This window comes from Glandiceps talaboti, chromosome 15 (genome assembly GCF_964340395.1).
Source record: "Glandiceps talaboti chromosome 15, keGlaTala1.1, whole genome shotgun sequence".
In the NCBI taxonomy this organism is placed as follows: Eukaryota; Metazoa; Hemichordata; class Enteropneusta; family Spengelidae; genus Glandiceps; species Glandiceps talaboti.
This window is the reverse complement of record NC_135563.1, coordinates 21032023-21135270: the sequence shown is the minus strand read 5'-3', so window position 1 is coordinate 21135270 and position 103248 is coordinate 21032023. Positions and strand designations below refer to the sequence as shown.

The 103248-nt window shown below is 35.9% G+C and overlaps 7 protein-coding genes across 8 annotated transcripts; 3 read left to right on the top strand and 4 right to left on the bottom strand.

The window, feature by feature from the left end:
• Positions 1–11773: 11773 nt before the first annotated feature.
• LOC144446089 (protein regulator of cytokinesis 1-like) lies at positions 11774–24026 on the bottom strand. Of its 2 annotated transcripts, XM_078135792.1 has the most exons (12): positions 23882–24026; positions 22673–22906; positions 21824–21994; positions 20946–21095; positions 20071–20218; positions 19580–19716; positions 16829–16924; positions 15659–15805; positions 14840–14962; positions 14204–14317; positions 13074–13262; positions 11774–11942 (listed from the first exon to the last, which is right to left on the bottom strand). In XM_078135792.1, exons 1-12 carry the CDS (start codon positions 24017–24019, stop codon positions 11850–11852), a joined length of 1740 nt encoding a protein of 579 aa, XP_077991918.1. In that variant the 5' UTR covers positions 24020–24026; the 3' UTR covers positions 11774–11849. The 2 variants fall into 2 exon arrangements, with proteins under 2 accessions (XP_077991918.1, XP_077991919.1); XM_078135793.1 differs by lacking the exon at positions 13074–13262.
• A 2577-nt stretch (positions 24027–26603) lies between these two features.
• LOC144446580 (uncharacterized) lies at positions 26604–30088 on the bottom strand. Its single transcript, XM_078136378.1, has 2 exons — positions 30002–30088; positions 26604–29293 (listed from the first exon to the last, which is right to left on the bottom strand). Coding segments are annotated over exons 1-2 (831 nt in total). The 5' UTR covers positions 30004–30088; the 3' UTR covers positions 26604–28464.
• Positions 30089–36263: 6175 nt separating this feature from the next.
• Positions 36264–38037, top strand: LOC144446097 (uncharacterized). The gene has a single exon (XM_078135803.1). It carries the CDS (start codon positions 36353–36355, stop codon positions 37469–37471), a length of 1119 nt encoding a protein of 372 aa, XP_077991929.1. The 5' UTR covers positions 36264–36352; the 3' UTR covers positions 37472–38037.
• Positions 38038–40294: 2257 nt separating this feature from the next.
• On the bottom strand, positions 40295–41801 carry LOC144446753 (uncharacterized). Its single transcript, XM_078136581.1, has one exon. The coding sequence runs from the start codon at positions 41713–41715 to the stop codon at positions 40561–40563; it is 1155 nt and encodes a 384-aa protein (XP_077992707.1). The 5' UTR covers positions 41716–41801; the 3' UTR covers positions 40295–40560.
• Positions 41802–42140: 339 nt separating this feature from the next.
• LOC144446754 (uncharacterized) lies at positions 42141–43414 on the top strand. The gene has a single exon (XM_078136582.1). It carries the CDS (start codon positions 42231–42233, stop codon positions 43056–43058), a length of 828 nt encoding a protein of 275 aa, XP_077992708.1. The 5' UTR covers positions 42141–42230; the 3' UTR covers positions 43059–43414.
• Positions 43415–61444: 18030 nt separating this feature from the next.
• LOC144446827 (NHL repeat-containing protein 2-like) lies at positions 61445–74191 on the bottom strand. Its single transcript, XM_078136670.1, has 8 exons — positions 74003–74191; positions 70602–71332; positions 69542–69768; positions 68572–68803; positions 67788–67910; positions 67207–67416; positions 66605–66872; positions 61445–66048 (listed from the first exon to the last, which is right to left on the bottom strand). The coding sequence occupies exons 1-8, from the start codon at positions 74166–74168 to the stop codon at positions 65777–65779; spliced, it is 2229 nt and encodes a 742-aa protein (XP_077992796.1). The 5' UTR covers positions 74169–74191; the 3' UTR covers positions 61445–65776.
• Positions 74192–76167: 1976 nt separating this feature from the next.
• LOC144446828 (V-type proton ATPase subunit B) lies at positions 76168–93016 on the top strand. The gene is made up of 13 exons (XM_078136671.1): positions 76168–76303; positions 82596–82651; positions 83076–83174; positions 83702–83795; positions 84353–84430; positions 85240–85379; positions 86552–86653; positions 87007–87228; positions 87734–87884; positions 88577–88659; positions 90055–90159; positions 90446–90575; positions 91520–93016. The coding sequence occupies exons 1-13, from the start codon at positions 76195–76197 to the stop codon at positions 91660–91662; spliced, it is 1512 nt and encodes a 503-aa protein (XP_077992797.1). The 5' UTR covers positions 76168–76194; the 3' UTR covers positions 91663–93016.
• The last annotated feature ends 10232 nt before the right edge of the window (positions 93017–103248 follow it).

Sequence of the window (103248 nt, the reverse complement as noted above, 5' to 3'; positions counted from 1 at the left end):
CAAAACGACATCAAGGAAGAATTGGCCATGACAATATTTTTTTCGACTATAATGAGTGCATAATTAACAGATCTTCAAGACTATTTCAAGTTTGCCAACTTAGCAACTATAAGGGATTTTTTTATCTCTCCAGAATCCGTACAATTAGTTTTACTGAGACCGGATAGACTTGAATTGAATGGAATTGGGTCTGTACTTATTCACATCAATCACCGCTCCCTAACAAGTTATTGTACGTTTGCATGGTATTTGTAAGATTTTTGAGAGAATGTCTTCAAATTTAGGAGAAAAAATAACGAGTAGTATATGACTTTATTGACTTGTGGATTGTAAAATTGTAATGAACTCGAGTTTAGAATGTGCAACGCAACTTCAACAAGTGGATGAAAAAATTATTTGAGCGAGTTTGGGGTAATTTTAGAACTTTAACACGTCTCCGTCCATGTCTTGATATTCTCGGAGATCGAGAGCCGAGTGGACGGCGACTTTTCGAAGTTCCAGAAGCGCATACTTCCTAGGATCCTGAGCTAGAAGTAATTATATGTTAAGTTATCAATACAAATGATTACAACGAAAATGTTATAGAAGGACTGAAAGACATGCATCCTAATCAAACTATGTCGACAGCAAAACACGAAGGCGGGAAAGTTCGTAACATAGTAAAATTATCGTATCACTGTCTCAGGTAGTCTACAGGCAGTGTGTGCCTCCTTTGTTATCTAATCCGCACGGTTTCTTGACGTTAACGACCTGTATAGCGACCCCAACGGCCAAACTGGCATTATTCATTCGTCTGCGCTGCAGTTTATGTGTGGGCTGCCCAGTTCATTCATTTGAATACCGCTCCAAGTAATTCAATCTGATATTGGCTAGTTGTCCGATTTCACATTCACACATGACTGAAACGTTTAATATTTCAGCATGTAATGTATATATGATTACGTTTTCGTCTTGATTACATAGCGTTCTCGTAAAGAGTGGCAATAAAAATATAAACATCAGGCAAGGACCGAATCACAGTTAGAATTCAGGTTGTTCTGGTTCTTTCTGATTTCGGTTGATTATAAAACTGACAGACAGAAAGAAAATGCATTCTCTCTGAAGCAGAAGTCGGCCATATAAAAGAAAAATTCTGATAAGACATGGGGGGGGGGGATAGGTCTTCTTTCTGTCTGCTTGTTCGAGCTTGAGTAAAAGTGCCTTACTATACATCTCTACTGAATCATCGATGTAATACGCGGAACAAAAATAACGCTACAATTATTTTCCGTGAATATTTACAGTTACATGGAAGTCTATGGATTACTTGCTCAAGTCTTTGGGAGTTTTCACTCTTCATTTGGAAAATTTTTTAACACAACTGACACTGTGTTCATTTGTGTGAAATAGCGACCTCAGTGCAGTGGGTGATTGTTAACAGTCGTGTGAAGACTGGGCTCATTGGGAGGCTACTAGTAACTTTGAGTGGGGGGGGGGGGGTGACCACATTTTTCTTCAAAAAAGTTTAAATGAACAACAAATTCAAAGCATTTGTAGATTAAAGACACACAAAAATCTCCCATGGGACTGGTGCCAGGTTTATGGCTACATAGAGGTTTATATGTCCAATTATACACTCAGTTTCGCAATTTATCGACAGACAAAGTTTTCGGACATAAAACTTGTCCACAATTGTATATTTTCTCCGGTAATGTCATATTGTCTCGGCCAACATTTGTATAAAAGACCGATCGGATGATATTAAAATGTTAATATAAATAATATCGTAGTGTTGGTGTGTATTGCGAGAACATTGAGCTGTGATCACAAAGTCCGGTGTGTTAAAACACTACTGGAACTGTACTTTTTGCGAGAGCAAAGCTCGTGAAAATTTTACAAAAAAATTATCAAGATTTAATTTTATTATTATTATTTAAATCTATGATAATCTACCTAGTATTTTCGATTGTTATTACAAAATTATATGACATTTTCAATGGACTTTGAGTGCTTGTTCAACGAAAAGTATGAAGGTACCTGGAGCAAAAAGATTTATTTTAAGTTACAAATACGTCAAGGCCATCGCCATGCCATTGACTGTGATCAAGCTCCAAGTATGACAGTGTATATAATCATTTTGCTCGAAAAGCAATATTAACTTTAGTGAAGCGACGACTAAATATAACACTAACACTTTTGCAAAAAAAGTATATTACAGGAACAAAAACATGTCAATGTCTGATTTCAAAGACAGGTATTCAAATTATATCCACAAACTTATTTTTGCCCCTGCTTTTCGGCATATCGAAAAAAAGAGCAATTAGGCTGGGGTCAGAATTTACAGCAGGAGGGACGTTGGGAGAAATGGGGGGGGGGCATGAAAAAAACTGAGAGTTCAAAGGGGCTACGAAAGTTTTGATGGTCTGCAGGGGGGGGTGTTTTGCTCATAATTTGAACCAAATTAAACCTCAGGAGCGGTCGTTTGCCGAGTAAATAAACAATAAAAAACATTATCTTCTAAAATCTAGATTCAGCTTGATGAGTTGGTGACAGCCGTGCGAATGTTTTTGTGTATGCCCCCCCCTCTCTCTCTCTCTCTCTCTCTCTCTCTCTCTCTCTCTCTCTCTCTCTCTCTCTCTCTCTCTCTCTCTCTCTCTCTCTGACCTTTTTGAACAAAGAAACCTCAAGAGCAGTCGTTTACCCTGTGCTTTGCAAAATTGTACACTTCATTATTTCATTTACCTACCATACATTTAATTATGAGGTTTGAAATGTTATGGCCTCCTACATGTCCTTATTATATTAAAGTGCTTACTATGGGAGCTGAGGGGGACACCGTACTCACCACTAGCTATCACGTGGATGCTGTTTCTGCCCAAAATCATTATTGAAAGAGAAAACCCTGCAAACTAAGTATCTCCAAGTATAGGTTACAGACCTTTTTCGTAAAGCCCACATGTATGTGTAAAGAAATCTCTCTTCATGTATGGACGCTGAAGTTAATTTCTACCGGGGGGGGGGGGGTATTATTACACACTAAAATATGTGTGACCGGGAAGGGGGGGCTACGAAAATTCTTGGGTTCATTTCAGGGGGGTGAAATCTTTTGATTGGCTGCGGAAAAAAATGTTTGCCCCCCCCCCCCCTGTACATTATGTTAATTATATTTCAATGATTATCATCGAATAGGCCTATTATGCTCTATCCCGGCGAAAACTGAGAGTCGGTGGGTGCACGTACGTCAACCGTGTTCTCCCTCGAGAATAATAGACGGCACAGTGGAAAAATTAAGTGTGTGTGTGTGTGTGTGTGTGTGTGTGTGTGTACGTGTGGGGGGAGTGGGGTTTCTGGTCTCATTAGACTCCCTGTTGATTTTATATAACAGAACCTTCGCCATATAAATACCATATATTCGTTTCTTATTTGTAAATAATAAGAACCCCGGATGCACAGTGAAAATCAGTAAGTAGGTGGTACACCGGTGGTTCCTCCATAAGGCAGTGGAGAGCCCTCACGTACGCTAAATAATAGCGTGATGCATGTGATGTCATGCCGTCGGAACAAAACAAACATCGGTACTGACTCGACTACTCAACTTGACTTTGTATATAACAGAGAGCTGTATGTTGATAAACAATTACATCATTTCATTTTTGAATAAGATTAGTTTCAGAACACAAGATTCGATGGTGACTCATAAAAAATAGTGTATGTATTTATGTATATTCCTGGAAAAACCGTGGTTTTGTTGTTGTATATTAGTAATGGTCTAAAAATAAAACAGCGTCGTTATACTTTTGATTTGCATACATCGATTATTGGATCGACGACAACCACGTGATAAAAAAACTGTGTTGCTATTGGTTGATGCTATGATACAAGGTAGAGGGTTTTTTCACACCCGCTATCAGTTTGTGTCTTTTTTGACGAGAACAACTCTTGCCGTTTTTGGTGCAATTTTTCCTGAAAATTCGTGCGTATTTTGAGCACAGAAGAGTGCGTTGAGCAGAAGACGAAGACGGAAGGCATCACTACACCTACAGTAGACATCAAGACCGATCAGTGTTGTGAAGAAGACCATTAAAAGCTCTTCTCAGTTTCCATCAAGAACGTTGTTTTTCTACTTGGTGAAAAACATCGCCATCTTTGTTTCCTCCGACAACAATCGGGCATCTTGCCAACGATCGCGCGCAAATTTCTCTTCGCTAAGCAGAGGAGAAATTCTCAACTGATCAGTGAGGTTGCTTTAAGTGAATCTCGCTGAGGTGTGTGATAATAGATCATAAATTCATGCTTCAATCGAGAAGCATATTCAGGTCAGTGGACGTAGAGACTGAAGGTAGAGAAAGAAGGCACAGGTTTGCAACGCACATCTTGAAAGTAAGTTTACATTTACATGACGTACAGCATGACTCCCGGCAGTACTCCAAACTCCAGTACTCAAAATACCCCGAATCGACGTGGAGGTAATGTACCCAAGAAGTATAGGGATCGAAACAGCAATACTCCATCGCCGAAGCCACGTAACGTTAACTACTCGACGCCGAGGGCTTCACCGCGAACAGTAGCAGACATTCAGAACAACAACAGGCGAGCGTCGTGTTGTACACAGGACCAGAGCAGACAATCGCCAAAGCCGTCCACTCCTACAAACAGCAATAACGAAAGTCCCTATGCCGGTGCTAAGTTTAGCGATCCTCCATCGCCGACATTACTGCCAAAACCACCGGTACACTGGGTTACTGCCTCCGTACATAGCCAACCAATTATTAGTGTTGAAAGAACCGTAGGTTTAAATGAGTGCGATTTGATGACAAATAACCTAAAACTGATGCTCAAAGTAACCGCATGAATTAACTCATAGTTTTAAAGAAACGCTGAAAATTTCTCAGGCGAGAGCAAGTTTTTTCCAGAAAATTTTATACAAGATTTTGCTATGACTATGAGACATTAACTAATAAGATTTTGTGACCAAATTTTGCCAATCAAGGAAAGTTTTTAGAGAACGAAGATGTTTGTACATAATGTACATGATTTTGATGGAATAAAGTTAGATAGTATTTTTGATAGATTTTATGGTCTAGAGTAGGTTGTAGAAGTAGTTAGGTTACCTCAGTCCCAATTCCATCCTTTTTAATTTTATTTTTGTCTTTTTTCAACTCCATACTGCAAATTTGAATTTTCAGTTTACATTTCTGCTAGACATTGCTATGTACATAGCCACCATCTTTTGCTTGTAGAAGAATGACAGTTCTACACGTGATTTGCTCAGTTTAAACATTTCGGCACTTTAGGAGAGACTTAAAATTGCAAGAAGATTTTAAAATTCTGGTATATGTAAATATGAAAACCACCAAGTGGTTCAAAAACAGGAAAACAAATTGATAGGTATCTTGTGGAGGGGGTGCTAGCTGAAGTCAAGAAAACTTTCATTACTCACCAAATTTTAAAAGACTTTTTTCATGACTGTTCCATATCGGTGTTAAATATTCAGGGTAATCAGTAAATGCAGATTTTAACAACAAATTTTTATCTCTGAGTGTTGAATGTAAATATACAGTTTTGTCAGTTTTATACAAAATGGAAGTTTTCTTGACAAGGTGCTATATATCGTATGTACTTCATATGAGTGTGTTGTCGTTATATGTAGGTTTAGTGTAGGAATACGATAGTGCAACATATGAAGGTGTAGAACATTTTACCATACCAGTTTCGGCCCTTTCTTACTGTAAATACTTATGAAAAAATGAACCTGGCTTAAGAAGCCTAACTTTCCAGTGGAAGCTTATGCAACTCAGAGATTTCTTCCCACTATTAAAGAATGGAGAAACCAGGAGCATTTTCACTGCCATTTTGACGATGCACAGAGTACTCCACAAGATACAATGATGTCCCAACGCGAGCTATTACTGAGGAACTACTTAAAAGACTGAAGCTGCTACGCGCACAACTATGAACAGTCGCATTCGTCGCACAAGACAAGACTCACCCTGCCTCGTAGATGAAGCTTTCAATAGAAGCAGATGCTACTTTATTCTTTATTCTTTTCATCCTTTCATCTCGGTCCTCTTCAGGACCACACATCCTCCAGAAAGAGTTATACCATAACCAAGGTCTGGTCTTATGACTTAGACCTATAGTGTGTTTGTTGTTTGTTTTGATACTGTGTCTTAGTTGTTTGTTTGCACTGTGTGAGTAGACAGAATAAGTGAATGAATGATCGTGGCTCAGAGTGAAAATGTCTAAATGACTAGTTATGATCATAGATGTGTGTCAGTATGGAAGCATAGCTGAGTGTGATTTGTGTGTTGATTGTAGGAAATCTTGAAGTGTAAATTGTAATTGTATGTGCTCTGATGATGCTGTATGGGATATTGTGATTGAACAATACTGGAGAGGTAAGTAGTTTCCTGTTGCTGTGTACCAACATGTAAGCAGAAGCAATCCACTCTCAGGAAATGGTACAATGTTGTAGGTAAGTAATTAGCAAGTAACAATGTCTTGTGAGAAAGTTCCAGGGAACTCTTCACAAAGAGAAGTGTAAATATACCTCAGAACTGCACAACAAAGGGAGGTGTGTTGGGCTTTCTTCTCATGACCAAACATGGAGTTGGGTGATACAGTGCAGTGAACAATAGACTTGTCAGCCGGAAGTTGTAATATATGCAAATCAGACAATAGCCTGATCAAACAACAAAGCCCCAGTTGGCAAGGAATCTACAGCAGTACAACTTCGACAGGAAATTCGTACAATATGAAATAACAGACTGGTGTAGGGTCCATGGAAATGATAAATGCACTCTGTGTATATCTATTGTAAAAGCACACTTTTTTACCATGAATAATATAATTGTGAAATCATCACACAAACAGATTGGAATGTATTTATTACATCAACTTGCCATCTGGGATAAGAAAGCATGTCTCCAGTGCTTGTCTGCACTGTTACTGTGATCTTTTTGTTGAAAACCAGTTTACATATCATTGTTATTACTGTGAAAAAAAATGTATGTACAAAGGTGACGGCTTTGCCAAGCCGCCAGCATTCAGACAATGTTATTGAATATATCTGTGACCTCTGATCCAGTTGGGCAACCATTATGTACGTGTGTCAGTGTGGGTTTGGGGGTCAACACTGGTCAACTTTGTCACTCCAATAACGACATTCTTCAACAAAAGAACATAAAACACAAATGAAAAAGATAACAGGTTGTGTGCTTATTTTATTTGTGTGTTTAAATTTAGAATGGGTTTTGATATAGTTGTTTGTTAATGTTTTCAGAATTCAAAATGTTATGAAGTATTTACAATTGATACACAAAGCAAGAAATTGATACCCATTGCCAACAAATACAGGATTCAAACCTATAGATAACAATAGTAGAATAGGTACATTCCTATATATGCAGTGGATATATTTAATTATCAACTCCTGTAGAAGTTCTATTTTACCTTGTCACAGTGGCTATCTATGGACTGACAACTGACAAGAAATGTCACTCCTCCATTAACAGTATTCCCCCCTATTGTATGTCTATGATTCCTCCAATTTGGACAAGAACCCCCCACCCCCAAAATGGAATTGCCGCACTAGAGTATTTCTGTTGTATGCTATGATTCCTTTAATTTGGATCAGACACCCCCATAAAATAATAAAAATTGTATGTATGATTACTCCAGTTTTGTTGGAACCCCCCCCCCCCCTTAAAAATAAATAAAAATTGCAGTGACTGGAGTCCTTAAGCAATTAATCTGTACATACTGCAGACAAATCATGTATGATATGTGGTTGGATAATCCATGCCTAGTATTGACCATTCTGTATGCAATGGATATTGTATGTAATGAGACCGACAGGAAAATGATATCAAAAACCACTAACAAAGTGCATGGGCCACATTATCATGTTTGTATTGGATATATTAGGTATCGATACAAAGTAATAATGAAACTATAAACTCCATTATACAATATATTACATTCCTTGCACTTGGGCTGGGTGGAAGGAGATGTTCACATTTGTAGTAATTCATTAAAGTATTATAGCCATATGGTAAATCCTCTCATTCAAGCACAAGTGACCACTGTGATGTGAGAAAGATACCAGTGAAATCTCAGTGTGTACTTTTTTGCTTTTGGAGTGGGATGACACAAGTAGTTTACAAAAAAGAGGATTTTCTGGTTAATTGTTCATGAAATTAGTTGCTGTATCTCAGGCTTACATGTACCTTAGTACTACCGGTGTTTTAACAAATGAAAATTGTATGGGGGGGGGGGGGGGGTTTGTAACTTGTACATTTATATAATGAATGTCCAGTGTAGTATTGCTGCAAGATGCCAGTACTTTGCTCATAAGTAAGGGATTGTGCTAATATGAGTACCATAAGTGCAAAAAAAAACTTGCGTCGCACTCTCATTGCTAAATTGTTCACCAAAATCAGTAGATGTATGGTTGGCCACTGGTCTGGCAAGCAAGACTATGCCTAAATATGGCAATTCAAAACAACACAAACATTATTCGTTTATTCAAGTTTTATTTTTATTCTGCAAACACAAATGTCTCAAAGCTTTGACAAAAGCAAATGTCACTTTCTGCAAAGTTTGTGGCATTTACCATTTCCAGTATTTCAATAATTATGTGAATAATCAAGAACTCCCACTTTCACAAAGTATCGCCTCAGAGATATACCATACTGGGCTAGTTAGTGCTACTGATCAACAATCCTAGCAGCACAGACAATACAAAGTTGGATATACCCACTGGGCCAGTTTTCGAACTCATTACATTAGAGGCCACTCACACGATCCCACATATCTGTTAAGTTATCAAACCATAGCAAAAGTAATATGGGAAAATCAGTACGTGTCTGCCAACAAATTTGAAAGGAATGTTAAATATTCACATTCACTTTTGCTATTTTACTAGAGGACATTTTAGTGAAACATATTCTAGTTTTAAAACACAAAAGAGCATCTGCAACCACATTAAAAATGACAGTTTTTCATTCAGTTCTGCATACATTATTCAGTAAACTACAGAAGCTATCTTTCCATGTGCACTCAGCTCTAGCTAATTTAGGTACCAGTATTTAATGTTATATGCACTACAAACTAGGTTTAAAGTCACAAGTTGACAGTTAGCTTCATATCCATGATGCAGACTTGGGACAGTGTAAGGAATATATATACTCACAGCATTGATCATTGGGATCTTAAAATTGTAAGTTCTGACCCCCCCCCCCCCCCCCATCTCAGTGATGCCACCATGACAGTGCACATCAGTTTCAATACTTCCTTTTTAACAATTGCATTTTTTTTCACTATGTATAATAAGCGTCTAATACAGATTGGCTAATGTAATAAAGAATATGGCAGTGTTGAAAATATAAATATGGCAGTATAAATGCTATATTGTAGGTAATAATGATAACAATAATACTATAAAAATTGTATATACTCTCACTTCATTACTCAGGGCTGTATATTTTTATGACCTGGCAAAAGTGTTATGACAATACAAGGGTCACTTCAGCACACTTGCTGATACATCTCTCACTCCCTTCCTTTCTATTAACCATCATAAATAAATATGTAATTTCAAGTTACACTATCAATTTGCTTGACTCACTACTGTGCTCCCAACAAAGTCATTAAAAACGTGTTCATGTGAAACCTGGAATTTAGAGAAAGGGGGAGAAAGAGAGAGTTATGACACAGTGCAATGAGTGGGTTTGGGGGTAAGATGTAGTATAACGGTAGTGGCAGTAAATTAGATACCTGGGATTTCAATACCAAATTTCAATCCACATGTCCCTGATTTTCAAGCTACACTAGCTGCAACTGAAACATTTTTTGAAAATGTTCTGTCAGATATTGTGATATTGTACAAACTGAATGGTATTGAATCACCTGTGGGTAAATGTATTAGTGTAACAGTACACATAAAATGTGGTGAAATATATCAAATCAAAATTGGTTTTTTTTAGGTTTGCACCCAAAAATAAGCAGTGGCAGTGCACCCCAAATGAATGATGGATTCAACTTATTACCATACTACTTATAGATGAAACAGACCTCTTATTGACATTAACAATGTCTAATTATTGGTATTCTAACAATTTACAATGAACATATACTTGGTTGTCTGAGGGAAAAAATAATACCTCAGTTACAGCTAGTGTAGGTTTAATACTAAGACTTAAAAATCACAACATCTAGTGGATAACTAAATTCTGATATAGAGTTCTAGATGAGCGAGGCCCTGATGTAATGTATCTGATAGCCATCTGTCACACAGCAACATGGTGATCACTCAGTGTGCTATTTTCATGTTTGTTTGTCAATGTAACAGCCTGACACAGTTAATAAACATTAGCTCTGAGTATACACGTACCATGAACTGGCTTTGTTTGCAACCGTTTATTAACGCCATGCCCTCAAGTCAGGTTTGGTGATAAAGATATTATTCATAAACCAGAAGGAAGAGTGGATGTTTTCATGCGGAAGCCACATGAATTATAACACAAAGAACCTTTGCCAGGTACAAATACAACAAAACTCATGAAACCTGAAACAAACTGTTGCCAGACTGGACAAAAATCTTACTAACATTGCTACATTTTATCTTCTGGCTGGACAAAAATCTCACTAACATTGCTACATTTTATCTTCTGGCTTGACACAAATCTTACTAACATTGCTACATTTTATCATCTGGCTCACCAAAATCTTGTCAACATTACTTCTTTAATCATCTTGGAAGGCATACACTTTAACCAACATTGCTACACTTTCTTTGCTCTGACAGTACAGTCAGCTATAATTATCAGTTATTAGTATACAGGGACAACACATGAAGTTAGACCTAACATTGGCACGTTGATTCTGATAATTTTGATGAGACAATCAATTGACTAAAATGTAACAATTCTACTTCAATTCTTGATATGTCACACAATAACAGTCATTAGATTTTTTTTTCAGCCAGACAGCAAAATTTAGCAACTGACATCTATGAGATATTTGTCTGGTAAGGCAATAAAATGTAGCATTACATGTTGGTAAGATTTTTATTAAGACAGACTAATAAATTCTGACTATGTTTCATTTCAGGTTTTAAGATGTTTATTGTACTTTTACATCACATTTTCAGTATGGTTGTCCAATATGGCTTGTCAGCTTTCTATTGATAGTGTCAAATACACAACACATCTTCAAATATGCACAGGAACATGCAGTTTTTAGGCATTTCATTCAAAATTCACAAATTGTTTGCTAGCACTGCATTATTAGTGCCCATTGGTACAGAGTACTTGTCAGGTGGTATAAAATTACCTGAAAATCAATACAAAATTAACCAAAATATACCAATAATAAAAATAAAAATACTGAAAAAAACGAAAAATCTACCTCTAATAATGTTAATATAGTAAGTATGGCAGTGTCATATTGTGGCAGTTTCTATTTTGCTATATTTGATGTACAATTATCATAATTTGACATCAGAGATGACCATCTAGGTGACTCAAAAAAGCATCTAATAGGTACCCCTAGGCAGCAAATGTCTCCATTGTTCTGTTTATTGGCAATTTTCCAATTTCTCTCCTAGGCTGTTGATCACGCCATGTGAGTTGAAGGGAAAGAGGACAGGACAGATTTGAATATATTTGTATTTCAAGTTGAGCTTTGAATGCAACAAATTCCACAGTGTATACATATTAAAAATACATCTCACATTTAGTAACATTTTGAGACTACTCCATGGCTAATTTCTGTATGACATGTAAAAACTACTGACAAACAATTAAATTGTTTTGTTTCATATGTACACCAAATATCAGAGAGATTGACAGCATGGTGATATAAAATGGTTATAATCCTGTGACGCGTGTGTATGATCCATGGGTAGGGCTAGGTAAGGCACTGCTGCGATGGTTTGACCTACCACCTGAATTTAATCCATGCTGTAAAATAATTGTAAACAAGATGGTTAGACTTTAATAGTTTGGATCACATCTAGCACGGCTTTGACAGAATCTGTCACGGCACAGTGGAAATACTTCAAAATTCAAAACAATCACTCAATCAGTAAGCATGTACAAATTTATCGGTAATGAACTAAAAATAGTGCCTCAAATTTATCATTTTACAAACAATGGTTTAGCTCACTGCCCAACACTGACATGATCTCATCAACTGCATGCCAGTGTTACTAATTACATCATGGTGTTTTCACAAGCTTTATTCATCTATTCAACCATAGACCCTACACCAAAGTCCCCTTTGTGTAGGGTCTATGGTTCAACCATGGTATCATCAAGGTTGGCACAGCTAAACTGAAATATAACATGTACGATGTATCATGTGACAATGTCTACCTGAATTAACTAAGCTTTACATTAATATTTACAACCATTGTAGCTATCACCCACCTAACACCATAGCATGAGATGACAATGATCAGTCTATGACATATGAATGGCTACCTTTTAGTCTCACAATAATGCAACTTAACCCCCAAAAGAAATTACCATGAGAATTTATGTTGAAGATTAAAACACTTTTGAAAACATTGCTATGCTAACTGAGAAACATTCCTATTTTTTTCACAGCCACTATTTTTACATAGACTTACAGGGAAAGAGGATTGATATTACCAATATTTCAGTTTTCATACAATTAAACAATAGGGATCAGTGTTGACATTATTTCTAGACTACACGTAAACAGTGTTTTTGTATTTTGGGGGGTTAAATTTACGACTGTACAATAACCTACCAGATGTTCAATCATTTGTATACTGTTTTGTGACTGTGTTATTGACAGATCGACAATTGAATCAAGATGTTGAATTTTTTATTTTAATCTAAATTTCAATAAATTATTAAATAATAATTTGTTCAGATTGTTCATACATGCATTATGAAATGTTATTTAATTTATCATAGAGCCCAGTAAAAGAGAACTAAGAATTGTCAACCTGTTATAATCCAATGGTTATTGTCTAAATGGCTTTGTGCATTCACCAGCATTGTGTGTTACCTTATGTTATGCAAGACTGAATCCATTAGTTATTATGAGTAGGCGTGACTTACTTTGAAATCAGCATACGATCCACAGGTAGATGCTATAGATATTGTGCTAATGTTACTTGCTGTGGATGAGGTAGCCCCGCTAAGCGTTGTAGTACTAAAAGCAGATGTTCCAGTCATGTCTTGAGTGTTATGGTCAGCTAGTGCTTTACGTGCTGATCGTCTTAACGGAGTCTTCTGTCTTCTAGGAGTCTAAGGTCAAATGAAATGAATGATGCTTTAACTTTAAGAGATGATTTTGTTAGTTTCAGTTTAGTCATGCCTTTACTTGAGTCAACAGGCAATGGTCAGTTAGTTGCAGTACTTAAAAGTTTCATGAGTATCATTACACTGAGCATGTTGCTGGTCACTCACATTGGAATTTCTTCTACTTCAAATACAGTGTATATGTCACCTGTGTCAAACTTCATAGTATCATTTATATTCTACAATAATATACAAAATTAACATAAGTTCATAAAATACACACTACATTGAAAATATGAATACACTGTGTTCCTCCTATGTAGTTATACATATGCATTCATACATACACACACACACACACATATATATATATACACATACACATACACATACACACACACACACACACACACACACACACACAGCACATATTTATTTTGGCACATGAAAAATTGGCAGAATAGCAATTTAGGTGTCAATGACAGGTCACCTTGATACTAAGAATCAGTAGAATTACTGTATGTAACCGAATAATAATAGTTGGAGACCTATAGTTTTTACTAAAACATGATGAAATACATGGATTATACAAATGTAAACAACACACTTTGTGATGTATAGTACAAATTTAAACACAATGCTTAAAGTGCAGGGGCTAGTCTTACATGATAATCTCCACATATCAGGTAGAGCTGTTCACAAGCTACATCAACCTGGTCTTTACTCCAGTATCACATTTTCCTTCATTTCATTCAAAACCTGGTTAGAGTAGGTGATGTACAGTATACATACAAGTGTTCTTTAGCAAAACTAGGTATAGTGGTCTGTGTAAGAAGGAGGGTAGGTATACTTTATAGGATAGATTTGTAATCTGGTTCAAAGTATTTGCAATTGAGCCATGAGAGTTCTATCTTTCGTTTAGAAACTGGAGGTTGAACTATACTTACTACTATTGATTTGCCAGCTTTGGGAGGTCTGCCTGGTTTAGCTGGTGAAGGACAAATACTAGAATGTGTTATACCATGTCTTCCACTTGGTGATGGTGCAACACTTCCATTGACCTAACACAACGAAAAACAAGCAAAACTTTATTTAAGTGTCAGTGTAATCAGATTAAAATGTTACTTCATCTTCCAACTTTTATTACAAAAAATTACATTACCTTTATCCATTCCTTCCTATTAATGATTAATGTGAAAATACATTTTATTTATCTATTTAAGTTCATACTCCCCCACATCCCATTCTGACACCACTTACCCCTCTCAATCTAATACTCCCACCCCTCCAACCCCACCCCATTCTGACACCACTTACCCCCCTCAATCTAATACTCCCAACCCTCCAACCCCACCCCATTCTGACACCACTTACCCCTCTAAATCTCATACTCCCCATCCCCCATTCTGACACCACTTACCCCTCTCTATCTCATTTACCTCCCCCCCCCCTCATTTTGACACCACTTACCCCCTCAATCAAATACTCCCATCCCTCCAACCCCACCCCATTCTGACACCACTTACCCCTCTCAATCTCTTTCTCCCCCCCCCCCTCACACACCCCATTCTGACACTACTTACCCCTCTCAATCTCTTTGGTGTTTTAGTTGGTGTAGTTGTTCCAATAAATCTTCTTTTGACCGGTGTACTGGGCTTGCTACCCCACCTCATTTCTTGCTCTGTCTCAACAGCCTTGGCTTTCAACTGAAATGTTACAAATACATCATACAATTACTAAATAATGTGTAAAATAGTAAATAGCCAATCATTTTATATTTCCTAGTGGTAGTTACTATTACATTACGAATTGATAATTCAACTTTTACAGTAAGTTTTAAAAGCTGGACAAATGAGGAACCTTAAGCATACAGTGAAACGTTATGCAACAGTGTTTAGTTGTCTGACCCCCTGAAAATTAGTGTAAAATGGCACCACTAGACATGAGTAACAATACTATTAATATGTGTTCAATATTCACACAAGGATGGTTAACTTTTTATTTAAAACAAAAACCATTCTTTGAACTTTAAGAAATATCTAAATGTGATATAATTCAATTAATTGTCGTATGTCACACTTTCTTATGTGCAGACCTGATAAGTTTCCATAAATTGATTGTCAGAAACAACAGACTCTGTGAATGAATCGACAAGACAATAAGCATGTACATATCCGAGAGAATACTGCATTGTTCAAGGTTCCAAGAATCATTAGTTTTTAAGTAAAATATAGTTTCTTTGGAATGATAAATTTGAAATGAATGTGACGTTTTGATCCATCAACTTCAGAGAGACATTAACACTGAATAACTAAATCATTGCATGATCAAGATCAAAACGTCACATTCATACCAAATTTACCATTTCAACATAACTATATTTTACTGTCCCATGTACATACCCTTGCTTCCTTAGCCAACTGCTTCTCCTGTTCATGAGCAACCCATTGTGCCTGTACATAATCTATAAACCTGCAGCCATCAACCAAGAACTGTGTGTTGTTCTCTTCTTCCCAACCACTGATCTTGTCACACAGTACTTTCTCAACCTGTATATTAAACACATATTCATGTATTGTACAATGCTGGCTAAATGACAATCAGTTTGAAACTTTTCAGCCAAATACAATGGAAAAGTACAAATAAGAAACTTTTATAGAAACCACCTCTTGTTATATTTTCAAACCTACCAATTCCCTAAAGATCTGGTTACATACACAACTACAAAACTGGTGGTAGCTGTAGTCACGAATAATATCATTTTATCTTTACAAAGCCAAATACAGCACCATGAGATGGGAATTTGAACAAAGATTTGATACTCCCTTCACACAACCCCACCCATCACTTTTTGTGGTCAACTATAATCACCCACAGTATGAAATCCTGTCAAAATGACAGCAATTGCAACATCCGATTACATGAACATTGAAGGCTGTATATATACTATATTTGTTTCTTTCCAATTATTTATGTACTGTACTGTTTGAGAAAATGGCAAGATATATTTGTAGTCCTGTGACCTATGTATTGTTAACAAAAGAGAATGACTCTGTAGACATGAATACAATTATTGTGTTTTCAACCATGATATTCATGAAGGCAGTGTGGAATAATATTATCAGAGGTTATGTAATCTTTATTCTATACTTAGTTAGAGAGGTCAACAGTTTCTTTACTGATCTCGTTCACATGATGCAAGGTCACAAGTGGCACAGTGCAAAGGATTACTCCTCTAGCCAGAGTTTATTTGTACAGAGAATCAAGGACAGTTTGTGGTTGCATTGTCTACAACTTGACTTTTGACATTACACGCTATCATTACATGATAAGAGGAATAATAGTCAGGTACCATTCACGTGAATGACAAGTGTCTGGACATGATGTTCTTTATGTGAAACAAGTTGTATATTGTCTATGTCTATTGTTTTGATATAATAAAACTTATTCAAATTTTATCATTAACCAATATATATATAAAATACAAAGCACGGTCAACTTCATGTACATGGACTGTATTGCAGCCAGACCAGTCTTGAAAATAAAGGATAAAACAAACTATGTGTACTTACTTTGGGTAATTCCTTCTGTAGTCTCTTCCTAGTTTTCTCTTCTTGCAGCAGATTACCCCCTCTATTTGCAAATCGATTAGGATCATGTGCTTTTTTCTGAATCAATGATAAATATTATTGTGCAATTGTCATCATATATACATTGATTATTGTTCAGTCAATCAATTCGGTGCATTATGCCGTGCACGAGTCAAGTTGAACAACAAATATGGAATATACACTCTGGTCATTCTATGTTACAACAACGCACATGTATATATCATTCACTCTGCTGTATTCGAAATATGACTCAAAACGTTCAAAATTGCCATGACTTTCCCTGATTTTCATTGATATTACTGGCACAGGCATAATTGTTATTTTCCTTCATTCAGCCAGAAAATACTGATGACCTGAGGGTTGTCACTTTTCATCTTATCGACAAGTAGTGACAAAGACCCCTTACGTCCCTTGTGTTTTTCTTGGCTGAACGAAGAAAAATATTGAGGAATAACATCTAATTATTCAAACTTATGCTATGGGTGAAGTTTTAGAAGTGATAGGTGCTGGGTTAGGGTTGATGCAGAAACATTACAAGCATGGTACATGTACTACTATTGTGACAATATAAGAAGGTTTGGCCATCCACTATCAATCCAAATCAAAGTATGTATGCTTCAAACAAATATTGCCTATTACAATGCCCATCACTTGAACTACAATACCAACATACCATATAGCCAAGAGTCCAGTCATAGCAGTGACAGACATAGACTGCTTGAAAGACGAGACTGCTCATTAACTAATAACATTGACTACATTCAGTGACCATCACTAAATCTTTTTATTGATCTATCTATCTATCTATCTATCTATCTATCTATCTCTCTCTATCTATATCTATCTATCTATCTATCTACCTACCTGATATCTAAATACCTACCTATCATCAAACTACTATCTATCTATCTATCTATCTACCTACCTACCTACCTATCTATCTATCTATCTATCATCATACTACTATCTGTCTATATATCTATATATCTTTCCATATTATAATCATTATCACAGAAGTAAAAAACCAAGACTGAAGAGAAGACAGCTCATATTAACAAATAGTTGTCTATCATTGCCTACATTCTTTGACCATCACTAAATCTATCTATCCATCTCATCACCAATTGGGTCATAGTCTGTACGGAGTGTCAGGGTGCCCTCAAGTACTGACGAACCCCTTTACAAAATCTGACCACTAAGGGTAAAAAAACTTGACATATCTATCTTACAGTGTAAATGTAGAAGAGTATTACTACATGGTTGGAGCAGAGACTACTATACTGATGATACAACATAGGTGGTTGACTGCCCTCTATCAACAGTCAGTGTTCATTCTGTATTCTTTATTCTGCTACACTGTAACACAGTTATTTTGATGAAGAGCTCTCAATGATCATCAGTGTTTCCATTTAGGATTAGGATTGTAATAACTTCAATCTACCATAAGCGTTTTACCATGGTTCTCTAGCAACATTATAACACAGGGTATGCATAGATTTACCAGATTTATCTATCTCTCTGTGTTACTGTGGTTCCAAAACCTTGGAGGAATCACATGACAGTATGTTAGGTTTTCATTAGCCTGGGTAAAAAGGCGTGCTATCACTCACAGTATTCATTTCCTACATTCATCTATAGGACACTGAAAGTGTAACTAGAACTACATTGTACAATATTATACAGTATTTAAATTAAATCTATCTAAATCTTGATATTTTTTCATGAACCTTATATACCTACCCAGTATACTCTCACACATTGTTGTGTAGACAGTCTATACCTACCTAGTACACTGTCACACATCGTTGTGTAGACAGTCTATACCTACCTAGTATACTGTCACACATCGTTGTGTAGACAGTCTATACCTACCTAGTATACTGTCACACATCGTTGTGTAGACAGTCTATACCTACCTAGTACACTGTCACATATTGTTGTGTAGACAGTCTATACCTTCCTAGTATACTGTCACACATCGTTGTGTAGACAGTCTATACCTACCTAGTACACTGTCACATATTGTTGTGTAGACAGTCTATACCTTCCTAGTATACTGTCACACATTGTTGTGTAGACAGTCTATACCTACCTAGTATACTGTCACACATCGTTGTGTAGACAGTCTATACCTACCTAGTATACTGTCACACATCGTTGTGTAGACAGTCTATACCTACCTAGTACATTGTCACACATCATTGTGTAGAGTCTATACCTACCTAGTATACTATGTTAGGGCATGGAGAGAGGAAACTGGCTAGCTTTAGGAGGCTAAGACCATGCTGTTTATAATGAGTAGAGCAGTTTTAGGTTTCCATGAATATAATGTGTATAATATGTCATTCACACAATGATGTGTTTAGTAGAGTTATCTCAACAAAAACATTAACAGCCCTACCAAACACTGCATTGTGACAAAGACATACTTTGGCTATGTGAAAGCATGACACAACACATGCATGGGAACTCAAGCAAACTGTACAGCTCTACAGGTGCAGAGGCGATAGCAGATAAAAATGAAACAAAAGATGGGTAAAATCATATGAACCAAGCACAACCTTTGCATGGAGCAAGCCATCATGTGTGAAAATGCTGGAATTTAAAGTAAACACACAGCTGCCATGGTAACAAGCAGTGTGTATTTCTCCCAGCTATCCCATCATGCCATGCTAAGCAGGGATAGGCAGCATGACTCAAAACGGTGTTTACCTCAAATTCCAACATCTTTTTCCACATTTCCTCTCTCTTCTTCACCATTTCAAATAATTCCTTGTTGTTTTCATAGATACTCTTTAACTTCTGCACCTCTTTGTCATGAAGTTCAAGGATTTCTTCTGTGTAGTTTTCTGTGGAGAAGAAATGAAGTACAGACACACATTGATCATCATTTTGCATACACGGAGTTGAGTTAAATATAATGCATTCTTTGGAAATACAGCACATGCAGAAAAAACACATAGCTAAGCTGGTTAGGGTTGCATCAATATAGCTTCCATTATCAGCATTGCACAGCTGATACACAACTTGCCTTTCTAATCATATTCATTTATCTTACAGGTAAACAGGAAGGAGAATTGTTTTGGTTAAAAATCACCTCAACTATCCAAACGAACACATTTTAAAATATTACATTTATATATAACATTGGTATAAGAACTACTTTATTCATTATCATGGAAAGCATTGTACTAGAGTATTACCATCATAAGCTGCTGTAAATTCATATCTTTGCTGTCGACTGAAGAAGCATTTATCCCACCATGTTACCAATTCGGTGCGGATTCCCTCTATCACTCTCTTTATGTTTTGCTTTTTCAGTTCCTCAAGACGTGCAACCTCCTCTTGAAGCTGTTAAAAGAGTCAGGAGTAAATGAACTGTTAGCTATTTGAATGATGTAATATCACTCTAGGTATCATTACATGTTAAAGGAATGTTGATGTACAGATATGATGGTGTATGTGTGTGAGTGTGAGTGTGTATGTGTGTGTACATGTGTGTATGTATGTATGTATGTATGTATGTATGTATGTATGTATGTATGTATGTATGTATGTATGTATGTATGTATGTGTGTGTATGTATGTATGTATGTATGTATGTATGTATGTATGTGTATGTATGCATGTATGCATGCATGTATGTATGTATGTATGTATGTATGTATGTATGTATGTATGTATGTATGTGTATGTATGTGTGTGTATGTATGTATGTATGTATGTATGTATGTGTGTGTATGTATGCATGTATGTATGTGTGTGTGTGTATGTATGTATCTATGTGTATGCTTGTTTTGTGTGTATGTGTATATGTGTGTGTGTTTATGTACATACAGATTATAGAATACTAACACATCACTGTTATTTCTGTTAAAATATTTCACTCCCCTGAGTTGCCGTAAATAAGTACATATAAATATAATTTGTGGAAATCCATAAAAATCATTTATGAGTGTTGCCTACAAATCAAGATTCACGGCTTATTTACCAGGTAATAGAACACATCAAAAGTGATTTCAACGTTATCGTCATTGTACAATTCAGTATAAAATGACTAACAGTGTATAAAACTGACCGCATTAATAACTTTTGGTTTGTAACCATGGTGTTCAGCTAGAAACATATCTCTTTCTGCTTGCTCAATCAGCAACCTATCCCATAATGTTTGTACTCGGTCTCGGAGACCATCTGCAACAGTGGCAACTTCTTTCTGTTTGTCTTGAAGCTAAAATATAATAAGAACAATCAAGAGTATTACACACATACAAGATGAAGTGACATATCAACTTAGCTGAAACAAACAGTAACACATGATGCAGGCACAACCTTTCAAAATCAAGTAAGATATTGGCTCGATCACCATCACATTCTGAATGTTGTTGTGGAGGTAACTGATGTACATTAACCCCTCTAGCATCATAGCTTGTCACAATAGAATCAATTTCAAACAACTAAATATGCTGGTGTAGTCACACAAGTAATCTACAGTCACTTCTCAAAATCATAACATTTCAGTGATTATACCCCTGTAATGTGATTTTATGATTGTGTTTTACAGTAACAGGAGAATGACAATTCAGTGCTGGGATATCAAGGTCTATGGATAGTATGCCATAAGTTACATGTAAGATTGAAACATGTACTGGGTCAAGCACTTCCTCATACACATGTAGCAGAAATGTTCTTCTGAGAGTTACTGAAGTCAACTCACATCATTTTCTATTTTTGTCAAATAGTTGTACACTTCATGAACAGGCTGCCATTTTGACTTGTTCCAAGGGAAAGTTAGTTTGTCAAACAACAAAACATTATACAGAAATGACAATTTCATTCCTGAAGTATTTAGGACTTTCTTACATTTTCCATGACATTCCATGACTTTCAAATTCGAGGAACACAAAGGACTTTCCAGTGTAATCAAGCCCTGAACAGAAAGACCAATTACATATTTACCTCTGAGTAAAGTGCTCTCAGCGCTTCCATGTTCTCATTAGACAACAAGAATGAGTCTTCTTCTTCGCATACAATATCCCGTTCAAATGATGTGTTTGGACATTGCTCCAAGTCCTCTAATATGCCTACAATATTATGTTTTGTCTTGGTAAAGATGTTATATCTACTGTCCTGTTGGCAGATAAATAATGACATACACAAATTTGAATAGGACATAAATATATGTATGACATGGATACAAAAATATATATATGAACATAAAAATCTTCCATGATTGAAATTGAATGTTTGTTTGTTAAAGTCCTTTGTATGAATGAGAAATCTGGTGTAAATTGATATTTGCTTGGAGGATATGCTTTTCATGGTTCCAAGACTCATCAACTATATTGTACTGTCCTATATTTGCTTGTCTTTGCCAATTTCAACTTTGCATAAACCTGATATTACAAATCATACAACATGAATTGTGTTCACCACTTCACTTCACCAAGAGGACCTACATTTTATATCTCTTTGCTAAGATTATAAAATTGGTGTGGTGTCCAATTCTCACTTTGTGAGCAGATATTAATACCAGTAATAAACAGTTTTATTGTGGATGTAGCAAACAAAGAAATGTAAAAGGTGTGTAATTGATAGCAATATGAGTGCCTCAATAGAGAGAATCTGACTCTCCAGTTGTGTGTTGTTTGTGCCGCTTATTGAGTTTTACCCTGAATAAAGATAATTTTATGATAAACAAGAACAACCAAACCATAATTTTTATGCACAGTATGTAAAAGAATAGCACAAGAAAAAAAGTTCATTGGTCGAGGGTTTTGGGTTGTTGTCCTTGTACATTATTTTTACCTTTTCAGCTTTGAGAGTGTCAATGTGTTCTTGTAGTGTTTCTAGTTGTTCCTGACTTGGTACACTACCAGTGGGTACATAATATGGTGTAGTACACAACACATCACATAAATGTTGTTCAGTTTGTTTCAAATCTGTCAACTTTTGTAGTCTGTTATGTTTCTCCTTGCTTAGCGTATCCACTTTAGTACGTAGCACCTTTTCCAACTGAAGAACGGTTACGTCGTCCTCTGGCTGTTTGGATGACATTAAATCAGAATAATTACTTCATATTGAATATGATGATCAATTAACAATAGAACATTACATGTGTATATACACAATACATGCTGCAATATTTTACACATGATACTATAGTTACAGAATTAATTCACAACTTGCCATGAGTTCCTGTATTTTAATTGGGGTGATAACAGGGTGTCTTGATGTGGCCAAGATGTATTTTAGTGATAAATTTTAAAACTGGCCAGCCACCACATAAGGACAAATGTGTCCAAATTTATATCATAATTAGTAGGCTATACAAAATATATACTCGTACGAGACTTGTTCAGACAGCATTCTGACTCCTGTTATAACCAAAAGGTAATAATCGTATCAGTTACACATCTTGCCACACAACAATTGCCACTATTAAACTGAGTTTTCACTCAGTAACTCAAAACAGTATTTGCACTCATACCTATACCATACAAAGAAATTTGTACATTTTACATCATTTGTCAATCCCCTGTCACTTACGACATGTGATTTGAAATCTATCAAAGATCCATTCCAGATGAGGTAGACTGTAGAACCACAGAACTAAAAATGAATGAGTGCAAATATGTGTACTGTGTATTATGCGATGATTGCAAATACACATTCATTTGACTGTATTTCATATCTACCTTCAATGTGTTCTTCACACATGCATATGTCAGGTATTGGCCTCCCAACATAGTATCGCTTTGTACAATGTGAGTGCAGAGGGAGGTACAGTGGACCCAAAATATAAATGATAGACAATCCTACAGTGCAGACTGTAATATGTTGTTTGCAGTGCTCAACATGTTCGGCTAACTCCAAGCAGAATGTATGTGGAGTACATTGTGACAGTGAGACATGTATATTACAGTCTAGCATAGACACTTACTATAGTACTCCAGGATCTATAAGTCTAGCAATCAAGAAACTCTTACTGGAACCATTATGTAAATGACAACTTACCTCAAACTGGGGTAAAGACAGTTCCAAACATAATTTCAATAATTCTTGACTACATGATTCAACACTTTTCAACAACTTTTTCTTCATGTCTTCTTCTTCTGACACCATTTCATCAAGTAGTGCTCCTAAATGATGCATGACAACTTGCTTCCTTTCATGCCTCTGAGCTTCTGCTATACCTATCTCATCCCATATAGTCTCTAATCTTTCAAGAGCTGACACCAGACGAGATCCAATCTCATTCCTCATACTCTCCCTGAGATAAGAAAGGCATCAATATTTTATATTAAAAAAATGCATAGTCAAGTTTACATGTACAAAGAGACTTTATAGCACAAATGCAATAATAACATGATTGTATTTTCATTAAAACATGTTGATATAAATACTGGCTAGCTGCAATAACTGTAGCATCATTTTTTAATTGTTTAAGCTTTTATCATTCTGCAGGGGGTTTGCACTCAAAATGGGTGTAAACCCTGGAATGATTGACTTATTACAGCTAAATAGTGGCATGAATCCTTGATCAAATACTGAAAGGCCTGCAAAACTGCAGCCATATTCTTTCAAGAGATTCCATATGTTTTGAATACCTAATGGACACAGATGAAATGAAAATATCAGTCACACAAACCAACACAATGCATTATTTTCCACAGTTGCTTGTGAGCTAATACTAATAATATTGTATTCGAGGATGATCAGGATACAAAATAATGACATTATTAGTTACTTAAAATTATTTTTTTTAAATCTTTCACCAGTGTTTTTTTTGGAATATTCCTAAATAACAAATAATGCCATTATTTTGTAAATTATCACCATCCTTGAATTCTGAATAGAATATTAGCTCAAGCAACTGTGATCATTTTCACTGTTTCACTGTCTATATTAATGTGACTGGATAGCATTGGAAATTGTTGTACATGAATTGTAAGCCATGGAGTCCACATTTTACTGACTTGTGTGTGAACACTTGATCGTACCACTTGAGTTTAGTGGTGTGGCATTTGATCATTGATGTAAAATTAAATCAATCATGTGTAAATGATTAGCCAAACCAACGCCCATATATGACACAGAAGTGACATATCAGAAATGTTGAAAGTAAGACAATTGGATGTATAGCAATAATCTGTTGTAAATAGACAATATGTACTCCATTATAAACATCAATAGAATACACAAGTTAACAATATTAACATGACATTATCATCATTATGAAAAAAAATCGTGTACGGGTACATTGTTATAAACTGCAGAGGTCACTCCGTCACTCTCGGTCCTCCGCTAGAAAAAAACAAAACAATTCTTTGCAAACCCCATAAGAAAATAAAAAGTAAAACGAAAAATGTTGAGAAACACAAAATGATGTATAAAAAAGAATAAAAAATTATTTCAAATAAAAACAAAGCTACAATTTGTTGCAGATACAATTTGTTGAATGATGCCTTATTCATGGAGGTTGAAGGTTGTATTTGTTGCAGCAGTCAAAACATCATGGTAGCGTTATCGTTCACACACTTTTTGCCAAACTAAATATTACATTTGTGTAAGGCTTGTAAATACGATTTACCCCTGTGTCAAGCTTGCAGTCGCCATGAAATCGGATATTATTCCACTAAATTTGACCACAAACAAATCACTACCAGTGTCACACTTCGTTTACACTAGTCACAACTATACTGTCGTTGACGTGTACGACAAATCCGTTTATATTGTCCATTTTATCAAAATCCTCGTTTAATCTTTCCTACCTCTTGTCCTCCATGTCTTCTTGACGTAGATGAACGGTGTCGATATCCGTAAAGGCCCTTCTAGAACGATTTAATAAGAAGTTTTCAGCAAACGTGTAACATAGACTCACTTCGAACGTATTTTCGCTATTTTAAATTTCGCACTGTAATCCTGTTCTGTGATTGGTTTATTTGAACTTGTGATACCAGCATGCAACACGGCATATAAATAATACCAAAAGAATTCCTGTAATCAGCGTTGGTGGCGCACAACTCGTCAGCAAAAGTCAGTATCAAGGTGTGGAGGTGTGAAAGTTGGTTGATCTTACCGCCAGCATTTCTTTCCAACACCTTCAGTAAAGTGGTTATTCTCGAAACCTCGGATATTTTAACTTTGTTTGAGTAAATTTATCTTAACAAGTTTATGTCGTCAGAGCCTACTGACTACGACCACATTCAGTGAACAAAATCCTCAGACCCCCCCCCACCGATGTGTCATATTAGTAAGCTTACTATAAATCTATCTTTCTCGAAAGGTCAGATGATTTGTTTCATATGATTTGTTTCGTGTTGTTCCTGTCTGCAATAAGATGATGCAGAACAAACCAGGAATAATAGACTCATTTGTATCTTAGTCTAAACCTTACCCTATTAGATAATGACGTTATATGTGGACAATAATAACACATTTTATGAATTCAGAAAACACAATAGTACTGAAATACTCTGGAAATACCCGATACCCAAATGGACGTTCTGGATAAGGCAAAAACATTTCCTATTTATTTATTTTTTTATTTTTTATTTTTTTCGAAATCCTTTGATACCTGTGATCAGTCATATCAAAGTTAATACATTACGTCAAAATTTGGGTTAGTATAGTATTGGTTAAAAGATGTTATTTCTAACTGTAGTTGATTTGTGAATGGTGTAAATTCACCTAAAAGGTATTCCACAAAGACTCCATTTTAAGACATACGCTTATTTTCATTTGTCGATTAAAACTATTTCACATTTATTATAATAGTGTTTCACCCGATTCGGACTCTATGCGATATTATTATTATATTCTTTATTATATTCTTTATTTCAGGCCATTAAAAAAGTCCCATACAACCACAAAAAAATAAAAATACTATAGAAAAAAAACTAATTATACAATACAAGTCGGTAGTTTTTCCAGAAACTGGAGTAAAAATAATTGTCGGAGAGAATACACGTCTTAATTATTTCATTGTGGCTCTCGTGTAGCCGTTCACCAAATTTGAACAACAAGTTGCGTTGTAATGAGGTAGAATTAAAAATATTCCTGCTGACACAATTGTTACTTATGCTAACTGCCCCTCTAAGGCCAAAAACTATTCGCAACGTGTTGTTATATGCTACCTGTATTTTACGAAGCATCGTGTTGCTATAATTACACCAAACTTGTAAACAGTAAACACTATATAAAAAAAACTCCTAAAAAGTGTACACTTCACACGCTCCGAGCAATGAACAAAATTTCTGACAATAATATTGCAGGTGACTCAAACATATTCTGAAAACTTACATTCCTAACAAAACCGTGTTGTTGATTTAAACTATACTGATGTATATGATATTGTAAACTGTGTGATGTTATTAGTATATGCTTACAATAAAGTCTTGAAAAAACATGAGTTTTTTGCCTTTTTATAAAGAATAACAGGAATAGACAAGATGGAAATCCAGGATATCCCATGATCACCCACACTCAGGGGTTAAGTTATACACGAAGCTAATACGACATATGTTGGGGGTTGAGGTCAGTTAATTTTTATTTTTGAAATTATAGCAAATGTAGCAAACATTATGGTAAAAATTAGTCTTGGTATATTCTTCAACTACGTATACGATCCTTCTATTAAATCACAATTCTCCTCTGTCATACTTTACAATGTTATGCCTCGTCCTTCCACACATCATGATAATGGATGAACGTACGTGACAGCACCTACATGTACATGTAATCCAACAACTAATTCGAACTAACCTTTCACAATAGCAGATAATAACGAATTATGTGCATAATAATCTTGACATTTTTGTGTGCATCAAAAGTTAGAGACTAGATGTTTACCAATTTTGTTCATTAGAACTCTCTATGGTACAATTACACACAGGGGCGTGTAATATTTCATAGATTGTTGTTTTCCAGGTCTACAGACTAAATATAACAACCTTTTGATTATATATTCCTACGTGTAAGGGGAAGAGACAAATATTTCTTCGGTAGTATAGAGATTGATACATTTGTAGCAGCAAGATTCGTGAAAATGGCATTCTAAGCAATAAGAAAACAACAACCTATGAAATATTACACGCCCCTGTACAATTACACGAGTTTGCAGCTGATATACGTAGTTGTAATGGCACACATTGACGTATGTGAGTGGTTATATAACAGTTACACTGACGGTTCAAAAGTGTTGCCTATCCTGGAAATGTCTGTTTTTGTGGTTAAATGTGGCAGTGCGTCCAGTTTTTACCCCAATGCATTGGATGCACTGTTGAACCATCTTTCAATCTAGATCTTTTAATGTCCGTAAAGCCAGATATAATTTTAGAAAGAGAAAAGATGCGGAAATTGACAATTTCCCATGTTAGACGTTAAATGAGTCCTAGTTCTGCATATAATATTATATGTTGAAGTAGGAACATTTAATGTCTAACATGGGAAATTGTCAATTATAATATTGTTCGATCCTTTTGTATCTAAAATATATTCTATCGTAGATTTTATGTTAGTAGTAATCAGTCACAAATAAAGTCTAAGTTTTTTCGACTCACGGACAAGGAAAATGGTGTTGGAATACATCTTTTAATTCATAGTTTATGTTTGTAAAGTTCATCATATATAGGTTGGTTTGATTCTAAAACCTCTGAGATCTCTGTTGGAAATTCAATTTCTTCTTCCGCTGATGATGCACTATGAGTTGTTTGTGGTTGCTGGAAGCAAGAACTTGCAATGGCATGTGTAAAGTAGCCAAGATGACTGGGGTTCTCTAGAAATTTTGGGAACCAGTGACCTGTATTACCGGGCGTCCAGTTTAGCATAGACTCATGGAAAGGCAAGCCTGTCGCGTTACAATATTTCTGTATTACTTCTCGAGGCGAATGAAGTAAGTCATCGGAATCAATAATGATTGGCTTTTGATGTAATGTTTCCATTACATATCGATACAGATCAAATGTCGGCTTCATAGACATGTATTCTAAATAGCCAGTACTTTTAAAGTCTGTGTTACTTTTGGGTAAACATTTTAAAGCCATTTTGTAATATGAAAGTATGGTTGACTTTGGATCTCTAATTAAAAAAGTATGAAGATATCCAGTCGGCAGATTATCCATGTTACCTTGAAGAGTCACAGGGAGATCCTTTACAAACACGGCCTTTTTTCCTGGAAAATTGGCTTCAAGGGTGCATTTAACTTCAGCATAACTATACCCACTAACTTTCTCTGGTGATAACTGGTATCGCCGTTCCTCCCCATAGTTATCAGCGATAATGTAAGGTTCATGGATAACCTGAAACAAAGGCACAGAAGCCATTGCCAGTTCAAACACTGTTGACCTTGAACGTGCTTGGCACCACAGCATAACTCGGGTTGGTGGATTTGGTGATTCACTTGCGATTGTTTGTACTTTACTCTCCCTAAAAGTAAGAGAAGAGGACACGTATATATATGAAAACATCGTTGAAATATACTCGTATAATAGGCAAAACTATTATTGTTTCTGGTCAGCACCAAGATGTATGGTCACAATACGCATACAATCACACAAATGTTGCTGTAGACTGTCTATATTACACAGCGTCCATACACAATAATAGCTAAATCTATTCAACCGTTTCGATCTAACTCACCTCAGTCTATATCTTTAATATTGATCTGAACAAATCAAAAACATATACACATATTTAGGGAGCGATCAGTTTATTACGGCCAAGGGTGGGCCGGTGACTTTTTGTTTGTGTTGTGCTAAAAAGCAGTGACCCCCCTGCAATTGGCTCATGATTTAGTTTAGTTGTTGAAAATAAGGTGACCCCTCCCTTTACTATACTAGTATTCACTTTCATTTGTAAAAATTATGTCCCCTTCTTTGAGTCCCAAATTGAGGTGACCCCACCGGCCTTAAAACCTAATCGCTCCCTTATGGAGGACGGGTGAGGACAGCGACTCGACTGCGGCTTGTAAAACTGCGCATTTTCAAGTCGAAGGTCGTTGTCCTCAGCTCACCGGTCTTCCATACCAAACATGCTATGTCGTGTCAATAATTTCACCAATTGATGGATCTTTTTAAAACAGTAACATTAATTAGTAAGTACTCTGTATAATATCAACTTTCACGATATACTTACATATTTACGTAATTTTTCGATACTAGATTCTCCGAAATCAAAATATACCTAGAAGCAACCGCCGGGCCGGAAGCAACCAGACTGGGGCAAGTATAACCAGTGGAGAACTTTGCATATCGTGTTGCATCATGGGAGGAGTATAAAATAAATGCTTACGCATTATTTCTGCATAATACCTTTCTCTATGGAGCCTTTACTTGGTGACTCTGAAACCTCTATGCAATATTCATACCATTAATTATGTTGTTGGCGTTTCAATTAACTTGTTCTATCATTAAATGGAGTCCAGCTTCAGGTCAAGTTGATGATGCGAAGAGTTGAGCACTACGCATGCTATGTATCATATCACTTTCAATAATCTGTATCAATGCAGGCTAATTGCATATTGAAGGCAATGCGCCGACGACATTGTCTCCTGTTTATTTCTGTGTAAAATTTGTTCGAGTAAAGCCAATAAATATATTTACAATGATATATTCAATTAGTAAAAGTATTATCCTAGTATATTGATGGCGCAAATCGAGGGATCTGATTGGCCTCGACACAAACTAGCACGTCTAAAATGAGCGATAATGGACAGTTGGCATGCGTCCAAATTTGTTTGTTTGTTTATTTGTTTGCTTACTTTTTTAAGCTCTTAAAAAATATATTTTCCCTACAAGGTGCCATGTAATAAAGAGATGATTTGAAAATCTGGTGTCACAGTGTTTTTTTTTCTAAATCAATTTTTTTCTAAATCAATTTTAACTTGTTCTTTTGTTGGTTAATCATTTTTAATGTGACTGACTACCATATTAATTATTTATGAGTTAGTTCTACTGAGCGCCCTCAACTGGTGACCCTTCCTAGTCCCCACTCACCATGAAAGAGTCTCTAACTCATAAATAATTAAAATGAGTTGTCATAGTAAAGGTGCTTAAGAACAAGTTAAAATTGATTTAGAAAAAAAACACGCCAGATTTTCAAATCATCACTTTATTACATGGCACCTTGTAGGGAAAAGATATTTTTAAAGAGCAAAAAATAAAAATAAAATAAACAAACAAACAATTTTTTTGTAAAGAAAGAAAGAAATAACATAAACAAAATAAACAAAAACAATTTTAAGCCCCTGTGGTCAGATCAGCTGTCTTGAAAGCAGCTTCATTGTCATGCAAATTCATCATAGGGGCGCAAATGAACCCAGAAAACATTAGTTCTTATCTTGTTTCAAACTTTTCAATATACTGCCATTACTGGTATAATGTTGTAATAGCGATAAACCACCCTATCGCTCGTTCGTGCATATATTTCGTTCACTGGTCAAAATTTCTTGGTATACCATCCCCAGGGAGCATTGCATTGTAGATTTCAGCATGTGTGCATGATTATAAATCGTAAATTGGTACACTGGTGTAAATTCAACTGTTGTGGTACACTCACATGATATCATGAGTACTAAAATTTATTTTAACCAATACACACAACATACAAACAATATTGACTGTTTGCAGTTGAAAGCTTTCAGCTTTTCAAAAGTTTGTTGTGTGTATTGGGTTAAAAAATTTTGTACTCGTAAATTGTTACATTTTCATATAATTTTCCTCACCAATATTACTATTTATGATGCAAACAAAGATAAATTGCCTTTTCAAACGAAAATGACGAAAATTGTATATGACCCTGTATCTGTATTTAGTACTTGATTAAGCAGGGAGTGCAGTAGAAAGAAAAGTCAGTTTGACTTCCTATCAGGAAACCTATCTAACCAATGGAAGAGTTGTCAGTGTCTTGTATATGATTTATATTATTTTGCCAATTAGTGTTACACATGTAAATGATGCAGTTCGGTTGGTGTAGGTCTCTCAGCATAGGGTAATATTAAATTTTGTAAATGTGTGTCTCCAAAGTATTTCATTCTCTGTTCTGCTCCATGTATACGATTGTGTAAAGATTAAACTTACTAGTATATGTGGGGGGGGGGGGTCTTATCGGGACAAGTTTGTAATTGTATCTGACCCCAAATCACACTTTCGTCCGTGCTTCAGTCGTGTCAGACTGAAGTTTACCAAAAAAATTACACACGTTTGACAAAGTTTTACTACTGTTTTACTCATACGAGAAACGGTGTTACATGTAATTGTACAATGTGTCCTCTGTGATTTGACACACCATACGACCACTTGAGATATGTAGTCCAGGGATACTGTACTATGCTTACATTTGGACATTCGGGGTTTGATTCACTGCATTTTTGAAAGTATAGAATTTTCTAGACTAGTCGTGTTTATGCTCATAATTACAGATAAAAATCTGAAGATATACAATGATTGGAAACAAATAAACGCATTATTGCGCAAACCATTGCAACCGTGATATCAATGACGCCAGAGATCCATATCTCAATATCTGCTGCGTCATGGAAGTTTTAACGTCCACCTCAGACCACTAAAATTAGTCGTCTGAGCGTCCCCAAAGTATCATAGGAATGTTCGATTTATGGGTTTTACAAACTACGTATGTTACCTACAACTTGAAAATGCTTCATGTACAAAAATATTTTTTGTTGTTAACCTCATTGTATTAAAACTTTCCATATTAATCTAGCCCATATTCAATAAATAGTTGTATAGTGCCATAGCCTTTTCAAATAATGCATACTGTGACGTCATCTAACCTATATTTTCTAACTGACCAATAGGATACAACGTGTATGACGTATAAGGGGCATAGGTTTGAATGTAAACAGAGTTCACATAGTGAATTTAAAACCAGTACATTCAAGAAATTTCTGACAGAAGTGCCAGGTCCATTCAATATATAAGGTGTATTCTTATTTCACTGAGTACAGAACTTTCAAGTACCACAGACAAACGCCAAAATAACCTCTACCAGAATGACAAGCGTTCTACCAAGTGCTTATTCACCACAACACGGACTATCACCAGTGCATGGTAAATTTCCACGTTTTGCTGACGATTGGTTAGATCGTTATAATTGGGACAATACATCGGAATACCCAACTCACCATTATAGTAGCAGTGGCTATGATTCACGACTACTGTCTGATTGGTCCATTCGAAGGTCTTTGGATTTCACGAGCTCCAACAACTCGGACCAGGTAAGAGAACCAGAAAAGAACTCCAACGACACCGACGAAGGAAACATGGAAGAGACGCTCCATGGCAAGAATGGACACACCCCTCTGTCAAATGTGGAAGTTGAAATGAACATGGACGACTCAGATGAGGAAATAAAAGAAATTGAACATCCTGAACCAGAACGGTTTAAATTGTCATTACGACTGGGGTCAGGCAATGCCAAGCCAGAAGACGTGAACATTGAAGTCAACGGACATATCCTGGCAGTCAGTGGCAAAGTAACAGAAGAGAAAGACCTGAATGGTATTCATACTCTACGAAGGAAAGCGTTCACCCATCGTTTTAAACTAAACGAGCTCGTAAATGTCGACAAACTGAACTCAGAACTACATGACGACGGAGTACTGGTATTACAGGCCCCGTTAATAGATCTCGACAATCAAAGTGAAAAGAGAGAACCCTCACCAACTGACGGTCGTTCATCATAGACAACTCAGCACAGGAAAAATTTCATGAACTTGCCTCTTTTGTAGACATTACTGCCAATATTCTTGAACAATTCGTGGTGTAATAATATACGATAACAACTCCGTTTCCTGGTTGAGAAACAAGCTATCAAACTGAACAGTGACACAAAATGACCCACCGATTTCACCAGAATTATCCAATATATGAGACAACGAATTCTGTAACTTACACGTATATATTTTCAGTTTTTATTACCGAATTTTACAAAAACTTTGTCGCCAAGGAAGTTTTGTGAATTGTAAATATGATCATAATAATGATATTTATATGTTGTCAATAATTCTATTGATGTAACTATTATAGAATTTTGCCGCATCCGACCTTATACATTTTTTACCCACATTCCATTGTATTTTGTAATACTAACAAGTACATTTTATATCACTAAGTTATTGTGTATTTTTTATCGTATAGTCACACTGATTGTTTTGTTTTGAGACAGCTAGTGTAGTAAACACTTCAAAATTAGCACAGACGGTCTGAACAACAACCATTAACCATATAAATGTGATTTTGACGTACTTGTTTATCCTGGATGTTTATTGTCATGCACATGCGCACAGGCTTGTAAGCTTGTAGTTTGGCATGTAGTAAACACGTGGTAAGGTCACCATGTGGTAAATAAAACAAATTGTGTTATTTGTGACTTTAATGAATTCGTTGTCTTTAAAGTGTGTCTACCCTTGGCATCGTGTGGTTTCACTGTACAATACATTGTGTCTACCTTTGTCATTGTGAGATTTCACTGTACAATACACTATTGTGCAATATTTCAACATTCCATTTTCATTATCACTTTGTATTGTACAATTCCACACCTTGCTGACGTACATATCCGGTATTCACAAGGTCACCGCATGACTTCAGCTACTGAGGTGACATGTCACAGTAATATATATGACGTATTTACCAGGCATGATTATGTTGACCAAGCATGACTGGCCTTTTCCATTCCGTGCTAACTGATGAATCAGCAAAATTGAACCGATATCACTGAAATAGCACTGTGGAGTGTCACGTGAAAACATACCACACTGGTAAAATTCCATACTGTCAAAATAATTCCATTATGAAAAAATATATATCATCAGAGACCACTTTAGAGGCTGTTCTCTATAGTGGTCTGAAATATCACACAGTTTGTGGTACAAATTGTGCTAAGATATTTGTAGATATTAAATAACCTGTTAGCCATAAACAAATATATATAAGAGAGAGGGATGGGGTGGGGGAGGGGGTTGGAAAGAGAAAATAAATAAAAATAGGGATATAAAATCTAAAAATGAAAAGATGTCTGATAAATTTTTAATGATGATAATAATAGTAATAATGATTCTTTAATAGAACATTACACTTTTGGCTGAATCACAAAAATAACTTGTTGTCAAAGTTTTTTTCCAAACTAGACAGGCTGTGGCCCAAGTTGTACACCTTGTGGCGCCAACTACCCCCCACCCCCACCCCGTTTTATGAAGTAGAAAAATACCAGAGGCATGGAAAATGTCAAATGTACTACTAGCTAAAGATTACGTTCATCTAGGCACAAGTAAAGAAGCAAGTTACATGTATTCCAGCATTTTTTCAGTAAACGCAAAGAAAACTTGTAAAGTTCCTCAGAGAGGCCAACGATAACTTGTACGTTCTTTAGTGAGTGCCGTTAAAGCGGCCCGGTCTGTGGTGCTACAACAATGCTAACTTCTTCTTTTTTAAATTTTAAATTTTTATTTTATTTACGTACAAAACAAAGAAGTACACAGCACACAAGGAAAAACAGAACGAAAAGAATATAAAGAAAGGATGCAACGGTATTACTTTTCCTATATAAATCTAAATAAAATACAACAATGCTACTTTAGTAACAACATAAATCATTTTCAGTCGATGATACAAATTGTATTTACCGATCGATACATGCAATAAATGAACTCAAATAATTTGACCTTTTGTGTGAATCTGCAATGTTTTTGGTCAATCATGCAGTCTGCACTACACTTGCCAGTACGTGGTAAAGACGGCACAATAATATACACGAAATCAGTGTGCTTATCACAACTCTCTCTCTCTCTCTCTCTCTCTCTCTCTCTCTCTCTCTCTCTCTCTCTCTCTCTCTCTCTCTCTCTCTCTCTCTCTCTCTCTCTCTCTCTCTCTCAAATAGAAAATCGAGCACCACGCATAGTTTCTACAATATGTACTCCCACCCCCACTCCTTCCCTTCCCTTCCCTTCCCCGAAAAACTGAAATCGCATACGTGCGATCGTTATAATTTGGGGGATCGGGAGAGGGGGCATCAAACAGATTTATCCTTCCCTTACAGTCACAGCTATTTTTTTTAGAAACAACAACATTACTTTGGCAATATTTGAGAACATTCTCGCATTCTCTAGATATGAATGCTCTTGAAGTGATACATGTATGTAACGCCTAGCCTCCGATGCTTACAATCACCTCTCACCATTAGCTAAACATGTATTTTCTTAATGGCATACCGTATGGGGGCGCTACACGGGCTCGGAGGAAAGAAACACAAACACTTAAACATGTATTCTAGTAGTTTCTACAAATTACGCGATCGGCGAACTGCATGATAAGCTCTTTTTTCTTACGAAATCGCGAATTATCGAGAACATCCGACGAAAATGTATAAAAGCACCAAATCAGTTACATTGGTCATTCAATTCAGAAAGTTAAAAGCTTTGACACTAACTGAGAAAACAAAGTTTACCTGACCAAACACTTCGTCGAGATGGCCTGTATTATGATTCCGACACCATACTTTGTCCAGCCGAGACCGGTTGGAGTCTGTACCGTACGAAGATACAATCCACATCGTAGACGAGTACAAGTGAGGCGTCCTGATAGCCTACTTAGTGCGTTACTTGGTATCAATGATAGCTACCATTCCTATGGTGGATGGGATGAACTGCCACTTCATCTACTGCAAGCCAGTTTACTTCGTCATATCCTAGCCAACTGTGACAAAGAGGGTACGAATGAGAAGGAGGGTGAAAAGTCGTCTGCTGCAGCAGAATGTGACCCGACAAGTGGTTGCAAATCAAATTGCCCAGGAGCATGTGGCTGTGGCTGTCCTGAAAATTCTACTTCACCAACTGAAAGCAAAGAGAAAACTACCTGTGACAGTAGCTGTCCTGGTGCATGTGGATGCGGCTGTCCCGAACAGGCCGAATCTGAAGTGTCCGAACAAGGCACAGAAACCACCGATCTATCCGAGACACCCGAAAACTTCAGTCTAGTTTTACGTGTTGGTAGCCTTAAGCCTGAAAACCTGAAAGTGTCGGTGAAGAGTGGTTATCTTGTTGTAAGTGGAAAGTACAGCCGTGAAGTTCACCTTGGTCTTGGGATGTACAGTACCGAAGAACGCCACATTAGACGTAGTTTCCCACTGCCTGACAACGTCAATGTTGAAGAACTGACGTCAAAACTGGACGAGAACGGACTGCTTAAATTTGAAGCCCCTCTTCTGGCCGTAGAAACACCAAAAGAACGTACAATACCAATCACTACAGCGAAGCCAGTAGAGAGTGAGAACGCAGCAGGTTCCAGTGAAGAGACGACAGAACTAAGGAAAACAGAAGGTACGACAGAAGCAGTGGAGACCACAGAGACAGTGGAACCGACATCAGATGTTACGACAGAAGATGTGGAGACCACAGAGACAGTGGAGCCGACAACAGTCAGCGCTGATGACGAGAAGACAGAAATTAAAGAGCAAACGGAGACTGTTGAGGTGACACCAGAGTCAACAGAAATTATACAAGAGAAATCAGATAACGCTGAATCAACCGAGGAAGGCGATACACCCGAAGACTCGGCGGAAGGACATGAAGAACATGCTGACAATTAATTCTTGACATTTGATTTTGCTGTTTGACATTTCAATAACAACATTGCATTTGGAAATTGTCCATTGTTTACAAGAATAATACGTCTAATATTTGCCAATCTTCTTTAGAGATATTTTTAAAATTGCATTAACATTTGTTCTGTAAATTTGAGAGAAATCGAATTTCTCAATTACTTTTACATCAACATCGTATTGGTAATCATGGATTATATAAATAATTTCAACCGCATGTGTCCATTTTACTAGCAGCAGCAGCAGCAGCAGCAGGAGTAGTCTGTGGTATCACTGTGTATCATATAGGACCACATCTGGCAGTTAAATACTTGGCAATAATAAGAGTTGACAACATTTACATAAATTTAAAGCTTTGCTATCTACGTATTATCATGCAACTACATTGTGTTCAAGTATCTTTGTGTTGATACCGTAATTTAATTACACGTATAAGTTGACACAACCTTGTATGTTATTGCTAATTATATTCAATACACAACTTCCATTGTGTAACTTACACAAGATATTTATATTTATGTTATTGGTTATAATAAAATTATTGAACTGTAAAATTAATGTTTCTTCTTTCTGTCTCACATTTTTCATTATATTTCTCCATTCCTAATTTCAAAACTATTCTATTCTATTCTCTTTTATTCTAAATATTTTCACCCCATTTCTTTCTTTGGACCATTTTTTGGCCACACCTCTGACCACTACGTCATATTATTCATATATAAACATTGAAACTTTTACATAACTGTTAAGTACACCATCAAAATTATGAGTGTTCTCAAATCGATATTCAGTTTTTATTCATTGGGAGTCATGACATAAAAAGGGGGAATTCTACCTTCCAGCCTTTGAAAATGAGTTCGTACATATTGGCAGTCACCTAGATGGGTAATTGAAAGGCATGAATATGTATGGGGTGAGACGTTGGCGACGTCTATGGTTTGGGTGGACTTATCTAAAGTTGTATCGCCTGAATTATATCCCAATGAGATACACGATAGTTAAGAAGAACACATGTCAAACATTCACGTTATTTACTCTCCAACTCAACGCAAGCAAACGCACCGGGTTTTTTTTCACTGGTTGTATTCTTGTCTTCTGACAAGTTACCCCATGCTGTCAGTTACACCGATGTAAACCAAGTCTGGGTCATCGGTCAAACCATAGACAAGGAATAACTGTGTTTCTGCATCCAGTCTACTTGATCTCATGGGTCAATGTCAGTGAGGTCAATGTCGATGGGGTGAAAATGGAAATACATTTCCTTGAGATACTATTTATACTTAATAACTTCACAATCATATTATTCGATTAAAGTGTTTCCTGACCATACTGTACATCACATGACAGATACTGCACACCTATATAACTTAACTAAAACTATAGACAATGTCATGATACAAGACAATAATACATGAAATCATTATACAAACTATAGCCCTGTCCCCACGTGAATCGATTCGAAACCAGTTTAAAATGAACGTTCCCCATGAGAAAACTGAGCAATGTATTTGAATAGATTCACTTTTGCTTCTGAGTCAATTTACTTCGACTTGATGGGAACTCAACCTCTCGGTTTCAGGTATGTAAGTACATGCGGGAACATCTGCAGGAGAACCGATTTTGAAGAGATAAAACATTCCACATCTGGACAGGGCTTATATCAGACGTTTTAGTGAATGGAATAGCAAAACTCGTGTTATACAGTTTGGATCAATGGCGGGTATCTGTTTGTGATACAAATAATCATCAGGGCGGATGTCTGAATTGCTTATAATAGTAAGAGTAATTGTACTGCAAGTCGGTTTCATAATTGTCTAGTCATGCTGCGACAAACATATGCAAACAATGGCACATTTTATCAACTGCAACTATTTTGTTATCGCGGAAGGGTACGTATACACACGGGCACGTATTAATGCTTAGATTGCCGCCCTGGATTGCCGTTTTCTTAAGAAAATATTGAACGAATCCTGCTGCTACAAATGTATCAATCTCTATACTAGTAGAAATCATACTGTTTTTTCCTTACAGGTAGGAATATATAGTCAAAAGGTTGTTATATTTAGTCTGTAGACCAGGAAAACAACAATCTAAGAAATACTACACGCCCCTATGCGTATACAGTACCAATTCACCATCGACGGACACCTTAACACAAACACAGGTTTGGCATTTTGTTGACGACTGTGTTGTTGCATAGCCATGATGACTTGCCAATTGTTAGTGCTTATTTCAGGAGTATTACTATGGAGTATTTGGGGAGAACGTAACTATACATCATGCCAACACGTCATTCACGTTCATTCAGTACCAACCCCATGCTGACATGCAAAATATATCAGTTGAGTTGTACCGATGCGCGCGCACATGCATGCATACATACATACATACATACATACATACATACATACATACATACATACATGCATACATACATACATACATACATACATACATACATGCATGCATGCATGCATGCATACATACATACATACACACACAGACAGACACACCCATCCATCCATCCATCCACACACACACACACACACACACACACACACACATACATACATACACACACACATACATACATACATACATACATACATACATACATACATACATACATACATACATACATATATACGCACGGGGTGAAGCATATGGACCTCAACAGCAAATCAAGAAACAATTACGGTAAGAATATTACAAAAAAGCAAACATGATTCAGTTTTCAGTTGATTGTTTTTTATTAAATTACATGAAGACATACGAGTGTAAAATTTAGCTCGACCTTTATAAAAGTATAACAATTTCAATAGTTTTGATCTCCAAAATAATAAATAATTTGACAATAACATTTTTCAAATCCAGTAACAAAATGTAATATTGATTAAATACTTCATTAAGCTAAAACTCCATAACATATTATGGAAAACTGCACAAATCGTACATATTCTAAAGCTAAGAAACAGTCGCATCTATTTGATCTAAAGAGAACTGCACCCAGTAAATTTTCATAACTTTCTTTTTACAAAGTCTATGAAATGTATCAACACAACATAACAAGAGTCACATTAATTTTCAATGATTGGTTTGTCGTTGTCTTCTGCTGAGTCTTCGTGTATCTCGACTTCTTCGGTTGATTCACTCTTTTCCTTTTCAGTGGTTGCTTCAGGGTTGTCTGATTCCTTTCGTACAACTTCTGTTGGCTCTGGTGTCGACGTCACTTCGACAGTCTCCGTTTGCTCTTTAATTTCTGTGTTCTCGACATCAGCGCCGTCTGTTGTCGGCTCCATTGTCTCTGTGGTCTCCACATCTTCTGTCGTAACATCTGATGTCGGTTCCACTGTCTCTGGGGTCTCAACAGCTTCTGTCGTACCTTCTGTTTCCTTTAGTTCTGCCGTCTCTTCACTGGAACCTGCTGCGTTCTCACTCTCTACTGGCTTCGCTGTAGTGATTGGTATTGTACGTTCTTTTGGTGTTTCTACGGCCAGAAGAGGGGCTTCAAATTTCAGCAGTCCGTTCTCGTCCAGTTTGGACGTCAGTTCTTCAACATTGACGTTGTCAGGCAGTGGGAAACTACGTCTAATATGACGTTCTTCGGTACTGTACATCCCAAGACCAAGGTGAACTTCACGGCTGTACTTTCCACTTACAACAAGATAACCACTCTTCACCGACACTTTCAGGTTTTCAGGCTTAAGGTTACCAACACGCAAAACTAGACTGAAGTTTTCGGGTGTCTCGGATAGATCGGTGGTTTCTGTGCCTTGTTCGGACACTTCAGATTCGGCCTGTTCGGGACAACCGCATCCACATGCACCAGGACAGCTACTGTCACAGGTGGTTTTGTCTTTGCTTTCAGTTGGTGAAGTAGAATTTTCAGGACAGCCACAACCACATGCTCCTGGGCAATTTGATTTGCATCCACTTGTCGGGTCACATTCTGCTGCTGCAGACGACTTTTCACCCTCCTTCTCTTTCGTACCCTCTTTGTCACGGTTGGCTAGGATATGACGAAGTAAACTGGCTTGCAGTAGATGAAGTGGCAGTTCATCCCATCCACCATAGGAATGGTAGCTATCATTGATACCAAGTAACGCACTAAGTAGGCTATCAGGACGCCTCACTTGTACTCGTCTACGATGTGGATTGTATCTTCGTACGGTACAGACTCCAACCGGTCTCGGCTGGACAAAGTATGGTGTCGGAATCATAATACAGGCCATCTCGACGAAGTGTTTGGTCAGGTAAACTTTGTTTTCTCAGGTAGTGTCAAAGCTTTTAACTTTCTGAATTGAATGACCAATGTATCTGATTTGGTGCTTTTATACATTTTCGTCGGATGTTCTCGATAATTCGCGATTTCATAAGAAAAAGCTTATTCATGCAGTTCGCCGATCGCGGACTTTGCAGAAACTACTAGAATTATTATGTTTATGTGTTTGTTTTCATTTCCTCCATGTGTGAAGTAGCGCCCTCAGACGAGAAACCCTTTAAAAAACAATAGTGTCAGGTGATTGAAAGCACTGATGGCGTTATCACTTCGAGAACATTCGCATCCTCGACAATACGAGAATGTTCTCAAATATTCTCGAAGCGCTATCTTGTATTTTCTAGATGTAATTCATTGGGGATATAAAGGGTGGGTTCGAAAGGTGACATCAAATCAACTGCGAAAATTGTTGGAGCGAGATCACCTGTGTATCTGAAATCACAAACGCTATTACAGAAATACACTAAAATGGCCAGTATAACGTTTACTAGACCATCGTTTGGTGTGCATCGTCCAAGATTAACTATGGTTAGAAAATATCACCCGTATGCGTCTCGATGGTGGCGAATGGGTAGCATAGACACATTGATGGACGAACTAGCCGCAATAGACGACCATTACAGTAGTGATTGCTGTCATCACTGGCTGAGAGAAGAATCAGAAGCCAATGTCATACCCACTTTACGCCAAATTGTGAGAAGACGAGAACGGAGGAAAGAAAATAGTTCAGAGAGTAAAGGTGACGATAAGAACAAATGTGAACATTTAGAAGAGCAGCGGGAAGAGGCAAAAAAGGACGAAGCTGCAACATCAGAGGTAGAAAAAATACCGAACGAATCATCGATGAGTGAAGGCGAATGTTCGGGTCAGGAAGGTGACAATGAAGAGGCCTGCGATCCGAAGGAATCACCTGAAAATTTCAGGCTTGCCATCGCCATTGAGAGCTTCAAACCTGAAGATTTGAAATTAATGGCTAAAGGCAATAAAGTGACTGTAATTGGAAAGTACTCCAATGAGATGGACCACGGTGACGGTGTTTATAGCACAGACGAGAGAGAGTTCAGACACACATATACACTGCCTGATAATGTTGATGCCACAGAATTGAAGTCAAAGATGAACGAAGATGGGTTGCTTACGATTGAAGCACCACGACTTGCTAGCGGGAAGATAAGAGAACGGATAATACCAATAACATTTCCGAAAACAGCCGAAATTGAAGATAAATCGAAAACTGAAGACATTTCAAACGAAGAGAACGAAATGTCCACAGAAACAAAAAGTGATGAACAGTAATTGGACATTGCTGAAAATTGAAGTAATTGCTAAATATATACATACACCCGTAATCATTGAAACAATAGAGGCTTCTCTGTTTTAACACAAAGATGATGTGTCTACATCTACAGAGTGAACGATTCAGCTTTATTGCTGTTGTAGGCTTGAGAAAGTAGTACAAAAGGACGTGAAGTCTATTTTTTATAAGCGTGTGATGTCAATTTGATTTTGAAAATCTGTTATGATTATTCATTTCAATGTGAGTTTTTGCAACATGTGACATGTATGCATTTTTTAAAGTACTGGGTATTTGAATGAGTTGTGTTCTGACATATTTAACTTAAATAAACCCATACCAGTAATGTAACATGAAAGTATACTTCCTTGTTCCGCGATATATCATAAAGTGTGTGAGTGAGTGAGTGAGTGAGTGAGTGTGTGTGTGTGTGTGTGTGTGTGTGTGTGTGTGTGTGTATGTGTATGTGTATGAGTGTGTGTGTGTCCCCTTGTGTGCATGTATGTCACAAAATGATCAACTTAGTGGTATTCAGATTTTGTTGTATGTATACATACAAATAATTTAATCATTAGAACTATACATGTGTTAGTGTATATTGGCAGTTCATGACAAACTATTCATTATAGCCACGAGAAAACGTCAGGCCTGTAATGTGTCATGGGAACATTCTTGCACGCCAGAGTACATTGGTGTACGTTTCAGATGGTGCCGTAAAGAGGCATGTGGTTTACGACGTTGCCATGGGGATTGACTGTTTGTTGCAGACCTTACGGTTCACACCACTCGTTACTCGTTACTCATTAGTATTATAAGTTTCGGTTGGTGGCGCCACTCATCGATATAGTTGAAATTCCTCACAATCTAGGTACGGTTATGGATGGAGGGATTAGCGGCAAGTCCACCTTTAGGCCCAGGCCCAAGCGTGTATGTATGTATGTATGTATGTATGTATGTATGTATGTATGTATGTATGTATGTATGTATGTATGTATGTATGTATGTATGTATGTATGTATGTATGTATGTATGTATGTATGTATGTATGTATGTATGTATGTCTGCCTGCCTGTCTGTCTGTCTGTCTGTCTGTCTGTCTGTCTGTCTGTCTGTCTACCTGCCTGCCTGAAGAATGAAACTCTATATAAGAGAGAGAGAGAGAGAGAGAGAGAGAGAGAGAGAGAGAGAGAGAGAGAGAGAGAGAGAGAGAGAGAGAGAGAGAGAGAGAGAGAGAGAGAGAGATTATTTGCTTTGTGAGCATTTATTTATTTAACGATCTTACCATCTGAATCACACAATGGTCGATGACGACTCACTTTTCACTCACAAACACATTTTATTTGTCCGCTCTACTTTTTCCCCTTTTCCCTCTTCTGATGTTTATCCGAATATATTTGATCTCTCACCTTGTAAACTGAATGGAAAGGTTCATCTGAGCCATTGTTCCACTGTAACAACGATGTATTTATTTGCGAAAAAAATTGAGGTGTGTTCGTTTTATCGATGTTAATGATGATTATTATCTGTTATAGGTATTTCTTCATGTCAAAACAACATGAACGACAATGTAAGTTAAGGCTATTATCTAGTCCAGTATAAGAAACCGTTAATAAGTGTAGCAAACATGTGGCGTGAATAATCACTGCATTGCATGTAATGGGAGTCATACACAAGTATGACAACTTCCATCTCCATTTCATTCATACATACCAGATTTTCAAATCAAACCAATTCGTACCGATAAAATGTTTCATACTCAATGGTTTCTGTGTTGTATCTTAGACCACTATAGTAAATATATATTCTATAGTGGAATGAGGTTGTATACAAGAATCTAGAATTGTTAGAAAAAAGGGAGCAATTTCTTCATTAAATTTTAATAGCCCGTCGACCCCCCCCCCCCCATCATCTACCACTTTGTGACTGTGAATGGTACAATTCCTAGCATATATAACTGATTTAGGGTTGATCACTGAACGACACGACGTAACTGACAGTCTATTTTACACATAAAGGTGAAATGAATCAAGTCGTTGTGAGCCTTATTGACGATTATATCCATTAATTTCTTTTTTCTGCTTTGTTCTGCATTGTTGCATTTAATAATATTCAAGTCAACTACACTGTGAGGTCTCATATCAAAGTTACACTTTGAATGGCAACTCTGGTACTGTAACCCAGACACGGTGATGTGGGGGTTAATGGGTCATGTCATAATAACTGACAGGTTCTGTCATCGGACGTTTAATTCTCCACGTTTACACATCTATTAGTATTACATGTAAGGTGTGTCAATCAGGTAGGCGAACACCATGATGTACATCACACATCCACTCCCGTTTGATGTTCCTTTGTCTAACATATGACTTCCGTTGCAAATCAAATTTATCACTATAACACCAACACCACACTTCAGTAAAATGCGAGACGAGCTTTGAACATAATGTAGCAATCTCATTAACATCAACTTGAATTGCGTTCTATCAATTGTTCTATCAATATTTTGGCCTAGCTTTGTCGAACTGGAGAGAACTAGTCTAAGAAAATAAACGATGTCTGTCACCTTGACCCAGCTCTAAATCCCAACGTTGTGGAGGTAAATATAGGTTTGGGTTATCGAGTTGTTATGGTTTGCAACCTGTGCGACAAGCTAAACTGATTTGGAACTTTAAAAGAACTGTAAAGTAAATGAATAAAACGTTTAAAAACGTGAAATTTTAATAAGTACAACACTGGAGCTATTGGGGTTAATGTGGCAGATCAAAACGTTAATTATTTGTAATACACGCCATAAGCAGGATTGTTTCATCACCCATTGTTCATTGTGAATAGTATTACAATAAATTCATAAAGTTGAATCATCAGAACCAAATTGGACATTAGGCCACCAAGCATAAATTACTTTAAAATGTGCGGTAATTATAATTTCTGGACAGTAATTTTGTAATTGCTGTACTTAAAAATAAATATTTAAACTGTCGATATAAAAAGAGGAAATGAAAATATCAGTTAATAAATCTTTGTTTAAAATATACACTGGTTTCTGCTTAGCATGAATCGTCAGTCCCGTGAGGTATCACCAGGTGGCAGAAAAACATGTTGACAACTGAGTGACAGGTGTGGCGTGGCTTAGAAGAACGTTGTTTGCTTAATGATATCGTACGATCGACTTTTGAAAAACAAGTTGGATATAAATAGAGGAACCACCAGTAGTCTCGTCATTAGCTACTTGAAACTTGACAAGAACGCTTCATAGCTTTGAACAATTCACCAAGAAGACCAAAGTCACTTCAACAAGTTCAACATGTATACTGAAACCTACACAAAAACCAGCAACTCAACGATGGTAGTGGGTGGTGAAATTTTGGACCAAGAACTGAGACCGAGAACTGCGTCAGTAAAGAGTACTACCAGTACATCCAGTCAGTCCAGTACATCCAGTACAAGTAGTAGGGTTACTACTAGCAACAAGAAATCCAACAGGAGAAGGAGAATGGACTTCGGCCGCACTACAAAGATGCAATATTTGATGATGGTTGGAGAATAGTGATCATAACACTGACTTGATACTTAGTATTACTAAAGTTGCCAGGTACACACCTGGTATCTTTGTGTCGATGATACGTACCAAAGATGTACAGCGAACAAGACGATCGTGGCGTAAAATGGCACAAATTGGTCTCTTAATGCAACATTCTATTATATATCTCGATACCTGACTGATGACGTCATCGAATGAACATCCGCTAGAGTTTATGCCAACGGAGAGAGTTGTCTTCGCATCAAGAATGAAATCGAACAAGATCTAATTCCTTGAGGAAATATCCCACACAGAGACTGATTGGAAATATGCAACGATTCCAGTGCAGAGTCTCAACATACTGGAAGTATTCACATCAATACCTGAACTCTAACTTTAACAATAATTACAAAACAACATTTGTGTATTTGAGACTTTAATCTCCAGTATTTGGAACGTCAGTTCTTTCTGACTTGTCTAACTTTTTTCTACAGTATTATTATCTTGACTGTAACAATCTGAAGTGTAAACACATAGTTCGTGTGTTTTATTGTTATTTTATCTCTTTGAGAACGATATATAACATTGTATATATGCTTGTGAGTATACAAGTGTTTAATATACACGTTTAATGTTCATATATGTTATTATCACCTGTTGTGAAATATTGTGAATTAAACTATATATGAAAACTAGCATTGTTGTGTTGCAGTTGTCTTTTTAATTTGAATGAGTGTAGTTCGTAATACGAACTGATGAATGAATATTATTGATGTTCCTCCGACGGTGGAGGTATTCAAGTGTCTGAAATACATTGTTGAAATCATTTTGCATATACTAGTACTCACATTTGAGCCAATATTTGTTGACCACCCTAAAACAGACAAAGAAGGAAACACATACCCCTTCCCAATCCCAACCCCAACCCCCCCACACACAATATTTGTCGAACTTCAAACACTATGGTAAATGAAGCAGAAATAATGAACATTAAGTGATGTAATATTGATAGAGGTCGATAATTTAAACAGTATGACAAGCTGTACAGATGGAATAATTATATTCTGGTTTTCGTGTACCTTTGAGAATTTTCCTGCTCCTTACAGATGTCGTGAAAGTTTACCTCGTTATTCACAGTATTGTTTTAAACTTTAATCAGCTTTAATTACTGTAATGATATGAATATACCGCCAGTACTAACACATAACTATAGTATAGTAGTATCTACTTCTCCCTAGCTTGACATAATTCCTCTGCGGAACATAATATCATGCAGGATTTCTATTTTAACTGATTATTGGGTTTTATCAAAATTTTCTCGCTTCATTTACATTTACTGGCTGTATATGACAGATGGTTGGGTCTAGGGTACTGAACATTCTCTAAACCCCAGTAAGAAACATCTTAGTGGGTAATACTTGGATAATTCATATGAACTAAGATTAAGAAAGACACATAACTTTAAGTTGTGCGTGCATGTATGTATGTATGTATGTATGTATGTATGTATGTATGTATGTATGTATGTATGTATGTATGTATGTATGTATGTATGTATGTATGTATGTATGTCTGTCTGTCTGTCTGTCTGTCTGTCTGTGTGTGTGTGTGTGTGTGTATGTATGTATGTATGGATGGATGGATGGGTGGGTGGATGGATGGATGTATGTATGTATGTATGTATGTATGTATGTATGTATGTATGTGTGTGCGCGCGTGTATGTGCATGTACACGTATGCGCGCGCGTTTTTGTGTATCAATCAAGTCCATTACGGCGCAATTTTCTATAGCACTGAGCAGTAGATCAATGTAAACGCTAGATAGTTCTTGCAGAAAGACATATATGTACACAATAAAGAAATACCACGTGACAAAAGTCTCAAATTTGCCATCATGAGGAGTATGGGCTGTTTAAGATCAATTACCATAGAGTATGTATTTTACCATGTTATTCGGGGTCGTTCAAAACAATAACAAAATACCACCTGTTGATTTCCCGCAATATCTGAAAAAAACAACGACCAACAATACAAAACAGTTTTAATCTAAATCTTACAATAGCCAAATAACCTTGCTGAGTACGTGATGTTGAAGGTAGTCACGGTGATTGCTGTTATCGGTAAAATGAGTGGTTCTTTAATTTTATAAAATAGTTAGCTTAAACCCAGACAAATTAGGTTATCACAATAGTAAAGAGAAAAGTTCATGTTTTTGAAGACGACTCAGTTTGAATTGTATTCATTCCTCGCTATTCTATATTGTATCATGTGGGTGCCTGGGCATTATGGTAATAATCATATCACGTGACTGGGGAACCCCTACTAGGAATCCTACAAACAGAGAAAGCCATGCATTGCAACCATTGTAACAAAGTTGGCCACATCGAACATTCTAGACTATTTCAACAAGTACCAGAAATTTCGACATTATAGTGACAACCTTACATGTAAATGAAATATCTTAATGATGATGTCATCTTTTTAGCTGGCGTTGCTTTAGACAAGTGTTACATTTGTATGAAATAGTCTTTAGATTGCATCATTCTATACCCCTGTTGACACATTGAGTCATTGCGTGGCTCGGTGCAGTAGTGAGATATCAGCAAAGTAAGCGATCATTAAAACACAAAATCAAACTTTCCGACATTTCGCATTTCATATGACCTGTTTACTCAATGCAAACATTAAACCTGACGACGCGGAATAATTTGACAAATAATTGTGCATCGCGGGTTTTAACAGATAGTTACTGATACAACAGTCGCCCATTCATATGAAAGGAGGGAATTTTAAAAAACAACGAAGATTTAAAAAGGTTGGACGGCGAAGGTTCATCTTTAGCACTGAGACATCAGAACAGAGTCAAGCACTGGTCATACCGACGGTGTTCACACAGAACTCAATATGTATATTCAATTTGGTGTAAACAGAATGTACGCAAAAAACCACCAACACCTTGATGATGGATGGTGGTGTTTTGGACAAAGAACTGAGATGCAGAGCTGGGTCAGTAAAAAGTACTACCAGTACATCCAGTCAGTCCAGTACATTCAGTACAAGTAGTAGGGTTACTACTAGCAACAAGAAATCCAACAGGAGAAGGAGAATGGACTTCAGCCGCACTACAAAGATGGAATATTTGATGATGGTTGGAGAATAGTGGTGACGAGAATGACTCCATCAGATATGTTTTTATTTAGACTGGATATAGTTCTGCAAATTTGATCAAATTGTCTCCCAAAGAGTCATGTGAGGGTCACCCCTCAATGGATTCAGCCTACCTAGCCTACTAAATGCAGGACTAATTATTAAAAACATCTCGTGAAAATAGTGATGTAGTGATTGGACACCATAGTGGTGAACAGGTGACGCTGGTGAATTGACAGTGAATTGGTTTAAATTACTCAGCTCCGTGGAACTACAGAGCAGTATCATTTTCCGCATACATAAGCCTTACCCCAGACCACTATAGCCACAGGCATTCGAATCAATCTGTATGATTTCTTTAAAAATGAACAGTAAATAAGATTTATTTACTATACATTTTTTTAAAAAATATACAGATTGATTCGAGTGCCTGTTGCTATAGTGGTCATAGGCTTTTCAGGACACCATTTACTTAAGGCTAGTACATCAACCATATTTTATGTCCACGTATCAATGGAACGACACCATGAAGTAAACGAAAATTGGGGACACATTTCAATGAGCTTTGAAACTGGAAATTGAAGCAAATAAACAGTTTACTGTTGACATGTTGTTTGTCTGTCAGTTGACAGAGATCACTGGCAGACCAGGTTAACACTTATTGATTTATAAATCTATTTATAGTAATCTACTTGTGGGTATCTGAATGTGTTTATTTATTTATCCTACATAGATATCTTAGTGCTGGTTGAATTTTTTTTTCTCTTTACAATTTTTCGAACTCTACACTCTAGAAAATAAAATATTGCATAGCTAAGTAGTGTCTATTATCATCTTTACTTTCATAATATGTTTTATTTAGAAAAAGACAACACCAGCTTTTTGTTACCTTTTTACATGACACCTTGTAGGGAACAATATTTTTAACAAGTAAAACAAAAAGGTAAATAAAGGAAACAATATTTGTAAACAAATACAAAGGCTTTTCTGAATCCATGCAATATACAAACAAAATATTATTTTCATTTCAGCTTCCATATATATATAATTGCGTTAAAGTTTAAAGGCCCATTTTGGATGAGAATTAACATCTAGGCGTGAAAAAACAGTTGTCTGACAGAGTCATACAAAACAAAAGAATGACCCCGCGTGATCCTCATGGTTCCACTGATAAGGTAATATTAATGTGATGACCCCGGGACTAAAACTTAGCATTATACAGTAACTTGTATTAAACTCGTGAAAATGTGGTAAAAGACGAAAAGGGTAGTTAATTATCCAGAGTCCCATGCATGAGTCCTAGTAAAGCATGTAAAGTGAGGTTCGTAAAACTCACACCACTGTTTTCCATAATGGACTGTATAACCACCGTGGACATGTCTTCTCTTCATTTGACATACGGCCAGTGTGGTCCCTCGTCTGGACACTGTGATGTCACGTGACAAGCCGAGGGGAATCCCAGTCGAAAGCCCAACAGTCTGCCGATAGGTGTACTATAGTACACGCATGAACTGACAAACAACGGCCATCAACTTGATAGCGCTGGTACCCTTTGTGATTTTTTTTTTTTGGGGGGGGGGGCAATAAAAACATTTCATAACATTTCTGAAATATTTCGATATGAATTTGGATTATTATACTTGTTACTTTATACTTGACGAAAACTTAGCGTGGAATCCATACGAATGGGAGCTTTGAATGGGGAATCAAAACTCAAAGCCCCCATTCGCTTGGATTGGCTAACGAAAAATTGGCCGCCATAGTGTCATTTTGACTAGTCTAGTTCCTATACAGTATTGTTACCATTAAACGTCCACTGTGGGACGCTCGTTAAGAACGTTGCAGTAAAACAGGCCGTGGTTTGCGACGATACTCACTACCTTCCGTATTAGTTTTCCTGACACTGGTTTTTCGATGACGGATTTCGCGTTTCCCTCTCAGTGGCTCAATGACAGTGAAATCAAAAGCACACAAAATTTTCTGAATCGATTTACAAAAACAAGAGAACAATATGGTTGACGAACAATCCTGACTGATGATGTCATGACAGTAATTCTACGTAAAGCTGACGTCGTTATTCCAAATAAATTTATGAATATTAGTTATGAGATTTCGAAATTTATCGAGAGATTGCGACACCGTGACGACTCAAATTATCGATGATGTCATCTGGTCATCTTATTTCACAATTAAAAAATAACAACTTTTTTTTTTGCATGATTGTGATTTTAGATGAAACAAACAAATGTGTACGACTACACAATGATGCAGTGTGAGAGTTATGCCAATTTAGGATTACCGTGACAGTGGATTTGACAAAAACATTTTGAAGTAACAAATTTGAAATTAATAGTAATAATTTTAAATCATGACAACTGTTAATGTAGATTTAGATTTTCATTGTAAATGGGTGATGAAATACAACCCTAGATAATAAGTCAGTTTATTTCATTTACAAGCCAAGCCTATCCGGCACAGCTGACTCAGTGGACTAAATACTTGTGTAGCGTGGGTTGATGACCATCATTAACTGATATGACAAGGCCTTTGTTTGCACTGCGATATCGTACGAGGGATTTTTGAAAAACAACTTGAGTATAAAATGGAGAGATTGAAATGAGCTGGTCAGAAGCAAGCAGATCTGTGAATAGAGTACACGAGAGCTGTTCGTCAAATTGCTGAACTTAAGACTGGTGACGTTAGAAGTATCAAAGATGCATAGTGAAGTTAATCAAACCTACACAACAGCCAGGAACTCAACGGTGATGATGGATGGTGACATTTTGGACCAAGAACAGAGACGGAGAGCTGAGTCAGTAAAAAGTACTACCAGTACATCCAGTCAGTCCAGTACATCCAGTACAAGTAGTAGGGTTGCTACTAGCAACAAGAAATCCAACAGGAGAAGGAGAATGGACTTCAGCCGCACTACAAAGATGCAATATCTGATGATGGTTGGAGAATAGTGGTGACTAGAAAAAACTCTAACAATTTATTATTCGATTACTTGATTCTAAGTTTAGGGACATAATTTAACCGGAAAAAAGTAGTCACTGGAGAAAATCGTTACGAGAGATCTTCAAATGTCTGATATTGGAACTGACCAGACTGCAGCTGGTACTTTATTTCAAGCTTAGAAGAAGACTTACGTTACGAACAATGAAAGGTGACGTCAGAAGCAATGGCACAAACCGAGCCATCAAAAATCTACTGCGAATCAGTGGCAAGAACCTTCTAAGAAATTGCAGTGCCAAAGTATGAACATATAAATCAACAACATGATCAAGATATGGTATATTTATACTGGAACTGGATGAACAGAAAACTTGTGACAGTTCTAAAAACTCTTTTCGCTGAACTGAACATCAACGAAACACGCATTTTTTCAACGGACATTAACGAATGTTCAATTTGTGAACGGCAACTGGACATTTTTTGATGTTGCCAGATCTGTCAAAGATTTATTATTTATTTGATGACTATTTACAATACGTGTGTTACGTGGACGTCTTTGTCTACTGTGTCGACCCTTTATTTATTCTAACTATATCGTATGATTTTTATCGTGTCATTCCACTTCCTTCTTTCACTCTATTTTATATCCCATAATTTCTGACACTATTAAACTTTCGACCAAGTCGATAATGTACAATTCTAATTTATTCCAGTTGAAGTTTTTTTTCGTGATGATTTTAAGAGAAATTAAAATGATCGATCGTTAATTTAAATCAAATTTGGTGTGCATGAGTCGTTTGTGTTGATTTTTACCCTAACTGAAGAATAAGTGACGATATGAGGTTGAACTTTGAGTTGACGACAATGCACATCTCAATTGGTGACCCTGCTTTCCTAGAAATATCTGACATGCCTTGTATTAAATACGTCGCAGGCTATTTAAAGCGTTGCCAGAAAAAATAACCCTGATCCCAATATATCAAAATTTAAGAAAGGACAGAGCCCTACCGTCCCCCTAAACTTAAATAATCCATCAACGAACGGGAATATTGAGACAATGAATCAATGCCGGGGAATAGCACATAGACCAACGCACGTTACCTCGATACTTGATATTTCAACACTCTACAAAAGATTGCATCATCACGGCGTACATATCCATTGGTGACGTCATACTGAAACTTATAAGTTTATCAATTGATTGATTTGATTGATTTGATTGAACTTGTTTGCATGCTTAACAAAGAATTACTATTGCAACATATGGACGCTGAGTGTAAGTTTATTTTGCTAGACCTTGGTAACAATTTAGTTTTAGAAGAAGAAAATTGGTTGAGAAAACACGAAAAGTTAAAATGAATTGAACATTTGAATTAAAATTCGAGTGATAATTACACCACTCGAAATATCCTCTCAGCTTGACGAACTGTTTGCCCAGACTGCCCAACAGCTGATCACGCTGACAAATATTTGTGTAGCGTGGGTTTTAACTGATACCAACTGATACCAGTTTGCATTGCGAAATCGTACGAGGGATTTTTGAAAAACAACGCGCATATAAAATGGACAGATTGGAGAAGGGCCGTCACTTGCAATGAGAACCTTCAACCGAGTACTTCAAAGGTGAAGCTCATACCGTTTGATCGAAGACAAGTATTAGAAAGAAGAGTCAGACATGTATACTGATATAAGTCAAGCCTACGCCGCAACCAGGTATACCATGATGGTGGATGAGGGTGACATATTGGCCCAAGAACAGAGGAGGAGATCTGAGTCAGTTAAAAGCAATACCAGTACGTCCAGTCAGTCCAGTACGAAAAGTAGGGCGACTACTACCAGCAAATCCGGCAGAAGGAAAATGGACTTCGGCCACACGACGAAGATGCAGTATTTAATGATGGTAGGAGAATAGATATTAATACAAGGACTGGTGATTATGAAGATATTGATTACAAGTGAAATTGAAACGATTTGAACATGATTTCTTTATGAAGAATATATCAACAGAATCATAGTAACAATGACTGTATGAAGATTAATTATGGGATACTCTGTTGACATTGAAATTGACGTAGAAGACCTATGATTGTGAATTCTAAGGATCAACCCTGAACTCAAGAAATGAAGAAGATGCTCTAATGGACACCTGTAAGTTTCGTCGAGAGACAATAATTTGAATGTAACTGGATGACCAGATAATCTGTGACAGTTCAAGGCGTAAAGAAGACATTCGAGACAACCTGAAGTTATTTATATCTACAGTGTAATGGTTTTTTAAAGATAGGTTACTACGACTCGGACATCCCACAACTTTATTTATTGAATTGATACAGTGTATTGTGCATGTCGTGTAGACTGCCAGGACTTTATTTATTCGACTCTGAGTTTTAGAGTCTTAAGAATTCAAGACATTTATTTTATCTTGAAGTTAAAAAGTCTGACTATGGTCAGGTGGTATGTGCACAGTATGTGCCAACGATAGAGATTTTCAATTATTGACAAAGTCGATATTTCATAACTGAGGAATGTTCAGTTCAAAGTGGTTTCATTATTTTATAAACGCAATTAAAGTTGGAATTTTTTTTATAACTTGATGAACTTTGTTGGTCTACATGATATACGTGTGTGTGTGTGTGTGTGTGGGGGGGGGGTGATGTAAATCTACCCCCAAGTAAGAGACTGTTCGTTACTGACCCCTGACCTGAGGCCTATTAGCATACAGCTATTATGATTCAAATTAACCGACAGAACCCCCCCCCCCCCCCCAAAAGAAAAAGGGGGGGGGGTGAAAAAGAAAAGAATTGTTCAAAGTTAAATTAAGAAAATAAAATGAAAAAAGGAGTACCCAAGCAATTTAATTATCAAAAGTATCTTCCTATGTACACTATAAGTTATTGTGTATTTAGTAAGATATACTTCTCTGTTAATAAAAAAATATCCTACTAGAAATGTAAATCGTTGAGAACTTAAATTTCTGTTGGCAAACAGGAAAGAAAAATGAATTAGTAACACCCGAAGTTAATAAAAACGACAAGTAAATTAATGAAAGAATAAATGACTGACTGACTGACTGACTGACTGACTGGCTGACTGACTGACTGACTGACTGAATGACTGACTGACTGACTGACTGACTGACTGACTGACTGAATGACTGACTGACTGACTGACTGACTGACTGAATGAATGAATGAATGAATGAATTAATTAATTAATTAATCAATGAATGAATGAATGAACGAATGAATGAATGAATGAATGAAACAGAGATTGACAAGAGAGACACGTATATTTCATACAGTGTACTAAAACGTGTCCTCGTTGTAATGTGAGTCATATATGATGCAATCTACACATAATTTTATACCACGTAGCACGCCAGGATTTGTTCTCTTATTAAAACACGATCTCCTTCTTTTACTACATTATTTTGTGAATTTCACCTCTTTCTGAGTCTACTATGGGAAGAATAGAATCCAAACTCGTTGTTGTCTCAGATGAAGATTGAAGGCCCAATGGATTATTCTGATGAACAGAATGGCCATGACAGATAGCCAAGCTCTGGACTATACTATTAAAGATGTCCCCTGCTATTGTGTTGTGGGCACGTTGTTGCCATGGCAAGATGCTAGGTCATGTCATTGGTTGGGTTTGGGCTATAAGGTAATATATGTAATGTATTAATTATACGCTGGTTAATAATTTGTAATCAGACAGGCGTTTCTAGACCAGAGTTCTAGACCATCTAATTGTATTCCAATCCTGGACCAATGCTATGCTAGCAGTAGCGTGATGATTTACATTGTATAGACATCCTTGTGTGTTAGGATTATTAATTGTATATTCCCTGTACACCAAAGAAGGAAACTTGTCATAAATACAGTTTGTATTTCAAAAAATTGTATTTTTGAACAAAACAACTTGTGAAGGGATTTTTTCACTATCGAAAATTCAAGTTGCAGTGTTGACCATTCTTGCAAGGTAAAGAATATAACTCCGCTGACCCAAAGAAAAATTATACGTTTTGGACAGTGCCGTAATGAGACCCATTGCTTTACGACAGTGGTGTCGTAACATCAAACTGTCGTAACACCGAGTATTCTATACCATATCGTGCCGTAGCACATAGCCCATTGTCATATGTGCATTTCCCTTGCAAGTCATCAAAAACATAGAGTCCTTGAAATTAATCGTTGTGATCATTAACACGTCCAAGTGTGGGAACTACAAAAACTGTTGCAACAGGTATGATATCACTAAAACAATAGCTGTACCATTGCTATGACCTTTGCCTTTATTTCTATGACCTTACTTGAAGGATAAATTTGTAAAAAAATCCTTATGATATTAATGTTCAGATTGCGTACAGAGTTTGAAATACAGATATATGGTGTATGTGGGGGGGGGGGACTATGTATTCTGTGTATAGGGGATATGGACAGGAACTACCAATTCACGGGACACAGGATGTGGGGTCACTCTATATTCTCAGTTCTAGCTCCGCCACTTCTGAGATTTCAAAGCTCAAATATATTCACTGGACGCAAGTATTTTTCAGTTTACACCAGTTTATATAATACGCAATAACGTACCTCGAGTCAGGGAGGAATCTCTATGCCATGTCCCTACTCGACTTATGTTTTGTTTTCTCTAATAATTTTAGACATTTCTCGAATAATCAGATACGACTGAATACCGGTATATGTAATGATGTATAATCATGTTAACAATTGTACAACGTCAGCATTCACTAGTAGATTTTGATTATCATATGGAGACGGCCAAAACTTACAATTGCTGCCATGATAATTTCAGTTCATATTTCCCAATGCGAGTAAATTGTTACGACACGTCATTGAATTACCTGGCCTACATCTGTAAGTTAATAAGCTGATCTGGAATGCCTTGCACGTGGAACTCAGCACATAGCCAGGGCCTTCCCACAGTGTAGTAAACAACTGATAAGACAAGATTAATGTGTTATTCGTACGATAGCACATCTGGGCATTCCCTTAGCAACATGTCTAAATTTAGATTTAAAGGTCGCTGACATAGTAATTGTAAAATGGTACAAAGAGGAGGAAGTCCCCGTAAATGACTAATATGTCGTGATTAATTATGACGAAATCATCGGACCATATTTGATAAATTATCTAATTCTGCAATAAAACGAAACTGCGTTAGCCTATCTTCTAAAAATGTGTGAAATTAATTAAATTGCCGAAAGACCAACACCGTATTAAAGCTGGTAATGTAAATGTTTAAAATACCACAAATTGAGTGGAAAACACACCATATGTCATTAATATGACACAATGTTAATACACATCGAAAATATCAAGTTAATAATGAAAAACTTAACTTTTAAAATTGAATTGCAATTACTAATACACTGATTAAACCATTGCATATTGACTGCATAGAATGCATTAATAGTATGGCGCATCATTTTAATAGTGTATCTTACATTGTACTTCATTACTTTGTCGTGTCATCAAGTAGAACGACGACAATTACACAATACCATGAGACTAACTCCGACTAACTGAAACAGGAACAACGAATTAAAATTGCTAACGCAATACACTGTTAAGCATGTAAAGTCATGGACTCAGCTTCAAACTTTTTTTTTATCAGAGATGTTCATTTAATAAAAAGTGTTATCATATTACAGCATTAAAAAGAACTACTTGGTGATGCATATTGGTCAATATTAGTTTTCGTAGATCTACCAAAGACGATCTCGATCACCAGGTCTATTATATATGTACTATGGAATGGTATTCAATAAATTTCCGAATTTATTTGGACGAATAAAAATTACTATGTATGTATGTATGTATGTATGTATGTATGTATGTATGTATGTATGTATGTATGTATGTATGTATGTATGTATGTATGTATGTATGTATGTATGTATGTATGTATGTATGTATGTATGTATGTATGTATGTATGTATGTATGTATGTATATGTGTGTGTGTGTGTGTGTGTGTATGTATGTATGTGTGTGTGTGTCTGTGCCCCTGTGCCTGTTTTTGTGTCTGTGTGCAACATTTTGTATGGACATTTGGAATTTATAATTTAATCCATACAAGAGAAGACAAATTATTAATACCGTACGATCGCTTACATGGACCAGTCGGTTTGAAAATGTCATACCGTAGTGGAACAGAGATCCGGTCAATAACCGTTTAAATAAATTTTGTTTATTCAACGTGAACAAAACTGTAATGAAAAAAACATAAGTGAGGAAAATGCAGATGGTTTTCAAAGTGACGTATTGTTTTTGTATTCAATACCAAACAAAATATGTTTTTTTAACTGTATCGAAATTAACAAACAGGTGGCATTTCCTAAAAGTTGCATTCTACTTCAATCGTAAAATGTTACACATAACTATGCATTAAGTGTAAAATTATTATAAGTTGTCCAAAAATGTGAGAACTATACGTCGATCATTCATTCTGTATAACCTTTGAATTCGGCGAAAAACTGGCGCTCTCAACTATATCGTAGTCAAATATGTCCTTGAAAGTATGTGTTTACCATGTGTACGGAGGAGTAGGTTATTGACCAATCATATCTGATGTTATAGACATATTTGGACATTATCATCGTATGTTGTCGTGCAAGTATTAATGACGTGGGCAAAGCGATGAGCTCATCGACGACATGAAAACGTTTATAAGGAAAGAAAGGAACAGACGACAAGGCAATTTCTGAACTACAGCGAAAACAACTGCTAGATAGTCCGACGTTTCCAAAGTATCAACACTTCTTTACCGCATCAAAATGCTGACAGGGCTCGAATATGCGTTCTGCTACTGTCCAAGGGACCAGAAGAAGACCGACAAACAACAGAGGAGCGATTCCGTAAAAAGTCACAGTCATGGCAGACCACGAACCAACACGAATGATGGCACGACAGACAATCCTAGAAGACGTCTGCTATCACATTGGGAAGAAAGAACACAACACAACTAGACATATCAATATGGTTGATACGACATATAGCAGACGACAATTTATCAGAACTGACGTAGCCATGTTGATGACGTCACCGCAGCGTAATATTGAAGACCTGGCTGCAGTGATTACACGAATTCGTCAAATCATCAACACATATTAACACTTGAAATCAACTGAGCTGTCACAGAATAAGATGAAGAATCTACTTCCTTTGCTGACCAACATAGTTTGACTTATATGGTAAAATATGAACAACCACCTGTTGGAGTCACCTTGGAAGATTAGTGAAGGGTTGGCCAGCCAAACGATGAAGATTACTATATTCGAAATAATCAAGAAGTCAGTCAACCAGCCAGCAAAGCAACAACGGTACTAAATTACCAACCCTGAGTGGCCTACCAAAAAATCAGTAACGCGGATCCGATTTAAGACAACGTGAAATTTAAAATTATCAATTAAACTTAATATTGACTTATGGATTTTTTGCGACCAAGTCGATAATGTCACATGTCGTCGCTACCCATGTCGTCTTGTGATCAGTGAATTTCATTCTGATGCCAGCCTGAGAATAACAAAAAGCTTTGTATTTTACTTGTATACGTATCTTTAAATCGTAATTTATAATTTACACTTCATATTTTTTACAACTGTGATATTTATTGTAGGAAAAAAATAAAATATTTTCTTTCTTGCCATCTTGAACTATTGCCTACTGCAGTTTATTTTACAGCGTGCCTGTTTTATGAGTAACCCCCCCCCCCCACACACACACACCTGTTCACAGATAAGACCAACTTATGACTCTCAATGCCACCTCAAACGACGTACCACGGTGTTTACCACCGATAACTTCGAAAGCCAGTTACTTGTGGTTGCATGTGTGCAGAGGTATCATCTACGTTCAAATGTTGCACAGGTCATTTTCACAAACAGCATCCCCGCTGCAGTATTTACAGTATTGTACCTGTAGGTGGCGTCCTCCAGAATCCTTGAAGCGAATTACGATATGTCTACAGTACAACATGAACCATATTTCAGATATTTCGGAAATTTAGTCGATATGTAAATTCTCCACCATTATATATACAAAACAGAAGTTTCTCTCAACTTCATACGATACTTTCATACTGTTAACCGACATTCCATACATATACATCCAATGTTAATTACATCAATAATCTTGGGCTAATACATAAATATTCACATAGGAATATGCATAAGGTTACCTATGCATATTCATATGTAAATATTTATACCTTATTGAGGTATGAAGAAACAGAATGAAGACACGCCTTCTGCATCACACATTGTTTATTTGAACACTACCACAAAACAGTTACACAAACACGTTGTTCTTTCTTGGAGTTTCACATTAAAATATGTACAGACAACTCATAACCACTCTTAGAGTGTCCATTTGGGGCTGAATGGATCGGGGGGGGGGGGCTATACAGCCTTCACAAGGTGTAGTGTTTGACATTTAGCAACTAAGACTTATTGTCCATCAAGTGCAGTAAGTATCTTGATAAGATTTAGACACTGTGCTTATAGGCTGTAAGAAAGTATGGTGACTTGTTACTTTATTCAATGTATAAGAACACAGACATTATAAAAAGTTGGTTTCCCCTATTCTTTGTTCATCATAAGGAACACAGAAATTACAAGATGGCTAACAGCTACTATAACCGTACCTTGTTCATTTACACAACATGAATAACATGAGAAGTCAGTGCCCCTATCAAAACCTTCAAGGAGAACACACACACACACACACACACACACACACACACACACACACACACAAAACACAACCAGTGACCAATATAAATTACCCATGTTGCTCCCAAACTATGGAATACTTTGCTGCATGATATTCATCCAGTCTGGATTATTTCAAGATTTATTTGTTCACCAAAGCCTAGAGTGTGATTTAGACACTCACCACTACTAAACAGAAAATTGCTCTCAAGTTTGGCACTATAGATATGTGATTGATTGATTGACGATTGATTGATTGATTGATTGATTGATGTACACAACAAATATAAAAATGTACAAATAACACACCTTTACATTCATGATTTGCCTGTATTTGGAATTCTTGTATCATGTGTTCTATTCAGGATGGAGAAAACAGTGCTATTTATTGGTTCTAGATAGACCTAGTCAAGAATGTAGAAAACAGATCTACATGGATCCAATCAAAGAGTTCCATGGATCCAATCAAAGTGTTCCATGGATTCAATCAAAGTGTTCCATGACTCTAATCAAAGTGTTCCATGGATCCAATCAAAGTGTTCCATGGATTCTATCAAAGTGTTACAAGACTCTAATCAAAGTGTTCCATGGATATAAGCAAAGAGTTCCATGGATCTAATCAGTGTTCCATGGATCTAATCAAAGTGTTCCATTCATAGTCTATAAAACATTGTTATTTACTGGTTCTAAATAAATCAAAGTTTTACAGAATTATCAAATGGTTCTACAACGATCTTATCAATGTGTGATTTGTACTCTTGAAAAACAACATCTCTATCAGTTCCACTGAATCAAAGTGTTCAAACTGTAGTCTAGAGATACGTCTTGTTCTACATGGATCTTATCACAGTGTTTCACCAATAATCTGAAAAGTAGTGTGTTCTATAAGTTTTACCCTATCTAAATGTTTGGACTTTAAAGTGGCCATATGAATGATATTCAGTTGAGGTTTCTTGTAACTATGTTCAGTTGAATAAAAGGTTTATAAACTCAACTTGTATTACTTTAATTCATGGTTTGTTTAATTCATCACTGATTATGTTTCTGACACATTTTTGAGTTTAGTACTGTCTGCACTGAGACAAATCATTTGCCAATATGTCTATATGAACTCTATAGATGTGTTAATATGCATTGTTAATATGGGCTTATATATATACACTATTCACATAGTTATATGCACTGTCTATTATTGTACATATAAAGATGTGTATACAGATATATTCACGACTATTTTGTTGTTTGTTGGTAAATATTTGTCCAGCACAGTACCAAAAGCACTTCAATCCCACAAATATACACCACACAACATTATCACATTCAAACATTTATAATAAAATACTACTTAAGGCTATTTTACGGTAAAACTAGAAATATGTTCTTAAAAACAACTCAATAAATGACAAGACACCTGTGAGGGCGCACATACCTCTTAAACTTACAAATTCAATTTATCAGTGCGATTCATACTGATTCAAAATTAACTTACTGTAATAACTATAAAATTGGTGATTTATTCATAATGCAAGAATTGCAAAAATTAAATAAAATATAAAAAACTTTTGACAACATACATATACAGGTATTCAACTCGATAAATATATTAATATAGCCTTGTATACAACACAGGGCAATACAAACAAAATGTATTTGTTTCATCATGACACATACATGACTTTAAAAAAAACGATTTTCATCATCGATTGACATGCTCCTCCATGTAAACAAAAATTATGACCAACAGATTTAATGTTGTCATGGTTACGATATCTGCAATTCTTTCTGAAGTATTCCCCACAATGGCTAAATCTGATATTATACTCTTATAAAATGTCACAATAGTCAATACGATCTACATACAAAATCATGTTTATTTTTAAAATTTTGAAAATTATCTCGTTCTTATTTCCTAATTTTGAGAAGTCACTGGTAGGCACAAATGTGACTGAATGTATAATGACTAAAATATCTGTAGAGTCGATGACAATAGCTCAATCAAGAACGGCAAGATTTATGAAGTTGGTGAAATTGACAATACCATATATGGTAAATTACTACCATATATGGCAAATAACAATACCATGTATGGCAAATGTCAATACCATATATGGTGTATCCTTGAATACATTCATTAGGTTGATAAACATGTTATATTTCAATTCTGAAGACGATACCACAAGTTTGATTCATGTGACTTTTGATCTTCTAATCAATAACTGTACCTTGCCAATCAAAGAGCTGAATTTGAATCATGTGACTTTTGATATTCAAATCAATATAGTAATCTGTCAGAGATACTGCAGTGATGAGCTGGAATATGACAAATACTAATCCATAAAAAAACAATTTTAAAAAAACATCAAATATTCACGGTTATCAAGATTAACACTTTTTTTAAAATGCAAATTTTTTACCAAAACTTAGTGAAATTATCACAAAGGAAAATATACTGCTCATTTCAAAATTGTTAATTTTGGTAAAAGAGCTCAAAATAGCTCATTCAAAAATTGGATTCATCCCCAAACTGTTCATTTAGAAAAGGATTTCAGCTGCCTTATCATTAAGTTTTAATTTAAAACTTTTATAAATCATTCTAAAAAAAAATCAAAAATAAGCTATATCAACTATGATAAAAATTTCTTATTTTGAAATCAAATTCGATTTGTGAAAACAGCATCTGTACCTAGCTCTACCTAATATTATGTAAAATGACAACTTCTATACAAGACAATAAATCCATTCCTGCTCTCAACAATTTATTCCATCTTTGTACAATTATTTATCATGATTTATATGTATCAAAAGTTAAAATCATGATAGATTAAGATTTCAATACATCTAATCACTGGCTGGGTTTTCATAACTTGTAACAGACTGCTAGTCAGATGTGTCTCTATTTGAGATTTCATTCTCATCACTGGTATAACTGTGACTCTGAGATAACTTCCTTATCCACTGCTTTTCAACTTTTTTTGTGAAATGTTATCAGAGAGTTACAATGATAAATGGCAGATGAACAGTCAGGAAGCTATTAAACTCAGACACAGACTAAAACTACTAATGTGACAAGCTGATGACCAATGGTGGTATTTCTGATGGCAAGCTTCCCTCAAGTCAATGAACATTGATGTAATTACACTCACAGGAGGGTGGCATTCTTGCACACCAGAGCTGTTATTTCTTCCTCAACACTGCGAAATAACGAAATATCACCTATTGACGGCGTGTTTTAGACAGTGCCATAAAAGAGGCTGTGGTTACGATGATAGAGGGTGGTGTTTCTGATAGCAAGTTTTTATCTCAAGTAGTTTCACTTTCAATCTCAATCCTGGTTTGCACTAATTTTATTACAGAGATTATATCCACATAATCAAAGTCATAGGGAAAAATTACTACCACAACCACCATTTTGACATCCAAATCAAGTCTTTGGTCAATCTTTTTTCAAGTAGAGATATTAAAATTATATGTAACCTGGCAAAATTTGTCTACCAAGTATTTGTATTGAGGAAGGAAGCTATCTCAAGGATGTGTAGTAGCTAAGTTTTCCTTTGATTGGATGATTTACTCATTTATTTGATATGTGTCATTTTCTTTTGCTATGGGCCGATGGCCAAAGGCAGTAAAGCATTATAGCCACATAATAGCCACCTTTAAATCGTCTATCCATCACATAATCTACCTCATGTAATGTAACATTTAAGTTTGTGTCTATCATAGTTCACCAGTAGTACAATTTCAGTAATCATATATCATTTGCTGGCAGTATTTAAGACAACCTTTTTGTGTATTTTGTCTTAAAATAAGTGATAGATTGCAATTATGGTATTCTTACATCAAGAGACAACCTTTCAGTTTTACTTTTTCATCATAAAATACTAAGTGACTGTTTATTGATACAATGACACTTCCTGTAATGTACACCGGCCAAATATGACAAGTTTATTAGTATTTGACATGGATCAAGATATTGCCAACTCACAGCAAAACAACTTTCCATGTGAGATCATGAGCTACGTATCCAACGTGATACCTCATTTCAGAATAAAATTTGCAAGTGAAACCATCGGCAGTGAACTAACAACTTTGTGAGACCATGCATTGACCAATATAGTTGTTATCTGTGATTGTGTTTTATGTTGTGATTTCTTTGAGTAACGTTACACTGGTTGTTTGTGTTGATCTCTTTGAGTAACGTTACACTGGTTGTTTCTGATCTCTTTGAGTACCGTTACACTGGTTGTCTGTGTTTGATCTCTTTGAGTAACGTTACACTGGTTGTCTGTGTTTGATCTCTTTGAGTAACGTTACACTGGTTGTCTGTGTTTGATCTCTTTGAGTAACGCTACACTGGCTGTCTGTGTTTTATATTGTGATCTCTTTCAGTAACGTTACACTGGTTGTCTGTGTTTCATCCGTCTTCTCACCCACACTGACTGGCATATCAAACACAATTCCTTTCATGTGGCAGTTGCCTGTTTTCTCACAGAAATACAACATACATTCAACTTTGAGAGATGTCTCACTACCAGACAATATTTCCGGTACTTGTAGTGTGATCAATGGTTGATGGTCCATGTTGGTTATCTTGCCTCTTGTCCTCTGACTGTTTGGAACTAAAGCACTGGCTTCATCACCTACAAAAAAAACCACACAAGTCAATGAATGAATGAATGAATGAATGAATGAATGAATGAATGAATGAATGAATGAATGAATGAATGAAAGAACGAAAGAAAAAACGAACGAACGAACAACTGACTGAATCAAGTCCTCCAAATGTCTATGAGAAAGCCACTGACTTTATTTCCAACAAGCTAATACATATATAAAATCCACCAATCAGTTTATCAGTTTAAATGTATATTTTGTCAGTCAGTCAGTCAGTCAGTAACTAATCCTATTAACTTGTCATTTGGTACATTAACCAAACCATCCATCACTCACTCACTCAGCCCATTATTATGTGTATCCTAATGTCGTTTTAACCAAACTCAACAGTGCATATATTGTGTACCAAACTCATAATTTTCTCACAACTAGTTATACTTGGTGTAGATGAACATGTAGACTTTACGATGATATACATGTACATTGTATATAAAGTGTTGTTTCAGGAATGAAATGGTATCTGATATGGTGGTACACATTGTAATTTTACTGACTATAGAACACAAAGAATACGGGACTTACTGTCTAATAAAAGCTGCCATCCTGTGGGTGCCCCTGGTGTTAATGCCAAGTCTGGTGACAACTGGACATCAATTTGTACTTGTACGGTGGTACCAGGACAGACATAGAGGGTGTCTTGTTTAGTGATGGGTGTACTCAAGGGAGTCAGTCGTGTCTTTTTTCTACTTCCACCACCACTACTACTACTACTACTACTACTACTCCGACCACCACCACCACCGCTGTCATTCTGTGTCAAATTAGATTCTCTGGGTACAATAATCTTCAACTGGGGAGAGAGTAAAACAAAACTTATTGATGAATATTTATGAGAAGAAAGTTTTGACTACACAAGACTACTTATAACTTAATGAATAGTTGGTTTTATGCGACCAAACTAGAAATAAAGGATTGTCTACTGTTTACAAACTATATATTACCTTTGACTAGCATATGATTCCAGTGGTCTCTTTTTTTACATTATGTCAACCATCAACATAATCTATGTCCACTGTCTTTCAAAGGACTTTAGTTTTAAGTATAACTCTGAATAGCTTCATCCAACACTGATTGGTTACCCAACAGGTGTGTTTAGTTTCATCAACCAATCAACAGTGCTTTACCTGATTGACTTGTTTTGTTTCCATGTCCACCAATCTGATACAGTGGTTGTTTGTATCAGCTACATATAAGGTCTTTCCACATTGGCTAATACAAAGACCACCTGGTTCATTGAATTCAACACCATCTGGTTCATCACCATCTCTCAATCCAACATTACCACTTCCTAGTAGAGTGGTACAAGTCCGCTTCACTGGGTCAATCACTTTGATCTGTAATACAAGTTTATTTCTTTAGTTTTTATTTGTCTTTCATATACAGAAAATCATTTCAGATGTTCATAAATTTGTTTACATTGATATTCATCAGTTTTGATCATTATAGGATTGAAATAATGTATCTACATAACAAAGCCAATTATTACATTATCTACATGTATATTACATCTAAGTTGATTAATCTGTTTTTGATGACCATGAAAAAGTTTTCTTTTTGAATTCACTGTCATACAATTTGTTTGTACTGCAGTGCATAGTAACTTAGTCCTTGGCAGTGCTGAGTATTACCACAATTTCTTACTTGTCTGCGGTATTACCGACTGAGACACAATGTGAAACGTGAAGTCATAGCTGACATTGCATACCTTGTGATTGTATGAGTCGGCCACATAGACCTTCTCATCATATTTATTCCAGGCTACATCAAGTGGATGTTGTAACTTGGCCTCCATCCCCTTCCCATCCACATCACCAAATGCAAATAGATCCTGTCAAATAAATATGAATATACATTATTCTCTACTTGTCTCTCTACAAGCTATCATCTATACATTGTCAGAGCTCTGATCAGTTCTTTAACCTGCATTGTTCAGCATGCATGGCAGGGTCAAACTGAGAATCACCCTTCTTACATACAGAGCTGGTCAATTTTGTTTTTTAAATCAAACCCAGCTGACGCTTGGCTCTTTAAGCTCTGTTGATTTTGTTGTTTTACTTATATGCTGCATTAGACTTTCTGAGAGTATACTTGCTGTCAAGACCAGCTGTTGAGATATGCCAAGTTTGTAAGCTGTCACGCTCATGCTGTGATTCTGTTATGTATAAAAAGCTATGTAATAGGCAGGTGGAAATGATGTAAAATACACTTCATTTTGTATATTCAACCATTATACTGATGAGGAATCCTGGTAAAATGTCATGGGAAAGTAATTTAATTTTACCTATAATATATATCATCCTTATTAAAGTAACTGCTATATTGAACCTTTCAACAAATAAAATATTTATATTAAAACTACTAGAACATTGGAAATTAACAATTTACACCAGTATACAAATACAGTATTATTTTGAAAATACAACATTTCCATTATAATATTCCTTTTATTATTTGGAATATCAAGACCACATTTATATTAGTTTTCTTACCATTGGATCCATTGCCCCTCCGACTACACCCTTGGTTGCCCCATCTTTTAATGAGACAGTCCTAACACTACTGCTTTCACTGTCAGCAACATACAGACAGTTGTGTTTTTCTTCTGTAGCAATACAGAGACCAGACGGTTGTGCAAAGGCAGCCTTGTGTGGATAACTGTTATTTCTATTCTCTTCATTTCCACTTCCAGCAAATCGTAAACAGCTTCCTTTCTTGTAGTGACTGTAGAAGGAACAGAAATAATTGTTATCATTTATTTTGTGGACAGTGAAAATACTGACTAGACTATTTCACATTATACACATTGTCAGAGCACCTTATATTTGAACTGTATATGACAAGTTCATTTTCTACTGTGTATACTTTACATACTATACATTCATTCTTTTATTATATCAATTTTTATTCACTGGCTTTCAACCTCAATCTACCTTGGCAATTGAAAATTTGAATTTATAAAGACATGGTACTATTATTCTATTGATGATGTAGGCATGACAGCTGAATGTGGTTGGGTGGGGGTTGAGCTAACACCAGTGTTACAGCTATGTTTACAACCAAACTAGAGAGACTATAGAGTTTCAGTTAGGCAGCAGGATTTTTTTACATCTCACACAATTCTTTTGTTATGAATTACACAAACAAACTATATACACTTATAGCATGCATGGACAAAAAATGTTACATTTTATCTCACTGTGAACACAAATAAACAGTTTTGTGTTTGAATCTTCCTTGTTTCATCTGACAGTGATGATGATTTGTGTTCACAGTGAGATAAAATATATGCATGTGCACTATCAGTGTCTGTGTGTTGTTTTATGTAATTTGTAATAAAAAATGTAAACAACATAAAATTTAAAAAACATTGTGCTGACTAATTGAAACTCTATAGTCACTCTGGTTTGGTAGTATTTACTACAATCTATGCAAAATATACAAAGTAGTTAATTTTCTTACCTTCCTTTAAGCCAGTTTGCATCATCCATGAAGTATATCCATATTTGATGAGTTCCAGCCATGGCAATAAATAACATATCGATATGATCACTACCTGGTGAACTACCAAGTACTAAATCCCATGGTGAACTAATGGGTTGTAATCTACCTATAGCACCACCTTCTTTGTCATTACCAATGACACCAGTACCAATGATTGTTGTCACTTGTCGAAGATTCAAATCAATCTGTAAATGATTACAGAGTTACTGTCAAAGAATTTTCTTGGGTTTGTTTATTTTCTTGTTATTATCTTAAATTCTTCTCACATTTCTCTTCCATTTATGGCATATCAAACCATTGGCAGGGTTTCAATAATCTTTTACACAAAATATGTAAATTATTCATCTGTTTCTTGTAGGAAATTTAACGTATTATCAATTCTTACACTTGTCTAGTAGTAGTATTAAAATTCTAGTTTTCTTGTTTGACAATGTGTATTGAGGTCTGACATTTGGTCTGACCTTTATTGGTATGCGGTGTTGTCTTTGATTATTCTCGAACAAGAAGTCAGACCTGTCTTGTGTGACACTAATACTAACCTGTCTTATTTTCTGCGTACTAGTATCTGTCACTACCTGTGACACTACTACTGACCTGTCTTATGGCACGGTTGTCTGTCACTAAGTGTGATAGTGTGACACTAATACTAACCTGTCTTATTTTCTGAGTATCTGTCACTACATGTCACATGTAGTGACAGATACTCAGAAAATAAGACGGGTTAGTATTAGTGTCACACTATCACAGGTAGTGACAGACAACTGTGCCATAAGACAGGTCAGTAGTAGTGTCACAGGTAGTGACAGACAACCATGCCATAAGACAGGTCAGTACTAGTGTCACATTGTGACACTAGTACTGACCTGTCTTATGGCATGGTTGTCTGTCACTACCTGTGATACTAGTACATTTGCACTGACCTGTCTTATGGCATGGTTGTCTGTCACTACCTGTGATACTAGTACTGACCTGTCTTATGGCATGGTTGTCTGTCACTACCTGTGATACTTGTACTGACCTGTCTTATGGCATGGTTGTCTGTATCAGCTACATAGATGTAATCTTCATGACACACAATGCCCTGTGGTGAATGAAACCTAGCTTCTTCAAAGCTGCCATCATTACATCCACTACTAGATCCACCAATACACTCTCTTACCACACCTTCTTTAGACACTATCAGAATACGATGATGTCCACTATCAGAGACAACCAGATTATCATTGGATGAATCCAGAGTTATTTTTCCAGGAAAAGAAAGTGGCGTTGGAGGTAGGGAATCCTTGATGAGAGCTATGGGTACACTATGATTGCTTAACTGTCCCTTGGCCTTGTAACATTCTACTGCAATACCAATGAAGTCCATTAGCTTTTCACGGTTGCCCTCTCCTGCTAAAATCAGAAGAACTTCTCCTTCTGGACCAACGATAACAAATGTTGGCCAACACTGAATCTGTAAAAGTTGCCACAATGTAGCATCGTGATCGTTTACGACTGGATGAGATATGTCGTATCTCAACACTGCACTCAGGATATTTGCTGATGTTTTCTCATTTGGAAATTTGGCTGAATGGACACCAAGAATGACAACACCATCTTCTACTGAGAATTGTTCTTCTAGTGCTTCTAGGTCAGGTAACACATGTATACAGTTGATACAACAATAGGTAAAGAAATCTAACACCACAATTTTACCATGTAGGTCATTATAGATTGAAAGTGGTTGGGTTGTGTTCAGCCATTCCAAACCTGTAAAGACAAGATTTAAACTGAATCAACTAGAGTACAATATTACTAGTTTTACTAGATTTTATGGACAGTAAGTTTGTTGTAAAATCTACAGAAGTGTCTTTGGCTTTTTACAGGGTTCTCTACTCTACTGACATTATAAACAAGATAGAAATTTATAGTGCAACCTCTCTTGTTTTTTAGGTTCTGAAACCATTTCCTCTCCTTTCCCCTTGTTTCAAGGGTTCTGAAACCTTTGTAAATGTCATTCTTATTCTTCAACTGAAGTTAGTCACAACAATATCCTGAAGGCAAAATGTTTTTATACTCCAAGACTGAGACTGTATTTTCTGCAATTTGTGCAGAATTATAATTCAGACTAAATAGTTATTTGCAGTAAACTTGTCATCTAGTTAGAAACAAGGAAATACCCCAAGACTGAGTTGTTGGTATTTGGTATTTGACGTATATCAGTGGCAGTGTGCCCACTAAGCCAATTTGATGCACCACTGACATACATACTTTCTAGTGACGCACCAAAATTTGGTGTTCCCCAATCTCTTACTATGTGGTGACTTACAAGAAATGTCAGGTTTTATCATTTTGACCCACAACAAAATTTGGCTATCATTAGAGGACACACTGGTCAGTGGTTTGGCTTATAGAGTTATGTTCATTGTTCTGCTGTTTGTCCATTTTGTTTAGAGGTCAAGGAAAATTTACATTTTCTTTTTGATGTTGACAGTTCTCCTACAATTTCTTAAAATGTCATTTATCCGATCTCTCATGAAACTGAATAAAAGTGTCAGTCTGTCTGCTTTCTTTATCTAAACATATTCACACTTATAACACACAGAAAATATTCTCACTGCTTTTTTGGCAATGACACCATGTATTGCCACCACTTAACTTGAAAGCTTCAAGTACACTAAATGCATAAGAACAATACTATTTACTACGACAGTGACCTTCTGATACAAAGACCTATTGTTCATTTGAAAGTCTTGCAGTTCACAATGTCAACATATTGATTTACACACTCTAAGTTCTGGTAGAATTTTGTAAATTTTGTATCATGGTTGAAATTGTAGGCTTACTTTAAGAACACAAAACTATATTTTGGAGATCTTGCATCATGCCTTTGTCAATTACGGTACTTTGTATATAAATTTTAGTCAGACAGTTGTCAAGATTGACTGAGTGAAATCCTCCTGAAATATGTCAGCAATCAACACTTTTTTTTTGTTCACCAAACATGCAGTTTTGACATTGGCCAAAAAAAACCCCACTACTACAATTATTATAAGTTCTTACAACAGGACTAAAATATTTAGTAAAAAGTAATATGCATAGAAAGGTTAATATCAGTATTTATATGTGTATTGCCACTTACCAAAATTTATTTGTAAGCTTTATAAAGTGTAGTCTAGTTTATACTATATATGTGTAACAATCCCTTTTTTTTAATGTATAGTCAAATGGACAAATTCCATCGAAAAGCTATCTAAATCTACTGGGGAAGGGATGAACAGTGCATGTAGTAATCCATCACACACTAACAGAGAGTTGTAATTGGTTACTGTCTTCATTCAGTCAGTGATCCTCCACCCAGGGTGAATGTAAGTGACGTGAGGATGCAATAACATCACCACCTTTATATCAATGCGCCAATATTTAACTATCACTGTAAAAACAGAATTCTGTGCTAAAGAAACTGATTTGACTACATGGTGACATGATCGTAATACTTATAGGACTAGACTGCACAAAGTGTCACTGACCTTTTTCCAAACAAAGGTTTTAATGGTATGTACAGGTAGTATGATGTCATCATGGATGTTGTTATTCACAATCTATGCATTATGACTTAGGTTTATTATGTTCAGTTATTTTTCTTTTAAATTTGCATTCATATGAAAATAGGTATTATATGTGTCTGCACAAACTAAAAAGTAGAATGTTCATCATATGTGTTTGTTTTAAAAACAACAACAAAATAGAATTTTTTTTTCAATATCCAGTGAAATTCAACAGTAACTAACTTACTATTTACTGTTCACAAAAGACCCACTGACAGAATGCAAATAAAAACGTATAAATGAAAATAAAATTACGAATTTCATTAGCAATACCAAAATACTACTCATAATAAAGGGCATTTCTGGTCAGGGTTATTTTTTTTTATCATAAAAAAAAATTCTGAGACATTATGACAAACAACTGCTCTCTGGATAAACGACTTCGATATGATCACTGTTATGTGTTATGAAAATAGAACTGACGCTGAAATTATGATAATTAGTAATATTAGTAGATACATAAAGAGCATCCTGGTTATATTTCCCTTGAGAGTACAGATGCTATGTGATCATACCTTCGACATGACCATATAAGGACATGACACTACACTAGATAGTGTATCATAGACGGTGGCAGCTCTGGCGTATATCCAAACTGAACGACGCGTATAACGTATGCGTTTTTTTTTTCAAAAGTGAAATCGTAATATTTCAGAAACTACTGCCATAACACATTAATTTTGGTGTAATTAATTCAAAACATCATGATGTACGAAGACACTACTTAATGCCCTCAGCGATCCAGTACATTGTTGACAATATCAATATCATGCGTAGCGCTAATGTACGATCAAACATGTATTGATGTAAACATCAGGACAAAGTTACGTACCGTCTTTAAAATCTGGAACATAGACTTTATCCTGACTGTTGGCTGCCTTGTCGATATATTCATAAATGACTGCATCGCGTTGTTCTTGTGTTGTAGTGTCGATTAAACTCGCTTCTAGATGATTTCCCGCTGATATTACTTTCGACGTATCCACCACCTCCGCCATGTTGGTGGTTTGTTTGTGTGTGATTTCACGACACCACCAGTTGAAGAACTGTCAGCTGTGTAGTGGGCGTAACTCAGTAGCAGTTTGTATTTTACATAGACACGTGAAAGTGACTCATACGCATACAGTACGTTTTTATTTGATCAGAAATTGCTAAAGTCGTCTCTGAAGACATATTACACATATCGTTTACACGTTGTCCCTAGGTGTCTGGATATTTGACAAACCCACTATAACATGTCAAAGTTTAACTTTTCCAATTTATTTCCCTGTTTCATTCCCCCCTTTCTCTTCCTTGGTCGACTCTTATCTATTTGTTCTTATTCTTATTTACTCTCATCTATTCTCTTTTGTCATTATAAGTTATAGCACACAATATCTATCTATCTATCTATCTATCTATCTATCTATCTATCTATCTATCTATCTATCTATCTATCTATCTATCTATCTATCTATCTATCTATCTATCTATCTATCTATCTATCTATCTATCTATCTATCTATCTGTCTGTCTGTCTGTCTGTCTGTCTGTCTGTCTGTCTGTCTGTCTGTCTGTCTGTCTGTCTGTCTCAGTCTGTCTGTCTGTCTGTCTGTCTGTCTGTCTGTCTGTCTGTCTGTCTGTCTGTCTGTCTGTCTGTCTGTCTTTCTGCCTGCCTGCCTGACTGCCTGCCTGCATGTCTGCATGTCTATATATATATATATATATATATATATATATATATATATATATATATATATATATATATATATATATATATATATATATATATATATATATATATATATATATATATATATATATATGAACGTCGGTCTGTCTGCCGGTCTAATTTCTGATTTGGAAAGTCTGTGCTAGTATTAGCCTTGTTGACTGTGAAAAGTACTTGACATGTGGCGAGGATGGCGATCAGGATAAAAAAATGTAAACATGTACCAAGAAGGTCAATTCAGGCAAAATAACGAAGGTAAAATAGCAATGAACGATTAGCCGACATCTACGTCGAATTTTAATCATATTGGTATGTACAGGTAATATATTTGTATATGTATACTAGTAGTTATGTTTGAACTCTTACGTGAAGTAATATGCACCACAGTTCAGACAAGGCTACATGCCATTGTAGAAAAGGATTTTTTCCTTCATCAAAATCCAAAACACAATGACCACTATGCCCTAGTCTGTCGTGCTAAAATGGGACCTTCCCTCAATTTCCTGTCTCTATAATATTACCCTCCCCTGCAAATATTTCAATGCCATGGAAAAAAAATTTTGAACACTGCCTCCCTGCGGCGTAGTTGTTAGAGCTCAAGATTAATAGTCAGGAGTTCTTCTGTTCGAATCCCACTAGACAGGGAATTTTCTGTAGTAAGATCCCACCACATATAGTTTTCAAACAAATGACAACCTCAGGACCAAGGTCAACATCTCAACTTCACCGTATTGTCCCCAATATCTTACCATGCTGTCCCCCTTTGCTACTTCGAGACCCACTTCTTTCCTCGCACCACAACTAACAGTTAATTCACTGCATTTCACTGATATGTCATGATATTACTTAACAATGGTGGCAGCGGTGGGATCAAAATCATAAAAATAATGCAAAGTGAGATAGAAAAATAATCAAAGTAAAATGTTACCATCCCCTTATTTCCATTTTGTAAAACATGGCCCTCCCGAGGACCGATTTGTAAAAGTGCCCCACCCCCTTCCCCGCACCCCCTGTATGTAATTACTGAAGGCTCCCTAATTTTATTATCCTTTTCACATAATTAATAACTGTACAATTTTGTTTAGTATACAACTTTTCTTTACTTCAATAAAAGTATATTGCATGACATCATGATTTTACAAAGTAAAGGAATATTTAAATATTAAAAGCACAGGTCACTTGTTCTCACTGCACTGTTCTATGGTTTATGATGTACGCCATCACATGATCGCTTACTGGCTCAGTGACGTAAGGTTCACCTTTGGCATCCACTCAGCACATCACATGATCGTGAACGAAACTTCACTTGCAAGATGGCGATGAACGGCGATCTAATGGATCTCAACTCTCCCAAAAACATCATCGCCGCAAAGGAGCATGCTTTGGCAGTGTCAAGAAATTATATTTCCCAACCTAGGTTAAGTAAGTACATTTCTGAATGTCTGTTTTTCATGAAATCTTCTTTGTTGGTGAATAATACGACTTCATTCACTGCCTCGTCAGATTCCGATCACTTTGTCCTCGTAGTAGAAATTATGTACGAAAGCTGTACCGGATAGGTAACTTCATTTACGTATACCAAAGTAAATTCTTGTGGATTTCTCGTTGAAAATCATCATGAAATATCCGTCTTTAACACATAAACGATCGTAAGGTTACCCCTTACTTGTAACCTAAAAAATGTGTTTGAACTAATGTGACCTTCATTACCAAATACAAGAAACATACTGTATATCATATATGCCCACTCAAGCCTGTCAAGGTTGAAATTAAATGTCGTTCCCCAGGACGGAATAATATATAACGACACATGCCCATCTTCACATAAAATATTAGTTATTATATTGGTAATAATGAAATACTATTTTGTTTTTGTATTTGAGGTACAGAAAACATTTCCATCTTTAAAATTTAGCAACGGACACTACCATTTTCTAGTACAGTAGTTGTGTATTTAATGGAGTATGTGGGTGGGTGAATGAAATTGTACATCATACATGTGGTTGCATGGATGTATTGGGGAGATCTACCTAATACATCAATGGTGGTTGTAAACAGTGAATTAGTTAAAATGATTTATTCGACATAATAGTATAGTTAGATGAGAGAATATAATCATTTTGTCTAGGTTTGTGTTCTCAGTAGGTGAAAAGGTGCCATTTTGTAAAAGACATTGAAATTATCGGCAATATTAAAGAGGCAATGTTCTATATATAGCCTATGTCACTATGTCACAGGTCTGTTCCTTTAATAAAGACAGCTAAGTACCATGTAATACTTTGCAGCTATTAGAATAAAAGTCTGTAGGTTTTCTTTATCAGGTCACAATCTACCTAACAACTCTAGAACTCAACAGAAAATAGACATTCCCTAGGTGTAACCAAATTAATAGTTGTATGCTTAAAGTTGCCCTAGCTGTAATTGGGGTGTTATTTTTCTCAATCAGACAGCCAACAGTAGATTCACTGAAAATTGTTAAAATTTTCATCTATAAGTAGAATAATAATATATTGAAATTGTGATACATTGGGGAGCTGACTTTTGGGTGCAGACCCAAAACTATATTTGATTGGATATGTAATTACACCATACTATGTGTACTCATAGATCCTCCACCTTGGTGGACAGTCTATGGTGGACTGCTACACAAATATCATGTTTACCTGCAAGTGATTCAATTCTGTTCAGGGTGTATGATATTACATGTTAGTCATTATATCTAAACAAGTTTCAAAAATTTCAGTTGCAGCTAATGCAGCTTCAAAGTGAAGAAGCACCAACACCAGATCATAATGTAGTCTTGATAATATGTCATTTACCTGTACATAGATGTGTTGTTGTTTTGTACATGTACAACATATGATATTTTCAGTTTTAACATCTACACCAGGTCATAATGTAGTCTTGATAATATATGTCATATACCTACATAAATGTGTTATTCTGTACATGTACAACATCTGGTATTTTCCGTTTTAACCTCCAAACAGTGACTGCTTTCACAACAACATAACTCAAATGGTTCCACAAAAACATTTTATTAACAAATGAAATAATCTATACAGTGTCCTTTCACTGGTGTTTAGTGTAGTAATTGGTCCACAGTACGATTGTATGTTGCTTTTACTAAAATTAAGTGCATTCTAAACCAGTCAAGTCATTTTTAACTCAATACAATGGAAGCTTACAAATCAGAACTAGTGAAAGTCTTTTAATATTGCAGACTGTGTTCATACATATTATATTTGATTATGAAATAGTGTCTAGGTCCCAATGGATGATATGTGTTTGTCAAGGGTAAAAGAATTTCATAATTTACTATCATGTAAAACAAACACCTTTGCTTGTGCCAATTTAACAAACATTGAGTATGTTTAAGTGTTCTGTGTTGAATCGAAATATTTGAAGTACTTTAGATAAATACAAATTATTTTACAAAGATACAGAACTGATTTTGAATGACTATGTAGTATATACACTTACACCTGTCCTTCTACAGAATTATTTCATGTGATGGGTTCTGATGTTATAAAAAATGATACCAGTAAAATAAAAGACAAAAATATTTTTAGACAAACTTTAGCAGATATATAGTATCAAATTCTAGAAAAGAATTGAACCAACAGTAATTACCACAGAACCTTCCTCATTGGAGTAATGAGGACTGAAAGAAAGAAATTGTTAAGTCACTGAAAGCGTAAACTAAAAAGATTTGACATAAAACGAAAATCAATTTTATTTGTATTGAGTAGTGCATGGTGATTTTATTGGTTTCATTTCTGTGTAATCATCTCAGGATATGGTTTATATAGGCCATATGGAGTATAGATTTATAATAATTTAAATGTAAATGTAATCCATATCCAGTGTATATTAGATAAATATGTATTCTATCAAAATCATCAATGAGACTTGTGTGTGTGTGTAATTGAGTGATTTTTCAAACATTAAGTTGGCTAGTATGTGGTATAATGATCTATATACCATGTACAAGCCAAGCTATTGTCTTTGAACAGACGATAAGGATTATATACCCTGGTCGTTCCACATCACGACAACCCGTGTCTACGTCACTGGTTTCGCAATGATCGAAATATGAGTCCAAACATTCCAAATCGCCAAATTTTTTCCAATCTTTCATAAATTATGCTTGAGGGTGGGTGTAATTATATTATTCGCAAATATGTTACTCCATTCAGCCAGAAAATACGAGTGACCTTAGGGTTTGTCACTACTTGTCTCGTAGTGACAAGGCCCCCTAGGTCGCTCATATTTTCTTTGGCTGAATGAAGACAGTTATTGGGGAATAATATGTAAATTTCCACAGACAAAGCTGAATTGTGATGTCACCTCATGTAACTGTGTACCAAGAGGATGAATTATTCCGCGATATTGAAATAATTAATTTAGAATTGTACACGAATATAAAGAAAATTTTTGACGAATAGTGATATAAAAGAGTAATTAAAACCTATAGTGTATGTAAAACAAGTCATACTGTAAGTAATTGGTTGCTGTAAAAGACAATTATATTGTGTGATATTATACTTGATAGAATCCTTTATATTCATGAATTACATGATTTTAATATGAATAGAAGTCTGGTTTATTGGGTGGAATAGTGCTGGTCTGATAATTACCAGCAAATTTCACTGCAATGTGTTTAGATGTACAGTTTGGTACTTTTTATTCAGTGTGCAGAAGTAAAATCACAATGTCAGCCCTACCAGCTGACTACAATTCCAGATGTTGATGTTGTATCAAATGTATCAGAGAGTATCCATTCTATAAAGCGAACACAATACCAGACCATACTATGTATTATATGTATTTCATCAGCAAGACTAATAAATTCAGGGACAGTTGTATAGATATTTTACCCAAGTATATTTCAGAATTATGAATACAAATTTCTCCTCACACAGTCAAACCCATTTTTAGCCTACTTGTAGTCTTGGAGGCCTAATGCTACTATACTATTTCATTATTCTAACTGCCATTTTGATTTTTTGAATATATATATTGATAAAATTCAAAAAAATAAAAAGGCAGTTAAGTTATCTGAAATAGTCTGTAGTAGTATTAGTCCTTGAAGGCTACAGGTAAGCTACACCCATTATGGAACAGAATCCAACATTTCCATGTTAATCCATAACATAATTTGGAGACCTCCACGCTGGCTGATTTTGACCATCCTCTCTACACAAGTGAAGATGTTATGAAAAATTGCCAGCTTGAAGGTCTAGGGTATCCTTGATAGTACTCCTGATGATACGGATGAGATATAAGTAAAAATTTGGGATTCTGTTACCAGAATTGTATTACAATATAAACAATTTCTTCATAACTATGAACCCAGAGTTCCTAAACATTCTCATATTTTGCTAAATGAAGAAAATAAAATAACTTCCCGTTTTGTACCAATAAATACCAATCTGGTAGAGAGATGATTATCATTAGGGCAAGGAGTGTTGTAATACAGGGCTAGGTTGGTATAATAATTGCTACTAATTTTGTTCAAAGCAAAACTGAAATGGTTTGGAAGGCTGATCACTGTGTCCTACATAGACACAGTTATATCCATAAAAAAAGCCAGCAGAAATTCATAATAGACCAGATAATGCGGGCTAACTATGAATATACATGTTCATATGGTGATTTTTAAATACATATCTATTTTGAGATTACTGTGTATTATCACCCCAAATGATGATTGCTGTGTTTTGCTATTTTAAACACTGTATGTAACCTTTTTGCATACTAATAAAATTTTCTAACCCAGGTACTGAATTTAGCCAATATTATGGTATACTACAGTTTCTGTTAAAGTGTTTTCCAGCTTAACTTGAGATATGAATTACAGAAAGCACAATGCTATCAACCTTCTGATTACTGTATACAGTATATGATAATAGGTTTTATTACTGGTCTCAATGTGGTCACAATAACTACATAAAAGATATTCGTGATTTGCATGTGACCTCTGACCTCTATGCAAATATCTATATCATGTGCATTGAAGTCATGTCTTGTGTGATAAAGCAGGAACATATTTTTTAGTATATGTTGAACACAAAGAAAAAAAATAATATTTGACAGTCTTTATATTTATAAATAAAATAATCCAAACTGAGATTTAAGGCATCAAACATGTGTTCAATTTCTGTATCTACCTGTAATACCACACCAGCAACAATCCACTAATGACCTTGTCTGTACTTACCAAAACCATTAACATTTTACAAAGTGACAATTTATGTAGATTAACCCCTGTATACATTCACTGTTTAGTGACTCCCCTTTCACCTCATCTCAATATACCTCATTTGTGTACAGTACTAGTAGTTATAGAGAGCAATCTTGATATTTTCTGTGTTTGTTCTATCAGCCTAGTAACTGAAGAGTAGATGAAAAAAGCTGCCATTTATGGTCACCTCTTTAATCATAGACCATACACATGTAGGGTATATGGTTTAATTGCTATATATATATGTACATGTAATGATCATGTATATGGGGAGAAATATGTAAAGAATTCACACAAGAATAAATCTCTTATCTTCAGTCTACCAGAAGGGGACTATTTTTTTTATATTTATATAGATTCCTATGTGTTGAATCCAATTTTGAGTAGAACTCAGAACGGTGCTGTGCTAAGGTGTGGGAACCCCAGTATTGGAGTGGATGGGGGGGGGGGGGGGGGGGGGTAAAAGTTAAAGAAATTTGCATACTTGTACAGTAATTTTGGTTGGTAACCATGATATAATACTTTGGGAACTCTGGTAGATTTGATACCCACTTACCGTCTTAGACAAACTTTAACAGGTGTCAGTGTCATGGAGTAAACTGGGGGTACTGCTTATATTAGTGGTGAATAATAACATAAATGTGAAAGAGTGCAATGTATAATATACTTATATTTATTTGCTATATTACTATGTTCCATGTCAGCTATTATCTTCTTTACATCGTCATAGTTCTGTCGGACATATTTTCATATACATAATGATTTCAGTTTTCTCACAACAAAAATATTGAAAGAAAAATTATAGTAGATTTAATATAATAATAATAATAATAATAATATAAATTTGTAATAAAGCCAACCGAATCAACAATTTGCATGATAATTATCAAGTCGTGGGTATGAGACAAGATTTACTTATTTCTTTTATAAAATTAGCCCATGTATGACATTTCTATTAATAGTATTATTCCTCAGTATTTTCAGCCAAGGAAAAATGAACTTAAGGGGCTTTGTCATTTCAAGTCATCAGACAATATATAGAATTCAGAAAGATTTTCAAATTTTCAGGGGAGTGAAAAATTAAGAAGCATTTTTACAAAGACCAATTTCTGGTGTTCAAAGAATTTTATAAAGCTATTTGTGATATCATAATTTTACACAAAATGTATTTATGGTAATTGTTTTACATGATGTAATATTACATAATACTTACTAGTATAGTGATTTGATATTTCTATTCATAAATCAATGGATAAATTGTATAGCCTGACAGATCTGTCCCTGTTTCCACTTAATAGTGAGTGGTTACATAAGTGGACCACCGACTGAACTACAAGAAATATTGACAACTAAATAATTCAATTGTGTTGTTATCTTCTTGTCAATCTGTATGTTTATGGTTTTGATTTTTACATACATGAAATATTGAGGTCATTAATTCATTGTCACTTTGTTTGTAACTTACAGCATACAAGACTGTATCTGGTGTCAATGGACCATTAGTTATTTTAGACAGTGTAAAGGTAAGACTCTGTACTGATTTTAATCTTTAGTTGAGTAACTCTGAAATTTAGGATAATTTATTTACACAGACATGGAAAGGTGTCTGTATGGAGGTAGAGATGGGGGGGGGGGGGCTTGGTAGAGTTCACATTTTCCTTCTACATAATTCTAAAACTCATGAGGATCCACATCATTTTGAAGAAGATCTGGAAGGAATTGGAGTGCAAACTAGATATACTATTCTTGGCAATCTTACTATGCCATGATTGGTCAAATCTAGTCATCAATGGGTTGATTTAAATCTGTGTAAGATTTAAGTAATGTTTTATGTAATATCATTTTAGAAAACAAAGCATTAGAATAAATTGATCCATAAAAAACAATTTTGTCATAAAAACATGTAGGTGTCAGTAATACATATACATCGTTCCTTTTCATTTTCAGTTTCCCAAATATGCAGAAATTGTGACATTGACATTAGCTGATGGCACTCAGAGGAGTGGTCAGGTATTGGAAGTCAGTGGCTCCAAAGCTGTAGTACAGGTAAGTGGTTGGTGAATTGGAAGTCATTCTGTTATGATTAAGGTATATTGAGGAATGCTAGTTTAAGATTCAAGTCATTTTAACTCTTACTGCGAGTAATGAATGTGTCATTGTAGTTTTTGACCTTTAACCTCTGTAACCATGGTAATGCACTGTAGAATATTTCATTCCACTTTGAATTATGTTGCTATTTATTCTCATGTTTCTTTATCCCAAATACAAAGAGTAAGTATCATGGTTGTAGATCAGAAATGGTTTTGAATTTCCTAGATATATCAAACTACATTGACTAAATTAACCTTATCTGAATATTTGAACAGTTTATGAAGTGCCTAGGTATATAAACCATCAATGTATATTGTATACGTCACTTGAAATCACTTCATATACAGGTAGTTCACAACATATTTGAGTGTTTTTGAATCACCTAGGTATTTGAAAGTACAACAAAATAAACATTCTCTGAACTCACTTCATATACAGGTAGTTCACAACAATAACCATTTATTTGTTTTTGAATTGTTTAGGTATTTGAAGGTACATCAGGAATTGATGCCAAACATACAACATGTGAATTTACTGGTGACATCCTTCGGACACCTGTATCAGAAGACATGTTAGGTAAGATTAAGATGATGACCATTGTAAAATACTACCAGTACCAGACTTGTCTGAAAATAACTAGTAGTAGTAGTAGTAGGAGCAGTGTCTGTGTGTTGTAATCATACTCTGATGAACACATCAGTGTTTGTAGTTGTCTTCCTACAACATAATTATAGAGTTGTGAAAAGATTGCTATGTCTGTTCTGCTTTCTTGAATGTAAAGGCCCAGCCAGTCTACAACTTCCACTCATTTAGACTTATCATTTGCCATACATTCACCTGCCATGTTTACACCACTGCTAATAGACAGGTTCTGATATAATGGCCAAGTTGAGGATTGAGTTGAGAACTCATGATTTTATGATTAAACCTCTAGAGTGATTTCAGTACTACTAATTCTAAAAGACATTATATGCTGTAAAATTTTCTGTCCTTTGAGAAAAGTGTTCATATACTCTATATTATATTTTATTGTTTTTGTTGTAAAATGTCACTTGTAAGTAAGATATTATAGTCAGTTTTGATGATGATAAATTTAATATTTAAGATATTCTATGTTATATTATTTGTTGCAGGCCGTGTATTTAATGGATCAGGAAAAGCTATAGACAAAGGACCACCTGTACTTGCTGAGGACTATCTAGATATCATGGGTAAAGCTCTTATGTTTTCTATGGGTGTGACAAGGGAAATGAACTTGAATGACGAGACAGGCAGACAGGCAGGAATGCAGGCAGGCAGGCAGAGACAGACAGGCAGACATATATGATGTGTCTGTCCCTGTGGCTGTCAGTCTGTCTCTGTGTCTCTCTGGATGTGTCTGTTTGTGTCTCAGTCTCTCTGGCTGTGTGTGTGTGTGTGTGTGTGTGTGTGTGTCAGTCTGTGTTTGTGTCTCTGTGTCTATCAGTCTGCCTGTCTAGATATGTGTGTATTTCTGTCTGTCTGTCTGTCTGTCTGTCTGTCTGTCTGGTACACACTGTCATGTGAATGTGGTTGTGTCTGTGTTCTTCTTGTTTCTGTTGTGTTGTTAGTGTTTTCTGAGATGATACATGAGTGTACAAAATGCTAATGTTATTGTTCCTGGCAGTGATTGACCGTCATAGTGTGTTGTGTTAGTATGTATTGGAATAAGATTATATCATGATATATAGGCAGGATTCATTTGAAGGAACTATTGCATCTAGCTATGTTTATTTTTGTAGTTTTAGGGGAAAATATCAAGAATGGTGACTGTATAATGATATACATTATTGAGAAAATTAAAAATTGCAAACCATTTCTTTTCATGAAGAGACAATGTAATCACAAAGTTTCAAAATGAAACATGATTATCAGATATGTTGTGTCTTTTGGGTTAAATCATCAATTTTACTAGACCAAACCCATCATCCCCTAGTCACAGTTTTTACCCCAATTCTGGATTGTCAAAATAACTAGATACATTGTTGTGTTTGTGTTTCAGGTCAACCTATCAACCCTTGGTCTCGTATTTACCCAGAGGAAATGATCCAAACTGGTTTGTCAGCCATTGATGTCATGAACAGTATTGCACGTGGTCAGAAAATCCCAATCTTTTCAGCTGCTGGTCTCCCTCACAATGAAGTAAGGATCATTACACTTGGACTACACATATTACTGCTGTTTGTCTGTCTGTCTGTCTGTCTGTCTGTCTGTATGTCTGTCTGTCTGTCTGTCTGTCTGTCTGTCTGTCTCTGTCTGTCTGTCTGTATGTATGTATGTATATGTATGTATGATGTATGTATGTATATATGTATGATGTATGTATGTATGTATGTATGTATGTATGTATGTATGTATGTATGTATGTATGTATGTATGTATGTATGTATGTATGTATGTATGTATGTATGTATGTATGTATGTATGTATGTATGTATGTATGTATGTATGTATATATGTGTGTATGTGTGTATGTGTGTATGTGTATTTAGTCTGTCTATCTGCCTGTCGTCTGTAATGTCAGTTTTCCTGTCTATCAACCAATGCTTTCATTCATATAATTATGATGGTAAAGCCAACACCATTACAGTCTAAACCATATGTCATGGTATCATGTTCATTGAGGAATCCTTCAAATTGTACAAATACACTATAGTACCAGTATACCAGTAGATACACTTAGGTACTATAAATAGATAACTTGTACCATGTGCTTTGTTCTACTTGTATGAAATTGTCCTAATTTCATATTTACTGAGCTAATAAGATATGACTTGAATATATTATGAGCTATTCTTGCCAAAAATGTATAAGGTAAAAAGAGACTTGTCCCTTCCAACACAGAGATAGAAATAGACATGGCATGTTTGACCTTTGACCTTTGACCTAGATATGTTTTATATAGAATAGTACTGCAATGCATGTTATAGTATTGACATGTGTCGTACAGTGTTATCATTTATTATTTAGTGGAGAAGTCTGTCAATCTCTAGATTTTGAACATTTTCCAAGTCAGTTAGTAAAAGTCACTTTGTTATAAAATTCTTGCTAAGTCTAGTCTTGTATGCTGTAAAATGTGTCTAAGTGAAAATGATTATTATCAAATGTAAGTAATAAAAAGTAGATGAGACACTGTATCTTACTCACTTTTCTACTTAACATTTTCACCTCATGTACACATAAAGTGATTAAGGTTCATTACAGTTTTGAAAACTTCAACTTCTTGCACAGAACTTTGTACATCTTGTTTCATGTTTCTTGAATTGATAACTTTACTTTTAAGTTGCAGTAATATGTGTGTGTTTTTATTTCAGATTGCAGCCCAGATCTGTCGACAGGCTGGTTTGGTCAGACATTCCAAGGACATCATAGACTCTCATGAAGACAATTTTGCCATCGTCTTTGCTGCCATGGGTGTAAGTATATCACTAGAGGGCAGGCTTCAGATTTCAAGTCACCACTAGAGGGCAGGCTTCTGATTTCAAGTCACCACTAGGGTAACAATCCAAATCTCAAGGCACTGCACTCACTTATTACAAAGTCTTTGATAGAAAGCTGTGATGAGTGAGAATATCAAATAAAATAACACACATAATGACAAAAAGTGTTTCATTCTTTAATACTTGACGATATCCTCAACAATATTGATTAATTTTCACAGAAGGAAAATATTTGGTTCAAAATTAAATACCTGTATATACAAAGTCATAGAAAGATGGATTATTTTATCCTGTTCCACCAACTAACACTATTTTTCTGTGATTTGTAGGTTAACATGGAAACTGCCAGATTCTTCAAACAAGATTTTGAAGAGAATGGTTCTATGGAGAATGTATGTTTGTTCTTGAACTTGGCCAATGATCCAACAATTGAACGTATCATTACTCCACGTCTAGCTCTGACTGCAGCCGAGTTCTTAGCTTATCAGTGTGAGAAACATGTGTTGGTCATCCTGACTGATATGAGTTCATATGCTGAGGCTTTGCGTGAGGTAAGTCATTTCAATTTTATCGACCTTTGCCACCACCATCACCAACACCTACCATAAACCTCCCATACCCTACAATCACTATACATAGCGTTACCAGTAAATATCACACTTGTGAAAAAATAAGATTGCAAATCATTTTTGCCCCTGATTTTCAGCATTTTGCAAAATGTTTAGATGTGGTCACCATAATGATTTTGTTAAGAAAATATGTATGAAACATAAAAGTCTTGGCCCCAGAATTACTCGGCATTCTTCATTTCTCACCTCTGAACTACTAGTAACTTCCTAAATGTTCAAAGGTGCTGAGATCGTCTTCCTGTGTGGACCCACTGCTCTCACTGGAAAGTGTGCTCAAAATGGACAAATGAAACATATCAATAAAAGTCCTTATATATAGGTTTCCTTTTTAAAAAATAACAAAAGAATGCAAAAACCGATCAGGAAAAAATGTTTTGCCCATTTGTGGCCTGAGTGCAATCTTACAAGTTCGTTTCTTCCTGTACAGGTATCAGCTGCTCGTGAAGAAGTGCCCGGTCGTCGTGGTTTCCCAGGTTACATGTACACTGATTTAGCTACCATCTATGAGAGAGCTGGTCGTGTTGAAGGCCGTAATGGCTCAATTACCCAGATTCCAATTTTAACTATGCCTAACGATGGTAAGTTTTAGTCTTCTACACACCTACTGTAGAAATCTAGATATAGGCAAACTAAGATAGACACAAACTAAAACTGTTGTCACTACATGTAGTAGATTGTGTGATTTGGTTAAGCCTGGGTTATGTTCACCATGATAGTATAAAAATATATTAGGTTAAATGTGCAGTCACTTGATGAAAACTTGGTACATGTATATCAGAGATGCCACCCTTCTGTGAGTGTAAATAGTGTAGAAAACTAGACATAGGCAAAATAAAACTATTGTCACTGCATGCGGTTGATTATGTAATTGGGGATTGCAGTGCCTTGGATATGTTAATCAAGATAGTATAAACACTGAATGAGGTTAAATGTGCAGTCACCTGATGGAAACATGCTATCAGAGATACCAATCTACTGTGAGTGTAAATAGTATAAACACTGAATGAGGTTAAATGTGCTGTCGCTTGATGGAAATGTGCTACAGGTATCAGAAATGCCACCCTTCTGTGAGTGTAAATTGTGTTAATACTGAACTTGATGAGTGAAGCTGGTTTTGTTGAAATGTGTCAAAAGTAACCTTTAATTCCATCACAATAACTCACTAGGTTGTGAAAACAAGTGTGGAGGCCATTACTTTTAGACTAGATTTTGCACACTCACTTCTTAGTGTCAAAGGTTATAATTGGCATGTTTGTTTGTTTCATTTCAGATATTACCCATCCTATTCCTGATTTGACTGGGTACATTACTGAAGGACAGATTTATGTTGACAGACAGCTACATAACAGACAGGTTAGAAAATAATTTCGTAACTTCCATTTGATATTCTTCGAGAAATTTTATTATATTTAGGCTTTATGGGTAAGCAAAAATAGTAAGCACAGGTTTGTTTTGTTCAGTTTTGAATATTGCAGCTTAGAAGAGGCTGTTTTATGTTGTTATTTTTAGCTGTTGTAGAGGAAGCTTATGTTGTTATCAGTATCTGTCTCTCCATCTGTTTGTGTGCATGTGTTGGCTGTCTGTCTGTCTGTCTTTTGATTATCTCAAAAAATTTGTAACATAACACAAATACTTGGTAGTATGGTTAGAACTTGAACCTTATTAGCATATTTTTTGGCGATGTTTGGTGTTTTCATGTGTACTTGACAGCCATTCACTTAAAAGAAATAGAGTTTGCTTGAATCAATAATTAGGTTTAAAAAATAAGTGATAAATTTGGGATTAAAATTCATGAATACTAATTAGAACAATTAGCATATTTTTGATAATTTTCATGCGTATCTCAAGAAGAATTGGCTTTAATTGCAGGAAACTTCTTACAGGGAGTTTTATCAGGTAGAACAAAAGGCGGTTACATTTTTGTGTAAATACATGCATACTAACTAGATTGATTTGCATATTTGCCATTTTTGTAGTTTTATATATTTCTAAATATTTTGGCATAAACTAAGTGAAATTTGCTATAGGCATGCTATTTCTGTCCAGCAATATGAAAAACATGTTTTGCTTAAAATCAATGCATAATAATTAGCCTGGAATGCACATATTTTATATTGTTAAGGTTTTTCAAGTGTACCTTGATAGGAATAACTTAAGTTGAAATGAAATTAGCTAGAGGCACATTTCTTTAGCCATACAACATAGTCATTTTTATGGTTTAAATTTGTACATATTAATTAGACTAATATGCATATTTTTGATAATGTTCACAAGTTCTTAAAAACATTAGCTTTTGTGTAGATAAGAATACACATTAGGTAAGACCAACCAGTGGTTAAACTTTTACTTTAATACAAGTGCTCAGTTTTAATGTGCCGGCTAAGTATTTTATGTTATCTACAACAGCATTATCAGTTTTGATCTGGTCAATCAAATCAGTTACATTTATCAAGAACAAATCTTAAAAGACACATTCATACTGATTTTTGTGATCTTCCAATATTTTCACATCCCCATGTGGTAGAGTTTGAAAAAATTATTGAACTGGCAGACAATAAAAGACTCAAAAGAATTTAGAAAAGAACTCTACTACTGGTTTAGTTTTAATGTTAGCTACATGCAAAGAGTGGTAATAGTGTTAAGTTGTATATATTTTATTGTTTGAACACTGCAGTCATTCAACTGTTATATCCTTATATCCACTCACTGTATAATTGTATTTAATAATCAATCTTTGTATATTTACAGGTATATCCACCAATCAATGTGTTGCCATCTTTATCACGTTTGATGAAGTCTGCCATTGGTGAAGGAATGACAAGAAAAGACCATGCTGATGTCTCTAATCAATTGGTAAGATGCCATGGTTTCTTAATAATGGTTGATGTTCATAAAGGTTTACCTTATAATGTGCAAACCATGTCATTGCCATGGTTTCCAAATACTCATTTGATCTTCATAATGTCTAATCCTGTAGTATGCTAACTGTACTGTTGCCATGGTTTCTTGACACTGATTTCATATTACATTTTATGCTATAGTATGCTAACTGTTCTGTTGCCATGGTTTCTTGACACTGATTTCACCTTACATCTTGTTGCCATGGTTTCTTGACACTGATTTCTCATTACATCTACAGTATGCTAACTATGCCATTGCCAAGGATGTACAAGCTATGAAGGCTGTGGTTGGTGAAGAAGCTTTGACACCTGATGATCTTCTTTATCTAGAGTTCTTAGGAAAATTTGAAAAGAATTTCATTGCACAAGGTGAGACAATAACTTTAAAAGATGATGTCTTAAACAGAATCATGTGGTGAAAAATTCATCACTTGTTTAAAAATGTTTTCCAGACTCCTCCCTCATACATGCTTGTTGATCATAACATTAGGTAGTCTGGATGCCAACGTACCAAACGTGGTTTCTAACTAAATCACGTCTGGTCAAAGTCCCTCAGTAAGCACAAAAAGTTGTTCATCCAATCAGTGAACCCCAACTGCTATAGTGATGTAAACAGTGTATAAGTAGCATCCTGAGCTGACAAATATACCATATATGGACTTTACATAACTGCCCCAATAAACACTAACTTTATGAGGGACTGTGTTATTGGTTAGAATGTTGTGATTGATTAACAAAGACATGATGTTAATGACTGTGTGTGGGTGGCTGTGGATGAATTTTAAATTGCATCTCATGCATGTTAGGACTTCTAGAGTAATGACTTTGACCATACTGTGAGTGGAAGTGTAAATCGTATAGGAACTAGACTAAACATTGAGTAGAAATTAAAATAGCACAATCTAGGGAACCTGAATATGATGGAGAAGTGACCCCCTAGCTTGTTGTACATTACCAGCATATTTTTTCAGTACAATCCAAGACCAAACACTTGTCATGTTGACAGAAAGGGCAGTAAAGTGAATAATGTCACATACAGAACACTTTTAAGACAATTTTAAGAGACCATCTTTTGGGGATAAAGGTCTGGTCAGGTCATAGGTCAGAATGGGTGCAGAAGCCATAGTAATAGTCTTCTTAGAGTATGAATGGAGACTAATTTTGTTAATTTGTAGATGAAGGCTGTGATCAAAATAGACAAGTACAAGATGATAATCACATAACCAAAACAGTCTTGGTGTGTTTTAACTCAGAATGACTTCAAAATTACAAACATTTGTAAAATAATAATCTATCTTTATTCTATATTTTAGGAGCCTATGAGAACCGTTCAGTGTTCGACTCACTAGATATTGGCTGGCAGCTGCTGCGTATCTTCCCCAAGGAGATGTTGAAACGTATTCCACAGAACATTCTTGCAGAATATTACCCCAGGGATTCCACACGTGTCAAGTAGAGTGTTGTTGTCATAGAGACTCAGTAACCAATGAGAATACAGTAATTCCAGCAGACTACAACCAAAACAGGCCATCGTTTAATTTACAGACCCAGATTCATATTTGTCACACAATATACAGTCTCAGATTCAGTTTTATCGTATGATTTACAGATGCAAGAATGGATTTATTTTATGCATGACTTTTCCATCATACAGGATGGGCAAACCAATGCAAGAGTCAACATTAAACAGATTAATTTGATACTCAGCAATTAAGAAAAAACAAAAAACTGTCCAAGCTGATTTTGTCACATTTCAACTTGTACAATGTTGTGGGTACTAGCTGTGTGTATATTTGGTGAGAGTTGCAGTCGAAAAGTTGAAAAGAATTTTAAGTCATATATGTTGAAAAGCATGGTGGGAAAGTTGAAGGGAAAGAGAACGAGGTACATAGGTGCAAGGTGTGCAGGTATATGGTAAATATGTTACTAGAAGTTACAATTTAACAATGAAATGTAGACATACACTACAAACTATGTAAACTAAGAATGAAGTTACTGACAAACTCGAATAGTGAAAACCCTTTAGTAGTTTCATTTGGAGTCGATTGAATCTGTAGGAAGTAATTTTTTTCTCTGGGCGTTCATAAATTTCTTTGCTTTCATGAAAAATACAATTTTGAATAAAACAAAATTTCAAAGCAATGGTAGTTATTCGGTTAGAAAGTTAGAAGAGATTCTATAAATATGTGTTCTTATGCTACAAAGAAGAGTTTTTATCATGATATGTATATTGATATGTAAAAGATACAGACCTAAACACTTAGCAATAGATCATGTAAGATAGTAAATATATGTAAAAAAAAGAATAAGAAAATACACACATAGCATTGTTAAAATGACTGAGGAAAATGAAAGTGGTTACTTAGATACTTAGAATGTATCTTAGCAGATATCAATGAATTTGTGTGAACCTACTCCTGAGATTGTTAACTGTTTTTAATGTCCAATCACTTGTCTATATATTTGAACTCCACCAATCAAAAGTTTCCTTAGCTTTGTGTGTATTTATAGTGATGATATTTGATCAACCAATCGCATGTCATGAAATTCAAAATCTGCCAATCAGAGGTATTGTCTGATAGCAGTCAAAAAGATGAGGTAATAGGAGAATTGAGTGTTTTCCATTGGTTGTGTAAAGTCTGTGTAAAAGGTAGACGTTGTAGATATTATGTAGATGGCAGCTAGAAGAAAGCTGTACTATGTTTTTTTGAATGTGAAAGTTGTAACGTTGTACCGTCTGTATGTGAACACTCTAAATACAATCAGTCAGACAGAAATGTGTCAGCACTTAATTTATTAAAGCTTGAATTTCAGAAGAAATGTCATTATTTTGTCATTTTTAGCACATTTTTAGCTGTAGGTCTTATGAAGTGTATGTGTCTGTGTGTGTGTGTGTGTATTTATCGGTGTGTGCGTGCGTGCGTGCGTGCGTGCATGTGTGTGTCTGTGTCTGTATGTGTGTGTGTGTGTGTGTGGGCACGCACTCACACGTCTGTGTCTGTAAACATACCAATTGCTTCATATTTGGTGTATGTATGCTTTTGATGTGTAATTGTGAACTTTTTTATATCAAAATGATCACACCACAGGTATTTGATCTGGATCGATTTACTGAAAAAATGCTAGGTATCTGTCCATCTGTCTGCTTGTCTGTCTGTCTGTCTATTTGTCATCTATATCGTCTATATCTCAAAAACTCTTGGTTTGAAATGACAGATTCTCTGAGACAATGCAGAGAACTGGTTAGGTTTTGGTAAACATTCCGTGAATATTATTGACAGATTGATTGATAGTTTGTCTCCAACATGTGAATCTCTGTGCTAAGCTCACACATAGACTGGGCTCCTCTCATATTCATTGCTACACTAGGTCTTTGAGAAGGGTTCAAATACATAGCCCTGAGAATTAGAGAGGGCCAGGATACCCCGGCTTATATAACGCCCTCTGGTGGCAGGAAACAGTCCGAATAGCTTCTTCTGGATCACTTTTTTGAAACATGCACAGACAGTTTTACAATAGGTGACCGTCTATGTTAATTGCCCTGTGCTAAGAACTTTTCAATGTGGAGCATGCAAAAATGTAGCCATTAAATGCCATCGGGAATTTGTATGTAACAATTACGGCTAGTCATGGTGTATCTTCTAGGCACACTAATTACAAGACAATTTTGCCACTACTTGCTTTCGAGTTTTTGTTCTCCAGAAAAATAAGCGGGAATAAATCTTTAGCGAATGTTTCCAGGTTAATGTTTCAGTAACATCTCATGCCACTAGTAGTCTGAGGTATCATGTATCCATGTAAGTTAGAAAAAAGAAACTGTCCAATCATAATGTATAATTGCAAACATATAATTTATTAAAAACTGAATCAATCAATAAATAAATACATACATACATACATACATACATACATACATACATACATACATACATACATACATACATACACACATACATACATACATACATACATACATACATACATACATACATACATGAACGAATGAATGAATGAATGAATAAATAAATAAATAAATAAATATAAAGATTAAAATGAAAATCTTACAATTCATCACACGGTCTTCAACACGGATGAGTTTTTCAAAAGCAACATTCGTACTTGTTAACATTTAAAACAACACTCTTTAGTCAATACACAAACATATAATCTATCATCGATCTATGCGTCTGACAAAATTTCATTTTTCAAAAAATAATTGAAGTCTGATCCAGGTGTTACATTCTTTGAACTAGGATGAACTTGGTAGTCCTAATAATATGTATCAGTCAAAACTAAAGTCCAAGAGATCATCTTCATCCCCGTTACCATTATTCATTCTTAAGTATCGTGTATGTTTGATACTTTCAAAGTCTATTTCTGAAAATGTGGGAGTGTGAGGTCTGTAGCTAAAGTCACGTGGTGTTAGTTTTCTTGGTTCCTGTTGATATAATGCAGGAATCGTTATTGCAGTACCATTAGGAGTATCTGTTGTACCATTAGCATTGTGGAGATCCAGGGCATGGATGAAAAAGTGCGCCGGGCCAATACTCTTTTTTCTTGTAGCTGCAGTATGTTTCTTGTATAACGGGACTTTACTTATCTTGTTCACTGTGTCCTCAACGACAATCTTTGGTGCAGTTTTCGAAGTGCCCCAAGAACTTGATCGACGACGTGACGTTTCAAAACTGTTTATATCGCTTAATGCAGGGATGGAGCTTGTTCGCCTTGATACACTAGGTGAAGACGATGGGGTGTTTCTAGGTGGTGTGTTTGTCTGATATTGTTGGAGTTTTTCTATTGATGAGGATGCTGAAGACAGAGATTGCTGGGATGGTGCGGTTACTGTAGAAATGCTTCTCCTGACGGGGAGAGACGTGTTTGGAGTATAAAGCGCTTCTAGCGACCGTGATTTCAGTCGATCTCGAAACTTAAGTGGTTGCGATCGAGGTATCGTCTCCATGGATGATGATGTTTGATAATTTGCCGAGCGATCTGGAGATGATTCCACTGAGCCGTCACTGCTTTCTCGGAGATGGCGACGTCTAAATAAAGGACTTGATGCGGCAGTTGGTGTCATCGGTCTTTGTGGGCTTATCAACGGAGAAGGGGGAGTTAATTTCCTTAAAGAAGTCGTTGGTGAAGACAGCAAGTTATTCTGATCAAGAAATATCGGTGGTGTAGCTGTGCCAAGTCGTCGTTGACGAGGAGAGTCGTTTAGTTGTCTGCCTGTATTGTCACTGTTCGACCTTGCTCTTGGTGAAGGTGATGAACTTTCTCCGACCCTGTCATTACCCTTGGTGAAGAACATTGATGGAGAAGAAGACCGTGTGTGTGGAAGCGGCGAACTTTCAGTAGGTACAGTCAGTGAGTTGGATTTCACGAACGGACTTTCTGGTCTAGATCCCGATAATCGCCGAAGTTCAATGGTGGTATTTAATGAGTTCATTTTACGAACGTCTTTTCTCGACAACCTGGGTGAATTGGGTAAAGATGACGTGCTTCCAGTCATGTTTGCTACCTCTTTATCCAAGGCAGAGTCTTCAAACGATCTCTTTAATCGATCGATGTAGCTATTGAAAGGATCCATAGCTGTTGCCATCACCTCGTCCCTCTCGCTAACTGTTCTAACCTGTTCCTCCGAGTGTTTTCGTTTGACTGAAGGAGACACCTGTTGATTTGGAACGTCATCGGGCAAATTCATTTCATCGTTGTTCCGTTGATGAGTCATCGGAGATCCGTTCATATGTGTGATAAAAGTCGAATTAGTATCCTTACTCACTCGAGGTGAACTGTTTCTTGAATCAACAGTATTTTGTCTGAGATATACCGTCCGTCGACTAGGTCTTTTTGATCCGCCATTGATACTACTCCCCGTGTTATTCAAATCACCTTCCTTTTCCAGCCGTCCTAGTCTCTGTATCATCTTATACTCTTCCCTGGAGTGTTGTTTTTTCCATTTTTCTTTTTCAATTTCAATTGAAGACTTCAACTTTTCAACGCGATTCTTTTCCAGAAAATTTTCTCTCTGTATTTTCGATTTACTGGCTTGACTGACTTCCTCGACCAACTCCATGGTGGAATTGATCAGTGGTACAACTACTACAGACTATCGTTGTATACTTCTCGGTGTTAGGATGTACAAACTGCAGCAGGTAAATCTTAGTGTTATGATCCAGTGTAACCCTAGCTCTCTTTATATGACCTTCTTTCTAGTTGTTGATTCTATAATCAATTAAAAACGTCACTCGTAACTCGCATAATGATTGGTCATCCTCGGTGGGCGAAGGTGTTGTCAAAAGTGTTCAACCGTCATGGTCGATAATATGCAAATAAACTTCACTCGCGTTAGGACATCATTAAAAAATCTCACAGACAAGAAAACACCTTTTCACAGAAAAATCGACACAATTGTAAATCACAAAGCAGATGACTGGACTCTAATTGAACACAATTAATATTTAACGAAATCATGCGATTTTTATATTATGTGTCTTAATGTATCTAACAAACGTTCGACTGTACTGCTTCCGTTGTCTATTGCGGTCACTCCCCCCACTGTATAGTATTCACAAATTTACAATTGTGTAACAGACAACTGGAAATAAAACCCTCAATTGTATCACATCGATCTACGGAATCCTTGAGTTCCCGCCAAATATTTGTTCCGTGCCAATTACTCGTGATTGTTTTACTGGGTGGTAGGTCACTCACCCTACGAAATGTTCAAATGAAAAGAAAAAATAGACATTGTCGTTCCCATTTGTTACATTGTATCAAAACTCGTAAAAATATTTCTATTTTTATTTCTTGATTAAAAAAAAAATCTTAATTTGTTTATCTACTTGGGGTGAAAAGTAGTAAAGATATTTATTGTCTGGTGTTATTCTTAACCGAACATTTTATTGTTATAAGTAAGCTACTGCCATTTTCAGCCTGTATATATCCCGGCAGCGAAATAGACAAATATTTGACAAGTATATGAATATTTATATACGAGATAAATCCATTAACACAGTGTAAGTTGTTTACAAAAGCAAATAATACATACGCTTGATTTACTCAGGACCAATATCAAAAACCATGTCGTCTCCATGGCGTAATTTTTCCGTTTTGGGGTATTTGATAAAAACTTTATATCCAGAGTGACTTGTTGGTGTTTTTATGGCATTAGGTAAAACTAATGGCGAATATGAATATGTTCTTGAAAGAGAAGATGAACCTGATAGGGAGAGAGCAGTTGGGAGTATGTCGATATGAGGAAACGGGGGGTGGGGGTGGGGTGGGGGGCGGGGGCATATATTTCTTGGTATTTTGCATGGGGATCAAGTGGGGGAGGACACGTCGTGAAATGGTGCATTGTAGGAGGGCACGTATGAGTTACTCTCACTTCACCCTTTAATCATCAATAAACTTGTGTCAGCAGCATAGTTCATCAATTTTGTTTTGGCCGGGTCTTTTTGAGCAAAGTTGATAAATTTTATTCCTTAGCTGCACCTGTAACATTCATGTCATTTTGTTAAAAATGTAATTCGGTTTCAAAATCTAATCAAAATCTAGCCTAGAGGCTATCCATAGCTTCGAATTTGTTCTACTTCGAATAGCCACTAATCAAAATCTGACGAAGGGAGGGTTTGTTTGCTCTTTTTTTTTACCACATTTCACGTGCATTGTGTTTTGCCATTGTTACTTACAAAGTACTGAATGTGGTGACCGCCCTAATCCATTTCTTCCGAGAGACAGGCGATCATTCGATATGACTCACGGTAGAAAAAGGCGATCACCTGATATAACTTACATGTGATCAAAGACACAATAAACGTGAGAAGTATGGTAAATAAATCCAAACATGTCATTTTCTTCAAGTGTATTTCATCATAGGCAGATAAAGAACTTCGGTATCACCTCTTATCTTGACAACACGGATATCAATCAATTAAAGGCCGGGATTTCAATCCCGGGTCCTCGCATTAGCATTATCCCATCAGTGGAGCCATGAGGATTACATACGATTATTTTTTCATTCGGGGCCAATTTTGTTCTTTCTTTTCCACGTGTAATGTATAATCCCTTTTCAAAGTAGGCATTTTTAAAACAGATTCGTTATCTGAATTATTCCCAGAATTCAGTGGATATTCTCTTGATCCTCCAATCCAAATAGTGGTACTACTTCCGCGTCATAATTTACCACAATTTGCCATGGTGGCGCTCTACTTCCTGCCTGTATGTACTTTGGGGGTATACATGGTATAGGTTAGTTGGTTAATCATAGAGTAATTCTGCTTTCCTCGATGCCTGGACAATAGGGAAAACATCCCTGGTTTACATTTTTACAGAATGCCAAGGGACAAAACTCTTACGAAACGATACCCCCAATTTGAGCAAAGGCGATGTATGTTCAATTTCCTGTTTACATTCTGTAATGGCATACTGCCAAATAACCATCCCCTGATTAGAAACAATACTGACATCATAGATATACACAGATCAAGATTACAAATGGAGATATATGCGTGTAATGCTGGCAATTTGCGGTATTTCGTGAACGTCATCGATAGTAAAAAAAGGTGTTGCGTTATATGTAAAATAATAATCGTTTCTAAGGGCGCCAATGGATATCACTTGTAAACACGACAATACGGAATATGTGTCACCATATATGTAGCAAAGTGTAGGAAATTATTCAAGGAAAGTTTACACTTTCGCTATTGTGTTTCATTGCATGTAAACGTCTGGCTGTTTCGAGATTTGAAGGAAGTTATAAAGGTGCAATTTATCAATGACTAGAAATACGGAAATCAAAACTACACCAAGGGGTAAATAAAATATGGCGAATTTAAACAATTCTAATGAATTATAAATTGCAGACAACGAAATGACTCTAGTTGAGATCTGTCTATGGAGACTGTATTGTATGTAGGTAGCTGCGTTATACTATATTATACATACAACATACTGCAGTACACCTTGATGTACAGAATATTTATCAGCCTTGATGGTTAACATGCTTCAATGTTCAGTAACACGCTATCTTTCTTCTGACTGGATAATTACTTAAAAATGAGGAAAAGTGGGAGGGGAGGGAGGGTGTATAAAACAAGCGAATACTTTAGCGAACTGTGCACATTGCCATATATGGATCTAGTATGCCAATTATCAGGCTTGGTCAGCACACAATAGGGGACGTGTACCAAAAAATCAATGAAATGTCATGAATATTTAATAATTTAATTTTGAACGTAAACAACCGTGAACTTTATACAACAGTTATGATTTCATTTCAATCTGTCATCCTCAAAGGCTGTATACTACCATTACAGTACTAGTATGCATGCCTTATTTTCCTTCCCCCCCCCGCAGGCTACGGTATTGAGTACCCAAACCATCTGAAAGATTTATAAATGAGTTATAAATGAAGGAAACATTATATTTTTGTGCGAATTATTCTCCTCAACGTTGAGTTAGTTACGAGAGCAAAGTATAGTAAAATAGCGAGCGATTCCAAAAAAATGATGACAATGAAATCCAATGGCAGCACACCAAACCGTTTGATATAGGTAGTATGTTATGTTACTACATACCACTATAAGGTACAACTGGGTCTAACACGCTCTGAATACTATCACCTGTTTCGTCAATGTCCTAGTTACCAATATTATGACTGTAAATATAGCTCAGATCTAGGCATCAGTGACGTAAAACGTCACCAACATGATGAAGTCATTTGTCAGTGTTTATGTACACTACACGACGATGCTGTCTGTGGCTATATTAAGAAGGTCACGAAGGAAATGAGTCAGGTAACAACTCTACAACAAAGGTCTGACAACATTATGGCCATGCCGATTACGCATTAGGACAACTTTTTGATAGCATCGCACGATTAACGTATTAGTATTGTGATTACGTATCAAGACAACTTTGATAGCATCGAACAATCCATGTGCATTACTTCTTTGTTTAGAAATACGTTGACATCCTGTGAGTACACCACGTAACACTCAAATAAAATCGAGAACTTATCCAATGAATGTGACGTCACAGGCTGACTGCGTAGTATACAGGATGATTTTACTATCGCCATCAGCATGCGACATGCTCAGTGTCGCTATTTTCAAACATCGTCATCATTTAATGTTACAATCGTCAAATATTGATGGAAAATTTGACGAAAAAAATAAAAGTGATTAACAAACTCAAAACACTGAATCTCCAAGTGAACCGTGTCAGTCTACAGAGTACAATAAACTTTATCACAAATTACACCAACGGTCACCGTATTTCCATACCACACACATAATATACTAAGTTATAGTCAGTTACATCATGGAAGTATAACCCACATGGTTACATGTAGTAAGAGGGGTTGAAGGGGGTCTGGATCACGAATCGTGGGGAATAACAGACCCCTGGAATAACTCACGGGGGGCCCATGATGTAACTTATTGACTTCGAATTCTTTTCTAAAGAAAGTTGATCTCTTTAGAGAACGTTAAAACAATGAACGCATGACACGGTTATTGTCAGCACAGCCACAATAGGAAGTTGATAGCTTCTCACTTCTGACAATCCGGATTTACGATCTAATCTGGAAGATTACTCGATTTATTATACACACTATTGGTTACACGTCTATAAACGTGTTTTCTCGTGTCTTCTTTCACACGTATATCGAAATATTGGCTTTGTATTGAAATCGTGATTTCTAAGATCATTACTTTGTCTCTTGTTCTTGAATGATCGAATCACAATGAACGCATCATGACTACACATCCAGTCACTGTCAGTTGAATCATGGCGGTATAAGGTCTCCCCTTTTACCTCCATGGTTGAATCATGGTGGTATGAGGGAAGACTTACACCTTCATCATAAATACTGTATACGTATACATGTAATAGACGATACCATGTACCACTACCAACCAATCAATCAATTACTTGATCAACCAACCATCCAACCCCAAAATCAATCAATCAACCAATTAATCGATCGATTGATCAATCGATCAGTAGTGAAGTTAAGCAACCGATCGCCCAATAGTCACCCCTATAGGTGCAGTTAGTGAAGGCTCGCCATATCACAGGGGCAGAAGTACTATTTCTTAGATGGTTCTAGTCTAGAGGCTAAATATAACGTTTTGACTTGAATATAATTCCACTACTTATGGAAAGATGGTATAGAGTATATATTGATACATTTGTAGTAGCAGGATTCGTGTGATGTTTTCCTTAGGAAAACAACAATCTAAGCAGTTGAGAAAGGAAGTCTTCAGTAATTTACAAGGGAGGACCGAGTAAATCAGACCCGGACTGTTGCGTAAAAAGTTATCGCCCCTCAATACATTTCTGTAAAACATGACCCCCCCCCCCCGTAAAATATTTCAAAGACGTGGTTTAAATGCTGTCAGACATGGAAAAGGACGATAGTCCCTGAATCAATGGTTTTAAAGGGCTTAGTCACATCGCTGCCACCACGTTGAACGTTTTGAAGGAATTCGTTATTTCCTAACTACAAATACCACTACCATAGTGAATTTGTTTGTGTGAAGGCACTGCGTTAATCAATACCTGTATTTGGACCCCATTGGCTGAGCTGAAAGCCAGAACATTGACTCTCAAACACTAGATCAGGACGGAGGTCAACATCTCCACAATATTATCCCTAATATCTTACCAAACTGTTCCCATTTTACTCCGTAAGATCCACTATGACTTCTCTCCTCACATCACACCTGACAATTAATTCACTACATGGTTGTTAGCAGCTATTTGATTGATATAGTGTGATATTGATATATTACGGTACCTATACCTAACCCTAACTCGTTTGAGGCGAAGTAGAAGACTTCATTGTAGTTATCCAAACCCTAACCGATGTGGCAACAGTGGGATGTAGAACCGGTGGCAGCGACGGGACGCCGAAATCACAAACTAATGCAAAGTTAGGCAATACAATAAGTCAAAATATGACCCAAATCCCATTTTCTAAAATATGACCCTCCCTCTAGAATGATTTGTGAAAAGTGACACCACCGTAATTCACCTTGCCCCCCCCCCCGTAATTACCTAAGTCTTCCTAAATAGGCAAGGCTAAGTTGTATAACGTTTACGCAAGGCAGTTTACAGGATAGTCCATGCACGCCAGGTGAAGAACGAGGAAGTATTATGATGTATAATTCTCATTTTTATAAAAACTTAAGCTCAGCAAACAGACTTCAAGCTTATATTCAGTACACAAACATTTATTATTACAATATTTGTATGTCAATTCTGATATTTTAATATAACTCAGACCTAATTACACAAATGAATCCTTTAAATGGAAAGACACGAAATTGAAATTTACTTTAAGACTGACACACATCGATTAAATTCAACATTTCGCTGAACGTTGTCCATTTCAAGTGTCCATTTAGTCGTTCAAATAGTGACATTGAGATTTGATTCTAGTTAAAACGTCTAGGTGCCTAGAAACACAGTAAATACAGGTTAGTAACAAATGAATGTGACCTTAATAGCCGGTAAAAACACCCGTATTGTGACTGGAAACGTTAGAAATAGGTTGTTAAACGTTCTTGTGAACATTTGGAGAATGTTTATTCAGAGTTAGAGTAGTATACGACCATGGCATTTGATATAATTTGTTACATAGGAAATCAAATAAAACACCTACCTATATTACCCAAAATACTATGTCAACACGTCAGACAGCTCATACATACATACATACATACATACATACATACATACATACATACATACATACATACATACATACATACATACATGCATCCTCACCACTCACACCCGCCCACTTCTTTGAAGACGAAACTTTTGTCCAACCATAATTCTCTGTTCAAACTCTTGATATGACATATTGAAATTCTCTCATGGAAAAGAAAGATCTCTATATTTATTCTATCATAACTGTTGCTATTTCTAATATTTTAAATGTCCTTTTTAAGTTACAAAACAAAACCGTTCACATGTCATTAAATTTGGTAAGCTACAGATTCTCATGGGATCTCAGATGTCTAATTTGAAC

What these genes read in the sequence shown, in the direction of transcription:
- LOC144446089 (XM_078135792.1), bottom strand. Translation starts at nt 24,019, where the DNA reads ATGCATCATTTAGGAGCACTACTTGATGAAATGGTGTCAGAAGAAGAA. An exon ending in ACACTCTCAAAGCTGAAAAG is followed by an intron (nt 21,995 to 22,672) that starts GTAAAAATAATG and finishes ATCTGCCAACAG; the next exon opens with GACAGTAGATATAACATCTT. An exon ending in AAAAGATGTTGGAATTTGAG is followed by an intron (nt 16,925 to 19,579) that starts GTAAACACCGTT and finishes TCATTGATTCAG; the next exon opens with AAAAAAGCACATGATCCTAA.
- LOC144446097 (XM_078135803.1), top strand. Translation starts at nt 36,353, where the DNA reads ATGGCCTGTATTATGATTCCGACACCATACTTTGTCCAGCCGAGACCG.
- LOC144446753 (XM_078136581.1), bottom strand. Translation starts at nt 41,715, where the DNA reads ATGGCCTGTATTATGATTCCGACACCATACTTTGTCCAGCCGAGACCG.
- LOC144446754 (XM_078136582.1), top strand. Translation starts at nt 42,231, where the DNA reads ATGGCCAGTATAACGTTTACTAGACCATCGTTTGGTGTGCATCGTCCA.
- LOC144446827 (XM_078136670.1), bottom strand. Translation starts at nt 74,168, where the DNA reads ATGGCGGAGGTGGTGGATACGTCGAAAGTAATATCAGCGGGAAATCAT. An exon ending in GAGGGGCAATGGATCCAATG is followed by an intron (nt 67,911 to 68,571) that starts GTAAGAAAACTA and finishes TTTATTTGACAG; the next exon opens with GATCTATTTGCATTTGGTGA. An exon ending in ATGGCAGCTTTTATTAGACA is followed by an intron (nt 66,049 to 66,604) that starts GTAAGTCCCGTA and finishes TTTTTTTTGTAG; the next exon opens with GTGATGAAGCCAGTGCTTTA.
- LOC144446828 (XM_078136671.1), top strand. Translation starts at nt 76,195, where the DNA reads ATGGCGATGAACGGCGATCTAATGGATCTCAACTCTCCCAAAAACATC. An exon ending in TATTTCCCAACCTAGGTTAA is followed by an intron (nt 76,304 to 82,595) that starts GTAAGTACATTT and finishes TGTAACTTACAG; the next exon opens with CATACAAGACTGTATCTGGT. An exon ending in TTATTTTAGACAGTGTAAAG is followed by an intron (nt 82,652 to 83,075) that starts GTAAGACTCTGT and finishes TTTCATTTTCAG; the next exon opens with TTTCCCAAATATGCAGAAAT.